At 34.5% G+C, this 122,313-nt stretch overlaps 1 protein-coding gene across 2 annotated transcripts; it reads right to left on the bottom strand.

Annotated features, from left to right (window-relative positions):
• Positions 1–52,570: 52,570 nt before the first annotated feature.
• On the bottom strand, positions 52,571–121,998 carry IMPA2 (inositol monophosphatase 2). Of its 2 annotated transcripts, none has more exons than XM_003760068.4 (8): positions 121,380–121,998; positions 96,125–96,258; positions 77,907–78,011; positions 73,689–73,734; positions 65,662–65,770; positions 56,462–56,570; positions 55,175–55,326; positions 52,571–53,106 (listed from the first exon to the last, which is right to left on the bottom strand). In XM_003760068.4, exons 1-8 carry the CDS (start codon positions 121,509–121,511, stop codon positions 52,991–52,993), a joined length of 903 nt encoding a protein of 300 aa, XP_003760116.1. In that variant the 5' UTR covers positions 121,512–121,998; the 3' UTR covers positions 52,571–52,990. The 2 variants fall into 2 exon arrangements, with proteins under 2 accessions (XP_003760116.1, XP_031802516.1); XM_031946656.1 differs by lacking the exon at positions 121,380–121,998 and adding an exon at positions 119,424–119,603.
• Between the last annotated feature and the right edge of the window lie 315 nt (positions 121,999–122,313).

The following is a 122,313-nucleotide window of genomic DNA, read 5'->3' as shown; positions in this document are numbered from 1 at the left end:
TCTCCTATCCAATGAGTTTAATCCCTAGATAACAGTTTTTCTTGCTATCTCAACTCTTACATTCATACTAGAAGACTTCTACAAATATTGATACTCTCTCAAAGTTCCTGGGCCTTCAAGTTCCTTAATTTACTCGTTACTTATAACTTATTCTTTTATTCCATCTTAACTGCACACAGAGATGGTTACACTCTTGATTTTGCCAATTCCTAAAGTTACTTCCATGTTATGAATTTTGAGATTCTTTTATCTGATTTAAAAAAAAAAAAAAAACTTTTGTAAATTCTACCTTTCATTCTATCTTGCAACCCCTGACTCTATATTTTAAATTCACTATGAACTTCAAACTCTCTACTCTTCAGTTCTTTCCCAGGCTATCTCCTTTGCACTGGCTACTCTTACCTCTCTTCCTCATTTTGATATCTTGGTGAATCAGTTCAACTTTACAATATCGACTTCTCTCTAGTCTTTTGCTCCCTAATTCTATATCTTATCTTGCTCTGCCAAGCCTCACTTTTGGTTACTCCCACATATGCTGATTTTTCTTTTATCCATGTACTGCTGAACAAGTCTGGAGATAATCATGAAATCCTGTTGGCTGGATCCATTAACAGTCTTATGGGTCATAATCTCAATTAGGCACTCATTGTGACAACCCATCCCTAATCAATTTACTATCCCAGTCTCCACAATGGCATTTCCAAATCCCTTATCCATCCTCGAAATTCTCATAGCTCTTCTTTATCCTGCCCTTTTAGCTGAGATCTTTGCCTCATATTTCACTGAAAAAAATTGAGTTAATTCACTTAAAGCTCCCTTCTCATCTGATATCACCTAGATATCTTTTTTCACCAATGCCTTCTTTACTCTCATCTCACATAAAAAGTTAGATGTGCTCTATAAGTAATGTCTTTCTAATTTATCTTTGCCAACAGATTGTCCTTTATATCATTCCCACTCTCATTTACCTTCAATCTCTTACTGTGTTCTGGCTGCTTCCCTACTACCTACAAACACATATCTACTTTTCTCACAAAAAAGTCTCACTGGATCTGTCTATTCTTGATAACTATCATCCAATATCTCCTCCCATTTGTTACTAAATTTGAGGATACAGTCTACAATCAGTGCCTCCCTTTCCTTTTACTCTCTTCTTAATTCTCTGTATTTTGGCTTCTAATCTATTTCTTCAACTGAAACTATAATTTCTAAGATCACCAATGATCTAATTGCTAAATCTAATGGTTTCCCCCGCCCTAGTCCTTATCTTTATTTCACTCTGTCCGACTATAAATCATCCTTTTCTTCTTGATTCTCTCCTCTCTATGTCTCTGTAACCCAGCCCTTGCTGATTCTCCCTCACCTATCTGATTGTTCCTTCTCAGTCTCCTTTTTTGGGATTTTTATCCAGGTCATTCCTCTTGTCAGTGTACCCTAGGACTCTGTCATAGGCCCCTCTCTACTATTTTTCTTGGTGATATCATCAGCTTCCATGGATTCAATCATCTTTTCTATGCAGGTTATTCTCAGATCTATTTATCCGTTCCTAAATTCCTTCCTGATCTTTAGTATCACATCTCTAACTTCCTATTAGGCATCTCAAAGTGGATGTCCTGAAGAAATCTTAAACTCAACAAGGCCTTCCCCTTCAACTATTCCTTCTTCCTAACTTCCCTATTGCTTTTGACAACATCTCCCAGTCACCCAGGCTCATAAAGCTACCTCACCCTAAGTTCCTCACTCTTTTTGAAAAAAAATTTTATTGAAATTTTTTATTTTCAAAACAAATACAGGGATAGTTTTTCAACACTGACCCTTAAAAAACCTTGTGTACCAATTTCCCCCCCCCCTCCCCTAGATGGCATATAATCCAATATATGTTAAACATGATAAAAATATATGTTAAATCCAATATAGGCATACATATTTATGCAATTTTATTGTACAAGAAAAATCAGATCAAAAAGTTAAAAAAAAAAAGGAAGGAAAAAAAAAGAAATAAAATTTAAGCAAACCACAACAAAAAGAGTGAAAATGCTATGTTGTGATCCACACTCAGTTCCTACAATCCTCTCTCTGGGTGTAGATGGCTCTCATCATCACGAGCTCAATGTAATTGGCCTGTCATTATCGTTTCCTGTCATCTTAGCCAATCTGAGAACTGTGTAGTGATATCTCAGAGTTGCCTTAATTTGCATTTCTCTGATCAATAGTGTAAATTCCTCATTCTTACCCCCATATTAAATCTGTTGCCATGTCTTGTAGTTTATAGATATCTTCAAAATATCTGTTGTATAAGCCCCCTGTTTTCTTTTGTCACTACCACACCCTGACGCAGGCCCTGATTCATCTTATACTTGGATTACTATAATAGTCTTTTGGTTGGTCTCTCTCCATTCCAATCCATTCTCCACTCAACCATTAAAGGGATTTTTCTAAAGAACTTTGCATGTATACCCTTTGATCCAGCAGTGTTACTACTGGGCTTATATCCCAAAGAGATTATAAAGAAGGGAAAGGGACCTGTATGTGCACGAATGTTTGTGGCAGCCCTCTTTGTAGTGGCTAGAAACTGGAAACTGAATGGATACCCATCAGTTGGAGAATGGCTGAATAAATTGTGGTATATGAATATTATGGAATATTATTGTTCTGTAAGAAATGACCAACAGGATGATTTCAGAAAGGCCTGGAGAGACTTACACGAACTGATGCTGAGTGAAATGAGCAGGACCAGGAGATCAATATATACTTCAACAATACTATATGATGACCAGTTCTGATGGACCTGGCCATCCTCAGCAACGAGATCAACCAAATCATTTCTAATGGAGCAGTAATGAACTGAACCAGCTATGCCCAGAGAAAGAACTCTGGGAGATGACTAAAAACCATTACATGGAACTCCCAATCCCTATATTTATGCCCACCTGCATTTTTGATTTCCTTCACAAGCTAATTGTACAATATTTCAGAGTCTGATTCTTTTTGTACAGCAAAATAACGGTTTGGTCATGTAAAAAAAAAAAAAAGAACTTTGCATGTAAACCACTCCATTCGATAAGCTTACTGCTTCCTATGACCTCTAGGACTAAAGATAACATATTGTATTAATATACTATCATATTACAATATAATTAATAGTACAATATATTATAAACTCTTCTAGATTTTTTTCAAAACCTAGCCCTTTCCTATCTTTCTAGTCTTATTATACCTTATTTCCCTACTTTTCAGTTCAGTGACACTGGCCTCCTTGGTATTCTTCAGACAAGATATTCTAGTTGAAATTCTCTCCTTGCTTTTGTTTGTCTCCTAACTTCTTTTAAGACTCAGCCATAGAGGCAGCTAGGTGATACAGTGGATAGAGCACCAGCCCTGAAGTCAGGAGGACCTGATTTCAAATCTGGCCTTAGATATTTAACACTTTCTAGCTGTGTGACCCTGGGCAAGTCATTTAACCCCCATTGCCTCAGCAAAAAAAAAAAAAAGAGCTATAATCCAATTTTTTTCAAGAAGCCTTTTCTGGCCTCCCTTAATGCCAGTGTTTTCACTCTGAGATTAGTTCCAATTTAGTCTGTAACTATATCTATATTGGATTTTGAGCTTCTTGAGAAGGGACTGATTTTGCTTTTCTCTGAATATTCCTAGAATTTACGTGGCACATAGTAAGTGTTTAATAAATAAATGCCTGTTGACTTGAGTTGTCATATAATATTTAATTTAAAAAAACTTTTCTCAACCCTCTCCAATGAGTATTGAGATAGGTGAGAAAGCAATATTCATTTTCTATATTTAAGCTGGTAATTATTAGCTTTGGTCATCTTATGAAAGTTGTCTATTCAGAAAAGGAAGAACTGCAGTGAGTTAACATTGTTGCATTGAAAATTTTAAATTGTCATTTATTTATATGAAAGGTGATGATGAATTAAGTGGAACAATTATAGGTAGAGTAAAATCTTAATTATTTTAGAACCTGTGATGAAGGATTTCTGGATAGTTGAGTTTTTTTAAATAGAGTTCTAATAGATTTTTTTTCCTAATTGAGTTTTTCCTCTTGAAATACAAAAATTATTTTTAAAAAATTAACTTTTGGATGAAGATCTTTCTAAAAATGAATAATGTTCTACCTCATTTTATTAAAATAAAAAAATACATTTTATTTTTACATCATTTCAGTAGGTATATTTTCCAATATAGTCATTCCCTTCACTCTCCCAAAGAGTTATCCTTTAAAACAAAGACTTTATAAAAAGAGGAGGAAAAACACTTCAACAAAATGAATCAATGTGTCAACCAAGTTCAAAGTTATATACAGTATTCTGTCTTCTTTATTTCTTACTTATACAAAGAGATGGGGTAGATGTTTAATTGATAGAGCATTGGTCTTAGTGTTTGAAACCTTCCTCAGTTGCTTACTTGTTGTATGACTCTGGACAAATCACTTAGACTTTCTAAACCTAGATTATCCCATTTGTCAATTGATTTCTAAAGTTCCTTCCAGTTCTGAATCTATGATCTTTTGTTTGGAATCAAGTTTGGTCATTATAATTTCACAGCATTCACTTTTTATTATTTTGTTGTTCTTCTTGTATCTGTATATTGTTTCCCTAGTTCTGCGCATTTGTATGCACTTTGTATAAATTGATATTTCTTCTCATATTTTTCTATATTAATCATATACATAATTTCCTATAGCTAAAAAATATTCCAATATTAATACCAAAATTGTTTAGCCATTCTTTAATCAAAGTAGATGCCCTTTGATTGAAAAATAGCTAAGTATTGTCATGCTTCCAAACATGTTTCAGCACCAGTTCTCTGCTACTTCAAAAAGTATTGCTATATACATTCTAATCTTTTTTCCTCTTTGACATATATATCTAGTTGTAGAATCTCTGCATCAAAGGTTGTGGTTATTTTAGTCTAGCATTTCCTAACCTGAGGTTTAATAATTTTGGAGTATGAGAAGTTTGTCAAGGCTATAAGAAATACTTGGTAAATAGCATCCTACTATTGTAAATAACAATATTACACTCTATTATTGAAAATACTAATTTATCTCTTATGCACAAATGCATAGCCTACACCAGAATTTATTTCCTTTCATATTAAATAGTAAGTACTTGGAAGATTTACTAAATGCTAGGAAAGGTATAGGAACTAAAAAAGGTTGAGTTCTGTTTTAGTCCTTTCTTGGTAAAATTCCAATTTGTTTCTCAGAATTAATGGTCACAGTCCTGCCAACAATTTATTAGTATGCTTAATTTTTCACGTATCTTCCAATATTGACCATTCCTACCATTTGTTATCTTTGTCATTTTAATGGATAGAAGGTCAAACCTCAGACTTCTTTTGGTTTATATTTCTCTGGTTAGTAATGTTTTGTTTTCCTGCCTTGTTAACAATAATTGTCACAATATAATTTAATGTTTCTTGCTGATTCAGGTTCATAATTATAAACACTGATGATTGTACTAAGGACTTGATATCCTAAGGCCTTTTCTTTTCCTATTGAAGAGTAAGGACTATTTATCTTTATAATGGTCTCAGACTGCTGTGTTTTTAAACTTCTTGTTTGATTTTTATATATTTGTTCCTTCTTTTCTCTGTCAGATTATGGACTTTTATTTATTCTTATTGCCAATGTGGCTGCTTTTATTATCCCCTTCTGAAATTGTAAAATGTGGGTAATAATACCTAAAGTACCCATTTTACAGGGTTCTTGTAAAAGTTAAATGGGATAATATAAGGAAAAAATTGCAAACCTTAAAGTACTGTATAAATATTAGCCATTATCAGCTAATTTATTTTAAGTCAAAATTGTTTTCTTACCCTTGGGAATGGTAGCATTATGGTAGGACTAGATTAAGTAGTGAGAGAAATGAGCCTGCATCTATATATGCATGGTTTACTTTTGCTACCTCATTCAAGAGGGAGATGGTGCAGCAAGGAATTAATGAAAAGAATGCAAACTTATTTGCAAAATTTACTTTGTAATCTCCTCAATATTGGAGGATAGAACAAATAAGCAAACATTTCAATCAGTTTAAATAAAGACACAAATCTGAATATTTAAAATTATAAACTCATATTTTCAATAAATGGCTCCTCAATATGGTTGTGTTATATATGCTTCTAAAAAATATTAAAGCAACTTGAATGAATTCTTTGATTTAAAGGTTAAGAGCTTGACTTGCATGTTCTTATTTATAACTTAATCTTGAATTAATTTATTGTTGTTCCTATAAAATCTGGCTTGTTACCTCTTTCCTGTCCTCTCTACCTCCAAGTCCTTTCTGGAAGATGAATAATATAAGAACTCAAAGTTTTTCTTGCCCTTGCTCTTATACTCCATTTGTTTAGCACAGGAAAAACCTCTGTCTTTAGTTGGCTTACTTACTGGTAGAAACAAACATTCTTTGACTAGCAAAAGTAATGGAAACTGAAAACTATTTTCTTTCCCAGTATCACTGCCAGGAAAACCAAACCTGTAGCAGTGGGAGTTTTTCAGCTCAGTCATTTTTCAGTTGTGTGCGACTCTTCATTACCCCATTTGGGGTTTTCCTGGCAGAATTACTGGAGTGGTTTGCCATTACCTTCTCCGGTTCATTTAACAGATGAGGAAACTGAGGCAAACAGGGTTAAGTGATTTGCCCAAGATTGCACAACTTCTCAGTATCAGAGACCAGATTTAAACTCAAGAAGATGAACATTCCTGACTCTAGGCCTGGCGCTTTATCCACTGTGGCATCTAGCTGCTCAGCAGTGGAAGGATTAGAAGCCAAAAAGTACATAGAATTTTATTTCAGAAAATTGTGGATTTATGGAATACCAGATCTAGAAGAACTTTGTAGATCACAAATCTTGGCTATAAGGGATCCCAGAGCCTGTAGTTCAACCTCTTCATTTTATAAATGAGGAAGTCGAGGTTCAGGGAATGAAAAAGTTCATAGAAACATAGGAAAAAAATGCAACAATTAAGGGCAAAGATAATTGGTCCTTTTGCTAACTTGGGAGCAAGGGACTTTCTCAACAGACTGACTCAGGAGTTAACCCTAGGTTTTCTGAAGCTATAGATAGGCTTTTTCTGCTGTACTACATTACTCATCTAGTTTCATCTCATTTTGTAGAGAGAAAATAAGACTTTGAAAGCTTAAAAATATTTTTTAACTAGACTCGGTCTTGCCCAAACTGGATGTTTTGGAAGGTTTTTGTAAGCCTGATCCTAATAGAAATTGGTATGGGAACTTTTGATCTTTTTTCTTTCCAATCTGGGTTGTTTGTCCCCTTTTCAGGCAATGTAGTATCCTCCTCTCTTCCTAGGGGCTCATCTTATTAACATCACACTTCATATGGACTCATGGTTGGTTTACTGGACAGCAACTCAGAACTACTGAGCTCTAGCCATCCTCTATTCTCAGTCTTCCCTGTAGCTGGAATAAGCAGGTGCTGAAAGCTAAGAAATAGAAGGGTCTTGTACAGTGGAAAAAATCAAACTTGGGATCATAGGACTCAAGTCCCTGGCCTTGTTATATCACTTATGATTTTACCTTGGACATAATGCTTAATGTGTCTGGATCTGAACTTCTTCATCTGAGAAATGATAGATTATTTATAGTCTTTTCCACTTCTATGATCCTGTCAACTTGCCTAAGGCCACATAATTAGTGGTACAGTGGGTAAACTGACAGAGTCAGGAAGACTCATCTTTCTGAGTTCAAATCTGTCCTCAGACACTTACTAGCTGTGTGATTCTGGACAAAGTCACTTTATCCTGTTTGCCTCAGTTTCTTCATCTGTAAAATAAGCTGGAGAAGGAAATGGCAAAACACTCCACCATCTTTGCTAAGAAAACCCCAATTGGGATAAAAAATAAATGGATATAACAGAACAGCAGAAACAAGGGAAAAAATCTTCAATACAGAGAATAAAAACAATCAAATGTGTTGATATATTTAGCACACTGCAAACTTAAAAGTATTATATAAATACTAGCTAGGATTATTATTATTATTATTCAAACCAAAGGGTAAATAGGGGTTTCCACATGTGGCTCAATAGGCTGTTTGCATTCTTACTTACATTCAAAGGAGCTGGGTTGGAATCCTGGCTTTGGGCCAGGTGGTCAAGGGTAAGTTATTCCACCTCTCTTGTTGTTAGCTTCTTCATTTCTAAAGTACATGACTCCTGAGGCCCCTTCCATGCTAAATGTATGAATCCATGCTAGATCAAGGGGGAAACCTAATTCATTCATATTTCAACCGACCATCATTTATTCATTTGGTAAATCTTTAATGAGTGCCTGCTATGTGCAAAGCACTATACTGGCATTCCTCCTTGGGAAATATAGAGGTGAAAGAGAAAAAACTTCCTGCTCTCAAGCAACTTACTAGAGGAAGAGACATGTCAGTTTGGCATAAAATTTTTTTAAAAGTTGTCTATAATGCATACTATGAAATAATCATAAAGTATCATGGAAATTTAGAGGGAAAATAATTTCTAGTTGGCTGTGTAAGGAAAAGCTTCATGGAAGAGATATAATTTTGACAGATGAGAAAGAGAACATTCTGGGCAAAGGTACAAAGGTAGTTGCCCACAGGACATATTCAGGGAATTCTAGGTACTTTTAGCAACATAGAACTGACTTTTATTAGAAGAATAAATTAGAACAAGTAGAAATGTTATTTGAGAAAAACGAGAATGGAAAAGTAGGTTAGGGCTAGATGTAAAGGGCCTTAAGTTTCTTCTTAAGAATTTAACCTTAAATAAATAGAAATCAATTTTATTTCCCTCCTATATTCTTTCTACCAATTAGTTGTAAAATATATATATTATATATATGTATATATACATATATATAATCAAATTGTATAGTCACATTAGTCATGTTCAAAAAATAAGTTTTAATCTAAGGGCTTTGAATTTCCAACCAAGGAGTTTGTGATTGTCCTCTAGACAATGGAAAGTCATTGAAAATTTCTGAGTCTTGGAAAAGTATGATCAGGATTGTGTTTTAGAAAAATTAATGTAGACTATGTGCAGGATGAACTAGATTGTGGAGATAAATTAGTCACATGGTACTCTGAGAGGTAATGAATGTTTAAATAAAGAAGACTGAAAATGGAAAGGAAGAGAAAGACTTAAGATATTATTTGTATTTAACTAGAAACAGTTGCTATGAATAAAAAGTATTCAGGCACTTGTTTACCTTTTCTGAGAAGGCATAGGCATGCTCCAGTACACGCAAATCCTCTGTTAATGCATGTTTTTAAGTTTGGAGGATCATATGCTTATGCAATAGATTCCCCAAAAGGCCTTGTCTGTATAACATGTTGTCATCAAACTATTAAATTCTGATAAAAGAGACGAAGACCTCTGACCTTAAGGCCTTTGTATAGTTGAATGAAGATGGTTGGCACAGTAGCCTGTCAGACATTGAATTGCAAAACCTTCAGGACACCAGTCTGAACTATTCAAGACAGTGAAGAGCTGAGGCACTTACTCCTATTTGGTGGAAATATTAGGATAGAGAAAACTTGCTTCAAATTACTTTTACATTTAATTTATAAATATAAATAAATATGCAAGTTTATTATTATGGTAAAGGGCATAAAACATGTTATGTATGACCAGTTCTAATCACCAGAATTAGGAAGTAGGCAAAGTATTTCCTTCTGGTTCTGTTTCCTTTTTGTGTACTATTCCCACTTCTGTTGCTTTCTCCTTCTGGATTCTGGTACCCATTGTCCTCTTGTATGCTCCATTTCTCTTGATTAATACTTATTCTTAGAAAAAGAGCTGATAAAGTAATTCACTTTGAGTTGTAAATTACTGCTACAGCTTAATGGTTACTACTCCAGGAATATGTACATTTTAACAGAGGGATTAGAAGTGTTAAGGCAAAGAAATGAATCACCAATAGAGAAATTTCTGATATCATTGAATGATTTCAGCCAAAAAAGCTTTCTTTGTGCTCTAGAACATCCTATATACTCAACACCTACACCCAGAACACTTAACCTGTTTTGTTCCAAATTTCAAAGATGATGTTAACTCATTGACAATCTGTATTGCTGACAGACATTTTCTCTTTCTCCTTTCTCCAGGGATACTAATGGGAAGAGGCAATGATATTTAGAAGGGGAAAAAAAAGGTTTTGAAGCAGTTGCAATAAAACCAAGTATAATCAGAGAGAATATGTCTATAGGTGGAATAGAAAATAGAAAGTGCAGCACTTTAAGTCCTATAGCTTTTTTCCTTTTTGGTTCTGTTTTGACATTAGTTGGATAACCACAATATGCTAAGTGTTAGAACATTAGAAATATCCTTTTATTGAGGATTCCCATCTTAATTTTAATGACAAACTAGATGAAGACAGGAACAGACTCAGGATTGAACTAAAGTCATAGAATTATACATTTTGAGGCTGGAGACATCTAGTCCAATCTATAATTTTACAGATAAGGAAACCGAGGCCTAAGGAATTTGGTGATTCTCCCGGGGTTCATATGGGCAGTAAGTTTTTAGGGGTGAATTTGAACCCAGAACTTGAATCTCCAGAGCTAGTAATCTTTGTCCTGCCCTCAATAGATTTAGAAATCATATAAACATTGGATTGCTTATCCATGGTAACAAGAATCTGAATGCCATTAGGCAATGTTGTCCAAAAGCTAGTGTGGTCAAAGATACAATTGTGAAAGGAGTTCTCGGTTTAGAAATTATTTTCATAAGTTTGCTGAAAAACAAAGGGTTCTTTCATTCTAGAATGTAAACTGAGATTTTTTTTTTGACAGCAACTGATACACTAAAGATACTACAGGAAAAACTAAACCTCAAATTAATCAATCTCATTGAATAGCTATTGAAGGAACACTACCATTTTGGAGAGTAATCTGGAATTATGCTCAAAATGTTATAAAACTGTATATACCCTTTAACCAAAAAATACCAATACTAAGTCTGTTTCCCAAAGTGATCAAGGAAAAAGGAAAATAACCTGAATGTTTTAAAATATTGATAGCAATTCTTTTATGGTGCAAAAAATTGGAGATTGAGGAGATTCCTATCAATTTTGGAATGGCTAAACAAGTTGTGATATATGATTGTAATAGAATACTACTGTGGTATAAGAAATGATGAGCAGGTTGATTTGAGAAAAACATGGAAAGACTTGCATGGAATAACGAAGAAAGAAATGAGTAGACCCTAAAGAATGTTGTACACAATAACAGCAATATTATTTGAAGAATAATTGTAAATGACTAAGTTATTCTGAGCATTATAAATACTCAAATCAACTAGGAAAGAAGATGCTATCTACCTCCAGAGAAAGAACTGATAAATAGAAACCATGGTATGGTTTTGCATATCTGTATATCTATATTTGTGTTGAATAGTGGACTTCTCTAGTTCAGGGTAGGGAGGGGAAAAGGGGAAGAGATATTTTTATAACTTTAAATGTAATGAAAAAACACAAATAAAATAAAATGAAATAGTGCCAGGCAGATTAAAAAAAAGAAAGAAAGAAATTGGCAATGGCCCTTGGTTATCTGGAAGAAATTTAAAACTATTTGGAACTCCACCTATCATCAGCATTTTCCATCTGTATGAATTGCCTCTATTAATATGGTTGGACATTTGCCAGGTTGGTAGGGTGTTATTGTTGACTTATACTTTATAATTTTTTCTAAATACACAAACAAGGATGAAACTCTTGGGTGAATTAAAATTTAATCTCTCACAAAAACTCTTGTGTTTGAGGACCTATTCCAGTACAAAATTTGCCTTTGCCTCTCCAAACTAGGCCAAAGGACAAAACTAAGCAATTACTTTTGCAATACATTTTTGCTAGTTTCACTGGAAAACTAGAATTACTTATGTTGGTCATTTTAGGAATAGTATCTTGGTATTTAATTCTAGCATCCATGCTTGTATAGTGACATTTTACTTTCTTCACCTAAAAGTGATAGCAAGTAGCTGTAAAAATTCTCAGTCCAATGTTTTACCAATGACTTTTCTAGCTAAAATGCCTTCTACCTCATTTTCATAGCGCATGTTGTCTTCTTCTAATGCTTCCTCAAAACTTGCTTTCTTCAAGAAATCTTCCTTGAATAGCCTCATAAACCAGGTGTGATTTTCTGTTTTTATACTGATGCTGTTTGAGTGGTCTAGATTAGTGGCTATAAGAGAGTTGTTAAGAATCCCCTTTAAATTGGCCACAGGTTTTAGGAGTGAAAGAATTCACTCATTCCTGAATTATTAGTTACAAAATGAAAGTTTATTGTTAGATAGAAATCAGTTTACCAAGAGACTGACTTCTATAGTGATAGATCTATTGGAAAATGGAGTTTTTCACTGAGAATGCAGTTCTCAGTGGACAGAAGGTCCTGGCAGCAAAGGGAGCTACCAAGGTCCATCTGTAAAAGACCTTCTTTGAAGGAAACTATTATATTGGGTCTTAGTGGGGACTGGGATAGCCCAAGTTGGCTCATTTATAAGCTGGGTTTCAGCTTGAGCTGGAATTTGAATAAAATTGAATGAGTTTTTTTAATTAAATAGGATTGGAATTCATTTGCTCATGACTGAACCAACCCTCCCTAGATAACAAAATGAAACTGTTTGGCGGGGTCTCTCACGAGGCAGAGTTGAAGATTTTCTCCTTCAAGGAGCTGTAGAGTTTCAGGATCCCTTCTTCAATACTATAGCTCCAGAACACACATTTGTCTAATTGACATTGTTTTAATCTGCATGTTACTTTGTATTTTCAAAATGTGTGTTTCATTTCAGCCATTATAGTGTAAGTCTCAAGAGGACAGGAGTCAAGTATTCCATTTATTTTTTATCACCTTGAAGTGCCTAATAAAAAATTCATTTCTTATCAGATCTGTCTCTTTTTCATTTTGTTGGATTGTTTAATCTATTAACATTTAAAGCTGTTAGGTTTATATTTTCCTTCATCTCTAAAAAAGGTTCCCCCCCCCAATTTATGATTTTCCCTTCTTATATAAACACAGAATTGTTCCTTCAATTACTTTAATTTTTAACACCTTTAATACCTTTTAACATAACTCTGTTCATATTGGCTCTTTCTACTTCTAATCTCTTCTTCTACTTTGTTACTCCTTTCTCTTTAGGGTTTTTTAATTAGTTCTTTCCTGATTTTATCTGTTAATACATTTATTGCCTCTCTGTTTTCCTCTTACTCAAATAGATTTTCCCTTCCTCTTCTCTCCTTCACTATACTTTTAGGTTTTTCTCTTTATAGAACACAGAGGAAACCTTCCCCTCATTGCCAGTTATTACATGACAATTATGGCAGTTATTAATTTGATCTTGAAACATTGTTAACTCCTCTCTTCTCCTATTTTCTTCTCCCACCTCCCGTTTTCATCCTTCCATATTGTAATATAACCTCACAAAAGAAGAATTTACATGTAAGCTATTGCCAGGTACTGTCCATAATGCTACTCATCCCTCTCTTCACTGTTACTTGTACCAGATTTCTGTCTTCACCCTTGTTTCCTCGTGTACATTTAGAAAAAAGCTTCTTGTTGGTCTTTCTGTTATCACTCTCTTGCTGTTGCTGTTTGCATTTGTTTACTTCTCCTATATTTCTGTTTTTAGGGTGTTTGAAAGCAAATAATCTCTCCAATTCTGGTTTTCTTTCTAAAAATGTTTCTTCATTATTGATCATTCATCTTTTGTCCTATATGGTTAACTTCATATTTTCAGGATAGGTCACTCTTGGTTGCATTCTGAGTTCTAATGCTCTTTGGAACATATATCCCTCCTCCTTTTTCTAGTGAATAAGGAAGAGTCTTTTGTGATTTGAATGTCCTTTCCTTTGTAGGTCTTTCTCCTGTTGATTTGCAGAACTTATTGTTAATGAATTGAATTGTTCAATTTAATCACTGTATCTTTGACTTTGAAGCTTTTGAAACAAACAAAAAAAAAAAAAAAACATTTGTTTGCTATTTCACTGTTATCTGTGAATTCTTTCCATTAGAATTTAATTTTATATGTTCAAAATCTGAGGGCAGTTCTCTAGTATTTCCTTCATTGTTGTGTTGTAATTTTTTGTCCTATCATATTTTTCTGGGAGACCTATGATCTTTGGCTTGTCTCTATGCCCCCCATCTCTGAGATCAATATGTTTTGCTTGTATAGTGATCTCATTTTCTTTATGTTCTTGTTTGCTCCTATTCTTTTCTTTTGTATACTTTTACCCCTAATTTATTGTTCTCTCCTTTGTTTCTTTGGTAAAGTTGGCCATTGCAAATTCAATTTTTTCAGTTATGCTCATTATTTTTTCTGTGTAAGCCATAAATTCTGCTTGCATAATTATAATTTCTCTTTTAAATCGTTCAGGAATGGTATATTGTAGTTTCATGGTCTCTTCAAATTCCACAGAGTTCTTGGTCTCATCAAGTGTTGGATCACCCTTCTTCTTTTTGCACTATTTATTCACAGAAGCCTGAACTCATTTACTAGATCTGAGTATTTCCTTTTGTTGTGATTAGTTTTTCTGTTGATTTATCTGCTTATGTTTAAAGTCTTTTAGATTTCTCCTTCCAGGAATCTTTGGTGCAGTCTTCTTTCCTTCCTTAGCTTTCTTATCACTCACTTTCTGGCTCCATCCCATTATGGTTTCTTTGGGGGTTAGACCTAAAAGTACTTCAGTCTCCTCCCACATCATGTACAGTTCACCAGCCTAGGTCTCTGCCCCAATCAACTTTTGGGTGGCCAGATGAATGTTATGTTCTTTCTCTCAATTTTGGTGGGGTGCTGAACAGTCTCACATATGCATATTGTCCTATCTTACGACTTGTCCCACTCCTTCTGTTCCTCATCTTTTTTGCCCATAACTAGCAGTTCAAAGCTTTGTAGTACTAGTGCTTTGGGAATTGCAAGCCCTGGGAAGCTTTTGCTCCTGAAGTACTTCAGTGGCACTGTCTATTGAGCCCTAGAGCTGTGATCTCTATAGGTCTGGAAAAGATGTAATCCTATAATGTATTCTTGAGTGTGCTAGTAAAGAAATGGTCAAGATATACAAACAGGCAGTTTTCCAATGAAGACATCACAATTTATAATCATATGAAAAAAATGCTCTAAATAATTATTAATCAGGGGAATACAAACTAAAACAGCTTTGACATACTGTTTATACTTCTCAGATGGACTAAGACGACTGAAGGGGAGAGTAACAAAAGTGGGAAGAAATGTAGAAAAATCTAAACAATTTCATTGGCAGTAGAATTGTGATCCAACCATTTTGGAGAGCAATCTGGAATTATATATACTCAGAGTTATTAAACTATGTATAACCTCTGATTAGTGAAAAAGGAAAAGAACCTATATATCATAAAAATTTTATAGGTGCTATCTTTATGGTGACAAAGAACTGGAAACTGCAGGAGAGCCTGTCAATTGAAAAATGACTGAACAAGTTGTTGTATAAGATTGTGATGGAATACTACTGTGCTATAAGAAACACTGAGCTCAATAATCTTAGAGAAATATGGAGACCCAAAATAATGAAAAGTGAAATGAACACATCCAGAAGAATGTTGTCTAAGCAATTTTGAGTGACTAAGTCATTTTGACTATTATAAATACCCAAATTAATTACAACACATCTATAAAGGAGGATGTTATCTATATCTAGACAAAGAGCTGATAAATAGAAGTATGAATAGAATGATTTTATACAACCACACACACATATGTATATGTGTATATCTATGTACATATATGTTTACATACACATATTTGTGTCTAATGGTAACCATCTCTAAAGCAGAAGGGGAGGGAAGAAAAAGAAAAGAGTTAAACTAATTTTATTACATGTTTAAAAGAAATAGCAAGTTGTATATAACAGATTTGCAGTTTTACGTGAATTACCTTTTTTATTCTATTCTACTATCTTATGGAAATTCTTGTTTTATTTTTAAAGTTCAGGATAAAATTTGATTGTCATTTATTGCAGTGCTAATGATAAATATCTGCAAAAAGAAAACTATGAAAATAATTGCAGCTTATACACCAACATCATTTACAAGGATAAAGTAACAGAAAGTCTAGGAACAACTTTAATATTAGAATCCACATAAAACCACTATATATTCTGATAACTACTAAGTTCAATGCAAAGGCAGGAAAAGTAGGGATGAAGAGAAATATGTAGAAAAGCATTGTTCCAAGAAGAAGGAATGTGAGAGACCAAAGACATGTATTTCATAGAATAAAATTCGATATCATGAAATCTTTCTTGGGGAAAAGAAAGAATTGGCATTTTTTGGACATGATAAATGTCAATAAATACTGGCTGCTACTTTTCCTTCATCTCTTCCTATTTTTATGACTTCTCTTGATAATCTAGATCACTTGTTTTTCCAAATAAATATTATTATTTTATCAAGTTCTATAAATGATAATTTAATTTGTATAGCATTAAAAGAATAAATAATCTTTAATAGTATTGTCATTTATACCATGTTGGTATGGTCTAGATGTGAATACTGAATATTCCTCTAGCTATTTAAGTTATTTATTTCTTTAAGGAGTGTTTTGTAATTGAATCTAACCAATCTTTTCTGTGCTTTGATAGTTGAACCCCACAGAATTTATGCATTTTATAGTTGTTTGGAATGAAATTTCCCTTTCTATTATTGCATCTTGGCTTTTGTTATCATAGAAATGCAGTTGAATTTTGTTTTTTGGAAGGTTTTTGGAGGCAATTGGGGTTAAGTGACTTACCCAGGGTCACACATCTAGTAAGTGTTAAGTGTCTGAGATTACATTTAGACTCAGGTATTCCTGACTTCAAGGCCAATGCTCTATCCAATGCCCCATCTAGCTGCTCCAATGCGAATAAATTGGGAAGACTGGTAACCTGCACATTTGTTGAAGATGTTGCCTCAATTAGTATCTTTGCAAATTCCCTTGTATTTTCCAAGTATAGGATCATACCATCAGCAAATAGGGGTATTTATAGCTCTTCTTTACCTATTTTTATATCCTTAACTTCTTTCTGTAGTCTTATTGCTGTTGAGAGCATTTCCAGAACTATATAAAATAACGGTGGGCAAATACTGTATTTGTTGGAAAAGATTCTAATGTATCTCCATTACTTGCTTTTGGTTTTAGATAGATATATTTTATGATATTAAAAAAGGTACCTCAATAGAGACTGTCTGCAAAGAAAATGAAGCTGGAGAAGTTCCTAGCTTAAGGAGTGACTCTTAGTTCCTACCCTCTGTGACAGTGATCCTTGAGAATGATGAGTAAGGATAATTAGTGATGTATCCATTTAGAACATTTTCAATTCACTGTTAGCAATGTTTGATGACCAACTCCACTTTGATCAATTTAAATCAATTCATTCCAGTTAAATACAGTCCAATTTAATTTAATTCAATGCAATCCAGTAATTTCACTGTGTCTATTATGTAAAAAGAATTATGCTAGGAATTTGTGAAAGCAAAATAATTTTTTTTAAAAAGCCTTCACCTTCAAGGAGCTTGCACTTGACTATCAATGTTTTCCCTCATCTGTGTAATATAAACATCCACTGACACAAAAAAGATGCCCTTTCACTTTTCTATCTTGTTGCTATGATGATTTTTTCCCTCCAGCTAAATATGTTTCTTCAGATTTTAGCTGAATTGATTTTGTATCTGGGAAATCTTTTAAATTTTAAACAAAAAAAAAATGTGAATAGCATAGAAAAGGGTTTTTTTTTTTTAAGGCATAAATGGATATTGTACTTTGTCAAAGACTTTTTCTGCATCTAATGGAAATATCATGTGTTTGGGAACACCTTTTTTTTTTAACATGATCAAGTATGTTTTCCTAATGTTGAACCATTTTGCAACTCTGTTATAAATTCAACTTGGTCATAATTAAAGATTTCTTAGAATCAACATGTGTTTGAACTTGGACAAGGAAATGGCAAACCACTGTAGTATCTTCACCAAATAAACCCCAAATGGGATCATAAAGAGTCAGACATGATGAGAACATCTAAACATCAACAAAAGTTTGTTTGATAGAATTTTGTTAAACATTTTGAACCAATATTCATTAATGATATTGGTCTATCTGTGTTTTACTACTCTCTGGTTTAGGTATTAGAATTATGTTTGTCTTATAAAAGGATTCTGGGAGAACTGTTTTCTTTATCAGTTTCTAAATTTGTGTAGCATAGGTTAATTGTTCTTTAAAACTTCAATAGAATTTTCCTGTGAATCCATCAGGATCAACAGTTGCCTTTCTCCCCCCCCCCCCCCACACACACACACACTCCCTTCCCCCTTTGGTAGTTCCTTATATCCAATCCTGTTTCCTTTTCTGAGATTCATTTTTTTAAGATCTCTATTTGGTCTTCTGTCAATTTGGGTATATTTTATTTTTGGGTTCTCATTTGACTGTATGAAAAGATCTGATTATTATTTTTATTCTGGTTTTGATGTGATTTTACCTGCTCATTTGCTTTAATAATTTGATTTTCTGCCTTTTTAAAAATCAAATTAAAGTTTGATCAATTTGTGTTATTTTTTCAACAAGTTAGCTTTTAGTTTTGCTGGTCATTTCTCATTTCCCCCCAATTTTTCTACTTTCTCTGATTTTTAATATCTCTAATTTTGTTTATTTGTTGACTTTTTAATTTTTTTTCAAAATGTCTCCAGTTTATTAACCTTCTTTTTTTCTTAATGTGAGGATATGATTTACTCCATGAGGACTGCTTTAGCTTCATCCAAGAAATTATTATATATTGTTGCATCATTATCATTTTCTTTCACATAATAATTAATTGCTTCTATGATTTGTTCTTTAAACCATTCATAATTTAGGATTTCCTTAAGTCTGAATTTAGGTCTATATCTTTTGCTTATGTTCCCCAAACTGATTATTATTTTTGTTGTGTTATTATTTACTTACTATATGTATTTTTATTTTTATATGGGCAATATTTCCATGCTCTAATACATGGGCAATTTTTGTAAAAATCCCATAAAGTGCTAAGAATTTTTTTTTTTTTTTTACAATTCCATTTAGAAGACAGCATAAGTCTTTTAGCTCTAGTTTCTATGGAAGTTTATTCATTCTGTATTTTCCCTTTGGTTTATCTTTCTGTTAGACTTAATCTAAAACTGAGAGAGATATTGAAATGTCACTATTGTGTTTATGTCTTTTTGTAGATCAGTTAATGTTTCTTTTATGAATTTGGATACTAAGACATTTGAAATATGTAAGTTTAATATTGATTTTGATATATCATCTGTAGTTACTTTCAGCTTAATGTAATTTCTCTGTTTATCTCTTTTATGTTTTGAATTTTTAATTTGATAGCATGATTGCAAGTCCTACTTTTCTGAATTGACACAGTAAATTTTTTCTAGTCCCTAATTTTTATTCTATGTATGTCTTTGTTTTTTAAAATGTATTGCTTTTAGCAACAAATTATGAATTTTTTCTTATCCAATCTGTCACTATTTTTCATTTTAATGGATTGTTTAATTCACATTTAAAATTATGAGTTTTATATTTTCTGTCACTTGTCTTTCATAGTATTTCCCCCCCAAAATTAGGATTTTCCTCTCTTCCTCTGAAAATAGTATTATGTCTAATTATTTTGGTTATTCCATTTTTAAGGTTTTCTCCTTATTCCCACTGACTCTCTTCCCTTGACACTTGAGTCTTCCTCTCCTATTCTATCCCCTTTCCCACATTTTAAAGTTTTGTTTATTAATTTCTTTTTCTCCCTTTTTTCTAATTTTTTAATTCTTTTCTCTTCTCCCCCTCAGTTAAGTAGTCAAGTAGGATTCTTCCCTTTTCTTCTTTTCAATTTAATTTTTTGTTAATTTTTAAAATGTAATTTTCTATACATATTTCTAGAAAGAATTTCCTTCCCTTATTCTCTTAATTATTCTGCTTATTTTAGATTTTTTTTTATTCCTGGCCCTGAAACTTAGTATTTTTTTATTCTCTGTATATTTCCATATTCTGTATTAAAATTTTTGAGATACTTATTTTGTGTTCCCTTTTTTAAACAGTTTCTGTAATTGCTTTATTAATACTGCCCCTTCCCTCTCTTTCTTTCTTCTGCTTTCATGCTTTAAAATACCAATTCTTGAATTTTATAGAGAAAATATTGAGTAATGATAGATATCTTCCTATGCTCTAATGGTACATTCAGATGGCAGACTTTTGTTTTCCCCTTGATCATTTCTTTTCCCTTGCCATTTGCCTCAAAAATTCTTCCCTGAGTTCATATCCTCCCACTCTTCTCAGTTTTAATTTTTCTCAGTATCTCTGATTCCCCTTCCCTATAGGATGAATGGTCTCTCTAAGTACCAAAAACTCTGTAGATAATACTCATCTTAAGATCCCTATTTCCCCTGATAGAGTATTTCTCCTTTTTCCAAAGAAACATTGATCTTCTACTCACCATTGGAAAAAGATTTCCCTTTTCCCCACCTTTTTTTTTAATCCCACCCTTTACCTCCTTACACATTCTCTTGTAGGTTCTTATTTTCCCAAGAGACTGCAGGAACTTTTTCCCCTTCATTATTAGATAGCTTTTGATTTGATTAGGATACACTGTATATTCCTCTCTATATTCTCTCTGACCTTTTTTATGTACACTCTCTTTCTGTAATTTAGTCCCACAAAAATCTTGATTCACCTACTGATGGGGTTTAATTCATAATATTTCAGGCCTGTTTCTCTGCCATGACTTCTATTTTATTTCTGTTTTCAGTTTTGTCTTTTTGTGTGCATTTAGAAAAAAATTCTTAATGATCACTCTGTTGTTATTTTGTTATTTTTCTTGGTTGCTCTATTTATTTACACTGCTTTCATTTCTGTTCTCTGGGGTGTTTGGGAAGCAAATACTTGCTTCATGTCTGATTTTCTTTCTAATAATTCTTTAAATACCCTTCTATAATTGAACAACTATCTTTTTCCATTTATGATTGGGTTCAGATTTGCAGGGTAGATCACTTGGGCTGCATTTTGACTTCTATTTTTCTTTGGAATACATTCCCTCCTGTATTTTGTGGTAAGTGCAGAATGGTCATGTTATTTAAATTTCCTTTCCTGTAAGTGAGGGATTTTCTCCTGATTGCTTGCACAATTTTTTGTTTCTCAACAGAATTATTAAATTTATTCTTTTTTTGTTGTTTTTGTTGTTGTTGTTGAAACAATTGGGGTTAAGTGACTTGCCTAGGGTCACATAGCTAGAAAGTGTTAAGTGTCTGAGATCATATTGAACTCAGGTCCTCCTGACTTCAGGGCTGGTGCTCTATCTACTGTGCCACCTAGCTGCCCTGGAATTATTAATCAATTTAATCAATATTTGTGTTATAGTTTGTCATATTGGTTTTTTTTGCCCCTAGAAGCAATCCATGGATTCTTTTAATTGACACATTGTATTCTGTGTCCAAAAGTTCTGGACCTTTTTCTTTCATTTTTGTGTTTAAGTTTTATGACTTTTTGTGTTCTTTTGGAAGATCTTTTAAACTAAAGTTGTTTCTATCCATTCTGCCTTAGAAATTAATATATTTTACTGATATGAAGATCATGTTTTCTTTTAATTTTACTGATTTTTGCTTCATTTTTTTTTTCAGACTGTCCTTATTTGTATTCTCAATCAATTATTATCTCTTTTTTTTTTTCCTTTGGTGAGATTTGACATTGTGAATTAAAAACTTTCTATGTTGTCAATTATTTCTGTTGTACAAGCCATAAATTTTACTTTTACAATTCTTATTTTTCTTTTAAATAATTCAGGAACATTATACTGTGGTTCCATGCTCTCTTTAAAATCTAGAATCTTCTATGTCAATGGTGTCAAATTCAAATAGAAATAGATCCCAAATGGGCTGCATATTGACTTGGAAAACCACTAATTAACTTTATCTGTATTGTCTTATGTTGTTATTTATTTGCATTTCCCAATTACATTTTAATCTGGTTTGGAACACATTTATGGCCTATTAGATTGAGGCCTCCACTCTACTTCATCAACAATTTTTGAATCATATTCTTTTATCCTGTAATACTTATTCATAGATAATAACAATACTTGTCTGAATTCTTTGTTGATCTAGAGGCCATATTTCCCTTGCTATTCTTGTCTTTCTTGTTGGTTTAATCTGTCTATGCTTAAAGTATTTGAGTTTTCTTCCTCCTGAGATCTTTATTAATTTCAGTCTTTCCTCTCTCATTTCCTCTATTGCTCATTTTCTGACTCCCTCCTTTTTGTTGTTGATTTTCCTGGAGGCTGCATCTCAAAGCATCTCAGTCTCCTTTAAGATTGGTCAAGTCATAGTTCACCAGCCTCCATTCCTGCATCAAGTGAATTCAGATGGAATATAACTGGAACCAAGTGGATGATGGATCCTTAGTCTTAGTGGAGTGTCACACAGCTTCCCACAAATGTATTATGTCCCTATTCTCTCTGTTTATATTCCTCACTTTCATTTCTGTTGCCACACAGAATACTGCCATATGACTATCATAGACTAGACAGAATTCTGATGTTTATAGTTTATATCACCAATGGACACCAGGAAGAAGATGTAGGTAGGGTATGGAGATTATATGTAGTGTCATCTCATAAAACAGAGAGAACTAGTAGAGTATAAAATTAATTTAAAGAAAGCAAAAGCAGCTCAAGAGCATTCAAAGACAAAAATGAAAGGACTACAATCAAGAAAAATGGAAAACAATTTGTGATAACTTTATAAAATAAAACAAAACATAATGAATGAAAAGGTATTTATTAAATACTTACTGTGTACAGGCTGGGAATACAAATACAAATGCAAAAATAATCCCTGCCTTCAGAAATCTTACATTTTAATAAAGAAAAATAGCAAACATGGTCAGAGAGGGGCACTTAGTTAGGTCTGGTAAGTTACCAAGTATGTTGAGTAGTATGCCAAAAGAGAGTAATGGCAAAGATGATATAATGATTCCAAAATGAGATCAGGAAGGGAGGAAGGGAGGAGGAAAGAAGCATAAGTGTAAATTTACAATAATTGATGAGAAAGGGATCAAAGCATAGGGAATAAAATAAAGTATAGCTAGGGATGGTCTGAAAACAGTGGACCAGAAAAGGTAATCATTAATTAGGAAGGTGGGGCCCCAAAATTTCAGAAAACAGAAGAGTTAAAATTTCTAGTGCATAATCTCTGGTTCAAGCAGCAAAGTGGCTAACAAAAAGATGGCTGGAGGAAGGAAGATATATAAGAAGAAAACTCATATGTGTACCTTTCCCCAACCCCTGCTTTCAATCCCTTGCCAAAGAGCTATAGATATTAGTAAGTCTAATAATTAGGAGAAATTTTCAGTTGGCTATGATCTACCAAATGAAGAGGAACTCTGTCTTAGAGAGATAGGAGTTCTTTCCCTTTGTCCTGGAGAAGTCAGTCAAGAGGTGATATATGCACTAGAGCAGAGAGATAAATTGAAATGCTCTGTACAAAAATTTAAATAGAGGCTGGAATAAGTATAGAGGTGAGAACTGATATGGTGTCTGGGACCTTCTTATCACAGTGCTACCTTCTCTACTTTCCTAAGATGGAATGAAGAGTTCTATCTGGTTACACCAGTCATTTCAGGAGAATTCAGGAGAATTGATATCAGATATTCATTTTGGAGTCTGTTCTTTCCTTGGGACAGCATACATTGTCACAAGCTTACTTGTTCTTTAATTTATATACTTATATTAGTTTATATTTCTGATAAGTATTAGAATCTGGCATGAAATTAAAAAGTGGGTGACCACAGTAATCTCCAATTTAAATGTTTTGTTTTTGCAAATGATTTATGTGAGAAATAGGATGTGACCATCATAGAACACTGAAAAAGAGAATGAAGCAGAAAAAGCAGACTCCCTCTTGGAAACTTTTGGGATTTTTCCAATCTGAGACTCTGGAACTAAATGAAAGAAAATTGTATTGATTAATATTTCATAAATTCCCAAAGCAGGGTAAAAGTATAAATCCAGTTTTTCTTTAACCAAAAGTTTGAGCTCACAGCTAGGTTCTGTCTCAAGCCAGGAAAGCTTTACTTTCTAGTCATGTGGCCTTCTTATTCTAATCTATACTGTTTCTATGATCACAGAGCCCCTTAGGTGGGGAGTGTGGTAGCTGGTGATTGAAAAACACCAGGTGAAAGGAGAAAGCTAATAGCTGGAAAAAAAAAAGACTAATAATGCTCACATTCCAAAGGTGGGGGCTAGAGGAAGAAAGATTAAGAATTCTAATCTTTCCTCTCTTAAAACAGCCCTGTAGATTCCCTTTTACTTTATAGAAATGATCCTTCATGCAAAATATGTGCAAAATCCCCCCATGAGATTCCCATCAAAAACATATTTTAATTCAATTCAATTAATTTAAAACAACATTTATTAAAGTCTTTTTAATAAAAAATGCCAATAAAAAAGTGGCAGTTCTTGCCTTTAAGGATCTTACAATATGGAAAGAAATGAGCAAATGTAAGATCTTGGGAAGAGAGAAAACATTGACAATTGGGAAAGGGGGTGGTTAAAAGATATCAATAATGTTTTGCATAGATATTGCCTTAGCAATAACAAAATGGTCTAAACAAATGATAAATGATGATTCTTTGCAGTGAATACTATAAATTCTTACATCAGCATTTACTAATCAATAAAACACCAGTTATAAAACACCTCTTTTTTTTTTTTTGCTTCTGTAGTTTCTCTAGCACATTAAAAAAATGAAAAAAAGATGGAGTATAGTTTCACTGCTTTGCTGTCACCTTCTTCTTTATTATCTTCATTAACTTTGCTACTGAACATAATTTGGTCTGAAACTCTGGATGGAGATTGTATTTGTAGGAGGGGACATGCTGTACATGTGCTGTAAATGTCTGAGTGACATTTGTGACTCTGAAAAAGAAAGAGCTTAAGTTAGTCTCAAAGGCAGAAATGTCAGTATTTGTGTTGGCTGCCAATGGAGGGGGAAGGAGGAATGCAGCCTATAACTGGTCATAGCTAGAACACAGCAAAGCTCATTTAGAGCAGTATTCTGGATATTAGGCATTCAGAGAATAAAAGTGCTTGAAATAAAGAACTCTAATTCTGATGCCTTATGATTGCATCATATCTGAATTCCTTATGATACTTGGCTATTTCAGTATTAGTGGGTCAAAGAGTACAGTGTTATTTGAGGGACCATCAGGAAATCAGGAATGAAAGAGGAAATTATTCATCTTCAATTTGCCACTAGATGGCAGTAAATGTAAACTGCCTTCTCTATATTTCAGGAGGTAGCCGGTATAGGAATGACATCATTTGGTTTGAGGCTTTTTTTTTTCTGTTCGTTTCTTCCCACAATTCCTTCCTTTGGACTTTCTCACCACATAAATAGACCCTCCCATTGTATAATTATCATCCCAGTTGCTAGAGCACTAAGTCTATGAGCACATTGCTCTGCATTTTGGCTTATATATTCCTTGCAGACAGGGAGAGTGTGAAAAATTGCTGTCAGAGTGAGTGTAATTTGACTGATAGCTGAAATGTTTTCAGGAGCTTTTTCAGCAAAAAATGCCTTCTGGGTATATGGTTTCTACAAAAGGCATTTTACATGGATTTGGATAATGTGTGTCATCTGAAAGTGTAAAAAGGAGGTCTTTTCACTGGTCACAGAAAAATAATCTGGGAAGCTACCAAAAAAAGATCTGATTCTGAAATGTGACCTTTTCTCTATATCCTTCTAGCAGAGCTTTATATCTTCTAGTTCATAGACCAGATCTAGTCCTTTCAAGTTTGGATGATTAATTTTTGGTCTTGCTCAGAGATTCATTTCACCCTAATGGTTATCCTATTCATAACTGATCTCTTGGAAATAAAAGATATAAAAAGATAAAAAATAGATGAAGAAATATGGACTATTTTCATAGATCATTGAAACTGACAGGAACTATAAAGATCATCTATTTCAATTTTTTCATTTTATAGGTAAGAAAAGTTAAGGGCAGAACTAGGATTATAATCCTAGTCTCTTGATTTCTAATCCATTTTGTTTTCCAGGGGCTAATTCTAAATCAACTAATCATCATTTCAAAGGATAGTAATAATAGGCAGTAACTTTCTGTGAAATTCCCAGTCCAAATGAGAAATAGGATGAGTCAAAAACTTGAGTCCAAAGGTTTATAATGTGTATTTGGTGTACTAATTTGAAAAGCAAGTGAATAAATCAGCTAAAATAATTAAAATTCTTAAATAAGTAATATTTTGTGGGAAGATAAACACACTAATACACTGACCCAACTATTCTGGAAAACAATTTGGAATTACATAAATTACATTTAATTACATCAAATTACATACTTTAATTAAAATAGCAAAACTATACTATTTTATTATCCAGTGCTTCCATTACTGAGTACCTATGCCAATGAGTTCAAAGTCAGGAAGAAAGGTCCTGTACATATCAAAATATTAAAGTATCATGTTTGTTTTTGTTTTTGTTTGTGGTAGTGGTGGTGGTGATAGCAAAAAAGCCCAAACTCAAATTCAAAACCAAAACCAGCTGAAAAAAATATGGGTATTCCTTGGGAATAACTAAATAAATTATAATATATTATTATAGTAGCATACTTTAAGAAACAATGAATTTGAGACATACAGGAAGACTTGTATGAATTGACACAGATGAATTGACACAGACTGAAGTAGACAGAACCACAAAAACAAAGTACATAGTGACTACAATAATATAAATGAAAACAATGCAAAAAGGTAGCTATACCTTGATGAATTGCAATAATCAAAAAATTGATCATTTCCTCTTGGTAAAGAATGGGATTGAGAAAATGGAATGTGGCATATGTTACAAATCTCAATTACTGTATTATTTTATTTTACTTAACGGTTTTTTAAAAAAATTCCAAGCAGGAAATGACATGTCAAAAAGAAGACATAAAAATACCTTTAAAAAGGGGGGGGGGGAAGTGGGTATTATAGTCTATCATTTATCTAAGAAAGAAAAAAGGAAATTAAGTTTATTATATGTAATTGATTCTTAGTTCACTTTTCTCTTTTTTTTCTTTTATTTTTGCATAGATCACTGGCCAAGGAGATAATGTTCCTTATTCTCTCCTCACAGTTTTCTCTGGTCTAATTAAACCTCTAGGAAAATTAATTAGTCATGTTAAGATAGTTGAAAGCTCCTTGGGGTAGAGACTTTCACTTGTTTAACCCCAAAACTAGCATAATGCCTGGGATATAGCAAGTGCTTAATAAATTCTTGTTGATTGATATATTGACAGGCTAAAAAAAAAATGGTGAATGCTATATTCAAAATTTTGTACTTAACTATCTACTTACAAACAGAATTGGTGATATTTCACACACTGAACCCCAGAGTCCTTGGATGTTTACTGGAAGAATATCCTCTAAATAGAACATTCTCTGACTAGGTATAATTTTAAGCCATTGAAAATTAAGCAGGGAATTACACTGACTTTCTGATCCTGGGCTAGTGTGACAAAGAAATGATTGGTGATCACTTTTGGTGATCAGATAAAATAAATAAAAAGACAGATTTAAGCTTGGGGGCAATAGTTAGCAGGGGTGACTGACCTATGTTCCAAGAGAACTCAGTACCTAGAGTAAGGAATCTTCTTCTGGAGAGGAAATAGACCATTTCAGCCAAGACTCAGAGAAATAGAAAGGCAGACCCTTCATTATGAGCAAAAAGCTGAGAAGAGTTTTTCCTCCAAATTTTTCTCCAGGATGGCTGGGTAAGGAACGACTTTTGCCAGTTTCTAAAAGATCATCAGTAGAAAATGGCCATCATGAAGCTAAAATAGCAACAGTAGAATACATTCTTCTTAAAAATGGGTAGCCCTTCAGTTATTGCTTCCCACTAAGGGCAGATTCTGTAAGCCAAGAGAAGCTTTACAGTAACATGTAAGATGAAGTTGTATCTAGCAGAGACTGGGGGACCAATGGGACAATTTCAAACAACAATCATAGGTCAAAAGTAAGAAGAGCATTTAGATCATTGGCCCTGAGTTCAAATCTAGTTTGAAACACTTACTAGCTGTGTGACCATGGACAAGTCATTTAGCCCCAACTGCCTCACCACATATTAATATTTAATGCTGAATTCAACCAATTAAAACATTCAATGCTGAAGGGACCTAAGAAATCATGTGAACTCTTTCATTTTAGAAATTTATTTGGAACTGAAATTTGGAGAATTTAAGAAATTAAGTCTAGATTTTCAACTAATTCAGTGCTTTTTTTTTTTTTTTTTTTTTTTTTTAATATACCAGCAGTATCACACCTTAGTATGAATCATTTTCCTCTGGGACAGGATAGAGAAACTCCACAAAAATACAGAAATTTGCATGTCCAAAAGAAGAGACTAGTAAGAGAAAATTGGGTCAAATGAGAAGTTTGGTTGATCACAGTATTGCTTGCAGATGGCCCTGCTTGCCAGTTTCTTTTGTTTAAAGTTGAAAAATAAGAAGCTCCTCCATTAATCTCCAAGTATATATAAAACTTGAAGTAGGTATTTGGTGCAGTAGATAAAGCTCCAGGTCTGGAGTCAGGAAGATCTGAGTTTAAATCTGATCTTAGACACATTAATTTTGTGACTCTAGGCAAATCACATAAATCCTGTTTGCCTCAGTTTCTCCATCTGTACATGAGCTGGAAAAGCATGAGAAATCACTCCACTATTTTTTCCAAGAAAACCTGAATTGGAGTCAGGAAGAGTCAGACGTTATTGAAGTGACTGAACAACACGACAACATTATAAAAAACTTGGAGACCTTCAAATGAAAGATATAAATAGTATGGAGGATACAAAGGACAGAATGATAACTCTATCATTCTGAATCTTCTTTAGAATTAGAATCCACTTTTTTGTAATGTCAACATTACCAAATTCTTGCGTTATTTGATCCTTACCACAACACTGTGAGATGAGAGGTATAAGTCTGAAAGGGACTGGTCCATGAGTGCAGCTGGCAAGTCCTTCCCTTGCACGTGTATCATTCATCACATTTTACAGATGTGTGGTGCTCAATTTATTAAGGTAAATGACTTGCCTAGGGCAATACAATTCATATTCAGAGGAGAGATTCTAACTAAATCCAAAACAAAACAGTTAAACCCGAAATACTTTTGATCTTTCTAGTTTAGATTATGCTTTGAACATCATTCCCTTGGGATAAGTCAATTTCTTAGATGTTAAATAGATCTGTTTTCTCATGTGTAAAATGAGAGATGAGTCTGTACAATCTCTAAGGTCTCTTTCAGGCCTATACTTCCGAGGATAGAAAGGGATAAAAAAAATCAAATAAAAGAGGTTGAGGAAAAATTAAGAAAAAATAAAAGTCATGCAAGAAAATCATGAAAATAAAGTCAACCAATTGGGAAAAGGGATGCAAAAATTTAGAGGAAAATAATTTGTTAAAAATTAGAATTGAATAAAAGGCTATTAAATAAAAAAAAACACTTAAAAAAATTAGAATTGGACAAAGAAAAAGCTAGTGACTTCAAAACACTAACAAATAAAAGAAAATCAAAAGAAAAAAATGGAAGAGAAGATAAATCTTCTCATTAGAAAAACAACTGACTTGGAAAACAGATTGAGGAAGGATAATATAGAATTGTTAGACTACCTGAAAGTTTTTATTTAAAAAAAGAGTCTAGACACTGTACTTCAGAAGATTATCAAGGAAAATTGTCTTGACATTTTAGGATGAGAGAGTAAAATAGAATAGGAAAAATTTTCTGATCACCATCTGAAAAATATCCCAATATGAATATTCATAGGAATATCATAGCTTAGTTTTTAAGCTCACAGGTCAAGGAGAAAATATTAGAAATAACTAGAGAAAAAAAGAATTTAAATACCAAGAAGCTGCAGTCAGTATAACACAATGTTTGACAACTTCTTCATTAAAAGACCAAAGGTCATAGAAAAATATATTCTGAAGAACAAAGGAGCTAGGTCTGGAATCAAAAATAACTTAGGAAAGTTATGTATTATCCTGAAAGGGGGAAAAAAAGGATATTTAATGAAATAATGGATTTTTAGGTAATTGCAAAGAAACAATCAGAGCTAATTGGAAAATTTGATCTACTAGGCTCAAGAGAAACACAAGAAACAAATATTAAAGAGCAATTATTTTTTTAAATTTATTATTATTATTTTATTTTTTTATTATTATAGCTTTTACAAATTATATGCATGAGTAATTTTACAGCATTGACAATTGCCAAACCTTTTGTTTCAATTTTTCCTCTCCTTCCCCCCATCCGCTCCCCCAGATGGCAGGTTAAAGTATTAATTAAATACAATATAAGTATACATGTCCAAACAGTTATTTTGCTGTACAAAAAGAATCGGATAAAGAGCAATTATTAAGGACTTAATAATGTCAAAATTTTTACTTATATGGAAAAATGTTATCTATAACTTTTAGAATTGTTATCAATACTTGGGTAGTCTAAAAGAGTGTACATGAGTAGAAGGCTTGTATGAGTATGATGGGATGCTCCTAAAAAATAAAATCAGGTAGGGAGAGGTAAAGTGGAGCAATTATCTCACATAAATAAATCATGAATGGAAAAACTGCTATAATACAACAATAGAGATAGGAGTGGATGAAGGATTGGTATTTTTAGAACTCTCATCAGAACTAGGTTAAAGAGGAAATAATATATACATTTTAAATGATATAAATGTCTTTTTAACTTACAGAGAAAATAGGAGGGTGAGGAGACAGGATTAGGGAAGACTTTTAAAAGATTAAGAAATAGTAGTGGAGAGAAGGAAATTCACAACTAGTAGGTATAATTTTGAATGTGAATGGAATGAACTTGCCAATAAAACAAAAACAGCAGAATGGATTAAAAATTCCAAGGATATTATTTACAAGAAAAACACTTAAAAATGAGAAATATACATAGAGTAAAACAGAGTAAAAATATAGGGCTAGAATAGGATTTGTTATGCTTCAACTGATGCAAAAAAGCAGGGATAAGTATCAATCAGACAAAGTCAAAGCCAAAATAGATTTAATCAAAAGAGATAAACAGGGAAACTACATTATGAAAAAAGTATCTTAGATAATGAAGTAATATCAATACCAAACCTATACTCATCAAATAGTATACATTCACATTTTAAAAAATTTTAAATAGCTTTTTATTTAGAAGTTCTATGCATGGGTAATTTTACAGCACTGACAATTTGCCAAACCTTTGGTTCCAATTTTTCTCCTCCTTCCTCCCACCCCCTCTCCTAGATGGCAGGATGACCAATACATGTTAAATATATTAAAGTATAAATTAAATACAAAATAAGTTACATTGACATTTTTAAAGGAAAAGCTAAATAAATCTAAATGGAAATAGACAGCAAAACTGTAACAGTGGGAGGACTTCAATCTTCTCTCAGAATTAGATAAATCTAACAAAAAAATAAGAAAAAAGTGAAGGAGATGAATAGTATTTTAGATAAGCTAAATATAATAAATATCTAGAGAAAAATGAAAGAAAACAGAAAGGAATACATCTTTATTTCATTGGCATATGACACTCTTATAAAAAATTGACTATATATTAGGGCATAAAAACTTTATGATTAAAAGCAGAAAATAAATATTAAATATATCCTTTTCAGATCATATTTTGATAAAAAATCATTTTTTGATACATGACCATGAAAACAGATTTAAAAATAATTTGAGATTAAATAACCTAATATTAAAGAATGGGTAGGTTAAAGAAAAAGTTGTAGAAACAATAAATAACTTATTAAAGAGAATAATAATTATGAAACAACATATCAAAATCTATGGGATGCAGCAAAAGAACTAATCAGAGAAAAAATTTGTATCTCCAAATGCTTACATCAATAAAATAGAGAAAGAGCAGATAAATGAATTCTAATTTGCAATTAGAAAAAAAAAAAACTAAATAAAGAACAAATTGACAATCTCTAATTAAATACCAAAGTAGAAACTCCATAAATTAAAGGTGAGATTAATAAAATTGTCAGAAAACCATTGAATTAATAAAGCTAAAAGTTGATTTTATGAAAACAATAGAAAGACCATTATTATCATTTTTTAAAAGAGAGAAGAAAACCAAATTACTAGTATCAAAAATGAAAAGGGTGAATATTTCACTCATGAAGATGAAATGAAAGCAATTATTTGGAGTTATTTTGCCTAATTATGTAATTGGGCAATAAATTTAATAATTTAAGTGAAATGGGAAAATATTTACAAAAATTGAAACTGCTTAGATTAATAGAAGAGGAAACAGAATATCTAAACAAACTTATTTTAGAAAAAAAAAATTGAACAGGTCATAAATGAGATTCCTAAAAAAAAGCCTCAGGATTTACAAGTGAATTCTACAAAAACATTTAAAGATCAATTAATTCAAATATGACATAAATTATTTGGAATAATAAGCAAAGAAGTTCAAACAAAATTCTTTTATGAAATAAATATGATGCTGATACCTAAAGCAGAAAGAGCAAAAATAGAGAAAGAAAATTATAAACCAATTTCACTAATGAATATGAATGTGAAATAAAATACTAGCTAGGAGACTACAACAATAAATCATATAGGTTTTATATATATATATATATATATATATATATATATATATACACACACACACACATGATGACAAAGTGAGATTTATACTAGGAATGCAGAGATGGTTTAACACTAGGAAAACTATTACATCAATAACAAAAGTAACAAAAATCATATTAATGCTTTTGACAAAATCCAACACTCATTTATATTAAAAACACTTGCAAACACATGTATAAATGGATTTTTCTTTAATATGATAAGAAATATCTACTTAAAACCATTAGCAAGCATTATTTGTAATGGGCATAAGCTAGAAGCCTTCTGAATATGATCAAGAACGAAACTACGCTACTCACTATCATCAATATTATTCAAAATTGTATTAAAATTTTAGCAATAACAATAAGAAAAGAAAAAGAAATTGAAGGAATCAGAATGGACATTAAAATAATAAAACTCTTTCTTTGTAAACAATATAATGATAATCTTGGAAAATCCTAGAGCCAACTAAAAAGTTAGTTGAAACAATGAATAATTTTAGTAAAATAAACCCCCATAAATAGCAGGGCCTTTTCTGTCTTGGTTAAGCTGAGATTTCTTCCTCTATAATTTTTATCTATTCATGTATTTTCTGGTATATTTTAATTCAGTTAATATAAAACTGGTATCATTTAACTTCTCCAATTTCTGTTAAAGTTCATAGTTCTGGAGTGAAATTAAGTTTTCTTGCCTTTTAAACTTTTGAAATGATGTATTCCTCTGACTGTGATTCATTTGATCCTATCCCTAGTTTCAGAAAGCTCTCTTGATTCCTGAAGAATCATGTGTTGTCTTTTCAAGTTCTTCCTCTATTGCTTTGTACCAAAGAATCACAACTAATTCTTAGTGGACAAATTCCTAGTAGCCTCTGAAATGTGTTAAGCAGTTCCTCCAACACATTTTTAGATTATCTTTAAATTCCAGTCAAGGCAAGTACAGGCTTACTATAGTTGTAGGTTTATGGTCCCAAATGTCAAAAATTCAGCCACAATAAATTATAACACAGGCCATTCAAATTATAGTTCTTAAAGACCCAGAGGACATCTATTTGTCTCTAATTGTTGAATGCTTACAGAGAGTGAACATTCCGTTCTCAAAATTTAGTGTTCTTTCATTATATCACAATGTGTAATGTTTTGGTTTGGTTTTCTGGAGGTCTTGGAGCAGCCTTCGTTTCCGTAGAGTAATCACCACAAGAATAGTCAGATGTTAAAGTCCAAATTCTTTATTTTTGGAGGGATTTCTCCGCTGGGACACTTTTGGGTTCTGTCACAATCTAGTTTCTTTGCCTGGGGCCCGGGTCAGCTTTCTTAGAGGCCTTCTGGAGTCTTGGTTTCAGTGGAGGAGCTAAGGAGGGCAGATGAAATGAATGAATCTGTCTCTGAGTTCTTGCTGGCTGTTATATACTCTATTATAATTACATTATCATAGGTGTGAATCTTGTGGAATTATATTAAGTACTAAGTACATGTATTGAACTAGAGAACTATTAATCACCATGTTAAACTAGATAACCATTTATCTTTATCAATTCCACTGACTTAACACCTTGTAAGAATCCTTGTTTCAGTGTTCTGGCCCATAAAAACAATGTGTTTCTTAAATGAAATACAAGAAATAAAAGTTTTAATTTTATTGAGACATCAATTATATATGTAAAAAAAAAAAAAAAACAGTTTTGACAATTGTCTACATAAGATACTACCATACAGATTGCTTTATCAACATTTTAAAAAGATATTCTAAACAAAAAGAAAATATTTTGAATGATGTCAATGGATATTCATGATGACCTAAATCATTAAACTAATTTTATATTGGTAAGGGGGAGCTTAGGGTCCAGTGAATAGAGTATTAGTCAGGTAGGCTCATCTTCCTGCGTTCAAATCTGACCTCAAATACTTACTTGCTATATGATCCTGGGCAAGTCACGTAACTCAGTTTCTTCCTTTATAGAAAGAGCTGGAGAAGGAAATGGCAAACTACTCCAAGTAAATATCAAGAAAACTCCAAATGGGATCATAAAAGACTGAAAATGACTAAATAACAACAAGAATTTGAATGATATAGTACATCTTGACTTGGAAGATTGAAAAGGCCACAGTTATTAACCACTGAAACTTATTGACAAAAGTGGAATTTCTAGACTCCTGTAAAGGGGAGAAAGAGAGTAGAAGGATCCTAAAAAGGATTCCTTGGTCCAGAAGAGAGATAGTGAGGACTGTGTGTGTGTGTGTGCATATTTTAATAAGCAGTGGCCCAGGATTTACAAACAGCATGCATGTGGATCAATAGCAATAACCCTATCAGGTCCTTGCCCTCCCATTTTTTAAGTTTCTTTTTGCTCCTTGATATTTTGTTATGCCTCTGTTATTTTAGGGTTTGAGTGGCTAATAGTTATTCCTGTTCCCAAAGCTTAGCCAAAGTAACCTTAAATATGTAATATATGAGGATGGAAGCAACTTTATCTGCTTTTCAAGTCTTTTCAAGATAAACTCTGTTCATTATTATCACCCTCTTTGACAGATGATTATCTATCATGGGATAATAATGAACACATGAGGAGGGAAATGCTATAAGACACTCAAACAAAAATATTTTACACAAATAGATTTATGTACAAAAATACATGGTTCCAAATCAAATACTTTTCTATATGCCTAAATGTATTAAAAAGTGCTATATGATTTAGAAATAATCAACTTTTGCAGAACAATAAGTATGTTATCAATGATCATATATGTAAGAGAAGTAGCATAAAAGACTTCAAATATGTGTCTGATGTGGAAAAGAATGAACCATCATTTGGTACCCTTGAAATACTAACTGGGCAAAAGGGAGGTCTCTAGGATAAATCTTCTGTATAGAACTTTTGGGAAAACACAGACAAGAATTACATAGAGGGAGAGGGTGGAGGTTTACAATTTGCAATGGGAGGGATAGAAAGCATGACAATAAAATCAGATTCATCCTGAGAATAAGCAATTTAGTATAATTGCATTTTTGAGTTTCATACTTTTATTAATAATTTAAAAACTTGCTAATTCTTCTTGAAAAATTTCACTTAGTCTTGATGAAGGCACAGTGTAAAATTCCTAAATGTGTCTAGACATGACAAAACAATCTCCTTCAAGATCTAAAAAGCTTAGCTGCTTGAGAAGAGCAAGATGTTCAATATCTGGTAGGCAGAACATCAAGTAATTGGCTAACTTCCTCAGATTTTACCTGGACATTCTGGCATGCATCCTTTACTGCTTTAGAGACAAAGAGATTAAAAAATGCTATGGCACATGACTCTAGTCAAGATTGAAGAGAGAGAACTTTGCAAGTCTTAAAAAGCAATTTCAATGTATTTGAGAACAAACTCATCTGAGGGATTGTCTCAGCAATAAAATGTTTCCACTTCTGTTGCATCAGTTACTTTGCCTTGATTTAGATCATAAAGGATTACATGAGCTCAGAATTTTAGACCGTAAGAAATCTCAGAGGTCATCTAAAGCTCAACCTTATTACTTTACAGATGATGAAACAGGGTTAGAGAAGTTTTATCCTCTCTAGAGCTATGTTTGTTATGTTGATGAAGTAATTTATATAGTCCTCATTCTTTTTTAAAGGTCTTCCTTTTCTTTCTGTCTTGTCTATACATGTGGGCCTGTAGGTATGTGTGTCTATGTGAGAGAGAGAGAGAGACAGAGAGACAGAGAGAGAGACAGAGACAGAGACAGACACAGAGAGACAGACACACAGACAGACACACAGAGAGAAAAGAGTGAAGAAGAAGAAAAGGAGGAAGAGGAAGAAGAAGAGAAGGAGAAAAAGAAGAGAGGAGAAAGGAGAGAAAGGAAGTAGAGGGGAGAGGAGAGGAGAGGGATATAAACCAGGTTTTGAAGAAGGCAAGAAACATTGGTGGAAAAAAAGCATGACCTTTAGAATGACAAAATTATAATCTTTTAATTTAATTTTATTTTTTAAATAGCTTTTTATTTACAAGTTATATGCACGGGTAATTTTATAGCATTGACAATTGCCAAACCTTTTGTTCCAATTTTTTCCCTCCTTCCCCTCACCCCCTCCCCTAGATGGCAGGTTGACTAATACATGTTAAATATGTTAAAGTATAAATTAAATACAAAATAAGTATACATGTCCTAACAGTTATTTTGCTGTATAAAAAGAATTGGACTCTGAAATAGTGTACAATTAGCCTATGAAGGAAATAAAAAATGCAGGTGGACAAAAGTATAGGGATTGGGAATTCTATATAATGGTTCTTAGTCATCTCCCAGAGTTCTTTCGCTGGGTGTAGCTAGTTCAGTTCATTACTGCTTCATTGGAACTGATTTGGTTCATCTCATTGCTGAGGATGGCCAGGTCCATCAGAATTGGTCATCATATAGTATTGTTGTTGAAGTATATAATTATTTTCTGGAACTGCTCATTTCACTCAGCATCAGTTCATGTAAGTCTCTCCAGGCCTTTCTGAAATCGTCCTGCTGGTCATTTCTTTTTTTTTTTTTTTTTTTTTTTTTTAGTTGAAAACTTCTCAATTTATTGCCATATATTCTAACTTCTTTTTTTTTTTTTTTTTTAATAGCCTTTTATTTACAGGATATATACATTGGTAACTTTACAGCATTAACAATTGCCAAACCTCTTGTTCCAATTTTTCACCTCTTACCCCCCACCCCTCCCCTAGATGGCAGGATGACCAGTAGATGTTAAAATATATTAAAATATAACTTAGATACACAATAAGTATACATGACCAAAACATTATTTTGCTGTACAAAAAGAATCAGACTCTGAATTATTGTACAATTAGCTTGTGAAGGAAATCAAAAATGCAGGTGTGCATAACTATAGGGATTAGAATTCAATGTAATGGTTTTAGTCATCTCCCAGAGTTCTTTTTCTGGGTATAGCTAGTTCAGTTCATTACTGTTCCATTAGAAATGATTTGGTTGATCTCGTTGCTGAGGATGGCCTGATCCATCAGAACTGGTCATCATCTAGTATTGTTGTAGAGGTATATAATGATCTCCTGGTCCTGCTCATTTCACTCAGCATCAGTTCGTGTAAGTCTCTCCAGGACTTTCTGAAATCATCCTGTTGGTCATTTCTTACAGAAGAGTAATATTCCATAATTTTCATATACCACAATTTATTCAGCCATTCTCCAACTGATGGACATCCATTCAGTTTCCAGTTTCTAGCCACTACAAAAAGGGCTGCCACAAACATTCGTGCACATACAGGTCCCTTTCCCTTCTTTATAATCTCTTTGGGATATAATCCCAGTAGTAATACTGCTGGATCAAAGGGTATGCACAGTTTGATAACTTTTTGAGCATAGATCCAAACTACTCTCCAAAATGGTTGGATTCGTTCACAACTCCACCAACAATGAATCAATGTCCCAGTTTTCCCACATCCCTCAACAATCATCATTATTTTTCCTGTCATCTTAGCCAATCTGACAGGTGTGTAGTGGTATCTTAGAGTTGTCTTAATTTGCATTTCTCTGATTAATAATGACTTGGAGCATCTTTTCATACGACTAGAAATAGTTTCAATTTCTTCATCTGAGAATTGTCTATTCATATCCTTTGACCATTTTTCGATTGGAGAATGGCTTGATTTTTTATAAATTAGAGTTAATTCTCTATATATTTTGGAAATGAGGCCTTTATCAGAACCTTTGACTGTAAAAATATTTTCCCAGTTTATTGCTTCCTTCTAATCTTGTCTGCATTAGTTTTGTTTGTACAAAAACTTTTCAGTTTGTATAATCAAATTTTCTATTTGTGATCAGTAATGATCTCTAGTTCTGCTTTGGTCATAAGACCTTCCCTTCCACAGGTCTGAGAGGTAAACTATCCTATGTTCCTCTAATTTATTAATAATTTCATTCTTTATGCCTAGGGTCATGAACCCATTTTGACCTTATCTTGGTGTCGAGTGTTAAGTATGGATCAATGCCTAGTTTCTGCCATATTAGTTTCCAATTTTCCCAGCAATTTTTATCAAACAGTAAGTTCTTATCCCAAAAGCTGGGATCTTTGGGTTTGTCAAAGACTAGGTTGCTATATTTGTTGACTGTTTTATCCCTTGAACCTAATCTATTCCACTGATCAACTAATCTATTCCTTAGCCAATACCAAATAGTTTTGGTAACTCTGCTCTATAATATAATTTTAGATCTGGTACAGCTAAGCCACCATCATTTGATTTTTTTTCATTAATTCCCTTGAAATTCTTGACCTTTTGTTTTCCATATGAACTTTGTTGTTATTTTTCTAGGTCATTAAAATAGTTTTTGGGAGTCTGATTGGTATAGCTAAATAAATAGATTAGTTTAGGTAATATTGTCATCTTTATTATATTTGCTAGCCCTATCCAAGAGCATTTAATATTTTTCAATTGGTTAGATCAGACTTAATTTGTGTGAAAAGTGGTCTGTAATTTTGCTCATAAAGTTTCTGAATTTCCCTTGGCAGATAGATTCCTAAATATTTTATATTATCAGTAGTTACTTTAAATGGAATTTCTCTTTGTAACTCTGACTGTTGGATTTTGTTAGTGATATATAAGAATGCTTGATGACTTATGTGGGTTTATTTATAACCAGCAACTTTGCTAAAGTTGTGGATTATTTCTAATAACTTTTTAGCAGAATCTCTGGGGTTCTCTAAGTATACCATCATGTCATCGGCAAAGAGTGATAATTTGGCTTCCTCATTGCCTATTCTTATTCCTTTAATCTCTTTCTCAGCTCTTATTGCTATAGCTAGCGTTTCTAATACAATATTAAATATATGCGTGATAGTGGGCAACCTTGTTTCCTCCAGATCTTATTGGGAATGGTTGCAGTTTGTCTCCATTACATATGATGCTTACTGATGGTTTTAAATAGATGCTGCTGATTATTTTAAGGAAAGTCCATTTATTCCTATACTCTCAAGTGTTTTTAATAGGAATGGATGTTGGATTTTATCAAATGCTTTTCTGCATCTATTGAGATGATCATATGGTTTTTTTAATTTGGTTATTAACATGGCCAATTATATTGATAGTTTTCCTAATATTGAACCAGCCCTGCATTCCTGGTATAAATCCTACTTGATCATAGTGTATTATCTTGGAGATGATTTTCTGTAGTCTTTTGCTAATATCTTATTTAAGATTTTAGCATCAATATTCATTAGGGAGATTGGTCTATAATTTTCTTTCTCTGTTTTCAGACCTACCTGGTTTAGGTATCAGTACCATGTCTGTGTCATAGAAGGAATTTGGTAGGACTCCTTCATTCCCTATTTTATCAAATAATTTATATAGCATTGGCAATTGTTCTTTAAATGTTTGGTAAAATTCACATGTAAATCCATCTGGTCCTGGGGATTTTTCTTAGGGAGTTGTTTAATTGCCTGTTCTATTTCTTTTTCTGAAATGGGACTATTCAAGCAATTTACTTCCTCCTCTGTTAGTCTGGGAAGTCTGTATTTTTGGAGGTAGTCATCCATTTCACTTAGGTTATCAAATTTATTGGCATAAAGTTGAGCAAAATAACTCCTTATTATTTCTCTAATTTCCTCTTCATTGGTGGAAAGGAAAGTTCTCCTTTTCATTTTAAGACTACTAATTTCATTTTCCTCCCTCCTTTTTCTAATCAAGTTTACCAAAGGCTTATCTATTTTATTGGCTTTTTCATAGAACCAACTCTTAGTTTTATTAATTAGTTCAATAGTTTTTTACTTTCAATATTTTTAATTTCTCCTTTTAATTTTAGAATTTCCAATTTAGTATTTGATTGGGGTTTTTAATTTGGTCTTTTTAGTTTTTTTTAGTTGCAAGCCCAATTCATTAATCTTTTTCTTTCTCCGTTTTATTCAAGTAAGCCTCTAAGGATATAAAATTCCCTCTTATTACGCTTTGGCTGCATCCACAAATTTTGGTATGATGTCTCATCATTGTCATTATCTTGAGTGAAATTATTAATTGTATCTATAATTTGCTGCTTCACCCAATCATTTTTAAAGATGAGATTGTTTAGTTTCTAATTACTTTTTGGTCTATTTCCCCTAACTTTTTGTTGAATGTAGTTTTATTGCATCATGATCTGAAAAGAAAGCATTTACTATTTCTGCTTTCTTGCATTTAATTAGGTCTTTATGTCCTAATATATGGTCAATTTTGAATAGGTTCCATGAACTGCTGAGAAGAAAGTATATTCCCTTCTATCTCCATTCAATTTTCTCCAAAGATCCAACATACCTAATTTTTCTAATATTCTATTTACTTCTTTAATTTCTTTCTTATTTGTTTTGTGGTTTGATTTGTCTAATTCTGAGGTGCAAGGTTGAGATCTCCTACTATTACAGTTTTGTTGTCTATTTCTTCTTGCAACTCTCTTAACTTCTCCTTTAGGAAGTTGAGTGCCATATCACTGGTGCATATATGTTTAATATTGATATTGCTTCGTTGTTTATGCTACCCTTTAGCAGGATGTAATTACCTTCCTTATCTCTTTAATTAGATCAATTTTACTTTTGCTTGATCTGAGATAAGGATGGCTACCCTCTTTTTGACTTCACCTGAGAGCATAATAGATTTTGCTCCAGCCTTTTACTTTTACTCTATATGCATCCCCCTGCTTTAAATGTGTTTCTTGTAAACAACATATTGTAGGGTTCTGACTTTTGATCCAGTCTGCTATCTGCCTCCTCTTTTGGGAGTTCATCCCATTCACATTTACGGTTAGAATTACTAAATCTGTATTTCCTGCCATCCTAATAACCCAGATTGTGCTTTACTTATTCTTGCCTCCCCAACCCTCTTTCCCCTTTTAAACTTATGTACCCCTCTTGTATCCGATACTTATCCTCTTTATAATCCCTCCTCCCCCTTTGAGTCTTTCCCCTTCCTTCCCTTATTACTCTTTTCTTTTCCTTTTCCTCTCCCCGTTTTAATGAGGGAGAATTTTCTCTAAAACAAATGTCAATTATTTTTCTTTGAGCCAACTCTGATGAGGTAAGATTCACACAATGTTCTCCCCTCTCTAAATTCCCTCAGATATGATAAGTTTCCTTGCCTCTTTGTGGGATGTGGTTTCCCTCTTTTTTCCCTCCTTCCCACCTTGTTCTGCCATCATCCCTTTTCCATATCTACTTCCCTTTTTACGTTATATCAGTACAATCAAATTATACATGTATTCTTTTGTATATCCACAACAGAAATACAATTCTCAAGAGTTATTTTTACCTTTTCTGCATCTCCTGAGTTCTATTCTTGGAGATCAAATTTTTGTTTAGTTCTGGTTTTTCTTCAGAAACAAATGGAATTCATTTGTTTCATTAAATGTCCATCTTCTTCCCTGGAAGAAAATGCTCAACTTAGCTGGGTAGTTTATTCTTGGCTGCATCTCAAGTTCTTGTGCCTTTGGAATATCATATTCAGGCCCTTCTTTCCTTTAATGTAGAGGCAGCCAGATCTTGGGTGATCCTTATTGTGGCACCTCGGTATTTAAATGGTTTTTTGGCTGCTTGTAAAATTTTTCCTTAATCTGATAGTTCTGAAATTTTGCCACAATATTCCTTAGGGTTTTTATTTTAGGGTTTCTTTCAGAAGGTGTTCGATGAATTCTTTCAATGCCTATTTTACCTTCTGATTCTATTACATCTGGGCAGTTCTCTTTGATGATTTCTTGTAAAATAGTATCTAGGCTCTTTTTCATCATAGTTTTCAGAAAGTCCAATAATCCTCAGATTATCTCTCCTAGATCTATTTTTCCAAGTCTGTCGTTTTTGCAAGTAGAAAATTCGTGGTTTTTCAGTTTGTCATTTTTTGTTTTGTGACTGATTCTTGCTGTCTCAATGAATCATTAGTTTCAATTGTTCAGTTCTAATTTTAAAAGAATTATTTTCTTCAATAGCTTTTTTACTTCTTTCTGTATATTTCAATTGAGTTTTTGAATGTATTGTTTTGGTCTGTGGAGTTTTTCCATTTCACTAATTTTTTTTTTAGTGAATTATTTTCTTTTCAATTCACAGATCCTACTTTCTTCAGTGTTCTTTGTCTTTTCAATTCACGGATCCTACTTTCTTGCTGAGTTCTTTGTCTTTTCCAATTCACAAATCCTACTTTCTAGTGAATTCTTTATTTTTCAATTCACAATTCTTACTTTCCTGAGATTTTTTATTTTTCCAATTCAAATTTTGTTTCCCTGCACTTCCTGGAGAATTTTTAACTTTTCAATTCGTATTTCAGGAAGTTGTTGCTCTCTTGTAAGGCTTCTCTTTCCTTTCCCATTTATCTTCTAACTCTCTTTTGAGACTTTTAATGGTCTCTTCTATGAGAGCATTATGTAAAGGAGGACAGTCTGATGCATTTTTGCTGTTTGAGGTCTCTTCAGGTTTGCTGACCTGCTCTTTTCTGCATAGAAGCTGTCGATTGTTCTTTTCATCTTTTTATTCATGTTTTAAAGCCTTTAGGGTAGGTCTCCTAGGCAAGGGGTTACCAGCTTCCTCTGCAGAGCAGGGAAAGATGTAAACGATTTCCGCACCGAGGTATGGGAGTGCTCTGGGTGAGAGTTTTCCTTCCCCAACAGGAAGTGGATTCAGCACTGGCCGAGCTATCAAACTGCTTAGTAGGGCTGAGTGGATTATCGATTGCCCTCGGCTAGAGACTAAGTGGTGAAAGTGTCACGCCCAGGCCGGAGCCTATTGTGGGACTGTGAGTATTAGCAGCTGACCGCAAGCGCAGACAGCCACAAACTCTGCCAGCGTCTCTGCCTGATGCAAATCGGCCCTGGAAAAGCTCTATGGCCCAAGCGAGCTCTCCACTGTGCAGATTGGAGGCTAACCCGGCTGCGTCCTCCTGCTGTGCAGGATCACAACTACCCCAAGGAAAAGCCCGTACTGCCGGTTGGGGCTCGGCCTTGTGCTGAGATCTGTGCCTTCACCCTCGGTTTGAGACTCTCCGAACCTAATTTCTCTCCCAGTCTGCGCGATCTCCCCTGGCCCCGGAACCAACCTTTTGGCGAGACTGCAGATTTTCTTCGGCCGGTGGTTGTTCTACTTCTTATCTTTACAATTGTAGCAGTCAAGACTATTTTGAGGCTCGATATAATATTGATAAAGAGGGTAAGAGAAGAGCTTAGAAAGTCGCGTGTGTCTTCTCCGCCATCTTGGCTCCGCCCCTGCTGGTCATTTCTTAACGAACAATAATATTCCATAATATTCATATACCACAATTTATTCAGCCATTCTCCAACTGATGGGCATCCACTCAGTTTCCAGTTTCTGGCCACTACAAAGAGGGCTGCCACAGACATTCTTGCACATATAGGCCCCTTTCCTTTCTTCAAGATCTCTTTGGGATATAAGCCCAGTAGGAACACTGCTGGATCAAAGAGTATGCACAATTTGATAATTTTTTGAGCATAGTTCCAAATTGCTCTCCAGAAGAACTGGATGTATTCACAATTCCACCAACAATGTGTTAGTGTCCCTGTTTTCCCACATCCCCGCCAACATTCCGCATTATCTTTCCCTGTCATTCTAGCCAATCTAACAGGTGTGTAGTGGTATCTCAGAGTTGTCTTAATTTGCATTTCTCTGATTAATAATGACGTGGAACATCTTTTCATATGGCTAGAAATAGTTTCAAGAAAATTATAATCTTAAGAAAGAAAAAAATTAATTTAAAAGATTTATTCATTATAACAGCACCAGTCTGAAAACATTGCTAAAAGGTGGGGGGCTAGACCTAATGACCTCTTCAGATGTCATCCCTCTTTAAGGTCAGGGATTCTATGAATTCTAAATAACTCAGTGATGAGCATAGAGGTTCACTGAGAATTATAGAATCTATGAATTGTAGAGGTCATGGAGTCCAACTTTTTCATTTTAAATATGACAACACTGAGAAAAAGGAGATGAAGATATGTATCTGAAGCCACACCATTCTAATTGGTGGCAGAACTAGAATTAGAACAAGATCTCTTTTCCCCAATTGAATAACTTCTTCATTCCATCAGCATCCAATTATCAAAGGCAAGTTATTAGCATTAATTCTAGCTATGGTTTACTTTTGCTACAAAGCATTTTGGAAGGAGTGGGAGAAATAAGGAAATGGAATATATACTTTAAACAAACAAATTCAATTGCTTCTTTCCATTTATAAGTATTTTATTCAGGTTTATTTAAAACTGATAATAGGACAATTATCTATAGAGTTGACTTGTTTGGAGACCTAGTTTTTAAAGCAAGGTAAATCATTATTGTGGAGATAGTAGAGTTGGAAAGTTCCTTAGAAATATCAAATCTCTTGCATTGGAAAATGCCATTTATAGAGAAAGAACTATGGAGACTGGATATACATTGAAACATAGTACTTTGATCTTTTTGTTTGTTTGTTTTTTCTTTCTCATATTTTCCCCTCCTTTAGTCTGATCTTTCTTGTACAATATGACAAATATGGAAATAAGTTTAAAAGAATTGCACATATTCAACCTATATATTAGATTGCTTGCTCTCTTGGGGGAGAGAGGAGATAATCAAGAAAGAAAGAAAAAAAATTTTGGAATACAAAATCTTATAAAACTGAGTGCTGAAAACTATCTTTACATGTATTTGGAAAAATAAAATACTATGAAAAATTTAAAAAAGAAATAAAGCTACAAAACTAGATTGGTATCTCATTGTAGAGAGGCTTAAATGTCAGATTAACTAGGGGAGGGGGTGGGGGGGGTAAGAGGTGAAAAATTGGAACAAGAGGTTTGGCAATTGTTAATGCTGTAAAGTTACCCATGTATATATCCTGTAAATAAAAGGCTATTAAAAAAAATAAATGTCAGATTAAGAAGTTTACATTTAATGATATAAGCAATAACAAACCACTGAAGGTCTGGGGGAAAGAGAGTGACGTGATTAGACCTATCCCTTAGGAAGACCACTTTAATAGCAGTGATGAAAATGAGAATTAAGAAGTTATTACAATACTATAAGAGGTATTGAGGGTTTGATCAAAGGCAATAGCCATATGAGTAGAAAGAATGGAAAAATTAGGGAGCCATTTAATTTAGTGGTAGAGTAATAGTATGACCTAATGAATAAAGAAACCTGTTTTCAAATCTTAACTTGGGCACATCTTGACTTTGTGATCCTGGACAAGTCACTTATTGTCTCAAGCAACTTTGACTAAACTGCAGAGCAGGAACAGTTGTGTATTAGCAGAGAGAATCTTCTTTGGAGTCCCCTATGCCAATGATATCACAGGTCTAGTTACAAAATTTTTTTTCCACCAATGTGAATGTTATGTGAGCCTCCAACTATTGACTGGAAGAGAGGGATTAGAGAAGAAATAGTCCTAGGTAAATTAGCCATTTTCTGACCTTCTGAAGCATCCTTGTAGGAGGGTGTTTTCTATTTTTTTTTAAATACCTTTCCCTCTACTCCCTCAACCTGCAATAGATAGGATTGATGTTATAGGATCCATTAGGATGATCTTTGGCATTTTCAAGTCATAAAAATTCTGGAACTGAATGATCTCTTTCCAAACCCTACTCCCAACCAACTTCCACCAAAAAATGGGCCTCAACAGCAAGTGTAAAATTCATTCAAGTATCTCTCAAGTACAAGATTGTTCATTAGTTGTCTGCTTAGAAGCTGGAATAGCAGGAGCATGACATCATTTTAAGTGGGTGTTGAGCTCAGCCTATAGAATTAGATCATAAATTAATCTCTCAGTTCCTCAGGTATGGAGATATAAGGCTGAACTCTATCTGATCTTGAACAGTGACTGAAAGATGCAGCAAATTAGGGAAGATGTGACAACTAGTTGGTTCTTCAAACCACTGTAAACAATCCGTCCACAATATCTTTCCAAGGAAACTATTCTGTATACCTGCCTCCTTAGTTTGCATAGTGCCCTTATGGGATTGCTTTTTTTTTACTCAAAGCTGACATATATTTTTCACTTTCACCTCATTCATCAGTAGCCCAATATGTGATTTGTTCTGACCTCTCTGCTCCCCATTCCTACCATGCTTAGCTGTAAAAATTTCTTTTTTAGGAGCAAAAATGAATTCACTAGTGGGGATTTGACAAGGGACCATGCTTTTCAAGGTTTAAACTAAGCACTGGTTTCTATAGCACAAACATCTTTAATATCTATTAATATGTAAATTAAAAAGTACTCAGCATAAATAGCAAAGAGTTGTGAGATTTAAAGTTTGAGACCAAATTCTATATTCAAGTCCATTTTTCATTAGTCTTCTTGGGCCTCGATTTGAGGTTACTGCCTTTATGAAATGCAGGGGACAGAACTATTTAGGGGATATTACAGAATAGGCACATATTCACTAAATTCAGATGTATCTGGATAGTACAGCGGATAAAGCACTGGACTAGAGGTTGGGAAAAAAATCTGAGTTCAAATCTTGCATCAGATATTTACTAGCTATATGATTCCAGATAAATCACCTACTTCAATTTTCTCATCTGTAAATTGGGGATTGATTATAATAGCATCTACCTTTCGGGGTTGTGTGAATCAAATGAAATACTTGCAAAATGGCTGCAAACCTTAAAGTGCTATATAAATGCTAGCTATAATATATTATATAGTTATATTATCATATAGTGAAGGAATTATTTCTTCCCATTAATCTAGAGACTGAAATTAATTTAATTAGATAAACATTTATTAAACATAGACCATCTGCAAGACACTCAGCTAAGAGCTGGGAATATGAAGACAGAAAGGAAACTCTTTATCCTTTTAGCAACTTATATTTTATTTGAAGAGAACACATACATGAGAGATAAATGTAAAGGTAATTTGAGGAGAGAGGTAAGGAATGAGGATCAGGGAAAGCTTCATGCAGAAAGTATTACCTCAGCTGAATCTCACAGGAAAATAAGGATTCTGAAAGAGGATAATAAAGAGATATACTGCATTCCAAATAGGGGATGGGAGTGGGTGGGGAACATTGAAAGACAATTAACCTATCTTACTAAAAGGAAGTAGATGATATGTTCAAGAAATAACAGCCAGTAGAGAGTTTCTATGGAATGTAGAATATCAAGGGGAGTATTATGAGGAATGACTTGAATACTGGAAGACCTTAAATGCCAAGCTGAGGAGTTTGTATTTGATTCTAGAAACAATAGGAATCCATTGAAAAATTTTAAATATGGAGAGGGACACAGCATAAATCTTGATAGTTTGAAGAGTTTGTACAGTATCTTAGAGTGAGCTATAGAAGGCTTTTCAACAGCATAGCAACAGGATTGGAGCGATGCTTTAGGAAGATTATTTTTGCTGGTAGTATGAATTAGAAAGGTGAGAGATTGGAATTGGAAAGACTGATTAGGAGGCTAGAATTACCATTCCAGCTGAGAGGTGAAGAGTGCCTGAATTAAAGTTTTAGCCTTGTGATTAGAGACAAAAGAATGAATGTGAGAGATACTGAGTAGGTAGAATGGATAAGACTTGGCAATTGGACAAGAGTTGGTGTGGAGCTAAGGGGGAGATGGTGAAGGAGAATTCAGGAGTGTTTTTAGGTTACTATTTTAGGAAAGTTGAAGGATGGCAAAATTGCTGAAAGAAAAGAAGTTGGGAAGGAGGGGTGGATTTAGGAGAAAGAAAATTAATTTCATTTTGGCCATGCTGAGATGCCTACAGTACATCCATGGAGTGTGTCCAATTGACACTCACCAATATGAGCCTGGAGTTGAGGAGAGATTAGGGAAAATTGTGCAGATTTGGTAATCATTCACATTGTGCTAATAACTAAGACTATGGGAGTAAATGAGATCATTGGGAGTCTGTGGAGAAAAGCAGATTCAGAACAATCTTAGAATCTTAGTGGATACCCATGTTGGGGGTGGAATAGAATGATGATGATCCAGCAAAGCAAACAAAAATGGAGCAATTAAGTAAGAAGAAAAGCAGGAAAGAGTAGTGTCATGGGAGCCAAGGGAAAATAAGAGATAATGGTAGTTAATAGCATCAAAAATATAAAAGTCAAGGAAGAAGTAAAGACATAATGAAAAGGAAGTGAAGTTTACAGGAATCTGGGAAATTGCTTGTGTTTACCCTAATATGGAATACTCTCCTGTCAAGAAACACCTTTGAGATCAGTAATAATTTCTATAACTCATCCATATATGTATGTATCATATACATATAGAATATGTAATATAAGGACATACATGTAATATATAGTATGTATAATATATATGTAATCTATGCTATTATTATAAACACACATACATAAATGGTACCTACCATTTGTAAAGAATCCTGTAATCACTCCTATTATCCTGAATTATTAAAAACTTTGGGGTTCTCCTTTGGAAATTTCTTTACCTCCCTGGATCATTTCTTCACAGTTGCCCTCCTGTCTATTTACACCCTAGATGTCCTATCACTTCTGTGAAATTTTCCTCAAGGGATCAAGATCTTAAGCTCCCTGCAGGTAGGTACCCAGTCTCATATAATATTTGTTTTTCCTTCCTGCAGGAGCAAAGAGCATAGTGTCTTGAAAGTAAGGCTGCTCCATTCTCCAATTGATAAATGGTCAAAGGATATGAACAGACCATTCTCAGATGAAGAAATTGAAACTATTTCTAGTCATATGAAACGATGCTCCAAGTCATTATTAATCAGAGAAATGCAAATTAAGACAACTCAGATACCACTACACACCTCTCAGATTGGCTAGAATGACAGGGAAAGATAATGCAGAATGTTGGAAGGGATGTGGGAAAACAGGGACACTGATACATTGCTGGTGGAATTGTGAATACAACCAACCATTCTGGAGAGCAATTTGGAACTGTGCTCAAAAAGTTATCAAACTGTGCATACCCTTTGATCCAGCAGTGTTACTACTGGGCTTATATCCCAAAGAGATCATAAAGAAGGGAAAGGGATCTGTATGTGCACGAATGTTTGTGGCAGCCCTGTTTGTAGTGGCTAGAAACTGGAAACTGAGTGGATTCCCATCAGTTGGAGAATGGCTGAATAAATTGTGGTATATGAATATTATGGAATATTATTGATCTGTTAGAAATGACCAACAGGATGATTTCAGAAAGGCCTGGAGAGACTTAAATGAACTGATGCTGAGTGTAACAAGCAGGGCCAAGAGATCATTATATACTTCAACAATACTATAGGATGACCAATTCTGATGGACGTGGCCATCCTCAGCAATGAGATCAACCAAATCATTTCCAATGGAGCAGTAATGAACTGAACCAGCTACGCTCAGCGAAAAAACTCTGGCTAAGATGACTAAGAACCATTACATTGAATTCACAATCCCCATATTTTTGCCCACCTGCATTTTTGATTTCCTTCACCGGCTAATTGTACAATATTTCAGTCTGATTCTTTTTGTACAGCAAAATAACGGTTTGGTCATGTATACTTATTGTGTATCTAATTTATATTTTAATATATTTAACATCTACTGGTCATCCTGCAATCTGGGGGAGGGGGTGGGGGGAAAGAGGTGAAAAATTGGAACAAGAGGTTTGGCAATTGTCAATGCTGTAAAGTTACCCATACATATAACCTGTAAATAAGACTATTAAAAATTAAAAAAAAAAAAAAGTAAGGCTGTTCAATTACTACTGATTGACTGAACATCTGTTGAATAGAACTCCTATCTTGATTCAATAACACACTTATTTTGCCTGATACTATCATCTAGATAATTGCACCAATTTCACAGTTCATTTTGCCTGTATAAACTCAGCCTTCCTAGGCTAGCTTCTTTGTAAGAATCAGTTGGCTAAGTGAGTGATCTAAATGAGTTTGTGGAAAGAGAATATCACACAGGGCCCTGGCCCTCTTTCCCCCCCCCCCCCCCCAAGTACTCGGAATTTGGCACCAAATGATTGATTGGTCTTCAGATTGGAGCATACATCTGGTTTTAGTTCCTTGAGTCCATCTTCAAGATGCCCAAAAGTAGAAAGGAAATTGACAGTGGAGATAAGCACTTGAATGCCCTTCTGGCATGGAGGAAAAAAAGAGGCAGGAAATGCTATTAAAAGACAAACAAATAACTATGCGCAAAAAGTTATCAAACTGTGCATACCCTTTGACCCAGCAGTTTCTACTAGGCTTATATCTCAAAGAGATCTTAAAGGAAGGAAAGGGATCCACATGTGCAAAAAATGCTTGTGGCAGTCCTTTTTGTAGTGGCAAGAAACAGGAAACTGAATGGATGCTCATCAATAAGTTGTATATAGTATATAGTATATAGTATATAGTATATAGTATATAGTATATAGTATATAGTATATAGTATATAGTATATAGTATATAGTATATAGTATATAGTATATAGTATATAGTATATAGTATATAAACGCTATGGAATATTATTGTTCTGTAAGAAACTACTTCAGAGAGGCCTGGAGAGACTTGGATAAACTGATGCTAAGACACATGAAATGAGCAGAACCAGGAGATCATTATGGCAACAACATGACTATACAATGATCAATTCTGATTGACATGGCTCTCTTCAACAATGAGATGATTTAAATCAGTTCCAATTGTTCAGTGATGAAGAAAGCCATCTACATGCCTGTGGGAACTAAATGTAGACCACAATATAGCATTTTCATGCTTTCTGTTGATGTTTGCTTCATTTTGTTTTCCTCAGGTTTTTTTCTCTCTAGATCAGATTTTTCTTATGTATACATATTTATGCAATTATCTTGCTACACATCTTGGATGCAACATATTTTAACATATTTAACATGTATTGGACTACCTGCCATCTAGGGAAGAGGGTGGGTAGAAGGAGGGAAAAATTTGGAACAAAGTTTTGCAAGGGTCAGTATTGAAAAATTACCCATGCATGTTTTGTAAATAAAAAGCTTTAATAATAATAATAATAATAATAATAATAATAATAATAGACAAATGAAATACCTTAGCTACCAGCAGACTACAAGAAAAATTTCAAGCACTGAGACTATATTTCGGAAGCTGAAGTTAAAGATAGGTTCTTCTTAGAATTTCCTCAAAGTAAAGTTTAAGACATACATGGTAAAGCTTGGTAAATCCACATGCTACCTTTGCCCATTATTCCTACATTTAAAAAATTAAGATAACTTGATATCCAGAGAGACAAAATTTGTTTTAATAACCTACATTGACTTGATCTGCCTTCTTAGAGATAGAGCTATCTTCTGTTGCACCTTGCAAAATAAAAAGAACTTTTTCTAAGTCCCATGGTGGTGACAAACTTTCACCCCAACACCCCCCCCCTCCCAACTTAAACTTACTTTCCAGTGATTAAGTTTTGAGTTAGTCGATATTCCTTTATGTATAGTACTTATATTTTCAATGTCCCCATTAAGGAAACTTCCTCAGTGGCTAAACAATATACTGGAATCATCTATTTTAGAGCAGGAAGAGACTTTTAGATATCTTCTAATCTGGAGGTTCTTAACTAGGGTTTGTAAACTTGGTTTATTTTTCTTCACAATATTTTAATAACTATTTTATTATAATTGGTTTTCTTTGTTACCTCATGTGGTTTATTTAATTATTGATTAGGCTTTACCAGACTGCCAAAGGAGATGAGGACACAAAAAAGGATTAGCCAGCCATCTCTCTCTCCAGTCAGACTACTTTTACAGTGATAAAACTGAGGCACAAAGTAGAGGGTGAGGGGTGGAGGAAAGTTCTTAATCCACAGCATACTCTGAACAGTTTTAATATGCAACCTTTTCTAAAATGTGTATATAAGTGTCTTTCAATAGATTTTTGTTAGTCCTTCTGGGAGGTCCCTAAAATGCTTCAATGACAGTGACATGGTTAAAGAAGAATAGTCCCATTATTTTGCTTTATTGTATCAAAGAATTAAAGGCACAAACATAACTGATTTATCTGCAGTTCTATGCTTTATTACCTGAGATATGCATTATTAAAAAAAAAATAGAAATTTAATTATTCTTGCATATGTCACAGAATTAGGTGTCAGCTCCCCCTATTTCCCACCCACCCCCAACATTCAGAACTTCTTTTGAACTGTGATTGTATTTTTAGAAAGAAACAAACCAGTATACAAACCAAACACCAAACCCTGGTGAAATTTATGTGGATTAAAGCAGGGAGGGCACACACTTTAGTTGAACCATCCCCCAAGTCCCACCCTGAGGGTAGTTAGGAACAATAAACACTGGACATTGAAAGCAAGCTGTTAAAGGTCGGTCTTCTATCCTCCCAGAAACCCATCTTGGAGTACATTTCCAGAAAGGCAGGCTCATGGTTGCATGCAGCAGCATTTCTTTCCTTCCATTGGTCACTTTTCATCATCACGCCCATAGTTAATAGTCTGTAATGCCTGAGCTATGAGCATAGCCATTTCTCTGGTACCGGCAGCAACTACTCTGCATGACATGAGATCAAGAGGGCCCCCTGAAAAAAAGGAAAGGAAGAGGGAGACTGAAGTTACCTACTATCACTTTCAACATATTATTGTACAATTATGGTTGTAGAGCTAGACAGGACCTGGGAGGTCCCCTAACACATTTCTTTCATTTTGCAGATGAGGAGACTGAGGCTCAGGAACATCTTATAGATAGGAAGTGTCAGAGATGGGATCTGAACCAAGACCCTCTGATTCAATACAGAAATGCTAAAGCCCAGAAACTCTACCTATCTAGATATAGATATAATTGCCTTTATATTAAACAGAAATGAAAAGTGTGCAGATAAACATGGAGATAGCCAAGGGTATGTTGGTAAATGTTTAATTACTGGCTCTCTGGGGGTGGGGGAGAGTATGATACCCTTTTGAGTTTAATTTGCATGAGTAACATTTTTTCAATGCTTTTTTTAAAGCCTAAACAATAAATCAAGCCCTGATTTCTAATATTTGCTGATTTCTGAGGTGTAAATGATCACACTAAAAATTTAACAATTGTCCCACTCCAACACACCTCTAAAGCTAGCCCTGTCTTGAAAGTATTTGTCTTAGTATCTGATCTGGGATAAGATGTTTTTTTAGACAGTGGAGCCAAAAATTATGATTTTGAAGTTCAAATTTTCAGTCAAGTAAAATAATATGAAAGAAGAATGATTATGTTCAAATACAAAAGATAAGTGATAAGCATGTGATCACAGGTACATACTATTCACACAGATTGGCATAAGAAATTACTGTAAATAGGAATTTGGGGGGAGTTTTATAGAAGCCACAGATAACACATAAAAGCCAGTATATGACACAGAAAAAAAAAAAAAACTTAGAAATTCAGAAATACATAAAATATGCTTATGACCAAATATTTTATTCAAATTTTACAAGAAGGCACTGTAAACATTCCCTAAAAGAAAAAGAAATTTCAGACCTCTCTGGTATGAAGGAGGGTCAAAAAATTATGTGGATTTTCCAGATCATGGAGATGCCATGTACCTAATTCCTGTGAGTAGTTGTGTGGGTATGTGCATACATACACACACATGCACATTTTAAGGGGCGGGGGAGAAGCATTGATTTCTTTGGACACTGTGCCTTTTGGCCATGCACAGGAGTGAATTTAATGACACATTACAGATATGATTAAAAACTCTGATACTATTTCATTTCTCTTGAGATTCTGACAGGATCTCAGAGGAGGTGCATTTTTATCTCTAGGGAGAAAATGGAAGAGAAGATATTCTGCTGTTTTGAGTTTTAATAGAAACTTTGTTAGTAAGGTCTGTATTTTTTATTAGTAGTGATTACACACAATTTAGACTAACCCTATTGTTTTCAACTTGTTAGAAACTACAGGAAAAGGCAGCATTAGAACCTGCTTACCTAAGAACTGGAAAATTGAAGGGATACCCATCAATTGGGGAATGGCTGAATAAATTATGGCATATAATTATGATGGGATTATGAGCAAGATGCTTTCACAAAAACTTGGAAAGACTTCCTTGAGTTGATGCAAAGGGAAATCTATTGTCTACACAGTAACAGCAATGCTATAAAATGATCAGCTGTGAATGATACCAATATTCTCATCCAAGATAATTCTGAAGGACTTATGATGAGAAATGCTATCCATAACCCAAAACTGATAGTGTCTGAATACAGAAGAAAGCATACTTTTTTTTTTTAAACTTTATTTTTCTAGAGGGCTTTTTTGTTTTCTTTATAACATGATTATGGAAATGTTTTGCACGACTCTACATGTATAACTTATATTGAATCACTTGCATTTTCAATGAGGGGGAGTAGGGAAGGAGAGAAAAACAGAATCTGGAACTCAAGTTTTAAAAAATGAATGTTGGAAGTTTTTACATGTAATTGGGGAAAAATAAAATACTAAATTAAAATCTGCCTGCCCCCCAAAAAAAAGAAAGAGAAAAGAATTCACTTGTCTGAGTAATGGCACTCCAAGCAAACAAGGAAACAAGGTACTATTTTACCTTGCTTACATTCTCTTTGTGATGTTACAAAGGTGAAACAAAACCAAAGAAGGGGACAGTCACTCACCTGAAGTGTCTATCACAATACCACCTGCTTCCCTAATTATGACAGTGGCAGCTGCTAAGTCCCAACAATGCAAGCCAAATTGATAATATGCATCTGCAGCGCCAGAGGCTAGGTGACACAAAGCCAAGGTAGAACTTCCAATCACACGCACCCTGAATCATCATGAGAAGAGATGAAGTTATTTCCAGTTCTGGGAAGACACACACACACGGAAAAACCCATCCGTAAATGGTAACAAGTTTCAAATTGAATTTTTTCTTTTAACTAGCTTGTATCCTGATTTCATTAGATGTCATCTATTTTCCTGCAACATGCACCCAGTAATTAAGGATAAGTCATAATATATCTATTAACAGATTCTATGTTATGCTGGGCAGTGTACGGTGGAGTGACATGTCGTGCTAAGTCCAGAATCAGTAACAGCTAGCTTCAGATCTTCCCAACAGCTATTATTGCTGGCCCGCTACCTTAGCTCAGATTTGGTTTAGGTATTTTTTATATAGGCTTCTTTGTGTGCATGTTGTTTTTCCCCATTGGAATGTAGGCTCCTTGAGAGCAGGAACTCTTTGTATAGTGTCTAGAACAGTATTTGGCACACTATGGAGTCTTAATAGATGCTGGTTGACTGAATGATTTCAAATCCTTCCTTTGGTATTTGAGTTGTGCAGCCCAAAGACTTTACTTCTTTGAACTTATTTCTTCATCTGTAAAATGGAGCTAATAATACAGCATCTATCTCATAGATCGCAAATGGGATAATGTGTGTGGGATAATGTGTGTGTGTGTATATAAAGTGCTTTGCAAACTTAAGTGCTACATACATATCAGCTACTATTACGAAAAGTTTAGGGTTTGAAAGCAGAAAGTCATCTGTGAAGAACAATTCCCCCTGCCTTCAAACTAATTTTTAATTGGTCATTAGGTGAATGGTCTGATGAAATCTTAGATCCAACAATAAGTCCTGTGATCATGGTCACCTAATTTTACAAAACCATGGAAACCTGAGCCAAAAAGGAAGAGAAATCATCAAAGGTATCTTCTTTCTGATACTTGGCAGGATGTGCCTATGTAATCTCTGACCTTATGGATCTTCAAGGATAAATCACTTATACCCCAGTGCCTCCTAAAGCTTCATCGTGATCTGTATTATTCTGATATAGCCCCTTTGTGGTTTTCCAATTGGAATCCCTGTGGAGTTTGGCAACATTGGACAAATGGTACTTTTCTGCTCAATCATAAGCACATTCTGAGAATTAAAAGTTCAGTCCTAGAATAAAAAACTCATACCCATGAGCTTTGGCATGGAGTAACCTCTCCATATTACTGAAGAACAATTTCAGAGTATCAGGATCACGCTTTGGACCAATTTCTGTTAAAACCAAGGCCTTTGAGAGATCTGTAATAAAAAGAAAAAAAAAATGCCTACATTTAGACAAACTGATGCAGAACAAAATGAACGGATTTAGAAGTATAACATTTACAATAATTACAACCTAAGAAAGAAAGGAGAACTCTGAGTGAACAAAAAACAAATAATAATCCCAAAGAGTAGAAAATGAAACCATACATTCCTCCTTTAGAGAGAGGTGGGAAACCATAAGGTCAGAAGGTTAGTACTGTGTCAGATGTAGTTACTAAATTGTTGATATTGTCTATTTCAAGAGAGGTTCACTTCTAGAGTAGAAGTAGATATATCTAGTGATGAAAAAACAAATGATATCAATAAAAATTAATTTTTTAAAATCCTAATTAAATAATTAGAAAAATCATTGAGAATCTTGACAATTTCTCCCAATTGAAATGCCATTTTTTTCCTTACACTTAATCAGTATATCAGAATTTTCAGTCTCTTATTCTAGAATGAAGAAGGCTTCTTCTTAAGAAGATAATTTAGAACTAGAAATTCATTTTCATCTAGCCCATGAATGCTTAATTGCTTCACTTAAGAATAGAGATATGGCGAGATAAAGGAGATAAAAGAAAAAGCTAACTTGTCAAGTTAGTTACTGCCTTCATTATTATTAATTATTTCAAAAGCTGCTTTCTTTTTATAGATTGCAAGGGCAACTGCTTTAATGTGTTTTTTTTTCCCTTATGGATAATAATAGCACCTATCTCCCAGAGTTGTGAGGAGCAAATGAGATAATAACTGTGCTTAGCACAGTGTCTGACACATAGTAAGTGCTGTAAAATATTAACTTATTGTTATTACTTCATTTAACAAATAACGTGAAAAGCCCTGTAAACTTTGGCAGTGAACTGAAAAATGACTGAATTTCCCACCTTCTGAAACTCTGGACAAGCTAATTCTCCTTTCTGGTCCTTAACTTCTTCATATGCCAAATGAGGCATTACCTCATTACCTACCTTCTAGCTCTAAATCTATGTTCCTTTTCCTAAGATAACCCCCCCCCCCATATTTTCATGAATCTATGGTATTTAGAAGGAAAACAATTCCAAAATGTCATTGCTGAACTGCTTGAACAAATCCCAAATCAGACCTAACCTTACAATAAGAAAAGAGCTACCCTTCAATTTTTTTTTTTTTTCTATTTGCTATAATCATGCAGGTGGAAATGTTTCCTAAGAGAAGGCAGCTTTCATCCTTCCTAAACAGTCACTTTTTAAAATCTGTTCTAATATAAAAATATATCAAGGCTGTTTATTCAATATAATTAGATGCAACAAATGCAAAGAACCATTTTGGAAAGAGGATGTTTTTGAAGGTGTATATTCGAGATTTGTCCTTCAGAAAAGCGAATGAATACAGACCATCAGATTAAATGAATCCACTCTTTAATGGAAGCTATAAATGTTACCAAAGCTAGAGAGATAGACTGATGGAAGAGACAGTAGAGGTTGATGGCACCTAATATGTAACATTTTTGTAGTGATCAAAAAGCAGTTTATCTTTGGCTTTTCTCATACCTACACCCAAAAGCAAGGGAATTTAGCATATGCTGCAAGTTGCATCAGGCCTAATTGCTCAGGCACAGTGTAGTGTAACTAGGTGTGGACTTAGATTATAATAAAATAGGCTTGCTGCTCTATGAAAAATTAATACAATTATGCTTAATTTAATGAACTCAATTATATTTTAGCATCATAAAGGATCTTAACAAGGAAGCAGACTGAACATATGAAGACAGTTTCCTCTCAAAATGTATCCCACACTGGGATTTTGGGAACTTCCACTTTCTCACCTTCAAGCTTTTCTATAAAATGTTTGCTCCTGCACAAGATGCCAGCTGCCTTCAGGGGCTCTGAGTTATTCAATGCCAGACACACCCAGAATTTTTCTGGGATCCACATTCTGTAAAAATCCAGTACCAGGAAACCTTGTAGCTGAATCTGCCATTGCAACAACAGACAATGGAAAGAACTAATTCCAGGTGCTGATCATAATCTCTCAATGCTCCATCTGGATAAGATCTCCATTAATTTATATACACCTCACCCTGCACTCACATGGTATGAAGCTGTGTTAGGTTTTTTTTTTTTTTTTTAAATCTCCTTTCAAATCACATTTCCCTTTCCTATGGTACTGTTCAATGCCTTTTTTTTTTTTTTTTTTTCCTCCTCTTTAAGGGCATGGTTCCGAACTCATCTTTCAGTAAAGCTTTTAGCAGAGGCTTAGCACAACAGCTAGACCCAATTCTCAAACTAGTCTAGATCTTTAACCTACAAATCTTAGTTCATGCCTTGACAGGTATTGCTCTAGGTATAGAGTGAGGGTAGCAACATAGGAGAATGATTGGAGGGAAAGGGAGATTGGTCTTGAAAACCCATCTGGAAGAACAATAGAACTTCAAGTATGCTAGGACAGGTGCAAATGCTTGGTAGAAATACCATGCTTCTACAAATAAGCACTCTTCTCACCCAATTTGCAAGTCTTACACGTTAGTGTATCTGGAAGTATGCAATCTTCTTCCTCTAGAAACAAAGTACCTTTCCCAACCACTTGTAAATCACAGATAATAACCAAAATACCTTGAGCATACAACAGCCCTTGATGGCTTCCATGTTTTCAAATTCTGGATGGACTCCCCTCTCTACTATACACTAATTCTTTCTCTCTAAGGGAATTTGCATTTGCCACAATTTCCCCTTTTCCTCTTTAATGATTTACAGCTAGTTAGTTCTTCCTCAGTCTGTCCTCAGTGCCTCTCCCCCTCTCTATTTCTTTCCTGTCACTTCCTTTTCCTCCTTCTACCTCTATCTCTTAATTCTTGTTTGATTATATCAGGAAAAAATATTTTTCTGTTCCTTATCTTTTCTCTTTCCATTTGTGATCCTAAAATTAACCTAAGTTTTCACAGTATTAGTGATACAACTTTACAAGGGAAAAAATCAAATAACATATTTTGAAGTTAAATTAGACATAATATAGGGTATTCCCCCAAATTTTTGTGCAGTTTTAAGCTACTGAAGAGCTTTAATATAAAATCTTAGGCTATCTAGAAGGGATCAGCTAAATCATTTAGACTAATCTGTATCTGAGCAGAAATTTTCTACAACATCCTTGATAAATATTCAAATTCTTCTTGAACGTCTCCTCCCTAGTTGACAGCCAATTCCACTTTTAAACACTTCTAATTATTACAAAGTTTATTTTTCAATAGATTCAGCTGGATTCTGCCTCTCTACGATAGCCATCTTTTGTTCCCAATCTAGTTCTGACTTCTTGTGCCAAGTAAAACTACTTAATCTCATCTCTTGAATCAGGAAGTCCTGAATTCAATCTAGTTTTAGATACTGAACAAATAACTTATTCTGTATTTCAGTTCTCTTAATTGTAAAAAGAAGATAATAGCACTTACCTTCCAGGATCAAATGGGGAGAGGAGAAAGGATGAGATGAGAAAAGAAGAGGAAGGAGGAGGAGGAGGAAGAAAAGGAGGAGGGAACAACAAAGGGGAGTGGGGAAAGTAAGTTGAGAGGTGGAAGAACCATAGAAGTACAATGTCAAGAGGAATAAGGGAGGATAGATCAGAAAGTTGCAAGCCTGCAAGTGTTTCTAGGAATTGAGAGCTAGGGCAGGAGAAGTGGCTGATGTCTATTTCAGTTTACAATAAGGCAGCTCTTCCCTCCCTATAGTAGGAATTACCTCTTCTCTCTTATTGAGAAAGAGATGTGTTTGAGACAGTGAGCATTTGCCTATTTCTGAGATGTAAAGGCTTGCAACTTCCTCCTCCTGCTTCATCAGATAAAGGAATAGAAAAGGCAATAAGTATTTATAGGGTACTTACTATGTGCCAAACACTGTACTAAGTATTTTACAAATATTATCTCATTTAATCCTCACAATAAGGCACTATTGTGATTTCCATTTTAAAGTTGAGGAAACTGAAGTAACAGATTAAATGGCTTGCCCAATGTCTCACCTATTAAATGTCTGAAACTGAATTTGAATTTAGATCTTCCTGACTCCAAGTCAGTGCTCTATCCATAGCACCATCTTAATAACCACAATAAAGGCTTTTGTCATCTGGCCTCAGGTAGGGAGATGGGAAAGAAAACACTGAGGAAGCCAGAAAGAGAATCATTTAAAAAGCACGTAGGAGTAGGAATGGAAATGGAAATGTTGAAACTGAGAGTACTCATTTCTATGAGTAATGCCTATTAAAAGGCGAAGACCTAGTTCCTCCATCAACTCCAGCTAGAGCAGGTTCCTTATCTTTTTTGGGTCTTGGAAACTTGTTAGTAATCTGGTGAAGCCTCTCTGTAGAGCACTCTGTAGAATAATGTTTTAAAATGCATGCAAAAAAATCGTAAGATTACAAAGTAAACCAGTTAGCCTTATGGTATAACTCATAATCCCCTCCTACTGGGGAAGCTGATGCTGGTGCATTGCTTGAGATCAAGTGTTCTGAACTTTAGTAGAGTCAAAGGTGATCCATCAGGTGTCTGTACTAAGCCTAGCACCAATATGGTAAACTCCTGGTAAATGATGAGCCATGAAATGATGAGAGTAAAATATACTGTTAAAGGTAGGATGAATGATTCCAGGTTAGAAAAACAGAGCAGGTAAAAAACTTCATGCCAAATCAGTATTGAAATAAGGTCTGCAAATGTTACAGCACTCCCTGCCTAGGCAAGAGGGAGCATCCCACTCTCAAAAACATCAACAGGCATAATAACAACAAAGGGAGCCAATACAGTTAGCAAAAAAAAGTTTAAGTTTATGAACTCTAGCTTAAAAACTCTTGGAAAATAACTCCATGGAGCATGCTTGAAACTGGGTTCCTACTGACATCACATCCGTTTTGGTTCTTTCCAAGGTGCCATGTGTCTGAATCAGAACTAAAAAATCTGGTGCTTTGGGATAGTATAGTGAACTCTGGATGGTTCTTTGGTCATCAAACTATGAAGAGCCACCATGAGGTCGTTTCCTAGAATTTAAAGGGAATGACTCCATCCTTTTGATCTTTCTCTCTTCCTATCTACAGAGCATGTCAGGACTCTTCAAGCTTAGAGGGGATAAAAACCTTCCCAAACCCCAGCAGGAATGACAAACTGATCACATATGGCACTTAGCATATTTATAGGTAAGTCTGAGACTGGATCTCCCAAGTCCTAACTGATTCTTCTGCTTTATATTTCTTTCCTGAGTTTAGGGAATTGAGGGGCAACCATAGAACAGTCCTTTCTAGCCTTGGAGGCGACCATGTAAGTTTGAGAAGGTAGGAACACAACTTTGTCAGTTTACAAGGTTCCACAAAATGTTTCATGTTTTTAAGTTTTAGTCGTTTTCCTCCCAAGAAGCAACAGTACTTATGTTACTATTAGTTTTGTTTGTTAATTGGTTTTTGTCCTCTTCTTGAAGAGGACCACAATGACATCACTATGTTAGAAGCCAGTTACTGTCTCTGACTATGGCTGATCAGACCAATAAGAGCTTGGAATGCTCTGCCACAAGTAAGGGACAAATAGTTCATATGAACAATTGGGACAGATTCTCTAACTTTGCATGTCTTTCATTTCTTCTGAGTAAATTCAATTCTGCTTTGCTCATAGAGCACAGTACCTTTTATGAGGGAATGCCATGCTGAGTGGTCCTGTGCCAGCGTCTCCCATGTCACGTAATTAATGCTAAAGTTCTTAAGAGAGACCTGGACAGCATCCTTGTATTGCTTTTTCTGGCCATCTTGTGTGTGCAACATTATGATTTCTCCATAAAATAGTCTTTTTGAAAAGCATACATTTGGCACTCGATGTGGCCAGTCCAATGAACCTTACTCTCTACAGCAGAGTTTGAATGATTGGTAGTTTAATTCAAGACAGGACCTCAATGTCTGGTATCTTATCCTGTCAAATGATCTTCAGAATTGTCTTCCTAAGACAATTCCGATAGAAGTGATTCAGTTTCATAGCATGGTGCTGGTATACTGTCCAGATTTCATAATCATAGAACAATGAGATCAGCAAAATGGCTCTGTAAACCTTCAGTCTGGGAGGAGTCAGCTTCACTACTCTTCTCTCCTACACTTTCCTTCAGAGCCTCTCAAACATTAAGCTAGCTCTGGCAATGCAAAATGTCAGTTGAGAGGGGTTATGGAAAGCTACATCAAAATTTGGTTGCCCAGAGAAGTTCATCTTAGTTTTGTTAATATTGTATTTCCAGAATTTCTTTTGTCTGGATGAAATAAAATCTGCCTTATATCTGATGAATAATAATTTTATATGAGCACCTTTTTAGTCTCTGAGAGACCTTCTACATGATTAAAACCTAATTTAAGTCATTCTCTGCAGTTTTGGGGTGGGAAATAAAAAAAAAAAAATCAAAAAAGTAGAAGTAAGAGAACCTAACCTCTCTGGAGACCAGGCTTCCTTGGTCTAAATATAGCTCATGTTCCCAAGGTCCAGAATGAATGACCCTCTGGAGAGAAAGAGAAAATGAATGTTCCAGGCTTTCTAAGTCATAATCATAGTTCTTACACATGTACACAGTACTTTGAGATTCTTAAAAGTAACTTTTTTTTTTTTTTTTTTTTTAAAGAGGATTCGATTCAACAACCATTTATTTTTTACTTTGTACAAGGCACTGTTGAGTGAAGAAGATACACATATAAAGTTGGAGTCAAAACCATCCTACTCCATTTTAGTCTTGATTCCTTATTGTGAAAACATGTCTCAATTCATCACAAATAAGCTTCAGATGAAGTACTAGAAGAACTTTGATCATGTTTGGACAAACTGACCATGTTGTAGGACTACCTAGGAATTATTGAAGGAATTGAAAAGGAAGAAAATTTCAGATATTGAATTCTAAGTTAAATCCTTGAAAACAAACTCCCCTGAGAAGAACAAAAAGAGATCTCGGTTTTGTCTTCCATCATTACTCCTTCCTTTTGCCTTGACTAGAGGAGGAAGATAGTTTTTCATCTTCTCATCAGTGTTCTAAATGGCATCCCTAAATCAGCTGTCTTCAGTAATGTCTACATCATTGGGGCCAAGGGCAGATTAGACTCACGGCTGTACAAGGAATTCTGCAAAGAGGTTACACTGTCTACAAGAATAACTTCTTGAACACTCCATGAATGAGTGATCAGAACTTCTAGCAACTAAAACCTATGACCATTTTACCACATATGCATTTAAACTTGAGTGCACTTTCCCCTGGATTCTGCATATTTTGGGGGAAAGAATATCCTAGAATTTTTTTGGAGGAGATATTTTTGTAAGTTTTACTTAGTATACAATCTTGGTAAATAAAGCTTTCTAAATAATACTTAATATTGGCTGACTAAATATTTGCCAGCTGATAATCTTGGCCTTTTAAGTGTTGGGAGTAGGGAGACAGGGAAGGAGGAAAGCAAAAGGGGAGGGAGGGAGGGAAAGAAAGAAAGAGAGAGAGAGAGACACAGAGACAGAAACAGAGATAGAGCCCAAGACTGCCAGACTAGGTTCAATAGTGGTAGGAGGAGTTGGAAATCGACACCTCAATTTATATAGACAACATTAAGATTAAAAAAACAAACCAACAAACCTCTAAAATAGTTCAATCCTTTAAGCTGCATTCCAATCCTGCTTATGTATTTTGTATAGAAAACATCTTAATCTCAGGGAAAAACAAAACAAAACAAACTGAGCCTCTGATCAGTCCTTGCCTAAAGTATCACAAATTGCTCAGATTAAGGGCAGCTGTCACTAATAAACTTTTATCCTGAACATCTGTAGCTAATATCCCCCAGAGGTATAAATTCAAACAGAGTCTGATTTCTGCTCACTAGCACCAATAACTAAATTAGTACTGAATAGATTTTTATTTAGTCTTGAAGTAAGAGATAATGAGCTCAATGTAGATTGAACCAGGAGTGGAGAGAGTAGAAACATATTAGTGAAGTTAGGTAGGTCAATGGATAGAGGACTCAACCTACACTCACAGAAAGATCTGAATTTAAATTCAGCCTTAGACATTTATTAGCTCTGTGACCCTGAAGAAGTTATATAACCTCTGACACAATCTCAGTTTTCTTAACTGTAAAATGGGAATCATGATAGCATCCAACTCCAAGGCTGTTTTGAGGACCAAATAAGATTATTTGTAAAGTGCTTATGCCTGGCACATAATTGGTACTTAACATATGCTCATTCTCCCCCAATAGTGTTGGGCTAACTATTCTGGAAAAAACGATTTGGAACTATTGCCCAAACTTTACTAACCTGTATATGCTATTTGGCTTAGTGGTATTACTATTAGGCATATCTCTCTCAAGGAAATTAAGCACTGAGAAGATATATACAGACATATTTTCATCAAGGCTTTTTGATGTGGGAAAGAACTGAAACAAAATAGATACCTATTAAATGAGAAACAGTTAAATAAACTGACATATGAAAACCATGGAATTTTATATGGTATAGGAAATGAAGGTGACTTATTCAGAGAAATATTAAAATACTTATATTAACTTATGTAGAGGAGAGTGATCAGAACCAGATGAATGCATTAAAAAAATCTCAATAATGTAAGACAAATTATTCTACAAGACTTCAGAATATGGATTGAATGAGATAATATTTGTAAACCACTTAAGAACAGTTTCTGCCACATAGAAGCTGCTTAATAAAATTGTTTTGTTTTTTTCCCCCATTACTAACCCAAATCAGCCAACCAACAATCATGATCTCAAAAAAATAATACTTAAAATATATCTGATATCTTTGGATGGGAGGGGGAGAGATTAGAGGCATGGAAACAAGTGAGTATTCTCAGATATTGTCAATGCCTTGATTTGTTTTGACTACATTTGTTATAAGAGTAAGGTTCTATATGGAGGAGGGAGGTAAGAAAGTCAAAGAAATTAAGATAAGTTGAACCTATATAAGGCTGATTGGCAAAATTCAATTAAAAATAAAAACTGACTTGGTCACCAGATTTCAGTCATTGTAATGATGAAGTCCCTTTTCTAGGAGAGATAAGAAATTAAGCACATTTCTTTCCTCAATTAAAATGCAAACTCATTGAACAAAGCCCAGACCAACCTGTCTCTCTGGATACTCTAAGCCTTTGTTCATTACAAAAGGCCCCTTGACCTCGTCTGCCAGTGTATAACCGTTCTTCAGTACAGTGGTAAATCACTCCAAATTCAAGCTATAATTTTTTTTAAATGAAAGAAAAAAAAAAAAAAAAAAAAAGGAAGGTTAGTAAAATTATATCTCATCATTACAATGGGAAATGAATGATGGTGATTATAAAGATATGGTTGGGAATAAAACTATGATAAATAAAACACAAGTTGATTTCCATAAATCTCAGCCAAAACTCAAAAGTTAGAGGGTCATAAAGACATTTCTGAGATTTTCAAAAAGCATAAAAGTCACATTTAAGATGCTCTATAAAGACAAAATTAGAACAATTCTAATCTAAATCATCAATTAGGCTGTGAAGCTACCTCTTAGCACAGTGCCTAATACATAATAGACACTTAAAGTATACTGACTCTTGTCTGCCAAAATAACCAATAATTGGTAAATTTCTTGAAATATTTTCATTCTTCATAAAGTTCCGCATTTTTTCTGTTAAAAAAGAAATGAATTGCTAACTAAATGTCCTCAGAATTGCTGAAGTGTGAAGAATGTAACCTATCGCCAACAATAACATAGAAAATGTTATTGAAATGTCAACTAAGAGTCACAAAAGTACAAAGACAGCCCTATGAAGGTGTGGGGTGGGGGAAGAGTAAGGAGAAGGACAAGGAAGGAGATATAAATATCTCATCTATTTAAAAAGCTAAAACAAAACAAAACAAAACAAACAAACAAACAAAAAAAACCCAATCACAAGAAAAAACTGCTAATAACCTGAAAAGAAAAAGAAAACAATTGAGTTGTTTTATGTCAACATGCTTTGGACACATTTCTCCTTTTGTTTTGAAGGTGGAGGGCACTGGTAAGGCAGGTGAAAAGGAAGGCAGGAGAAGTGTGTTACACCCTAAAAGCAAATATGGAAATGTTTAAGTCTAACACCTGGTGAGAGACCAACAAACCCCAGAAGTCCTGGGTTTTGACCAGTTTGGAACGAGTCCATACTAGAACAAACACTTATTCTGTCCAAGTTTTGGTCTAATATATTCACAGGGAGACACTTTTATTCTACAGATGATCCCTGGTGTTCAATCTAGAATAGGTCTGGTCTGACCTCAAGAGGGCTAAATGCAAGCAACTATCAGTTTTGTACCACAGCTGACCCCCACACACAGATTAGGTTTAATACCGATTTGACATCTTGGGAAATCTTTGACAACTGGCTCCAATTTCAAGGTTTCTCTGGATCAGAAGGTATGGCCTCATCTTATAATCTGGAAGCTAAACCTGAACCAGATATGCCTTTATGAATAGGAAGAACAAGAGATGGCTCACTAAGGCACCTCAGCATTTTAGAAAGTTTGATGTGGAATTCCTGTGAAAAATCTAAAACAATTGCTTTCAAAAAGTCACTCAATATTAAGGTTTCAATCACAGAAATAACTGTGGATAGCCATCCTACAAAACTTTCAAACCTATGATATTTTCACTGCCACTTGTCACTCAATCATTTTTTCAGTCATGTCGGATCAGGAATCCATCTGGAGTTTCCTTGGCAGAGATACACTAGTGGTTTGCCATTTCTTTCTCCAGATCATTTTACTGATGAGGAAAGTGAGGCAAACAGGTGTAAGTAACTTGCACAGGGTCACACAGCTAGTAAGAGTCTGAGAGTGGGTTTGAACCTGGATTTTCCTGACTCCAGGCCTAGTGTTCTATTCACTGTGCCATCTAACTGCCCACACTGCTCTGTAATATTTTAATTGTATCACAGTAAAGCATCTTCTGATGGCAAGACTTGGTTGACTCAGTATCTTTACTATAGATGTTTAATGTCATATCATTTTGCTTATTGATTGCACAAAATATTGTTTAGTGTCAAGTATAGTATTTTAAATAGAAATAATTATAATTCATTTCTCTTTTTCAGTTTCAACATTAGCTTTCTTTCTTATTTTGACAACATAACATAGTGAACAGAAAGCTCAACCTCAGAGCTAGAAATATCCATGTTCAAGTCTCGCCTCTTATATGTACTAGCTGCTAGATACTCAGGAAGACACTTCACCTTTCAAGTATCCAGTCAACTCTTAAAAAATATGAAATACAGAAAAGATATTGATCTATATTGTTTAAGAGAATTTCCTCATCTGGGAGTTTCCTGTACCAATGAAATCACATCTTGTACCTATCCCTATTCTTACTTGTTTTTATTGTTAGCTCTTGGGAGTAAAAATACTTCCATCCCAGTGCATATCAGCCATCATTCTTTTAGAGATATAGCCAGTCAATTGTTCCTATATGTATTATAGCTACAGTTACTTAATTTTTGTTACCAAAGTCTGACTGTCAAATGGCTCAAAATTAGAAGCCACCATCATTTCATCAGCATAAATGACATTAAACAAGAGGCATTAATATCCACTTTGCCACATCCTATCCTATCTTATCCACACCCTAAGAATCATGGGATCTTTCCACCTGACTTGAAAATGAAACCTTTATATTGCTTTCTTTCCCAATAGGAGTTTTTCCCAGAATATCTGTAACAGTTCATAGCTCCACCAAAAGCACTTTAACATACCTGTTTCTCCACAGCTACATCAGTATTTGTTATTTTTCTTCTTTGTCAACTTTGTCAATCTGATGGATATGGCAAAGAATCTGAGCTGTTTGAATTTGCACTCATGTAATTATTAGTGATTTTTAGAGCGTTTTCTCATGCTACTATTGATAAGTTGGATCTCTTTTCTCTGAAGAAAATATATATTCTTATAAATTTTAATCTGTTCCTGATGTACCTTAAAAATGAATGTATTTTAGGATGGAAAATAACATCTACATTCAGAGATAACTATGGAGATTGAATGTGGATCGAAGCATACTGTTTTCATCTTCCCCTCCCCCCCCCCTTTCTTTTGTTTTTTTCCTCTTTGGTCTGATTTTTCATACAACATGACAAATATGGAAATATTTTTTAAATGACTATACATATCTAATCAATGTCAGATTGCTTGTTATTTTAGAAAAGGGGGAGTAAAAGAAGAAAAAAATGTGGAATGCAAAATCTTATAAAAATGAATGTTGAAAACTATATTTACATGTAATTGGAAAAATAAAATCCTATTGAGAAAAACAATGTATGTCTATATTTTGAAAGATTTTCATTACATATAGCTTGGAGATTATAAATATTTGATATAACTATCAATTAGAAATAAAACTATTACATTTTTATTTATCAGTGCTATATCTGAGTGATTGTGGGCAATTATTCCAGGATAGTTTATTTGAATTTTCAGAGTAATTTTGAGGTCTCAACAAATTGCAATATTGCAAATATTTTGAGGTCTCAACAAATTGCAATATTGCAAATAGTAATCTTTTTTTTCCATGAAAGACATTGAGTTTCTAAGTCTAACTGGAACTACAAGATCATGTCTTAAATCAGTGCTGCTACTCTATGATTTCCTAGTACAATTGGAATTAAACAATAAATCCAGACTCCATAAGGATATATCCATAACATTGGTGGTAATGACCCGATTCTAAATTACTATCATAAATCCCTTCATTTCTATAAAAAAAAAAAAATCCACATGACTCAGTTATTTGTTCAACCTTTTTCTGTTGAAATAGTTCGTGGAGTACATGGTTGGTTCATGTGAATTTTGCCTATGGCAAACTTCCTGATTCCATGCTTTCATCTAAACCTGTAAAATAGTTACAATGTGTCAGCTTCTACTATTGCTTAATGATATGATAGCTGCTTTTAAATTATTTGTCATATACTTTGAGAACATCTATTAATCCTCTATCTTAGCCACCATGGGGATAATGAGTTTTTTGTTTTGTTAATATTGTAAGGGGTTTAGATAGCATACTTTCCAAAACTGTTATAGTTCATTTTAAAGTTCCCAAAAAAGTATACCCAAACTAGAATCATGCAGGCATTAATTATGTTAAATATGTTCTTTCCATTAAGTTTTGATTTTTATGATAGTAGTAAGTCTTTACACATACACACACACACAAACAAATTTATAAACCCTGCTTTCCCTTGATGATATGGTGCTTTATTTGTTTTTCCTGGAGGATACCAAGGTATTTTTAAATCTCGCCTTCATCCTTTGATTCAATTTAACTTCTAAAGTCAAGCTCAAGAATTCAGTATCTATTTTAGTGTACATTAAGAATTTTACATTTATCAAGTCAAAAAAAATAGACATTTTAAAATCCTTGAAGATTTCACTAGATGGAGAAGCTGCTTAATTGTTTTTCACTATAGTCATATAACTTTAGTTATGTATATCAAGTGAGTAATACTATGTATAGCTATGTATATTGAGTAATAAGATGTTTTGATGTGGCAATTAAGAACTATATGAAAGAATGCTCTGAATCACTAATAAGAGAAATGTAAATCAAAAGAACCCTGAGAATTCATTCATCCACTAAGAAAACTGGCAAAGATGACAAATCATGGGAGTAGTCAATGGGGAAATACTAATGTATGGATGGTAACCCTGAGAATTGGTTCAACCATTCTGAAAAGTAATTTTGAGTTATGTTAAAAAAAAAAAAAAAAAAAAAAAAGTGACTAAAATCTCCATTCCTTTTTGATCCAGAAAGTGCAGTATTAGGTATATATCTCAAATAGGTCAACAACAAAAGAAAGACCCTAAACATACCAAAATATTTATAACTATTTTTGTTGTAATAAAAACTAGAAACACAGAAGATTCTCATTGATTGAAGACTGGCTAAACAAATTGTAATGGAATACTGTTGTAAAAAAAAAAAAAAAAAAAAAGATAAATATGATGAATACATAAACATATGGGAAGACATATAGATTGGTAGCAAAGTGAAGCAAGCAGAATCAGGAAAACAATATACATGTGTCTATAAAATGGAAAGATTAACAACAAATCAATGAAACTGCTGTTAAATTATGGTGAGTAGGATTAGTGCCAAAGAAGAGATATGAGAAAGCATATCCCTCCCTTCTTGTTCAGTGTCTCTCCTTGGGATCATGGACATAGAATGTTGAAAATAATGTCACTTATATGTTAGTTTTGTTAAACTGTTTTCTCTCCTTTTAACCTTTGTATTAAGGCACAGATTTCTGAGAAGGAGAGGGTGGGTAGAATTTCCTACGCTGGGAAATGTAGTAATATAAAAACAAAGACAGATAAGGACTGGACCACTAATATAGCAAAATCCAGCATAAAGAAACTTCCTTTTACTAACACAGGGTAATACATTTTTAGGCAACTTATTTTCTTATAGAATTGCCTAGAATATTGAAAAGTTAAGTGACTTATCTGGGGTCATACTGAAAGTATGTGTCAAAAGTAGGATTAGAGCCCAAGTCTTTTTGTCTTTGAAGTCAATTCTCTATCCAGTATCCACTACTATCTCTCTCTAAAATTAAATTTTTTTAAAAAAAAGATCTTTTGAATGTATGTATGTACAAGGGTTGTATAACTTCCATTTTAACTTAGAAGCCACACCCATTTCCCTTTAGGAATAGTAATAATATTTTAATAATAGGTTTATGATTAGTTAGAACTACAAAGGACTCAATTGTCTCTCTGAAAGACGCCATATTTTATATCGATTGTTTTAAATATCATTGTGTTGCTGGTGTATTTTAAATGAAAAAATTTTCTAGTAAGCTCTATTTTATATTTTTTCCAGTGCATGAATGAACAGACCATCAGTATAGAAATAAGTTAAAGGCTTTGTAATAATTTATGAAGAATAAGTATTATGGTGCTTTGAGTTGGTTTGTTCAATAATTACTGGTCAATTATAAGTTATTCTTTATAGTTCTGGAGTTTTCTGCTACAGCTTTTTTGTTCCTTGGTCAATATTTTTTTCCTTAGCTCATAGATGTTTTAGTTATAGAATGCACTGGGTAACTAACATACAAAAACAAGTAATTGGCCCATTTTGGTAGGGGTTAGTATTGTTATTATTGTTTATAGTTTGTTATATTGGCCAAGTTATTTATCCTTTGTAAGCATTAATTTCCTCATCTTTAAAATGGGGATAATAAAACTTGTATGTGAGAAGACAAGGGAAGCCAGGATGGGAAAAATCTATAGCAATAATAATTATTATAACAGCTAGTATTTATATAGCACTTCAAGATTTGCAAAATGTTTTATAGATCTTATTTTATCCTTATAATAATCGTATTGTGCTATTACTATTATTATTTTTAAAATGGGGCAACTGATGTTCATATTCTTTGATCAGTAGTGTTTCTTCTGGGTCTGTATCCCAGAGATCCAAAGAGATCATAAAAGAGGGAGAAGGACTCACATGTGCAAAAATGCTTGTAGCAGCTTTTTTTCTGGTGGCTAGGAATTGTAAAATGAGTGAAAGCCCACCAATGGCTAAGTGGTATATGAATGCGGTATATGAATATGGTTTATAAATGTAATGGAATACTACTGTTCTATAAGAAATGATGAACAAGCTGATTTCAGAAAAGCCTGGGAAGACTTAATTGAATAGAAACTGAATGAAACAAAGGAAAAAACTGTACACAGCAACAACATTGTGTGATGATCAGCTATGATAGACTTAGCTCATCTCAGCAATACAGTGAACCAAAGCAATCCCAATGAACTTGGGATGGAAAGTGCAATCTGCATGCAGATAAAGAACTATGGAGACTGAATGTGGATCAAAGCATACTATTTCCACCTTTTTGTTTTGTTTTTCCCCCTCATGATTTTTCCTTTTTGTCCTGATTTTTTTTTTCTTTTACCAACATGACTCATATGAAAATATGTTTATAATGGATGTATACTCCTAACTCTTATCAGATTGCTTGCTAGCTTGGGGAAGGGAAGATAAGGTAGAAAAGGAAAAATTTTGAAATTCAAAAATCTTACAAAAATTAATGTTGAAAAACAATTTTATATGTAATTGGAAAAATAATATGCTATTAAAAATATTTTTTAATAAGATAAAGCAATTGAGAGAGAGATCTTGCCCAGAGTCACACAGTTATTAAGTGCTTATAACTGCATTTGAACTCAGGTCCTTCCTGACTCCAGTTTTAGAATTAAATCCACACCTAGGTACCTATTATTCTCAATGTTTCCACTGATGACTTTGCTTATTAAATATACAATAACTATATATTGTGGTTTTTATTCTCTATCTACCTTTCACAATTTTGTTGTGAAGATCAGAGGACTTTGATATAAAGCACATAAATTACCATCTAGAAATGTTGATCCACCATCTTCTACACAAAACCTTTTCTGCTCTCCCCAGATACTAGTATCTAATTCTTCCAAAACACATTGTATTTATTTTATATGAACATACATGCATATATTTGTGTCTATTTATACATATATGTGCATGTCTCTCAATAGAATATAAAATCTTTGAGGAAAGCAACTTTTATATCTCTTTATACTTTCATTTCTTAATGCAGTACCCAGATATATAATCCACACTTAATAAATGCTTAGAGATTAAATAATCGATGTAAAATTTTCTGTTTGGTTCAAGCCAATCATGAATTCTTTTTACTGGTCTTGTATCTTATATATTCTCAACTTCCCAAGTGAAAACAGAAGTGAGTCATTTACTAGCAAGTAGGAATGAAAGACAAACTGAAAAGCCACACCCTCCCTACCTTCACCCCCAACTCCCTCCCATCCCGATTCCAACAGGTTTAGATTTGTTTACTATGCTGGGTTTTACTTGCACTTTAGGGAGACATATGTTGGATTTAGTTGTCAACACTGAACATCCCTATGGAAGGAATGGAGCCAGGATCTGAGATTATAATTATACAAAGCTTTCAAGGAAGAATGATTAAACAAGCAGATACACATAATAACTACTGCTGTCTGTTATACTGTTGGATGATTCTGAGCCAACTCTAGATTACCCACTTAGAGAATACATTCAATATATACAAACAACAGACACGAATGCATAGAAAATACCTCTTGATTAACAGCAAATCCAATGCTAACTGCCACTGTTGGAAACCTGCAAAGAAAAAAAAACAAACAAACAAACATTGATTTTTCATATACACCAACCCTAAAGATGTTTATAAATGTGAAAGCCTTTAATAGCCACTGTAGGGTGTGGTGGGAAGGGTACTCAAGCACTTTACTGTTACTTTTTATTTTTCCCCCTTTTAGGATACTGGAAACCATCTCCATAACAAACATCTTCAGCTTGCCATGTTATAATCTGCCAGTAATAAGGAGAGAAGTAATCTGAACCAGAGTGGGATATGTGGGTAGAATCAAGAAATTAGTTCCATTACCATATGTATCTCTGAAAGTTTTTTTTTTCCCTCATCTTTAAAATGGAGATAATAAAACTTGTACATGAGAAGACAAGGGAAGGGGGAAATCTACAGCAATAATAATAATGTTAATGGCTAGTATTTATATAGCACTTCAAGGTTTGCAAAGTGTTTTATGGATTTCTCATTTTATCCTTACAATAATTTTGTTATGTAGATGCTATTACTATAGCATGAGCTAAAGATGAGATAAAACCACAACTTCTAAAGTCTCAGTCTTCACCTTGAAAATGCATAGTACCTTCAGTATTTATCTTACCGAGTTATTGAAAGGATCAAATAAAAATTCATGTAAAGGACTTTGCAAACATTAATCAAACATTATCAATTTATTGGTGTTCAGTTGTTTCAATTATATCTGGCTTTGTGATCCTATTTGGGTTGGGTTTTGGTTTTTGTTTTTTTTTTTTTTTTTTTTTTTTTTGGGCAAAGATATTAGAGTGATTTGCCTTTCATTTCATTTTTACAGATGAGGAAACTGTGAGGTCAACAGAGTTAAGTAACTTGCCCAGCTAATAAGTATCTAAGGCTAAATTTGAACTCAGGAAATTGAGTCTTCCAAACGCCAAGCCCAGCACTCTCTTCACTATGGTGCCACTTAGCTGCCTCTTATTATCAATTATCCAGGATTTTATTAGATTATGAAGCAGTGTGTAAATAATGATAAATTTACAGTCAGAGTACCCATGTTCAAATTTCAGCTTTGACACCGAGAATCTACGTGATCTTAGGCAAATCATCATTTTGGACCTTAGTTTTCTCATTTGTAAAATGAAAGGAGTTGAACTAGATGACTTTTAGTATTTCTTCAAGCTCTAAATCAAACAGTGGGCTCCTTGAGAGAAGGCACCACATTTTATCCTTCTTTGTTTCCTTATTACTTAGCACATATTTTGTCACTTAATGAGCCTGTAATAAATACCAGATGACTTATGGACTGATATTGTGTGAACTACTGTTAGTCACAAGGACCAAAATTCCACAATTACAGTAATCATTTAAGGATTACATTTATTTAAATCTCCCAGTCTTAGGATGGGCATGAAATGCCAGAACAGATTCTCAATAGCTAAAAACAAACTCTCCAAAATCTAGAAGTGGATAGGGGAGTGAATGAACAGGTTTTCTGGATGGGGAGGTACTAGGTAAGTCTGGGATCAGTCACTATTCAGCCCAACAATAACTGTAATGAAATGTCAGTCTGCTTATATTTGTCAACAATCAAATCCTTGAGATGAGTCATTAGTAAACAGCTCTACATATTTAATACTTTCTGGGATAGTAGGAAGCCAGAGACCCAAGCTAAACTTCAAATATAACCTGCACATCAACAAAGTTGTATATTATGATTGACTTCCTTATTTTATGTTTATGGATTTTGGTCTTTGAATAATTATTGGTAGATATTCCTCTCACAAATTAAAATTAATATTTTAAGTTCCTTTTAGGCCTTAGAAGTTCAAAAGCTTTCTAGTGTTAATTTAGAGCAGCAAGGCTAAAAAAGGTTAAGAAGTTAAATGAAGAGTTAAGAGGTTAAAGATATTAAATGAAAAAATAAAACAAAACCTCTATTTGTAATTTTAAATATTTTTGCCAATAAAAGGAAAAAAAAAAAAAAAGCAGAATATCTTTCCAGAAGAATGTTGAAAACTAAGGCCATTAAACACCAGTGCTAAGAAACATGCCTGTCCATGTCTCAATCTTAGTGCTCATTAAAAAGGATAAGAATCTTGCATATGAGTCACCATGAGTCTTTTAGAAATCTTTGGACCTATATAATTCATGTAGCCATAGCTTTTATTGCTTTTTAGTTTTCTGCAAATCCTTAAATTTATTTCATGTCTGGATTCTTAAGTTTTATATCTCTCCAACTTAATTCCTTAGTCACAATAGTTTAGAAGCCAGGGTTAGAGAATACAAACGTGTCTTTTGTATTTAGCTCTGTATGGCCCGTGTGAATGTAAAGTACTTAGAGGCAGCATCTTTGTCACGGAACCTAGAACAGTATCCTGTACATAGTGCTTAATAAATGTTCGTTAAATTGAATTGTATTTAACACAACACTGTTTCACACGCAAATTGTAAAGATGCCTATGGATAGTTAAAGCAGCCAAACAATTTGATGATAAGACTCACATTATGAAAATGCACTTAAAAATGAATAGAATATAACCTTGGTCTTATCGAGTTCCTTAGAACTTCAGAAGGTTAACATGATTTTCCTAATTTCACATAGTTGTTTCATGTTGCAGAGAGGGCTTGAATGCAGGTTTCTTGCCTATGAAGCCATGCCCGCCATTCACTATGCTTTTATATTTGAATAAAAGCACATGCTGTGGAACCAACTTTACATCTATAGTTCAGATTAGCTTCCATCTGGTGGTTCTATGCCTTTTTTCTGAGCACTGAGTATGGGATCTGTTTCAGAAGTACCCTGAAATGGTGGTTAGCGCGATACACTTAGAGTCAGAAAAACTATTTTTGAATTTTTTTTAACAAGTTGTGTCAATTTCTCTGAGTATCAATTTTTGTATCTATATAATAGTAACAATGAGACTATAAGCTCTTATTTAATGACATTTGTCAGACTCAAATGAGATAATGTGTATGTAAGGTGCTTTGCAAACCTTAAAACATATGTATTAGTAGTATCACTAAGTTTTAGCAGATGTACTTTCCAACAAGATAAATTAAAAATAAAATATTTTATAAAAAAAAAATAATGTATGGACTAAAATAAGGTATAATAAAAATTGCACATGAAGCTGTAAATCTATTATATAAAATTTGCTATTCCTTTTAAATATAATAAATTAAATATATAATTAACTTCTCTAGGGTTCATTTTTCTTCCCTTCAAAATGAAGTATAAGACTAAATAACTTCTAAGATCTCTTCCAGCTTATTAATCAATGATCTTATGATAAACATTTTATTGGTGGGGAAATAGAAACTCTGTGGTTAAATGACTAAGTTAAAATTATATATCTAGTATACATGAGGATCACTTATAGGTTTCCCGACTTCTAGTGCTGAGTTCTTTCAACTACATATATACCATGGGCCTCTTTGTGACAGCTGGCTTGGAAGAGCAAGGATAGCTCACTGCCACAGAGTACGCTAGAACTGATCTCCTTTCATTCGGGATCAGCCCCACCTTAATATACATCTATCAAATTTCCCATTTCTAGTTACTCAATTTTTATTGTGTAAGTTGTTCATATCTTTGAGATCTCTGCTTAGGGTCTGACAATGAATTACTTCTCAATACAATAAGCTTTTGGAATGAGTTTTCTTTTATTTTGAAATCTTTGGATTTTTATTTGTAATATTACATTTAATATGTGTGTATATAAAAGTTATAAATTTAGATATTTTTCTAAATCATTATTTTCTAAATTTGATGTCTATTTCTCTAGTTAGATAAACTATGCTAAATGTCAATGACATTTTCATTTTTCAACATTAAAACGCTGATTTTTCCTGTTGTTCCTTAAAACATTTTCTTTGCTATTATTAAATTCTTCATCATCACCATCAACGTCAACATTGAATACATTAAAATCGTGATTATAGTGATTACTTTTCTTTTAAATACCTTAACACAATGGGTTTTAAACAATCGTGCATAGCATTTCCCTCATACCCACTAAAGGGTCACTTTTAAGAATAGCAAATGTTCCCTTAAAACAAATTATATCAATAGCATTCAGACTATAATTTATTAATATTTTGTTTACACATTTAAATCTTTAAAAAAAAATAGTACTTCTAGGAAAATGAAAACATTATTATAAAAAGAATTACAAATGGGAATTAAAATTCCTCATGATCTCATGCATACCTGTGTACAAAGTTGCAAGTACCATCAATAGGGTCAATGATCCAGGTGGGGCTGTCTGTGAGGACACACTTTTCTCCAGCAGCAGTAGATTCTTCTGCAATGAATCTATAATTAAAATGGAATTAGCCTGTGACTTATAAGGAGCTCACCACTGTTCAGAAGATTCCCCACTTCATTTTCTTAAGTGATAGAATGATAGAATTTTTAAGAGCCCACTAATCACCTTATCTCAACAAACCTTCCTTTTACAGGAAAAATAGAAGACATGAGATTAGTGGTCAGTTTCTATTAGAGTTGCTTTAATTTTCAGCAGTTAGGAATTTGTCCAAATAACTTAAATTATTCAACACAGTTTAACAATTATTTCAAATTGCTTTGAGCTCTAATTTTAAAACTGTTAATATTATTTAGGATGGGGGGGGATGGGAAGAAAGGTGTGTAACCTGGAGATGGGAAGATTAAGACAGGAAGAAAAGAACAATCTTCTAATATCTGAAAAACTTGTCTGGAAGAAGGATTAGACATGATCTGCATATCACTATTTTGTAGACAGAGGAGAAAAGAATGAGAAATTCAAGGAGGCAAATGAGACTGATTAAGGAAAAACTTCCTCTTTTTTTTTTTTTTTTTTTTTTTTTTTTAATAGCCTTTTATTTACAGGATATATGCATGGGTAACTTTACAGCATTAACAATTGCCAAACCTCTTGTTCCAATTTTTCACCTCTTACCCCCCCCCACCCCCTCCCCTAGATGGCAGGATGACCAGTAGATGTTAAATATATTAAAATATAAATTAGATACACAATAAGTATACATGACCAAAACGTTATTTTGCTGTACAAAAAGAATCAGACTCTGAAATATTGTACAATTAGCTTGTGAAGGAAATCAAAAATGCAGGTGTGCATAAATATAGGGATTGGGAATTCAATGTAATGGTTTTTTAGTCATCTCCCAGAGTTCTTTTTCTGGGCATAGCTGGTTCAGTTCATTACTGCCATTGGAAATGATTTGGTTGATCTCATTGCTGAGGATGGCCTGGTCCATCAGAACTGGTCATCATATAGTATTGTTGTTGAAGTATATAATGATCTCCTGGTCCTGCTCATTTAGGAAAAACTTCCAAACCATGCTACTAAAAGTGGAATGAATTTCCTCAGAAGTACTAGGTTCTCCTTCACAGGAGGAGATCTTCAAAGACCGAATGACCATTTATTAGGCATGTTATAGTGGAAATTTTGTTCAGTTTTGGGTTGTACCAGATGAACTCTGAGATGCCCTTTAACTCTGAAGTTTTGAGATGCTTTGATACTTCTTAAAAATGTGCCTAAATCTCCCCCATCTTTAAGGGGAAAAAAAAAATTTTCATACAAACTACCATCCTCACAAGCTATTCTATAGGCCATCAAAATTTATTGCCTTCATTTGTTCACACCATGATCACTTCTTCCAACCTCATCACTTAACTGGATTTACCCAAGGTTACAATAATTTTTTAATTGTTAAATATGAAGGCATTTTCTCAATCTTTAACTTTTTTGATATCTCTGTAGCATTAGATCCTCTGGACAATCCTCTTCTCGATAGCCTCTCTGAATTTTTACTGTAGTGCTCTCTCCCGTTTGTCTTCTTACTTGTCTGTGATTTCTTTCTTGGTCTTCTTTGCTGAGGCATCATCGATGTGTCATGTTATCTGCATAGTGGTATCCCAGGTGTCTGTCCTGGGCTTTCCTTTATTCTTTCTCTTCTCCCTTTCTCTCTCTCACACAAACACTCCCCACTTCTGCTCTCCCCCACATACATCCCTTTCTCTCTTTGTTTCAGCTATTAGCTCTACACAGATTGTTCCCTAGTCTTTCTATATATTGAGCCCCAATTAATTTATGAACTTCAGTCTTGCATAATCAACTCTAGTGGACTTCAACTAGATAGATGATTTGCAGCCATTTCAGTCAGCCAAGTCAATAAACATCTATTGAGTGTCTATCATGCTAAGTATTGGAGATTCAAAAAGAGGAAAAAGACAGTTCCTATCCTCAAAGAGCTTATAATCTATGCTGGGAGACGAGAAGAAAGAAAAATAGAAACAAGCTATATCCAAGATAAATAAGAAATAATTATGAGTAGGAAAGCATTCAAATCAAGATGGAGTGAAAAAGGCTTCCTGTAGTTTAGTTGTGACTTTAAAGAAAGCCATTATACAGAGATAAGAAGGGAGAACATTCCAAGTCCAAGGGATAGGGAGAGAAAATTCCTAGAATCTTAAGATAGAATGTCTTATCACAGAATAGCAAAGAGTTCAAATTCACCTCAGACATCTTAAGTACAAACAGAATTCATTATCTTCCTCCCTCATTTTCACCTTCTTCCTAGCTACAAGGTACCACCATCCTTCACGTCACCTATTTTCATAAGTTCAGAGTCAAACCTGATCCTTCTCCTTTTCTCACTCATATTTAATCAGTTCCCAAGTCCTTTCATTCTAGATTACCAGTATATTTCCTATTCATTCCCTTCTCTACACACATATAGCCATCAACTCTTGTTTAGCCTGTCAAACTCTCCCTTGGACTATTGCATTAGTCCTATAGTCAGTCTTGTCTCAAATTCCTGCCTTCCAATCCCAACAGCTGCTACATTGATATTCCTAAAATCCTGGTGTGATCACGTCACTAACCATCTCAGGTAACCTCAGGGACTTCCTCATGTTTCTAAAATGAAGCAAACTCCTTATTGGGTTTTAAAACCTTTCATTAAAGCCTTTCATCAGACTCAGCCTGACTTTTCAATCTTGTTGCACATCATCTTCCTTCATATAGTCTATAATTTGGTCAATCTCATTTTCTTGTTTTTTTCCTGGAACCTAACACTGTATCTCTCATCTCCAGGATTTTGTATAGTTTGTCTCCCATGCCTGGAATGCATTCCTTACTTCTGCCTCTTGGAATCCATTGTTTTCTTCAAAGATCAATTCAAAGTTGCCACCTCTAATAGAAAACCTATCCTAATTCCCTAGGTCCTAGTACTCTTCTCCCAATACATCTCTTTAAATATATTGTATTTAATTTACTTTTACACCTTGTTTTTTCTCCAATAAAAGATAAGTTTATTGAAGACATTTTCACTTTTGTCTTGGGCCATCAATGCTTGACACAGTACCAGTCACAGAATAAACACTTAATAAGTGCTTATTGATTTGAATTGATGGTAGAAATATTTCAATATGAGTTCCCCTTTTGCTCACAGGGGAAAGAGTTCTTCAAAAGAATGCCTGCTCTGTTATTTCTCAGCTCAGTAGATAGCAAGTATTGTCTCTAATTTTTTAAATGCAATGTAATAAAAGAAAGAAGTCAGATAAAAGTATGAGGAAATAGAAAAGACTAAATAAATTGTGACTATTTCATTGGAAGAAGAGAAAGCCGAAGGCAATTTTACCATAATCTTCAAGTAGATAAAAAGTCAGTGTAACATGATACAAAGACCTTAAGATTGAAGAATCAGATGAACTGGCCCTCAATCTGCCACTAAGTTGTTAAGTGTTTTTGGAAAAGTTACTTAACTTCTCTGAACTTGTTTTCCCATATCTGAAATGGGACAATTGCCCTAGACAGCTTCCAAGGGTCTTTTGAACTATAAGATTTTTCTGGCTCTATGATATAGTCTATATAAGGTGGTATGGTGATAAGTTCCCAGAGAATGATCAAGGAGGAAGGCTTACAACAGAATGAATTCCATTGAGTTATTGGAAAGGATTTCCTGTTTGTAAGAGTTAAGTGATATCTGAAGACTATTTAAGAGCCATATTTTAGATGAAGACTTGCAGGAAGTTGATTTGTTCCAATTTTAATTTTTTTGTCTTCTATCTCAGTGAAACACTCAACCCCTATTCCCCAAATGTTTTCTATTTTTGCTGGCAAAATAGAAGCATAATGGTATAAAGTAGGGAAACAAAGCCCTAAAGCAGGGGTCCTCAAACTATGGCCTGCGGGCCAGATGTGGCAGCTGAGGACGTTTATCCCCCTCACCCAGGGCTATGAAGTTTCTTTATATAAAGGCCCACAAAACAAAGTTTTTGTTTTTACTATAGTCCGGCCTTCTAACAGTCTGAGGGACAGTGAATTGGCCCCCTATTTAAAAAGTTTGAGGACCCCTGCCCTAAAGGAATGAATTTCAAGGAAGCCTTCCCAGTTTTATATCCATGGATATCAGGTAATAGTAGCTTGTCATAAAATAATTGCTTTCCATCAATAGAATTCAGATCATCCCCACTTTTCAATAAAATGGGACTATAAAGTAGATCATTTATTTCCCATAAGAACAAATGTCATTTACATTCAATACAAATTAAATTTCTGATAACATTATTCCTCTATCTCTGATTATGCAAAATTATAAGATTGTGTCTGAATCAATTTCTCAAGGGTCTCAATTTGAAAATTACTTTAAGTTACATGTTTAACCTATACAGACAAGGAAAGGAAGGGGTAAGGAGGCTGAAAATTTTAGAAAAAGGTTTTGCAAAGGTGAATATTGAAAACTATCTTTACATGCATTTGGAAAAATAAAAAACTATTAAGAAATTTTAAGAAAAGAAAACTTATTTCTAACTATTTAAGTTTTCCTAGTTTCCCTGCTATTACATTTTAAAAGAAAAGGGATACACACCCTTAGAATATATGTACAAAAAGAAACAAATTACTAATTGGCATGACTCAAGTCAAAGACAAAGCTGATAATGTTTTAGAAACATATCTGACTGGATATTGATGGGAAAAGCAATGATTCATGACTACTAAAGGTGACACCCCAGGTAATCAAGAGGTGTTAACTATGAAACTTATTCTTTTCAATTAGGAAGCAGATGTCTACAAGCTATGTAGGAAAAAGACAAAAGTAAAATTCTCAGGTACCTCCCCTCAGGTATTTATAAGTTTATATAAACATGCTTGGGAGAAAATTTATAAAATTTTTAATATAAAACTAAATATTTAAATGAGATCTATGTAAAATAAAAAGTAACATATGCAGTTAATTTCTGATACTGGCAGCAACATACTTTAAGCCTGTAAGAGAGAATATGGACAACAGCAAAGTTAAGATGATAAGGTTAACAAGTAATTTGCATGATGAATATTGCTGAGCTACTCCATAATTTGAAGCTATTCACTTCATTCACTGTCTTTCAAATGTTCATTCATCAAAAATTTACTGATAGATTTGTATCTGCAAGCATTATGTTAGATGCTGTGTAGCAACAGCTAAATGGTATAGCTCACAGAATGCTGGACCTGACATCAATTGTGGTCCTTTGTTTGCAAAGGGGACCAAAATGACTTCACTATGTTGCAGGTGAGTTACAATGTCTCTGAATGTGGCTGATCAGACCAATATGAGCTCGGAATGCTCTGCCACAGGTTAGGCACAAATAGTCTCTATGAACATTGGGGTGGATTTCCTAACTTTGAGCATCTTAAACTACTTCAATTCTGTTTTGAGCATGGAACAAAGCATTTTTTTCTGATGAGAGCATGCTATGCTAAGCAATCCTGTACCAGTATCTTGTATTACTTGAGAGATTCCTTGTATTACTTTTTCTGATCATCACGTGGGTGCTTGTCCTGTGTGAGTTTTCCATAAAATAGTCTTATTTTGGCATTCAAACACTGTGGCTAGCCCAATGAAGTTGCATTTTCTACAGCATAGATGAATGCTTGGCAGTTTAGTTCAAGAAAGGACCATCGTGTCTTAACTTAGTCTGCCAGGTGATCTTCATAATCTTCCTAAGAAAATTGATATATAAGTGATTTAGTTTCCTGGCACTGTCCAGGTTTCATAGTCATAAAACAACTAGGTCAGTACAACAACTCTGAAGATCTTCAGTTTGGTAGTCAGAGTTTTTACCTCTCCTCCTCCTTCCTTTGGAGCCTCCCAAATACTGAGCTAGTTCTGGCAATGAGAGTGCCAGATTATCATTATCAATGTGGACATCCCTGGAAAGTATACTCCCAAGTTAAGTGAACCTATCTACAGCATTCAAAACTTTTCCGTTTCTTATAAATGATGATTCCATATATGGATGATATAGTGCTAGCTGATGTACTTATGTTTTCTTGGTGAAAATTGTTAGGCCAAAAATGAGCACAAACAGTAGAGAATCAGTCCATACTTTTGTATCTCAGCTTTAGAGGCTGCATCAAGTGCACAATCCTGAGCAAACAAAAAAATCACGTACCAACACTCCTTCCACTTTAGTTTTGACTTGTAGAGATCCATCATTATTTTATGTCAATTTCCCTCTGGCATGCTTGATTTGAGTTCTGGACAATGGACAAAGTCTCATGTACTTTCCCAGTCACCAATGGAGTGAAACAAGGCTGAATGCTTGCTCCCATGCTTTTTAGAGTGATATTATCAGACATGTTGTCAAATGCCTTCAATGAGGACAAACAGGGTATCAAAGACAGCTACTACATTGATGGTAAATCAGGAAAGAAGATGAATTCAAATCTGTCCTCCAAACTTACTAACTTGTGTGACACTAGGCAAATGCTAATTTGTTTGCCCCAGTTTCCTCATTCATAAAATGGAGATAATATTAGCACCTATCTTTTTAAATATTTTAGAGCTCTTTATAAATGTTATTATTATTATTGATTTATTATCACAATATTAAGGACACCAATATGAATATGACAGGATCCCTGTCCTTTGGACTCTGACAATTTATGAGTCACATTTAATCAATCAACTGATATCAACTGGAAATTTGCTATAAGTTGCCAAACTAGTTAAGTGTTGAAAGCAATTAAAAATTCTTTAGAGCCAAAAGCATCCTAGACTTTGGAGATCCTCGTTCAACCTCCCTCCTATTGTAGTAATCACTTCTACTCCATTTCTTAAACTTGGCCATGTAGTTCCTACTTTGAACAAATCCAAGTACCAGAAAGTTACTACTTTATGTCAAGTTTTGTTTTTTTTTTTTTATCTCTATTGATCTGAAATCTGCTTACTGAAGATATTTACCTAGTTTTAGAGTTGTCTTTTAAAATTACACAAGTAGCTAGGTGGCACAATGGATAGAGCACCAGTCAGGAGGACCTGAATTCAAATGTGACCTCAGACATTTAACACTTCCTAGTTGTGTGACCGTGGGCAAATCATTTAACCCCATTTACAACAAAGTATGGACTCTACTGCTTGGGTTCATTTTTGGCCTAACAATTTTCACCAAGAAAACATAAGTACATCAGCTAGCACCACATCATCCATATATGGAATCATCATTTATAACAAATGGAAAAGTTTTGAATGCTGTGGATAGGTTAACTTGGTAGTATACTTTCCAGGGATGTCCACATTGATAATGAAGTTGGCACGCTTATTGCCAGAACTAGTTCAATATTTGGGAGGCTCCAAAGGAAATATAGAAGTTAGAACTAGAAGAACTTTAGAAGTCACCCAGTTTCCAGTTCAGTCTCCTTGTTTTCCAGATAAGGAAACAAACATAGGTAATTGAAATCGTTGGCCAAAAACAATTAATAAGAATAGAATCAAGATTTCAACCATGTTTTCTGAATTCAGTAGAGTCCATACTTTGTTGTATTTCTATAAGTCTATAATTTCTATAAGTCTAATTTCTCTTCAGTAATAAACCAATATTTATAAATCCTACTACAGATAGATCTCTCTATACATATAGTTATAATATGGAATATCACATGATAAATACATGTTTAATAAAAACAAAGATGCTAGATCAATTCCTAGGAAAAATAGGATAGCTACTGACAAGCAGAATCAAAGAAGTCTTCATGGAAAAGATAGCACTTGAGTTGTCCTTAAAACAATAGACTCAGAGACATGGAGGCTCCTGGGGGAGAATATTACATGTACATCATCATATGATGTTTCTGGTATATATTTTTTGCTTAATAGTTTTAATTTATTAAAACTAAATTTGTTAAATTTGTTAAAACTGGACTGTGCTACAAAGACAAAAGTATACTTCAAAAAGAAAGAACAAAAGAATGGGTTGGGATTCTAACAGTTAAAAGGAGATGAGAAAATATTGCTGGCATAAGAAATAACATGAGTAAAGACAAGAAGTACAGGATTTTTCTAAGAACTGAGAATAATTTTGGTTCCAATATACAATATGAAGAAGAGCAACATGGGATATAGCTTGGAGAGAGTGTCTCCAAACTGTGGAAAACTTTGAATGCCAAAGAAATCTGAATTATATATGAAGTTGATAACTGAAATGCACTGGTGAATTTTCAACAGATTTATTCAAAAGAAATATAGATCTATGAATAAGGAAGATTAGGTTGGCAACAATATGAAGAATATATTAAGGAAAGGGATGGTAGAGATGAAAATACCCATTGCAATACTTGAGGCAGGTAGTATTGAGGGCCAATGAGAGTAAAAAAGGGGTATGATTGATACAGATGTTATGGACAGACATTGGAGAGGACTTGATAACTGATTATATGTGAAAGGTGAAGGAGAAAGAAAAATCAGAGATAGTATTCTCTATTCTGATCCTTCCTACTATCAACTTATAGCTCCTCTCCTTCTTGGCTAAACTTTCTGAAAGCTGCCTACACAAGGTGCTTCTGCATCCTCTTCTCTCATTTGATTCTAACCTCAACATTTCACTGAAATTGCTCTAATATCAATACTGTTGAATGAATAAATCTTAAAACTCTCTCAATCCTTATCATTCTTAACCTTTCTGCAGATGCCAATCAGTATCTTCCCCTGGAGTCTCTCCTCTCTAATTTTTTTATGATACTATTCTCTCCTGGCTCTCCTTCTACTTGTCTTGACTACTTTTCAGTCCTTTTACTGGATATTCATACAGATCATGACAACCAATTAAGTGAAAGTCACTTCAGGCACTGTCCAGGGCACTCTTCTCTTCTTTTTATATATTATCTTAGTTAGTGATTTTATCAGGTTCCATGGTGTTAAGGACCATGCCTAAGTGAAGGGGTAGGTCAATTCTCCTAGAGCCTCCACAGCTGTGGATCGTAACATCTGAAGGAGTTGCAAAGCAGTCTTTACTGACACAGGTGTTGCTTGTGGACTGGGAATGAAAGAAATTGGAGGCAGAGGGAAGAGGAGAGAGGTCAGATAATACAACTGCCTCTCAGTCTCCTGATATCATCATTATTCTCCTCCTCATCCTCCTCTCACATGAAGGGGGGTCCATTCTGCTGGTCTGAATTGGATCTCCAGCAGCCACTAGCAATTTGCTTCCATATCACAATATGGCACCTGAACAGGGACAAGAACCAGCAGTATTCAAGAGGTTTTCACCTCTTTCATTCAAGAGGTAGGATCCTCCCAGAATTATTTTGGAAACCCGCAGGGAAGGAAAGGAAGAAGAGACCCAGTAAGACTTTTTTTAGTCAGGGTAATTAAATGGGTCAACACATCAAAGGGCTGAGCCAGGAGACTGATGAGAGACAGAAATGGCTGTTCTAACTATAATCCTCTTCTCCATTTGAAAGGTTGCCTCCATGATATCTCACAAGATCAACATCTGCTATAGTATTTCACCCTACAACCATCCAGAGAAGATAGTGTTGCTTGCATTCCTCAGTGTGCGGACTCAGATAACAGCAAATGCACAAACTTAATGACTGTGCTGTGGGAGATGAAATAATTGCATCTAAAACAAAAAACAGGGAATTGTTAAGGGCCATGCCTAAGTGAAGGGGCAGGTCAATTCTCTGAGAGCCTCAACAGCTGTGGATTATAACATCTGAAGGAGTTGCAAAACAGCCTTTACTGACACAAGTGTTGCTTGTGGATTGGGAATGAAATAAATTGGAGGGAAGAGGAGAGAGGTCAGACAATGCAACAGTCTCTTACTCTCCTTGTATCCTCCTCTCACATGAAGGGATCCATTCTGCAGGCCTGAGTTGGATATCCAGCAGCCACTAGCAGGTGGCTCCCATATCATAATATCATTGATTCAATTGTCATACCTATAAAGGTGATTCCAAGACTCCATGTTATTGTTCATTCATTTCAGTTATTTCTGACTCTTTATGACCCCATTTACAGTTTTCTTGGCAAAGATACTAGAGTGGTTTGCCATTTTCTTCTTCAAATCATTTTACAGAGAAAGAAACTTAAGCAGGATTAAATAACTTGCCCAGAGTTTCACAGCTAGTAAGTGTCTGAGGCCAAATTTGAACTCAGGAAGATGAGTCTTCCTGACTCCAGGCCTGGCATTCTACTGTGCCACCAAGATTCCATATCCATTTTTAATCTCCTTCCCCCCTCCCCTCACCGCAGCTCAAGTAGTATATAACCAACTACCTTTTTAGATATTAAAAATTGGATATGATAGGTATCTAAACATGTCCAAACCATAATTCCTTATCCTTCTTTCTCTCTAAACACTCCCTTTCTTCCCAAAACTTACTATTTATTATCAAGGGAAACCACCCAGGAATTTAACATTGGTGTAATCCTTGACTTCTTATTCTTACCCACTTACATAATTTGTTATATTAAAAATGGTCCTTTTATGTGAGGGTGATTTATAGAATTTAAGAAAAAATGGTCTTATACTTTATCAGTATTTTTTCTGCATCTATTTGGCATAATTACATTGTTTTAAGTATTCTTATTTTTATTATGATTATCTGTTTTTGCCAATCTTGAACTACCACTGTATAAAATCTAAATTAGAGTGAATGATTGATTACTGGAGTGGTTTTTTGCTATAATTTTACTTACAATTTAGCAATATTGGTTTATAATTTTCTTTACATTATCTTTTTTTTTTTTTTTTTGCCTCAAAAGGTATTAGAATCTCTTCTTATTTTTTGAGAATAATTTACTGTCAAACAATTTGGGGATCTTTTAGGCTTCTTACTTTGACAACTGTTTTATATTGCTTAAACTTCTGTAAGGGAATAGTGATAATCATGGACATTATTTTTAGCCATTTTCCATTCTTTATAGACAAAAGCTTGTTCAAATCAAAATGACATGATTTATCAATCAATAAATATTAATTAAGCACCATCATATCGTAGGCACTGTACTAAGCATAAGGGATAAAAAAAAAAAAAAAAAGGGGCAAAAATCAGTTCTTGTCTCATTTGAATCACAGAATAATGGAGGAGACAACAAAAAATTGTATATATAGGATAAATAGGAGAAAATTAACAGAGAGAAGGTACTAGAATAAAAAGTGCTACTAGAATTAAGGCTTCCAATAGAAGATGGGATTTTAGTTGGAACTTACAGGAAACCAGGTAAACTTGTAGGTAGAAAAGAGGAAGGAGAAGATTCCAGGCATGGGAAACAGGGTATTCTCACCACTTTTTTTCTCCTCATGTTTCTACCCCAGCCATTTTCTTGTCATTTTTCCTGCCTGTTATAGTCTTGTTTAGGAAGACCAAACCTCCTAAGATCATAGCCTAGGACATGAGCTATTGTATTAACTTCTGAACCAAATATAAAGTCCTCTGTTTGGCCCTTAAATCTCTTAATAAATTTGGATCTGCCTTTCTTGCCTTCCCACAATTTCTTCTTCTCTCACACTAAGCACACGGGCCTACTTGGAGTTCTTCAAACATGAAGTTAAATTGTCCTATGCCTTTGCATTGACTGTCCTTCAGTCTTTCAATGTTCTGCCCCTTCTTCTATGCCTTTTGGTCTCCCCAGGTCCTATATCAAAACCATATCTATATGGAAGTCTGGGAAACCAATAAGCATAGGTGAGGGGGCATTTATATATATATATATATATATATATATATATATATATATATATATATATATATATATATATATATATATATATAACACACACACATACATACATTTATTGTATAACATTTGTTTTATGTTACACGTACCTAATAATTTATACTTTGTTCCCTAGAAAGCATGTTCCTTGAAGGCAGAAGTTGTTTGCCTTTCTTTGTATATTTCTGGTGTTCAGAAGAGCACTTCAAACGGAGTAAGTCCTTAATACTGTCTGTTGATTAATGTTTGGATTACATAGCCCACTATATAAAGCCACTCTCAGTCATACTCTACATTCTACTGAAGCCACTTCTTGACATGTGACCTATCACATGTGTATCCTTTCTCCCCTTTCCCAATCCAATCAGCACGTCAATTCTTTGGAAAGAGCATGTTCCTCAACTCTCCTATATATGCTGTTTTCACCCTATCAGAATGTAAACTCCTTCAGGACAGATTGTATTATTTTTGTATCTGTAGCCCAGAACTATATACACTGCTTGACCTATAGTAATTGCTTAATAAATGTGTTTTCACTCTTTCATTGACTAACTTTTCTTCTAATATGTTATACATTTTGACCTTTACTCTAATTGAGGATATGAATGTAAAAAGTCCTCTAAAAACACTGATGCCATTAATTGGTTATTTCCAATCTGTAAGCTTTGGTAAAAATATTGGACATGACCCTGCCTTTTGACTCTTCTTGAGGGAAGATACATATATGTTCATAAGTAGTGTATGGTGGGGTTTTTTGTTTGAGTTTTTTAGGTCATTTTCCCTGTATCTTTCACCAGAAACTATCAAGTATCAAAATGTTGACTTAGTTGGGTGGATCTTGGCTCCAGGAGGATTCTGAGCCAACATATTTTCACCATTAGTTCATAATGAAGAGAAATTTTGAAAATGCAATGATTTTTGGTCACTTTGTTCATCATGAGCATAAATAAAATGAAAGATGTTATTAATTTTGGGAACACAGGAAAACCAATTGCAGTTCCTTTTTTCTTTTTATATTATCTTATTAAACTTTAGCCAGAACTTACTTATGCCTTCAAGTTCATTTGTAATTGGAATGACAATAGTAATATAGTTCAGATTTTCTAGTGCTACAAAATCATCATGGTCTCTAAAGATAGGACATTTAGAAGATAAAAAACTGAATAGCTGTTTGTGACCTTTTAAAAAACCCGATTCTTAGAATCCTTTGATGCCTTTCTTTCCAGTCACTGAACTACTATCACTAACCAAGTGGAGCACATTAAAGTGATATTAAAAAAAAAAAAATCAAAATGACCATCAGTCCTGTATAAGTTTCATGTGTTATCCCAAAGACTTCAGTACTCAATGGAAGCTTGTGGGTGATAAGTTTCTCTCTATTCAGCTCAGGAAAATAGACACTATCTTATGCATCACCAGGACATACATCTTCCAAATTTGGAAGAATGTACCACAGCTTGTAATTTGCTGGCTCAAACAAAACAAAATAAACAAAAAACAGTACCTGTTCTCAATGAGTTTACATTCTATTAGGAGAGGCAATACTTGCATATAAGTTTATAAAGAATAAATACAAAATAAATACATGTTTGTTTAGGGAGACAGAACACTAGCCTTTGGGGAGATTTGCAAAGAACCACAGACAGTGGGGGAACTCTTGGGGAAGTATAGGACCCTTCAGCCCAGAGGGAACCTGCTGACAATTTCTGGTTTAGCTCTCATCTCCCCTTGGGGCATCTCAGCCTTCCTGAGAAGTGTGTGTGGGGTGCATGACAACCTGTGTTCTATTGAAGCAGAGCTACTCACAGCAAAAGAGGCATTTACATATTAACAGCAGTGTGCTTATAGTTAGCACATGCTCAGTGTGCTGTAGTGATGTAATTGTACTAAAGTATTTAGGGGCTGAGAGGACTTGAAATAAATGGAGTCCATCTTTGACCATCCACAGGGATCCCTGACTCATCACTCCTCCACAAAGACCAAGGACTCGGGCTGGTCCCAAGATCCTCCAGAGAGCTAGTTCAGATTCTATATTTTGGCACCCAAGCATGGGGGCTCTAGAAAGCACGGTACAGAGATTAGGAAAGGTTTTTATCAGAAGGTGGAACTTCAACTGAATCTTGACAGAAGGGATTCTTTAAGGTAGACATGAGGAAGAAAAGTCTGGAAAAAAATTCCAGGCATGAGGGACAATCAATGGGAAGGTAGAGGGATGTGTATATATGAGGATAACAAGAAGATAACCTCTGAACTAGGTCAGAGGTTACTTGAAGAGGAGCAATGAGAAAGCTGAAAAGGTAAATTGAGGACAGATTATGAAGGATTTTAAATAACAGTCTCAATGAACTATCAATACAAAGGAGTCTCAATATCATCAAAACATAGTTTTCCCATTTTTGTAATGACATATCCTGAACTTGCCCATCTCAGCTGGGGAAATAGAGGCTCAAAGTAACACAGTTGGTTAGTGATGAAAAATAATAAATAAGAAAAACAACAATAAGAACTGCTAGCACTTACAAAGCACTTTAAGGTTTGCAAAGTATTTATGCCATTTTGTTCCTCATAATAATGCTGGTGAGGTAGGTACTTTTATTAACTTCATTTCACGGATGAGGAGAAACTAAAGCAAAGAAGAGAATAAGTGAATTGACCAGTATGACAGAGCTACCTAAATGCTTGAGGTAGAATTTGAACTTGTCTTCCTGTCTGAAAGTCCCACACTATATCATTTTGCTACCTTCCATTATCAGAAACAAGTGTTTTAACTTATTCTATGGCTTTGCTTAGCTCCTACAGGAAGGAAAAAAAATCCACCTAATTCTCCAATTGATAAATGGTCAAAGGATGTGGACAGACAATTTTCAGATGAAGAAATTAAATCTCTGTAGTCACATGGAAACATGCTCTAAATCACTACTGATCAGAGAAATGCAAATTAAAACAAAGAAAATGATAAATATTGGAGGGGATGTGGGAGAACTGGGATACTAATGCACTGTTGGTAGAGTTGTGAACTGATCCAACCATTCTGGAGAACAATTTAGAACTATGCCTCAAAGGCTATAAAACTATACCTATTCTCTGATCTAGCACTGCCACTATTGAATCTTTATGCCAAAGAGATCATTTAAAAAGGGAAAGGATTTACAGGTATAAAAATATCTGTGGCAGCTCCTTCTTATTGGCAAAGAATTGAAAACTGAGGGAATGTCCATTAATTGGGGAATGGTTGAACAAATTGTGATATATGAATGTAATGGAATGCTATTGTTCTATAAGAAATAATGAACAGCCCAATTTCAGAAAAATCTAGAAAGCTTTACATGAACTGATGCCAAGTGAATTGAGCAGAACCAGGAGAACATTAAACACAAAGAACACCATCATGTGATGATTAACTATGACAGATTTAGCTCTTCTTGGCAATACAATGATTGAAGACAATTCTAATAAATTTGTGACAGAAAATTCTATCCACATCCAAAGAATGAACAACGGAGACTGAATGCAGATAAAAAGTGAAAATTGTACATTTGATTTGTTTTTTTTTCTCTTGTTGTTTTCTCTTTTTTCCATGATTTTTCTTTTACAACATGACTAATATGGAAATATGCTTAAAATTATCGTACATATAACATACCAGATTGTTTGCTGTCCGTGGAGAAAAGAAAGGAAAGGAAGGGAAAAATTTGGAACTCAAAATCTTAAAAAAAAGGAATATTGAAAATGATCTTTACATGTAATTAGAAAAAATATAAGTCAAATAAAAAGTGGGGGGAAAAAAATCTATCTAAAACATTAAGTCCTACAATATACAAGAATGGATATTTGCTTGAGTAGACTGCAGACTTACTACAGATTTACATAGAGGCTCAAATAAAACAATACCCGTATTATCTGCTGCCAAATAGATCATGTAATTTCAAGGCCAGATTTATCAAAGTAAATTGACTTAAAAATCCAGAAGAAACATTAATTATATCCAGCCTCACAGTGACCTCAGAATCTTGATTAGCATTCTGAATAGCTTGGCAATGTTCCATTTCAACTACACCCAGGCTGTGTGAATCATTTCTCTCTCATATCTTTACAAAAACCAAGCACTAGGGTAGTTCCTAAAGGAGCTGAAAAAAAAAATATTGTGGTTGACTTATTACATCAACAATAAAAGCAATCAGGATGACTAGTGTGGTAGCCTGGGCCAAACAACTCAAAATATGACAATTTAAAAAATCTTATGAATTTTTAAAGAGATGTTAGATATCCTAGTTTGATAATAAATTAGAAAATAGGAAAGGTAGGCAAAGCAAAATTGGGGTTAGAACATAAAGGACCATTAGCCAAGAACACTATGTCTTTGCTAAGAATGATAGGGCTTTTAAGAAAGAAAATATAACCAGAACATGTTTATTATTTTGCATCTATATGGTATTTCTGCTTGCAGTGTGCTTTCTGGCCAACAGAGAGAAAGCTACAAATATTTGAGAGGTTGGAAAAAAATGTTTATTCTTATATTTGTAAGCTAATTCTTTCAGTCACATTCTATATTCATACTAACAGTAATCATAGCAGAGATTCAACCACGAAAAAAATGTCACAAACATCCCTTGGCAGAGAATAGTATTTCATGGAGAGAATCTGGCAACCCCTAAAATAACCTAGGGAATCCAAAAGGAAATGAGGGCAGCATGAAGTCATGAAGAAAAGAAAGACAGCTGAGAAACTGATGTTTCAACACCCAAAAGAGTTTGATAATTCATTTCATGAGTAAATAGTCAGTAAACACTGCTTATGTCTGATAATTTGTGAGAAATACTTCTACACATTTCTAACTGTAAGGGGATATGCTTTCTCTTCCCATTAGTAAAAGTTGTTATAATTCTTACATATTTAAAAACTTTAAAGAGTGTAAAATTGTAACTATGGGATTCTGGAAGATCCTTAATCTCTTCCAAAGATGTGGCTCTATTCTGGTTCCTGATTACAGTACATTTCTATTCTGCTGTTGATTGGACCTACTGAGTTCTTACATGGTCTCTGGCTCATTGGATAAGGAGGTATTGGCTCATCTGGTCACAATAACGCTTACCCTTGTGTTAGTTATCTAGAACTAGTCTTCTAGACCTTGCTTTTTAGCCTGTTTCTTTTTTACTTCCCTTTACCTGAAGAATATTCATTTGTTAGTCTATGGATAGATTCTATTCTTTAGTGAACTTTAAATCCCTTCATCTATGGCAGGGATTTTTAACATTTTTTTTTTTTTTTGTATCATGGACCCCTTTGGCAGTTTGGTGAAGTCTAGATATTTCTTTTCATGATGTTTTAAAAGCACAAAATAAATAAAAACTATATATGATAGCAAAGGAAACCAATTATATCGAAATATAGTTATCGAAACATAAGGGATACCAAGTTAAGATCACCTGTCCTATGTGTTTAAGCTAACAAATGGAAATAATAGTAATAACAATAGCAATAATAATATCCAGGATTTATATAGTTCTTTAAGGATTAGAAAGCATTTTATAATTATTAGTTCATCTAATCCTCACAATGACTATGGAAAATAATTACTATTATTATTCCCACTTTACAGAAGAAAATCAAGGAAAGCAGAGTTTAAGTAGAGTCATATATAGTTATTGAGGTTAGTTTTGAACTCGAGTTTTTTCTGATTCCAGGTCAATATCTCTAGTTACCATGTCACCTAACTTCCCTAGTCTTGACAGCGACCACGTGGCTAGTACGATCTTTCTACTGAGCATTTCTGCATTGAATCAATTTGCTTTGAAGGCCAGATTCCTCATTACTACTAATGGTTTCAAAATTTTTACATTCCCTTTGGAGTCACCCTGTTCCCTACCATGAGGAGGGCTCAGTTTATTTATAGAATGGTTTTAATTGCTAATCATTTTCCAGAGCTCAGTTGTTTCTATAACCCCAAGTTCATTTTAGGGATTACTTTTCAGACAAGCAATGTCTCTCCTCACACCCCACCCCACCCCCCAGCCGAATTCTAGGAGAATTTTTTTCTAGAATTGTATTATTAATTTTAAATTTTAAAATAAAGCTACAATTTAACACAATTGAATAATAGTCATATCTCCACTAGATGGAGGAAGAGGAGGAAGAAGAAAGGTTCCCCTACATATACCCTTCTGAAAACAGGAAGAAAGATTTTTCTTAGCCCTATTATTATAATCCTCCTTAAAACTTTATAGACAGGAAGAATGAAATAATAATTACTAGTAAAGAAACACATGATTGTACACCCATGGACAGAATATAGTTGCTGGCTCTGAGTCCAAGCTTTTCTTGGGAAGACATGCTTATAGCAACAAAACAAGTAACATAACTGTGCCTCTGCCTACAATTGTCCCACAGGCATTCTGCCTTACTGTTGAAACTTTCCACCCTACCTTGTAATACTCTTACCTATGGGAAGGGAACTTCTTCCTTAGTTCAGAAATAATTAAATCTTCCACAAGATGATCTGTTTCTGTCACAAGATCTGCAGCTGATGTTTTTGTAGACACACACTTTTCCTCAGTGAGGGCTTTTTTGATAATCTAAAACAAAATATAGGTAATAAATTAAACTCATTCTCATCATCTGGCCAAATGTATTGCTCCCCTTATTGAGGATCATCTTTAGAATCAAGATGTGTGCATCAGTAAAGTCTTATATAATGTATATAAGTTTAATATATAGAAAATAGATATTACTATATATGGATACACATACACACACACATAGGAATTATATAAACACAATGAAAAACCATACTTTAATTGGAGAGGCATCAGTTGCTTATATTTGAGCCATGCTAAAATAATTACAATGATGATATTAAGCAAAATAACTTACAGATTCAGTGTCATGTCAGATTACCACGTAGATTTCTAGTTCTATAAAATATATAATAACAGATGCATCTGAAGGAAGAAAAAGTTAAGAATGTCACAGCAAATGATGAAAAAGGAATTAGAAAGGAATGGAAACTAGCACTACTTATGTCTTAAATTACACTTAAGAAATTAGATTTTAACCAATATCTCACACAACACAATAAGCTCCAAATTTATATATATCCTAGATATAAAAAATCTTATCATAAACAAATTAGTTATATAGAAAAGGAAACAGCCATGGATAACGAATAGCAATTTACCAATAGATAAATGGTCAAAAGAGATAAAGAGGCAATTTTCAAAAGATGAAAGAAACAATAATTATAGCTAAACTATTGTGCTTCAAGGCTTTCAAAGTGCTTAATATAGATCATAACAACATTTTCTCTTCACAACAAACCTTTGAAATATGTGCTATTATTATGCCCATTTCAGAGATGAGAGAACTAAAGCTAAAAGAGATTAAGTGATTTTTTTCCAGGAGAAAATAATGTCCTAAAGCAGGATTCAAATTCATCTTTTTGCCTGCAAGTCCAGCACTATACCCACTATTTAGCTATTATTAGCCCAGATGGCTCAGGAGGAGAGAGAGAGGCTGGAGACTGCATAACCTTGCCTCATTTAAATCCAACTTGCTTGCAAGTCATGACATTTTCTATATGTCAAGGTCCTCTTCATAAGGATAAACAATCAACAATTTGTGAATAATAATTCGGCAACACAGCTGCTTCTCTATCCCTCCTGCCTGCCTTCCTTTTTTTTCTTTCCCTCCTCTCCCTTTGTCCAATAGGGAATCATACTCTTATCTGCAAATGCTGTCCAAGGGAATATAAACTGCTGAAACCTCACAAGATATCTTAGGGTTTAAGGGCTAGATTTCTTTATAAAGGACCATGTCTTAAATCCAAATTGTTGGCCAACAACAAATCCCAGCTCAAGTCTCATTTAGTCATTCTTTGGATTCAGATGGCTCAGAGTGAATATAAATAGCAATAGTTTCTGTTTTAGTCAGTCTTCCCCTCCTGGATTGATTTTTTTTTGACTAGGTAAAAAGTCTTTTTGGGGAGCCTCATTTCTTACCTAGCCTTAATTACTGAAAGGGCAATTGCCTCAGACAAATAGAGAACTGGGAAAAAGTAAAAGACCCATATATCCCCCCACCCCCCAAACAACAACAGTAATTTCATAGCAACAGTTTTTCTTGTAGCAAAGAACTAGAGACAAAATGTACACCTATAAACTGGGAATGGATGAATTATAGTATATTAAAGAAATTAAATATTGTACCATAAGATAGATGATTCAAGACAGATTCAGAGAAATCTAGGAGAACTTATGTGCTGATGCAGAACCAGAAGAATAATTTATACAATGGCAATGAATGTAAAGGAAACAATTTAAAAAACTTAAGAACTCTTTTTAGTATAATGACCAGTAACACTGGCTCTAGAAGACTGGTGGATGAATTATGCTTTCCACTTCTTGGCAGAGTGATAATAGTTTAAAGGTAAGCAATGAGGCATACTTTTTTTTTTTTTTTTTTTTTACACCTTGACCAATGTGTGAATTCATTTTTGATGCTTATACATATATGTACAAAGAAGAATTTTTATTTGGGAGGAATAGGGGTAGAGATGTTTGAGTAGGAGGAGGAGGAGAGTAGTGGTAATAACTTTAGGTAGAGAGGGGAAAAGAAAAGAGAAGGAGGGAAGGAAGAAGATGGAAGAGGGGGCAGATACAAAGAGGCAGAGGGAGAAAGAGAGAAGAAAAAGGAAAAGAAGAAGAGGAAGCAGACATTTGAGGAGAAGGAAGAAGTCTAAGGGAAGGGAAAGGTAGGGAAAAGAGGAAAGAAATTCAAAAGAGGACATAGTGAAACAGGGCAGAGTTGAAAAATAAAAAATTAAAACCACATTTTAAATAGGCTAATTTTTAAAAGCCATGCATAACAGAAATCCATGGTACAATATACAATCTTTTTCCTGTTCTTTGTATAAAGAAATCTTAATATTTGTCAAGCAAATTATAATGAAACATTTTTAGAAATAAGATCATTTTATTCTAATAGAGGTAAATAAATCTTTATACATAGGATCTATAGTTACAACACAAGACAAAACAATTGGGTGGTATAGTGGATGCAGTGCTTAGGCCTGGAGTTATGAAGACAGAAGTACAAACACAGCCCAAGATACTTAATTAGCTGAATGACACTGTGCAAGTTACTTCACCTTTGCTTGCCTCAGTTTCCTCAATGTAAAATGGGGATAATCACAACATCTACCTCCTAAGAATATTGTAAAGATGAAATGAGATATTTATAAAGCATTCAGCATGGTACCTGGCTCACAGTAGGTACTGTATAAGTGCTTATTCTCTTCCCCCTTTCCCTTCTTCCCATGGTAGCCAGAAGTATTCACTGAAAAGATGTTCCTTTCACCTTTTTCTTAAGTGAATCTACTTTTGGGGGGAAAAAAAAAACTTTTAAATGTCTTATAATCTTGATGGGTATGTTATATCTGTATAGAATTACACATCTAAATCCCTGTTACCTTGTAGGTCTCACATCATTGTTGCTATGTAATTCTATAGCAACTTTTTGCATTTACACTTTTTATATTTTAATAAATATAAGTATGTTTATACATTGTATTTTACTTAGCATAGGAACAAAAAGAAGTGGCTATGTCTTAGACTATAAATTAGAGTATTTAGGTCCAGAATATTGAGAATGACCTAAAATTAGTGTGAACATGTCCTGGCTCTCACTAATTTAGGGTTCTGAAAGCCATTAGCAAATCAAATGCAAATGAAATTACTTTTATAGAAATCTATTTTTCCTGTTCTATTCTTGAACTCAGATTTACGGTTTCCGTATGTTCAAGCTGTCACCAATTGCATGCTTTACATCATAGGGCAATCAATTGAGGAATGTTTTGATATTTTCTCATAATGAACAATAATCACAATACCTAACATTTATATAGCTTTTTAAAGTTTGCAAAATGCTTTACATTACACACACACAAATTTACTTTGATCTTCACAAGTACCCTGTGAACTTTATGCTATTTTTATCCCATTTTAAAAATGAGAAAATTGAATCTAGGAGAGGTGACATGACTTGCTCAGGGTAACATAGCAAGTGTCCAAGGAAGTATTTGCACTTAGGTTTCCCTAACTCTGGGCTACTAGGTGGTGCAATGGACACTGTGTTGGATTTGAAGTTAGGAAAATTAATCTTCCTGAGCTCAAATCTAATTTACTTACTAGCTGTGTGACTGGCAAGTCACTTAACCAGGTTTATTTAATTTTCCTCATCTGTAAAATGAGCTGGAGGAGGAAAAAGCAAACCACTCTAATTTTTGCCAAGAAAACCACAAATGAGATCAAAGAGTTGGTCATCATATATTAGGACATAAAAACCTCAAAATTAAATGCAGAAAGGCAGAAATAGTAATTGTATTTTTTTCAGATCATGATGAAACAAAAATTACATTCAACAATAGGTCAGGTGAAAATAGACCAAAAAGTAATTGGAAACTAAATAATCTCATCCTAAAGAATGAATGGGTGAAACAGAAAACCATAGACACAATCAATAATTTTATCCAAGAGAATGACAATGAGACAACATACCAAAACTTTTGGGATGCAGCCAAAGCAGTTATTAGGAGAAATTTTATCTCTCTAGATGTTTACTTGCAAATCCAATTCATTGATCTTTTTCTTTCTCTATTTTATGCAACTAAAAAAGCTAGAAAAAGAACAAATTAACCCCCCACCCAATACCAAACTTGAAATTCTAAAAACAAAAGGAGAGAGTAATAAAATTGAAAGTAAAAAACAAAAAAACAAAACTACTGAATTAATAAATAAAACTTTAAGAGTTGGTTTTATAAAAAACTCATAAAAATAGATAAGTCTTTAGTTAATTTGACTAGAAAAAGGAAAATCAAATTGTTAATCTCAAAAATAAAAAGGGAGAACTTTCCACCAATGAAGAGGAAATGAGAGCAATAATCAAGAATTACTTTGCTCAATTATATGCCAATAAATTTGACAACCTGAGTGAAATGGAGGAAAACCTACAAAAACTATAGATTGCCCAGATTAATAGAAGAGGAAATAAATTACTTAAATAGCCCCATTTTAGAAAAAGAAAACAAAAACAAAAACAAAAACAAAGAGTTGGTCAGGACCAAACAATAACTTCTTAACTCCATATCCAGCCCTCTATCCACTGTGCTACCTAACTGCCAAGCTAGTGAAAATGCACTCTTTAAATAATGCTGAGCTCTCACTCTAGTTTATAAACAAAGAAATCTGTTTTCTGATAAACCTTAACTTTATTTGCCCTTTCAAGTCAATCTCTCTCCCAAAAGGCTTAAAATAAATAGCAACATTACATTACAATGTGTCAATAGTACAACAATTGACACAAAGACATTTTTTAACAATGTATCAGCTATGAGGAAGATCACATTCAAGTTCCCTGTAAGAATCAATTCAACTTAGTGACTTCTTCACCAACACAGGCAACAAAGTTTTCTCAGGATGATATTTGGATACTTTAAAGTCTCTCAAATTCTTTTTAAGATCTCTCCTTCACAGACAAACTCTATTCTGTCAAAATGTCCCTTCAATCTTACTGTGTTACAGTTAACTCAGTTTCTCAGCAGTCTCTCTTGAGAGACCATTTCCAGATGACAGAAATTATTCCTTCAAGATTCTATTCCCTCTCAAAAATAAAATAACAAGCAAAATCTTTGCAAGAAAAGCTATCTAAACTAGTTACATTTTTTTTTTTTAAATTAAAGTTTGTTCTTAAAGAGTTTATGGGGGAGGGCTGTTAAGGGAAAGCATGGATAAATAAATTAAAAATATGAAAAAATATGTTCTTAACTATTTTCAAATAAGAAAAGGTTCTATGAAAGAGTTGTTATTCAGAGGTACCAGTAGGACAAAAAGTATCAGTGTAGATAAAAGGATGGAGTCCAAGTTTCTTAGATTTCCACTGAAAGATCTACATAATTTGGAACCTTGCTATCTGTCTAAATTTTTTTGTCAGTCAGCCAACAAGTATGTATTCAATGTTTACTATATAAATGAAAATAAATATAGTGCCTGCTCTAAAGGAACTTAGGTTTTAATAGAGAAAAACAGTATGTGAAAGGGGACAAGAGAGGAGTCAAGTAAGGAAGTACCAGGAGAGGGGCATGATACCTGCACCTGGAGAATGAGGCATAACTGGTCTGGACTTCTTCCTCAAAATAGAGGAAAGGCTCATAAGAGTGGAAGTATGGAGCAGCTGAGGCACACTAGTTAAGTCCAGAAAACAGAACCTCACCCATCATGAGTAACCCTTCAACTAGAAGCCCATGTAGGCTGTCTATCTAAATTTATAATCCACCATTCCTTAATTTAGCCTTCTGCTACAGCAAAACTTGCCTGCTTATTATTCACCCAACACCATGTGTCCTCCCAAATTTTGTTCATACCCCTCTCTCCATCTAAAATGCTCTCCCTTCTTGCTGTGTATTTAAGTCCTTCCCACCTTTCAGAATCAGTGGCGATACAGTGAGTAGAATACCAAGTTTGGAATGAGGAAGACCTTGATTCAAATGGAGCCTTAACAATTTCAAAGAAGCAAAGCTTGTTTCCTAGACCTGTCTTATTAATGGAGTTGTAAGGCTGGTTTTTATCTGGTTTTGAAATCCAACCTTGCTTGGTAGTTATAATCCAAGGATTGACCGACCAATGGTTATCTGGGTAATAAGTAAACTTCATCTATCCTTGGTGCAGGGGATATAAAGTATTTTCAGGGCAGCCAAGGGGTAGGAAAAAAAAGTGACAAGCAAGAGATAGTATCACATATGTGAAATCAGTCCATTATTAAGTTCCTTTCTTCCAACCGTAAAGCAAATTAAATACATTGCTCACCTATCACCAAGAGGCTACCTTCTCATCCCCTTCAAAGCAGCTTTGGAAGTTCACTTTTAGCAGTCTTCAGCTGCATAAAAATGTGTTGTTTATGTATGAGAAGGGGGATACCCTAAGTGTTATTTTTCCTATCCCAATACTCCAAGGATGATCAAAAGTAGCAAAGTATCAGAGGCAATGCACAGCCTAGAACATAGTAAAATTAATTTGAATTATGATCCACATATGCAAGTTACACAAATAAGCTTCTTTCTAAGTGAAAAAGTATTACTGCAGAATCTCCAGAAAACTTTGCAAAACCATAGAAGTAACAAAATAGTAAATATAACTACAAAATCCCTCTAGAAGCAGAAAATAATTCTTAGTTTCATCACATTTGTCCAGTTCAAAAGGGTATAGATATATTGACATTAGACAACCTAATAATTATTTATATATAAGTTACACATAGGGAATGCTTTTAAAGATTAAAAAAAATGGGGGAAAAAGTATACACAATATTATTTCCATACAACCCTAACAACTTATATATATTTTTAAAAACTAATTGCCAAAATTTTAAAGGTAAGATAATCATAGTAATAGGATAAAGTGGTGATGGATTGTTTTAAATACAAGTCAAGTATTTTCTTTGCAGAATGACTATTAGGCTAAGGCAAATTTGCTTTTTTGGACAGATTTGTACCCATTTTTTAAGAAGGCCAGGAGAATCTACCTACTGGTATTTTTCCCCCACAGTTATTTCCTCTCAGTCTACTTAGGGATTCTCAACATTCCAATAGGCTAGTGTGTGTCCTACTTTATCAACATTATGAAGCTACTCAGTTACTAAGTATACCTGCAAGTTCACAGCCCTCCTGCACTGGATTACTCCCTCTAATTAGTAACCTGTAAATGTTTAGTGGGTTATATTGGGTACACTGACTGACCCTAAGTCATCAAAATCTGGATTTTAACTTTTGAAAGAAAGAATACTAACAACTTCCAACTTTAGCATCAGCCTTGGAAGCCAGAGTAATAACAAAGAAACATTTATTTCAGAAATCCTTCCAATGCTTCAAAATTTTTATTCTTGGTCAAACAGTAAGCCACGAGAAAATTCCTGATTATGTATTATTGTTACTTTTCATATTATTAAATCTCCACTACTCTCAACAACTCCATCTATGGATGCTCTAGAACCTGTACTTTGAATAACCACTTATCCATTAAGGTAACATACAATAAGGAAAGTATTTGGGTCTGCATGTGAGAAACCATAGTCCTGGAATCACAAAGCTGGAAAGAACCTTAGAGGCCATCTCACCTAGCTTGTACCTGAAGAAGAATGACTTCTACATAATACCCAACAAGTGGTCAATTAAAACTTTCCTTGAAGACTCCTAGTGAGAGGGAACCAACTCCGTCCTAAGGCAGCTCATTTCACTTTTGTACAGCCTTAATTTTTAAGGTTTTGTCTAACATCAAAATTTATCTTTTTGTGGCTTCCATCTACTGCTTCTGGAGTGTATGGGGCTTTTAGGGGAACTGACATCTGATTAGAGGGTTCACCAAACCCTTTTCAGAGCTGCTCATTCACCTTTGGTGTCCACCTGATTCACCCAACTCTCATCTGTGGCGCTTAGAAGCTATAGCATGTGCAATGGCTACATCCAGTAAACTGTCTCAGCAGATGGGCTAAACTAGATTAAGGCCTCAAACCTGTTAGTGAGTTAGAGAGATGTCTACCTCAAGCATCTCCTTTCACTGTTAGATGAGAATTATTTGTTCCAATAGCAATGAAGGCAGCTGAAGCAATTACTTCACAGTGCTTAAAGTTTTGACAGACATTGAAGATGCCAAGGTCATTCACTGTATCCCAGGCCGTTACCAGTCATCTTGACTTTTATTCTGCCACTGGACTTCAATAATTCAGGAAGAGGGAGTGAGGCTAAAGATTTGGTGCAACTCTGTCTCACTTAAATCCAATGCAAATCAAGACAGTCTTCTTTGAAAACAAAAAAGACAAATAACCAACTCTACCTACTGGCCTCTAGGGCCAAGAACAACAAGACAAATCTCTCTTACCCATGTCAGCCCTTTATATAATTAAAGGCAATTTTTATGTCCTAACACCCACCTTTACCAAGTCTTCTTTTCCAGGCTAAGCAATCAGGCAGTCAGTCAACTATTATCTATTAAATGCCTACTATATGCCAAACACCGCTGAGCATGGGGGACACAAAGGCTAAAAACAAAAATTAGAACCTTCTCTCAAAAAAGGTCTGGTGGGGGAAACAACATGAAAACAACACACACACACACTAAATTGGGGATAATCTCAAAGAGAAGGCACTAAGATTAAGGACTGGGAAAGGCTTCTTGTACATGATGGGACTTTTCTGAGACTTGAAGGGAGCCAGAGAAGCCAGGAGGTAAAGATCAGGGGAGTTAAAGTACCAAGCTATTATATAATGAATTCTGTTTTGGACATATTGAGTTTCAAATGTCTATGGACCATTCTATTTGAAATGTCTAATAGGCAATTGAAGTAAGGGTGTTGAAGAAAATATTAAAAGGTTAAGAATTTTGTGAATATGCAGAATGATGAAATGAAAAATAGTTGCTGTATTTGGAGTGAGAGGATCTGGGTTCAAATCCTGACTCAACATTTATGATCTGTGTTAGTCTGGGCAAATCATTTCTTTTAATTTAACATGATATCTGGCATAAAATAGGTACTTAATGTTTATTGAATGACTGTTCTTGGTCTTAATTTTCTTAGAAATAAGACAGTTTGATTATATGATTTCTAAGTGTTCTTCCAATTTGAAATCCATGATCCTATGAAGGATTAGATGTTCATCAATAGGATGCAAATGATCTTGCAGCAAAGATTTACAAGGTTAAATGTTGAGAGAGAAATTTGGGTTCAACAAATCTAATTCCTGCATCTAGCACTCATATGGAATCATCCTAAGACTCTTTCCTTTTTTGTACTGCTTAGCAGACTGTCTGATACATGGTAGTGAAATCAAGTCAACAAGCATTTTTCCAATAAGTATGTACTTGTTTTGCAGTTTATCAATCTTTCCTTAAAAGAACTGCACATATTTAATTTCTATCAGATTGCCTGTTGTGTTGGAGCAAGGGGAAGTGAAGGAGGGAGGGTGAAAAATTGGAAACACAAAGTATTACAAAAATGAATATTGAAATTATCTTTACATGTATTTGGAAAAATAAAATACTATTAAAAATGTTTTGTCTGTTTTTCTTTGTCACAAGGAAAGATTCATTAGGGAAGCAAAAAAGGGAGAGGAATATCCACTGATTAGATGAGGTATATTCCTAAATGAAGTACATCCACAAATGTATAAACACACACACACACACACACACAAAAAAGGTCATTAAAGCATTTTAAAAAGAAAACATGAGGGTATCATAAAAAATAATTAACTATGAAGCATATAAAAAAAGTTGGGAAGATCAATGGAATGTAATGCAGAAAGAAATGAGCAGAACCTGAAACTATATTAACATTGCTTATTTAAAAAAAAAAAAAGTTATGGCCAAAGGAAAAAAAAAAAAAGAAAAGAAAAGACACTTTAAGGCTTACCTAGTCAAGAGTTCTCCTTCAAGAGACTACAGAATAGAAAATATTTTCTTTGCTTTTTTTGGTTAATTTTTTTGGTATTTTCTGACTAGATTTTGGGGCAAAATTTTGCCCCTCATTTTATTATTTGACCGATTTTGTTGATGGCTGTTAAATTGCAATATGTATTTTTAAATTCAACTTATTGAACTTGGCCCAGTTCTATCTAGTCTCTCTATCCTGTCAAGATATTTTTGGATCCTGACTTATCAAAATGTTAGCTATCCCTCCTTTCCTCTTACATTATCTGCAAATTTTATAAGCATACCATCTATGCTTTTATCTAAGTCACTGATAAAAATATGAAACAGCATTGGTTTAGGAACAGATTCCTAGTTACTACACAACAGACATCATGCTAATATAAGATAATACTATTTATGACTAATGCTAAAAAGTACAGGATATAGAAGACTGGACTCATGATCAAGAAGACCCGATTTAAAATTATGCCTCAGACACTTATCAACTATGTCCTTAAGTCACAATTTCTCTCATAATTAGTTTCCTTATCTGTAAAATGGGGAATAATAGTAGCATTTACTTCTTGGAATTGTGGTGCAGATCAAATCAGATGATATATGTAAAGAGTACTTTGTAACCTTAAAGTGCCATGTAAATGTTAACTATTTTTATTATTTGGTTCTACCATTCAACTCTAGTAAACTACTATCTATTCTAAATGTACCAAATTTCTATCACCTCACTAAAGATTCTTGGGATTCATGTATTTGTTTCTTTCTTTATTTTTAAAATATTTCTGATGACTGCTTTAATATAATTGATTTCTTTGTGATCCTATTTTTATTTTATGCATAAAAATTCCAACAAGAAATTCAGATTTCTCCAGGGTGCCAGAGGGAGCCATGTCACAAAAAATGTTAAGAAATGCAGATTTCACTCAGATATTTGTTATCTTTTCCATAAGAAAAATATGGAACACTTTGCCAAGTACTTTGCTAAAATCTTGGTAAACCGTGTCTATAATTAAGTAGTTTAGTAACAGTGTCCAAAAAGCAAATTAGTGTAGCTGTTCTTGGTATAGCTTGTTCTTGAAGAAACTATGCTAGGTTGTTGGTATCAATGCTTCCATTTCTAGATGTTCACTAATTATCCCTTCAAAAATACACTCTATAATTTTGCCAGGAATTAAAGCCAAGCTCTTTGGCTTACATTTTGCATGCTCTGCCTTCTCTTGTTGAAAATGAGGCAACATTTTCCTTGCTCTAGTATTTCAAAGATCATTGACAGTAGCCAGTAATCACACCAGGCAGGGATCTCCCCTTCCCCCAGTTTATCTTGGCCTGGGGATTTGAACTCATCCAGGGCAGTTCTCTTCCCAACTCCTTACTCAATTGGGTACTAGCTTGATTTTTGTATTGGTTTTTCTAGTCCAAAAACCATTCTCCTTGGTAGAGAAATCTGAAGGAAAGCAAGAATCGAGTTCTAATTCTCTCCACTTTACATTGTACTTTCCAAATCTTAAAGTGCTTTACAAAATTCCAGCTATTCTTTTTTTCTTTTTTTTTTTTTTTGTAATAGCTTTTTATTTTCAAAATATAAATACAAAAAGTAATGAACTGAACCAGCTACACCCAGAGAAAGAACTTTGGGAGATGACTAAGAACCATTACATCAAATTCCCAATCCCTATATTTTTGTCCGCCTACATTTCTGATTTCCTTCACAGGCTAACTGTACAATATTTCAGAGTCAGATTCTTTTTATACAGTAAAATAATGGTTTTGGCATGTAAAAAAATAAATAAATGCAAAGATAGTTTAACATGCACTCTTGCAAAACCTTATGTTCCAAATTTTTCTCCCTCCCTTTTCCCACCCTTCTCTCTAAGATAGCAAGTAATCCAAAATAGGTTAAATATATACAATTCTTCTAAACGTATTTCCACATTTATCAAGCTGTACAAGAAAAATCAGATCAAAAAGGGGGGGGGGAATAAGAAAAAAAAAAAAAGCAAGCAAACAACAACAAACAAGATGAAAATACTACATTATAATCCACCTTCAGTTCCTTACTGGATACAGATGGCTCTCTCCATTACAAGTCATTTGAAATTGAATGCCAGCTATTACTATTGTTACTGACATGATTATGCCACACTTCTAATTGGTCTCCTTGCCTCAAGTCTTCCCCTCCAATCCAACTTTTACATAGGCGACAAAGATTTTTTCTAAAGCATAGAACTCATGTTATTCTTCCACTCAAAAATATTCCAATAATTCTTTATTATTTCTAGGATCAAATAAAGGTTCTTCTGTTTGGAAATTAAAGCACTTTACAACTGGGCACCAATTTAACTTTCCAATTTATCAACATTTTCCCCCTTCACATGATCCATGGTGTAGCTAAACTCTCTTGCTTGCTATTCCTTGCACATAACAGCTCATCTTTTAATTCCATTTCCTTGTGGCTGTATTCTATGCCTAGGATATAGATTTTCCTAAGCCTTAGCTAGAGCACTGCCTTTTACAGGAAACCTTTCCTGATACCTCAAGATGCTACTGTCTTCTCCCCCCAGACAATTTCTTTGTGCTTCTTTTGTGTATGTGCCAAGGAGAATGGTTTTTGAAAAGAAAAACCAATACAAAAATCAAGCTAATACCCAATTGAGTATGGAGTTGGGAAGAGAACTGCCCTGGATGAATTCTAATCCCCAGGCCAAGATGAACTGGGGGAAGGGGAGATGCCTGCCTGGTGTGATTATTGACCCACTGTCAATGATCCTTGAAATACTGGAACAGGGAAAATGTTGTCCCATTTTCAATAAAAGGGAAGGCAGAGCATACAAAATGTTATGATATCCATGTTTATGTCTATATCCACTTTGTTGTTATTGTTCAGTCATACATTTGACTCTGTCACTCCATTTTGGGTTTTTCTTGGCAAAGACACTGGTTTGTCATTTCCTTCTCCAACTCATTTTATAGATGAGGAAACTAAGGCAAATAGGGTTAAATGACTTGTCCAGGGTCACACAGCTATTAAATGTCTGAAGAAGAGTCTTCTTGACTTTAGGTCCAGTGCCTCTATCCACTGGACCACCCAGCTGCTCCATTAGATCTTTGTCTATACCCATCTCTAGATCTACATAGGGTTTTTCCTGATAGCATGTAGGACCCAAGGGGGCAAGGTCTGTTTTATTTTTCTCTTTGTATTCCCAATGCATATGACACATTGTCTAGAACATAATAAGCAATTAACAAATTCTTGTTAATTGGTTAAAACTCATATTCACAGTGCTGGCTCCTGAATCTGTAACTGATTGATTTTGTATTCATCCTGTTACCTACTCTTGTTCATATCTTCTGTACCTCTTTAAAAAAAAAAAGAAATCTAAATGTCATTGAGTTCCATGTGCATTTACATAAGTCTTTATACAACTACTTTCTTTTCCTCCTCATTTACAATTGTTTCTCTTGGTGCTTCAGAATCTCATCTTAAGATTCTCACTCATCTCATCATACTAACTCCCCCAGAGAATTTTAGTCCATGCAATTCTTCCTGTCATTTTTCCTCAAACCTTTGAGATTTGCTCTCCAAAATTCTAGGTTTAATGTCAAACTTCATATGGCTATATACTCCTTATCACACATGATAAAAATGGAGTGGTCATATTCTCTCAAGATGCCTATCACTTTTCTTTTTGAACCCAGAATATTTGTTGGCAATTTATTTGATTGCTATATGTAGCCCAGAATAGCAGTTCTTTTCTTCGCTTCTACATCCCTTGAGAGATGAAATTACACTTAAGGTACACAGAAATTATTAACTGCTCTGCTTTTGGTAGATAGCTCCAATGGATGTCTAGATAATTGATTTTTTTTTTTAAATCACTGCTATATGATACAATCATGTCAGGTTTCTGAAGTTCTCTAGAACATATTTAGATAAGTAGTTCGTAATATTTTTATTACAATATTGTTTTTGTGCCTGCCTCCATGGACCTTAAATTAAATGCTAGTATAGTAAATAAAGTGAAGGATTTTAAATCAGGAAGAAAGTGGGTCCAAATCCCACCTGAGACTCTTGCTGACAGTGCAAGTTCTCTGGGCCTCAATTTCCTTCATTTATAAAAAGGAGAGGTTGGATTTTATGACCCTTACAGATCCCTTCCAGCTGTAATTCTATGATCCTATGATGCTTGCATGACTACCCCCCCCAACACACACACACATATATATATATAATAAAGCCATTCTGTCATTCTGTCTCTTCCCTCCCACTCACCTTTTTCTTATCCTGTATCTTTTAATGAAGTATCTTTCTATATTTCCCTAAAGTATGAATTTGACCATATCTCTTCTATTCAATACATTCAGTGGCTCCATATTGCCTCTGGGATCAAATGTAAACTTTTATTTGATATCTGAAACCCCCTCATTATCTGGCTTCAATCTATATTCCCAGTTTTATTTCACATTACTTCCTTCCATACACACTTTGATCTAGCCAAACTGGCCTTCTTGATGTTCTTCTGTTTCTTGCCTGTCTCAAATCAGGAATTCTGTTCCTTCTCATCTCTGTGAGGGTCCCTTATTCCCTCTAGTTAGAGAAAATAGAGTGTGGATATCTGGGAACTCCTCTTCTACTCTCTGTTTGCCACTTCTACTCCCAGGTTGCCTGGGAATTCACTTCATTTCCTAGCTGACTTGCTTCCCAGATTTCAAAATCTCCAGAAACTCATCATTCTGCAAAATGAAATCAACTCTGTAATTCAAAACTCCTCAGCAGCCTCTGCTCGTACCCCTCCCTGAATCTGATTGGAGAGGTTGGATAATAAAGACTCCTCCCTAACTCCCTGAGTCATTTAAAGAAGGCAAGAAGGGAATTCACCTCATCATTTCCCACCTGAATTTCATGATCTCCAGAAATTCATCATTTTACAAGAGGAAAATGACTTTGTAATTCACACCTCCTCAGATTATTTCCCACCCCAGCTGTAGGACTTCCTTATGCCTTTACACCTGTTCCTTGTTGTTGATGATTGAAAATTACTAAATAACAAGTCCAACTTCTTGTGACCCCATTTGGGGTTTTCATGGTAAAGATACTAAACTGGTTTGTCATTTCCTTCTCTAGCTCATTTTGTAGATAAGGAAACTAAGGCAAGTAGAGTGAAGTGACTTGTTCAACATCATAATAATAAGCCTCTGAAGCCAGATTTGAACTCAAAGATAAATCTTCCTAATTCCAGACCTGGAACTTTATCACTATGCTACCTACTTGCCCTCACCAGGTTCTCCTCCCTCCTTTTTCGCTTTATTTTATGTGTTGTCTCTTCCTATTATCTTGTTAGTTCCTTGAAGGCAGGCACTACTATCTTTTGCCTTTATATCCCCATAGTATTACAGTGCCTAATATATATTAAGTGTTTAATGTTTAATGACTATTTGTTTTTCCTCTAAGATTTCCTAGTTTGTTTTTCAAGGCTCAGTTCAAGTCCTGCCTTCAAAATTACTCCTTTCCTGATGGCCCTGGACTTCTCATGCCTTCCTATATAATTATCTTTCATACAATTTGTATCTGGGGTGGGTGTGTGTTGTTACAAAAGTCTTAATATAAATGATACAAATATAAAAAAAAAACATTTAAGAAGTTAATTATTTATAATTTTTAAAAATTAACAATTAAATAATTAAGCTTCTAAATAATGTTTTTATAAGTTTGAAGAAGTTATATTTCTGAAGTTACTAAAACTTACAACTGCACAAGACTTTTGGGACAAACATCAGTTTGGTATTTGGTATTTGAAACCCCCTTCTATTTCCTGGATATTAAAAGTTTCTAGAAGACAAGGATTATTTTCACTTTTTCCTTTTTTTTTTTTTTAATTTCCTCTACCTAGCATAGAACCTGGCACATACTAAGTAGCATTTGATAAATACTCCCAACCGTCAAATGGTTATACCAGTGAGCTCAAACTGACTCCCAAGGATTACCTTGCTCTTTACTCATACTTTGGTATAGACACCTTAAGTTTTATTGTTAATCTCTCTAGAATTTTGTTTCCTGGAAATTTATGACTATATAGTTATTTCCCTTTCTTGTATAGCATTTACTTTGTGGATATGCATAGATAGGTTCTTCCTTACCCCTTTCTTTTTAGTTAAAAACTGTTTGATGGGATTTGCAAGGCTTCAAGCAAATACTATTGGGGTGGGGGGGGAAGAGGATGGGGTTTTTTAGGTATATTCTAGGCATGGTGAAGAGTCTATTATGTCTATTTTATTTTATTTTATTTTTATTTAATAGCCTTTTATTTACAGGTTATGTGCATGGGTAACTTTACAGCATTAACAATTGCCAAACCTCTTGTTCCAATTTTTCACCTCTTACCCCCCCCACCCCCTCCCCCAGATGGCAGGATGACAGGTAGATGTTAAATATATTAAAATATAAATTAGATACACAAGAAGTATACATGTATATCTATTATTTTAAACAGTAGTCCAGAAACTTAAGACCTATTGTAAGTCACTGGAAACATATCAATTACTATCTGGTCAATAAATAGCAATCAATATTCCTAAGAAGATCATGACCAATTATCCTTCAAGGCTATTCAATTATTGGGTTCTCTTTCATCTGTTGGCACTTGTGAAACAGCCTGGCATATTAGATAGAATGCTAGACTTGGATACAGAAAGACCTGGATTTGAAAATCTGTCACTGGCATTTACTAGCTATATGACACTGGTCAAGGCATTTCACCTCTTCCAGACATATTTTCCTCACTTTTAAAGTGAAAATAATACTTCCCGTAGTATTTTTGAAGCATGACAAAGTGGATAGAGAGCTGATCTCAGAGTCAGGAAAACCTGAGACCAAGGTTTCTCTCTTATAAATACTGACCATGTAACTCTAGGGAAAGTCATTTAAAGTCTGAATCCTAATTGTCTAGGATATTAAGTTGAAGAATAGTTGCTGACCAGCTTTGTTAGATGGAGTTCCTTTTACTAATGACAGCATAGGTTTGGACCAAAACAACAAGAACAGAAAGAACAACAGGCACTTATTAAGCACTTACCAGGTGCCAGGCACTGTGATAAATAGGATATAATTTTAAAGGGAAAGGAGGACAGTTTCTGTCCTTAAGAAGCTTACATTCTAATTGGGGTGGAGATGAGAAAGAAAACTGGAATCAGAGTGGACATGAAGGTATGGTGAGAGGACAAGGCAGAGAAAGCCCAGAGTACAATCTAGAGAGGAAAGACATGGCTGACTTGGTCAGTGGTAACTGGGAGGAGTTATTCAGAGGGAGAAGTTAAGGGGCAAACGGTACTTACAATGTGCGAGTTTTAGGGCTTGAGTGAGATTTCAAGTTTAAGAGCTAGCATATGGTAGAGAAGATTTGTACTATAGTCTAGAGACATGTCACAGGATTGTAAGAATCAAATGAGATAATATGTGCAAAGAACTTGTAAATCGTAGAGAATTACATAAATGTCAATTTAGTAGTATAATAAATCTCTAAGTAGAAAGCTTCTCGGAGGCTATCTAATCCAATCTGCTCATTTCTAAAGATGAGGAAACTGAGGTCCAGAGAGTTTAAGTTGCCTACCTCTTCACTCTTGCAATCTTGCCTTTCTTTTCAAATCACTGTCATCAACTGATAGCAGTATTGATACCACCTGTTTTGTCTAAAGTCTTTAGCTAAAATACTACGGGAATACTGCTAAAGGATTCTCAGCAGTGTTTTCAATATTCCCTCTAGAAGGCATTATTTGTGTCCACATGAGTCACCAGATACTTGAAAAACCATCAGGTTTGAGAAAATCTTAGGCAGTTTTCTGGCACATTATCTGACAACACATGGCAGAATTCAAAATTGTTATTGTCAAATTAATAGTCACCTCACAATATCTCAGAAGAGAATCAATCACCATTACTCATTTGTCCATCTGACCTTTTCTGAATCATCTGTCACATGATAGTACCCATGAATCTACCTCATCATTCTATAGGAAAAAAAAAAAACTAATTGCTTCCTTTCAAATCATCTAGCTTCCTCTTCTTTGAAGAAACTCAATCATCATTTAACACCAAATAGTCAGTAGTTCTTATTTCATTGCTCCTTTATGAATATTTTGCTAGCATCTTGATAAACAAGCATTCTCTCTCATCTTGATTTTTTAAATTAGGGGTAATTCTTGCACTTTAAAGGAAATTTTTATTCTCTCTGGTAACCAGAAGAATTGCGAGGTTAAGTCAAGTCAACAAACATTTAATAAGCAATTCCTATGTGCCTGACCTACATTAAGTACTAAGGGTACAAAGAAGATCTATCTATCCTGCTCTCAAGAAGCTTATCTAATGGGGGAGAGAACATTCAAGCAACTACGTATGAACAAGCTTTATGCAGAAGATGAAACCTTATCTAAGACTTGAAGGAAGCCAGGGAAGTTAGAAATTAGAGATGAGAAGACTGAGTTCCAGGAATGGGGGATGATCAATAAAAATGCTTAAGTCAGGAGATGGAGTGTTATAAACAAGGAACAGTAAGGAGGCAAGCCATTTTCACTAGATCACAGAGTACATGGCAGAAGAGTAAGATACAAGAGGACTAACAAGGTAGGAAGGGGCTATCTTCCTCTTAGTAGCGGTAAGGGAATAAGTACACAGACTATTATAAATTATTATACAGGACTAATGCCTTGGTTGTCTTTGCTACACTGCTTCCCATTCTTTCCTCCCCATATCTTTCTTCTTTAATATTTGTTTTCTTTTTTCTTGATAGTATTTTATTTTTCCAAATACATATAAAGATAGTTTTCAACATTCATTTTTGTAAGATTTTAAGTTCCAATTTTTTCCTCACTCTCCTCCCTACCCAAGACAGCATCTTCTTTAATATTTGTTACAAGGAATAGTATCATGGATAGGAAAAGATATTTAGTAAATTGTGAAAACAAAATGTATCAATAAAATTTAAAAATCAAAATAATAAACAAAAGAAACTAAGGTCATAATACCATGCCATGCTGAAACAAACAAACAAAAAAAACACAACAACAACAACAAAAAAAGGATTTTGTTGGTTGTGGGAGTAGGATATTGAATGCATTTTTTAAAAAGGGCAATAAAAAAAGATGCATCCAAAATGGAAAAAAAAAAGTTGTGAAAATGTGTTTTCGGTAAATTTATCTAATGAAAAAAGCTGACATCCAGAATCTGTAATGAACTGACACAAAATTGCAAGAATAATACACATTCCCTAATGGATATATTTTCACAGGATAAAAATTTCCAATTCTCTAAAGAAAAAACAAATTTTGAACAACTACAGGAAAAATACTCATACTCTAATACTAAGAAAAAAACAAACAAGTTTGAGGTAGCACCTTATGCTTACCAGTTTAGCACAAATTGTTAATGAAATTTAATGTTGGTAGTGTTATGGGTTAACATTATTTTCCTCATTGGTATACCTATAAAATGGTACAGTCTTTTTGGAGAGGATTCTGACTCTAAAAGATAAGTTACTTCAAAGCTGCTTGAAGTAACTTGCCTTTAGATCTTCCCTTCTTCATGCTAAATATTCTTGGTTCTATAAGCCTCACATGGAAGAATCTCATGAACCTTCTTTAGGAACTCTTCATTTTAATAATGGAATTCCTGAAATGTGGTGCCCAAAGCCAAACTTAACACTCTAAACTTTCTCTTTAAAACCGTAGTGGAATGCAATAGGACTCTCACCCAGCTCCTCTGGATACAGTCTCTCAATGCATCCTAAGTTTGCTTTCTGCCTATCATAGCATATTACTTCCAAATCTTATTTGAACTGATGTCCAATCATGTCTCCTCCTTCTTATGAAATTCATTTTTGAACCCGTATAAAAACTTACATTTATTATTAAATTTCAATTTACTAACTTTGACCCATTTTAGTCAATTGGGATTTTGGGGGGGTTATGCCTACATTGTTTAATGTGTGTCAGTTCCTTACATTAAGCCAAAATCTGCTCCTCTTAACCTTTTGGATCAATAAAACAGGTCCAAATAGCAATCCTTTAAATACTCAAAAATAACTATCACATCTTCCAGCACTCTTCTCTAAACAATCCAAGTTCAATCAATTGATTCTTGCAACAGGATCACAATCTTAAGCTATATCTCTTTAGTCCTCTTACCTATTCTGGAAGCCTTATTCTGGATGTGCCCCAATTTGTCATTGTCCTTGGTAAAATGTGCCCCCAAAGAATACAAGGATCCAAAATACTAGGCTGACCAGAATCACAAAAATCTCAATAATGAAAGGGACCCAGAAATCAACAAGTGTAATCCATACCTGAATAAAAATTCCTTCTACAACCTATTTGAAAAATATTTATCCTGCCTTTGCTTCATAATTTAAGTTAGGGGGCACTGATCTTCCCAAAGGAATGCATTTCACTTATGAATAGCTTTAATTATCTGGTAGTCTCTTTAAAGCAAGCCTAAATTTGCAGAATTCAGAAGTCATCATTCAAATAAACTTTATCTGAAGTCACCAATAATCTGAACTGCCTTTTTATCCTCCTTGACCATTCTGTAATCTGACAGCGTTGGCCACTTCCAACTACAGAGTGTTTTTTCCTCACTTATCTTAAAAAATGTCAGTTTCCTGGTTTTCCTCCTATGTCTTTTGTTGTCCCTTTTTTGTATTCTTCCCCGGATCTTTGTTCCTATCCTACAACTTATTATTAAGATTTCATCTTTCATCCTTTTTTCCTCTCATCCACCCCACTCTCTCCTGCTTTTCCTTTCCTCTCTCCCTTTTCTTCTTTTTCTCCCTCCCCCTTTCTTCTTTCTCCTCAATTTCTCATTAATATTATTCTTTTTCATGACTTCAAAATAAACTTTATGCAGATTAACTTCTAAATCTCTATTTTCATTTTAGTGCCTAGGCCGAGTTTGACTGACATTTCCATGTGGCTATATGATTGACATTTCTAAGTCATTATACCTAGATCATGGGATTTACCTTAAGCATCAATCTGATCATTTCACTTCCCTACTCAATATATTCTGATGACTCCCTATTATCTCTAGGGGGAAATATAAATTCCTCTGGCCTTCAACACCCTTCACAATTTGACTCCTATCTTTCCACCCTTATTTTGTATCTTACTCTCCTCAAAATTTACTGGCCTTGTTCAACTTCCCAGATAATAGCATTTCCTTACTTTTATTTCCTTTCTTTGTCCCTTTGTACCAACCATTTCCCATGCCTGGAAAAAAAAAAATTCCTAATTTATTTCAAGAATTAGCTTAAAAGCCCTCCGGTTATAACAAGCTTCTACATATCTTCTACATAAAGTCTTTCCTAACCCCGCTTCCTGCCCTCCAATTGCTAGTGTTCTCCTTCTGAAAACTACCTGTATTTATTCTTTATCTTCTTATATCTACTTATTCCCATGTTGGTATTTGAGTTTTTTCAGAACAGGGACTATATTAATTTTTTGGTGTGTTTGTATTCTCAGCACCTACCCCAGTACCTTATAAATTCATTGATTGATTGGATGCATTATAAAGAGTTTTGAATTGCCAAATATTTTTGTCTCTGTATCCTCAGCACCACATATGTATGAAGTCTTGCACTTAGTCGTGCTTAATAAATGTGTTAAATTGAATTAAATTCTTAAGTAAAAAAATCAAAATAGAGAAGACAAGAAGAATTTAACTCATCAGCTGCTTGTGAGATGGTGTAAGGGAGAACCACTAAAGTCTATAGTGAATGAAAAATTTTAGTGCTCTTTTCCAGGGATTGGTATAGCAGCAGAAACATTAGTGCTATAAAGTTCCTACAAAATAATTGAGTCGAATGTACTCATTTTACAGCTGAGGAAATCAGGACCCAGAAGGATCAAAGCAAATTATTCAGACTTTTGGTAGCAGAGAGTGGGGTTAAAATCCAAGTCCTATCCTCTAGTATTGTCCTTTTCCCACTATACCATGCTGTTTTTCAGCTAAATTCTGAAAACCAAAAATGCACAATTATGTTTTTCCATGTCCTTGTGGGAACCAAGATAGCCATGAAAACTACTTTGGTTGAAAACCCAAACTGTTAAAAAATCCATCATCTTAAAATCCCAATTGGACTAAGGATGTAGACTTTAAAAGTTTTAAATTAGCCTTATGACTTTTGGTAGGATTATTAGGAAGATAGTTTGTACATCTTCCATGAGGGTCACAGTGACCTTGTGTGGCTTTAGTTTGCCACAGTCATGGCCAGTTGTACTCCATCCTATCTGCCAGGCAGGATGCATCAGCATAATATTCAAGAGAGAGCTCCCAGAAACCAGGGATTCCCTGACTAGACTCCTAATTACAGAATCTTTGCTCCACCTCCCCCTTTCCCCCCAGCTTTTCTTGTATGTTACATAAATAATTTTGTCTTCTGTTTCTTAAGTCATTTAGAAATTTCCTCATTTTGTCATCCTCCCAAACATAGCAGAGTCCAGATAATAGTTTCTGAATTCTTGGGCAAGAATTCTTCCAAAAGCATCTTAGAAATGAAAGATTTATATGAATCTTTAAATACAATGGTGATACGCACTTTATAAATGAGGGTTTAGAGAAAGGAGGTAATAAGAAAGAGAACAGTCACATTCTTGGAGGAAGCTATGCTTTCCAAGAAAATCTGCCAACCATTTTCCCTTTCCCTATCTTCCCAAAGTTTTGAAGGGACTTTAGCTTTCAGGATCAAGAAAGATACAAGGATAAACAGGCAGGAATGTTTGCCCTCCGGTTATAACAATCATTGACATGTACAGGTTTAGGATTCTTCCTTTTCCACAAAGGAGAAGAAAATAGAGATCAAGCCAAAAGGATAGTATTTCCACAGTACTGATTATTTAATGTTATCCTTAACAAAATAGCTGTTTTAAAATCATAGCAAGTTCTATGCTACTTCCAGTCAGTCTCCATGATTTATTGCCTCCATATTTCTTTCCAGCTCCCTTGTATTTGCTGTTTTCCCCCCAAGAGAACACAACAAGCTCGTGGAGGATAGGAATGGTCTTGTTTGTATTCCCCAAAATTAGCATTATGTCAAGAGACATCCTATCTATACAGCATATTCAGGATCACAGAATACTAAATCTGAAATAGTCATTAGAAGCCAGCCCAATTCATTTTACAGGTGAAGAAACCGAGACCCAGAAGGATTAAGTAACTTATTTGTCTAAAGTCACAGGTGGTTGTCAATTAATAGTAAAGATGAAATGAAGAGAGAAAGTATACCAACCTCCCTCTTAATTCCAGTTCTCTTCAAGCTCAGAATTACACCAATGTCCCATTCCAAAAGCTTATAGACTTCCTTCAAAAACTGTTGCTGGATTTGGAAAAAATGGCTTTTAGTTGTAATCAACCTAGTCCTGTTTCTGAAAGGAAATCTATTCAATTCTAACATCTTCCATTCCCCAAATAACAAAATCTCTACTAATTACCTTAAGCAAGTAGTATTTTAATTAGGGAAAATTTGAAGAAGTCTCTCAGGAAAGAGCTTCTTTCTCTCTTCTCCCCAAAACCAAAGCAAAAATGCTCCTAAAAGAAAAAAAATGGTATTTCATTTATTTAAGCTACTTAACTTCTATTAGTCCTGCTGTTTGATCTAGATTTAATTTAAAAAAAAAAACATTCAGAAAGCATTGATGTTTCTAACACTGTATCCAATGACTATAGTCATTATAAATTCTGTATTTCCAATTTTTGTTTATTAATTCCAGTTATAAAACTTATTTTCTTTGAGATATTGGCAAGTTCCTCTATCTTTTTGATCCTCAGCTTCATGTATAAAATGAAGGGGTTGAACTAGTCTTTAAAGTCATCTTTTCAGTCCTAAATCCTGTGATCCCTTCTTAATTGCAAATTGTTGATCAAAAAGTAGGAGCTACTTGAATAGTATTAGTTATCAATGTTTCTGGTGCATAGGTTATTGGTCATTTGTACAGCTTCTGAATTCTTACTCTGTATTCTTTTCTAAGGCTCTAGACTAGAAAGCCTGAGCTCATAAAGCATGATTTTTTTTTTTCTTTTGGAAGTATCCTAGGTTAAGTGTCTCACATATAGTGTCTGAAGTTCGAATTTGGAACCCAGGCCTTCTTGCCTCCAGGGTTGGTGCTCTATATATTGCACCACCTACTAGTCTCATAAAAGCATTATTAATAAATTCGAACTTTTTTTTTTTTTTTTTTTTAATAAGAGGACACTTTAGCCTGTAGTGTGAACCAGAGTTCTATTTTCCAAGATCAAGACCTGTGTCACTTTACTTCTATCAGGTGCTTCAGTAGAGCAACATGGGGACCCCAGAGTAAGGGTGACTATATACATTCAGAGGACAAGAGAAGTGCACCCCTTCTTGCTAAATGAAGGGAAAGCAAAAAAAGGGAAAGAAAAAAAAGGTTCGTACAGGAAACAAAAAACAAAGGGCTTCTTTGACACTCTCTTACCCTAACACTTTATGTTGAGAAACTAGACAGGAACTAGGCACAGAGATGGTTTATCTGACAGCGCCACCAAACCAAAAGATTACTAGGCCAGAAGAACACAAGCATTCTGTCTCCTCTAGACTCGGACTTAGGAGAGGGGGAGGGGGGCAGAAAGAGATGGGGCAAGGTGGGGGAGGAGCGGGAGCATAAGATAAGAGGTAAGACCATATGGCCCCAGCCTACCCCAAACGCCTTCCCACAAGCTAAGTGTTAGTCTTTCAAACCACGAATCCTCTCCTGCCTAACGAAACCCACATTTCCACCTCTCAACCCACCACATTAAGCGACAGATGCAAAGTTGTTTGTTGTTTTTTTAAAAAATAATTTTGAAAAGTTACATGGAACTTGGGTGATCTGGTTTGAACCTGTCTCCAGCTCGTAGTAGAGAGGATTTGAGGAAACTGTGCTCCCGCGTTTGGGAACCAGGTGTCCCGCGTGCCTGACCTCACCAAGCCAGCTCCTCCCTCGCTCACTACATCTCCAGCTGCCCAGGGAAGGCGCGGCGCAGGCACCGCGCAGGTCAACTCCGTGAGTCGAGCTGGGGAGCTAAGGGGCTGGGGGAGGGGTTGGGAGGAAGATTGGAAACTGAGAGCCCCAGTGACCTCCGAGGCTGGGGAAGAGGGTGAACGTGTATGTGAGGGAGCGAGAGGGGTGGTCGCACGCGGAGTAGAGCGCACAGCGGGGAGAGCCTGGGGAACAAGAAGGCTGCTGACCTGTCCCGCCCGGAGCGCCAGCTGCACCGCCACCTCTGCACACTCCTTCCAGGGGTCTGCACCGCTGCTGCTGCCATCCCCCGAGGCTGCCTGTGCAGCCACAGCCTCCTCTTCCTCTTTGCAGGGCTTCATAGGTCGTTGTTGTTCTCCGGACGCGAGTGAGCCTTTACTCCAATCTTCCTCCTCCTCCTCCTGGGTGCCTCGGCTAGCGAGCCAAGGAGCCCACGGGCGTGGGGGCGGGGAGTAGAGACTAGGGACCCTGGTTTGCACAAATCTTTAACTGCCCTTGAAGAGTCAGAAACTTCTCTTTTTTCTCCTCGGGCGGGAGATAGGGGCCTCGTTTGCGGGAGTCGCGGGTGCTGGGGAGAGATGGGGTATGGGAAGGGGGTCAGGACTGCCCAATTCGCAGCTGGAGGAGGAGTGTCCGCAGCTGCTGCGGCTGCTGCTGCTTCCTCGACCAATTTCCACTCCTCTACCTCTCCTCCTTCTTTCCCTCCCCCAGATGCACAGACCAGGGAGGGACTCCCCGGTCTCCTGGAGCCCCGCCTCTAGCCGCTCTTTTACCCTAAGGGGAGCCCCTTCCCCCTTCTGCGGCCCAGAGCTCTGTCAGCCTTCTAGTTTATACTACTAGAGGGGGTGGAGTAAAGTGAGGCGGGGGTGGGAGGGAGTTTGATAAGGTCCTAGGGTGCGTGAGGGGCGGGGGTTACCCTGAGCTTCTTCTTGTCCTAGGGGGAAAGGGGAGTGAGGAACTCAAAGTTCTACTCTGGGAAGGGGATACATGTACACACGCACGCATACACACACCCTTTATTAAATGCTGCAGCACTTGGGAGGTAGAGGTAGGTAGTAAGATCACCAGAATTGTTGGGTAGTTAAGAGGTAGTGAAGATTCAGGTAGCGATACCGGACGTGGCGGCGGGAAGTGACTTACTTA

This window comes from Sarcophilus harrisii, chromosome 1, assembly GCF_902635505.1.
Source record: "Sarcophilus harrisii chromosome 1, mSarHar1.11, whole genome shotgun sequence".
In the NCBI taxonomy this organism is placed as follows: Eukaryota; Metazoa; Chordata; class Mammalia; order Dasyuromorphia; family Dasyuridae; genus Sarcophilus; species Sarcophilus harrisii.
This window is presented reverse-complemented; position numbering and strand designations above follow the sequence as displayed.

What these genes read in the sequence shown, in the direction of transcription:
- IMPA2 (XM_031946656.1), bottom strand. Translation starts at nt 119,588, where the DNA reads ATGTTAGAATTGAATAGATTTCCTTTCAGAAACAGGACTAGGTTGATT. An exon ending in ACTTGCAACTTTGTACACAG is followed by an intron (nt 73,735 to 77,906) that starts GTATGCATGAGA and finishes TTTTCTTTGCAG; the next exon opens with GTTTCCAACAGTGGCAGTTA. An exon ending in TATTGTGATAGACACTTCAG is followed by an intron (nt 53,107 to 55,174) that starts GTGAGTGACTGT and finishes CCTTTTTTTCAG; the next exon opens with GGGGCCCTCTTGATCTCATG.